Source organism: Lepidochelys olivacea, assembly GCF_965140295.1.
Source record: "Lepidochelys olivacea isolate rLepOli2 genome assembly, chromosome: 2".
Lineage (NCBI taxonomy): Eukaryota > Metazoa > Chordata > Testudines > Cheloniidae > Lepidochelys > Lepidochelys olivacea.
The window spans coordinates 237,197,704-237,319,599 of NC_140412.1; the positions used below are offsets into that span (position 1 = coordinate 237,197,704).

Consider the following 121,896-nt stretch of genomic DNA (forward strand, 5'->3'; position numbering starts at 1 on the left):
CGTGTGCCCATCTGTCACAGGATAACCACTGGGCTATTGCGTAAGGCACTATCTGGGACATGGGAGACTTAGAATTAAAATCCCTCATCTGATTTGGGACAGGGACTTGAACCTGCGTCTACCACATCCCAGATGAATGCCCTAATCCAGTGGTTCTCAAACTTTTGTACTGGTGACCCCTTTCACATAAAAAGCCTTTGAGTGCTATCCCTCCTTATAAATTAAAACACCATTATAAATGCTGGAGGCAAAGTGGGGTTTGGGGTGGAGTCTGACAACTCATGACCCCCTCCCCCGTATGAACCTTGTGACCCCCTAAGGGGTCCTGACCCCCAGTTTGAGAACCCCTGCCCTAATCACTGGATAACTGTGGGGCTGGGGAGGTTAGTCCCTTCAGGAAAAGGAGACTACATTAACAATTTTTTAAGCCATACATTCTATAGGGGCTTAGTGTAAGTGTGGATCAAGCCCTCTGCATCTCTCTCAAACGGTTATTCTCTTGTGATCAATACATTACATATTAAAGGCACAGAAGTTCAGACAAAAAATCCAACCCCTATGAATAAGGGTTTCTCTTTTCTTAAAGAAAAAACACACATTTTTGTTCTGCAAGAGGAAAACAAAAATTAACTTCTCCTGTTACTAGTGGAGAACTCTACACAATAATTCAAATGTTTCTGTTGAACAATACTCCAGCATCTGATGGTCTCAAGTGCCCTCTGTAAGCAGTTTATATTGATCTTTGCTCCAAGCTGTGAAATGTTTATGGCTGGTTCTTTTAAGCCTGGCTTTATTCGGCATCAAGAACCCAGGTCTCATTTTAATAATCCTCAGAATAGGACAGGATCAATTACAAAGATTTCTTCTTAACCACAGTTTAAAACTTTCTTTTTAAATACAAATGATCAAATTAGAAATGTTTGAAACATTGATCTAGATCCAGTTGGGTTTATTCTGCTCAAGAAAGATATTTCTCAGTTAGTCCAAGACTATTGTTTGGTTTGGCCTTTCTTAGTAGAAATATTAACCTGCAATAATACTGTTTCTGGAAAGAAAAAAGGCCTTGAATAGGTTCTCCCCCCTACCTCCTCTATACCAGGTTCACTTACATCCTGTGTTTGTTCAGTACTTTCAGAAGCTGTAGCACAATTTCTTTGCTGTGGTTAGCACAATTATCTAAGATACTATGGTAACGAGGGCTATATCAGTATGTGTTGAGCACCTCACAATCTTTAACTTATTTATCCTCACAACAGCCCTCTGAGGGAGGGAAGTGCTATTATCCTCCCCCCCCCCCCTTTTATTTTTTAAATAGACAGGGAACTGAGCCACAGACAACTTAGGGGTCAGATTTTGTGAGGTATATAGGGGCCTAAAGCTGTCAAGTGGGGTTGTTTGCCTCTTTTGGCACCTAAATTCATCTCAAAATTTGTCCCTGCATGACTTGCCCAAAGTCACACTAGCAGCCTGTGGGAGAAAAGGGACTTGAATGACAATCACCATAACAACTGAGCCACCCTTCCTCTCCAGCTATAGTACTATCGCTCCATGGCCTAGTTTTCTGTACATAGGAGGGAAAAGGAAGACTTCCCTACTTCACAAGGAGGTTGTGAGGATACATACTATAGTATCTGTGCACCTCATAATCTCTAATGTAACAGGAGCCATATAAATATCTAAGACAGACTGAAATCTTGTGGTGAAAAAATCTTCAATTTTTTCAGGAAAATGTGCAAACACATAAAAGTGGGTCCTGCTTAAGGGAGAAAGCATTTCCTTTATGCATTGAGTGTGAAGATTTGGGACCCTATTCTGCTGTTCTTGGTGTCCTCAAATAAATAAGATGTTCAGGGGCATGTTTGTAGATTAAGGGTAGAATAATTCATTTGCCTTACAGCCTTTATCTTCTTTTGGGGATGGGGTGGGAGGAGCAGGTCAGTAGGAGGACTAGATAACTGAATATGAAGAAAATGATGAATGAGGACATTGAGTTCTGTTCTGGAAATCCTGTTGTCTTTGCAAGTTTATTTCAACAACACATCAGGAGAAAAATATATGTTTGGATTTCTGATGGTCTCTACAGAGATCAAATCAAGTACATATTTTACCATACAAAATGAGAACAGCCACTGTCCACTTAAAAAAGGCCAACAAAATACTCTCCCTGTGCCAGCTGCTACTATTACTCAGAATGCAACTTTCAGTTTCAGCTTTACCTGAAATGCATAAGTCTCACCCTGGCCCTCTGATATCTCCTCATGGATGTCCAACTGTCAGCTTAGGTTCAACATGGTTAAAGCAGGAGTACTTACTCCCCCACCATCCCCACCACCTGCTTCCCAGTCACCCTGAACACCACAACCATCCTACCTATCCCTCAATCCCATAACCTGGGTCACATCTTTTACTCAGACTTCTCCAGGTTCTAACATCCCAGCTTTGTCAAAATATGGCCAGTTCTTGCTGTGTTACATCTCCAAGATGCCTCTCTTATCCATCCACACTGCTAAAACTCATCTCAATTACAGCAATATCCTTTTTTCGGGCTTTGACAAATGCCTTCTTGCCCCACTCATCTCCATTCAGAATGCCACTGTACACATTCTCTAAGCTAGTTACAATGATGACAGTCCTCTTTGAATCCCTTCGCTGACTTCCCCTTCTCTATCATATCAAACATAAGTTGCTTGTTTTCACTTTCAAGGCCCTTCATGACATCTCCACCCTACCTATCATCTCTCATTCCTTATCAAAATTTGAATTCCAATCCCAAATCAGCCCACCTTTGGTAGCCTCCACCACCCATTTGTTATATTTGCAAACAAGTGCCTTCTATCTTTCTCCCACGCTGATTCTCATGCTCAGGAGGTGCACCCCATAAATGTCTACAAAGCTTTCTTCAAAACACTCCTTTGCCTTGATGCCATAAACTAAAGCAAAAAAGGCACCTCAACAAAGAGGCATTTGCCCAGGAAGTGAGTGAAGTGGACCTTGGGTACAAGGTCAACAAGGACATTGAGATGAGGACTATGAAGAGTTTCTTGCAGATAATGTCAGCAGCTAAGACAAAGTCATTGAAAATGCTGGGTCGCAAGCAGAGGATCAGCAAGGAAACTGAATCTGATAGCGAGGAGGGCTTGCATGAAATTAGAAGGAAAAATGGGTGAAGAATACAGAACACTGCAAAGAAATTTGAACTTCACACAAAGACTTTAGAAAGCAGTGGAGAGAGGCAGCTGAAAAGAATGAGAGTCTGAAGAAGGTAGAATGAGGATGTTAGGCTGAAACAGATTATTGCGGCTGTGCTGAAAGATGAAAATGGTGAAAGGACATTGGAGAGGTGCAAGATGAATGAAATATGTACAACATTCTACAATGATCTCTATTCCTCGCATGTCAATGTCCAGTGTACACTGTCAAGGCAGCAGGTTACGGAAGAAGTTCCCAATGTTATGTGGGAAGAAACTGAATATGCAGTTCACAACAAAGAGAGGGAAGAGTCTGGGAGTGGACAATGTTTGACTAGAATATCTTCAAAGCATTGGTGCAATGATTCACCACCTACATCAATAGCAAGCGTGTTCCAGATGCATGGAAGAAATCAAAAATACTATTGATGAAGAAAGGTGATCCAGAAGAACTAAGCAACTACAGTCTGATCACACTCCTCTCAAGTCTTCACCCGTATCATACTCCAATTAAGATGGATCTTGAAATGCACAAAAGCAGAGAACAAGCTGGTTTCTGCTCAGGGTATTTGACAATTGATCACATCCATTCAGTTCGGCAGCTCATCGAAAAATGCAAGGAATACAAAGTACCACCGTGTATTGCATTTGTCAACTACAAAAAGGCATTTGACTCTATAGAGATTAACGCTGCATTCAACACGCTCAATGAAATCAGAAGAGATGCGAGGTACATTAACCTGCTGGAGAAAATTAACCGCAATTGCTCGACAGAGATATTACTCAATGTCCCGTGCATTATTACTATACACAGAAGAGTTAGACAATGGAACAATCTCACTGAAGCGGTTTGCAGCAGTACTGGAGTCGCTGTTCAAGAAATTAAACTGGGAAGAAGAAATCAGAATTGACTAAGAACAGTTAACATGTCTTCTCTTCGCTGATGACTGTATAATACTGGCAAAGGACACAGCGGAACTGGAGAACAAATTGCAGTAACTGCAAACACTTCCACATATCGGGTTGGAAGTGAACACGTCAAAGAGGCAGTGGATGCAAAATGAGCTTTGTGCAAAAGGAATCATCCCTGGAAACAGGAGAGAAATTGAGGAGGTTGACAAATGTATTTATCTGGGTCAGCAGTGGAGCAGAAAACTAATTCAAAGGGGAATGCAGTAGGAGGCAAAAGGCTGGGTGGGCAAGTTTCAACAAAATAAAGTGGTCTCTAATGGATGATGAGCTGCCCATGAAGAAAAGGAAAGAACTGTTTAACTCCACTGTTCTGCTAGCTGTTCTGATATACAGAGTAGAAAGCTGGTCAACAATGAAAGCGGAGGAAGAAAAATTCACTGTCACCCAGAGAGCAATGCAAAGGTGAATGTGTAAGATATTGCTCTGTGATCATATACCAAATGAGGAGATCAGAAGGTGTACAGAGGTGACCAATGTAGTGCAGGAAATGTACAATGCAAAGTGAAGATAGGCAGGTCATGTAGTCCGCAGGCAAGACAATTGGTGGACAACCCGCATCAGTGACTGGATCCCCAGAGACCATGAGTGACTGCTAGGCAGACCAAAAATGTGCTGTGCTGATCCCATGAGAAAACTTTGGCCAGAAATGGAAAGAACTTGCTCGCAACAAAATAGAATAGTGTTGTGTCAACTCGCATTCGTGGAGGGATGTACGAGGACAGGCTGAACAAAGGTGACAGCACCACATCACAAATAGGTCACTCAGTTAATATATCCAAGATGGTGGGTTTCATAGGGGAGTACTTCAGCAATAATCTAGGCTGTGACAGAGGAACATTTCAAATCCTGCCCTGTAAAGCTGCCTCACTTGATCCCCAACAGAGGAAACTATAGAAGAGGTAACAAAATATTAAGGTCTAGATTATCTAACCCTTATTTTTGGGAGGACTAATTCACATGGATAGTTCCTTTTATGTCAATGGAACTACTCCTGCAAGTATGAGCCTGATCCAAAAGATTCCTGCTGACTTCAGTGGGGTTTGGATCAGCCTCTAATGTGCTCACCAAATGAGCAATAGCTGCACAATCTAACCATGAGCTAAATTACAATTTCTGGAAGTGAACATTTACGGCTCTGAATGAAGTAAGGCTCACAGTTGAACTTTTTGATCATCACATACTAACATTATTCTTATTTGTAATACAGTAGCATCTGGAAACCTGACCTGAGATTGGGGCCCAATTGTGCTAGGCAGTTACTGAGTAACTCATCAGTTGCTATTACGCTAGCATTCAATGCACAAGCTGTAGAAGAAATAAATTGGTGAATACTTATTTGAATATTTGACCAACAACAAATCTAAAATAAAGCCATATGGTGAGAGAGGATCCTCATGCTAAGACAGACCCCTTCTCTTAAAGGGAATCAATAAGAATTTACATTTTGCAAGGGCTTAGTAGCTAACCTGCATTGCTACTCCATTGTTCAGTCAGGCTCACCAGAAGATTTTAAAATATATGACAACAAGAGTGCTAGAGTAGACATACCCAATTTAGTAGTAGCATTTTGTCCAGTGAAGGTCTCTTCTATTGTTTATCAGTTGGCCAGTGACTGAAGGAAACCCAGGAAAGGCAGAAGTGATGCAGGTAGGAAGAACAGGAGGGGAACTAGGGAGCAACTAAGGAGGCTGTAATACTCTTCCAAGCTTCACCCAACAAGCTGCACCCACACAGGACACCAGGATAAAATACCCTTCCCAGTAGGTTGCAAAGATGAACCTATGAGCATGCATGCGGTCTTGGCTCAGCTTCACCTCAATGAGGTTTAAATATAGCCATGGATTTTTTTTGGCCATGACTTCCCCTCTGTAATATTCCGATAACCTGCTGAGCTCCAGGGGCTTAGTTCCTCCTTGCCGGGGAAGAGGTGGGGAAAGAATCCCAACACATAAGTAGTAGTATCCCCCAAGCAGTGCTCAATTTGGGCCAGGGCTTTCCAGGGCTGAGCCCCAGTACCTGTAGGCTTGGGGGGTTCATAGCCCCAGCCCCTCTGGGTTTGCTGCATCAGTTATGAAAGTAACAAAAATTGCTTGAACCCTGGCACCTCTCTCATTACAAGTTCAAACTGCTCCCAAGCCCACCCATTTGTGGCTCCAAAATGAGCAGTCACTCAGAGTAGATTGTGTACGACTTCATAATGATACTTCCTCTTTCATTCTGTCATGCTCTGATGAGCAGCAAAAGCACTAATATTGACATTAAGTGCAATCATTGGTATAGGTGTTAGAACCCATTGAGGGGAATGAGGCAGCTGATTCCATTCTGAGCTAATATTTCATGCTCTCTACAAACAAGGAGATCACTTCAAGTGTGGGCACACACAAACACACATATATGCCTGAGAGTGTGCTGGGCACCAGCTCCTATTAAAAGCCATGGATGGGCAGGCACAAGCCTGCCCATAGATAAAGGTGCCCTCTCCCCCCAATGGGAGGAGGTACCAGACCCAATCTGATATCCCTGACAGGCCATGGGACCAGGGTGAAATACAAACTGGCCCACCACAGCCGCTCACCCTCCATAGGTAGTGGAAGGTTCTGCCACTTGGTGTCAGGGTGGGACGTAAGGGTGAAGAAGTGAAATGTATGGAGCACAAGCATGTACAGCTATTGCCTAGGTATGGCTCAGAAATGAACTGGCTGCAGATCATGCAGCCAGCTTGGGTTGTGTGGAGGGGGCAGCCAGTGAGCACCCTCCTGCAGGACCTGCTCAAGGAAAGCCTGAGAGGTGGGTGGTAAGCCTTCCCTCACCTCCTGAAATATGCACCAGGAGCCACGCTGTCCCCCCAGTCATAGTCCAGGAGGTCTCTGAATCATGGTGGTATGTGCCAGGACCAACCTCCAGTGCATCAGAGGGGTACTCTGCCATATGCACAGAGCTGGGGGTTGTGTACAGGCAAAGGACACCACAGACCTGGTCTTTGAAAATGAGACCAGCTTCCAGGTCTGGGGGAGGACCTGGTAGAAGACCAGCAGCTCGGAAAGGTCTCACAGAAGGCCCCTCAGATGGAGATAAGAGTTGCTGGTCATATCAGAGCCCTCAGAGGAATATGTTCCAGTGTGTTCCACACCACACTAACTGCACCATAAAGGAATCTCTGCATGGCCTAGAAGTGGAAGACCTGGACCTGATTGCAGAGGCAGAGCACAACCTGTCCCCACTGCTCCTCCAGGGGAGACTCCGAACCCCTGCAGAAACCCAGTACAGCCCTGCCCAAAAGAACTCCACTTAGTCTCTGGAGGAGGGCCACGGTACCTGGGGCTGGGCTTAGAGCGTTGGGCCACTGCCAGAGCATGGACAGGACCAGCTGGTTAAGCACTAGGGCCTGCTCCTGCAGGGAAAAGCACCAGAGCAGTCCTGTTCACTTCTGCAGCTGCTCAGCCACCCTGTCCAAGTTATGACAGTTTTTTGACAGGAAGAGATGGGCGGCAGAGAGGTAGCAGCAGACCTGCATTCCAGGGGATAGCCTGGAGTGCAGGTGGTAAGGAGCCTGCCCACCACCCACCCCCAACCATCAGGCCAAAGTTCTTGACCGCATTGACCCGGGTGGAGGCGGCCACCATGTAGAGATCTTGGCAGGCCTCCATATACACCAGGTCAGCCCGAGTCCTGCACCACAAGAAGCACATCAGCATATGCTGACAGGACCACCTGTAACTCTGGATTGCAGAGCATCAACCCTGTCAATCTCCTGCAGAGGAGAGAGGAAGGACGTGATGGTCAGAGTGTACAGTTGGCTTGACAGTGGGCAGCCGTAGCACACTCCTCAACCAAAGATGACAGGTTTGGTCAGGGTCCAGTTGAGCTTGACCAAGTGCTCCATGGAAGCTTACAGCACCTGGAGAAAGCCCACAAACCAGGGCCCAAACCCAAATGCCTGTAGAGTGCCCAGGAGATACCCATGGTCCACCTTATCAAACACCTTCGCCTGGTCCATGGACAGGAGGCCGAATGACAGACCATCCCTACACCCGAGCTGGAGGAGGTCCTGACCAAATAAAGATTATCAAAGATTGTACAGTGCAGGACAAAGTAGGTCTGGTTGGGATGCACCATATCTACCAGCACAGACCCCCCCACTTCACTTCGCAAATATTATGCACAGTACAGCAGGCTGCAATGACTATCACAGTATTTTCCTCATTGAGGTTTAGCCTGCCAAAAATGCAGCACCATCAACTCTTTAATCTGACATATGCAAATTCAGCAATCATTTGGCACCTGCTGAACCTGTTGTTTAAGCACTCCTGGCTGCTGTCAAGGTTCCCAGTGTAAGGCTTCATGAGCCAAGGGAGCAAGGGGTAGGTGAGGTCTCTCAGGATAACTATGGGTATTTGCACATCCCCCATTGGAATTTTATGGTCTGGAAAGAAAGTCCCAGCATGCAGCTTTCTATACAGTCAAGTGTTCCAAAGGAGATTTGCATCATGCACCTTCCCTGACTACTCTGCACCTATGTCAATGAAATGGTCCCAGTGATCCACCAGTGCCTGCAAGACCATGGAGAAGTAGCCCTTTCTGTTGACGTGCTCCATCACAAGATGGTCAGGGGCCAAAATGGGTGAGTGTTCCATCTATCACCTCCACCGCAATTAGGGAATCCCATTGCCTCAAAACCATCAGTTATTTCCAGCACATCACCAAGAGTTGCAGTCTTTTGTAGCATGAGGCAATTAATGGCCCTGCACACTTGCATCACCGCAATCCCCAGAATGGACTTCCCAACTCCAAACTGATTTGTGATGGATCAGAAGCAGTCTGGAGTTGCCAGCTTCCACACAGCAATTGCCATGCACTTTTTCACAATGAGGGCAGCTCTTGTTCTGGTATCTTTGTGCCACCGTCCTGGGGCAAGGTCTGCACACAGTTCCAGAAAGGTGGATTTGCGCATCCAAAAGTTCTGCAGCCACTTCTAGTCATCCCATACATGCATCATGATGTGATACCACCACTCAGTGCTTATTTCCCAAGCCCGGTACTGACAGTCCACTGTGTGCAGTTGTTCTGTGAATGCCAGCAGCAATCATGAATTATTTGTTTCCATGGAAGACAGAAGGGCAGGTACCACCGATTCTCTGTTTTACAGTTCCTGAAATACTGCAGGACCAGCTGTGTTGTGTTCATAATGCTTATCACCAGACATGTCAGCAGGTCTGGATCCATGTGGTCAGGCAGTAATGGCAGGTGCACTGTTTACAAGGGCTGCTAAAAAACAGCACAAAATGTAGTTGGAAGCCCATGGAATGATGGGACAGAAAACTGCATCATGGGACAGCAAGCATGCCTCCATGATGCACTGCAAACTGTTCCCAGCGCTCCCAGTGGCAGAAGGTGATAAGTTGCACCCAGTCGGATAGCTACTCACAATGCAGTTCAGTGACTGTGGCTGCACTCCGCCAATACAAGGAGTATTGCGTGACCATGCACAATGGATGTAATTAAAAGGGACTTATGACTAGTGTAACTAAAGTTGACTTAGGCTATGTCTACATTACAGAATTAAGTGTCTCACCTAAATACAAGATCAAACAGATAGTTTAATATAAGTAATTAGCACATAATCTAAGGGACCATTCAAGGTGAAGTGGCCCATTAACACCTCTGTAGTCATAGGACTAAAGAGGGGTTAGTGGTTTACAGATTGTTGTAATAAAGACTGGATTTATAGCTTATTAAGACTATGATTTTTAGAGTCTAATAGGGTTATGAATTTAAGCTCCCAGACTCATTTTTCAAAGTGTTGTGTAAGTTTCCTTTGAGGATGAGGACTACTAGGTCACATATAGAGTGATCTAAGTGACATGTAAACCGGACTATGGCAACACATTCTGCATAGAGCAAATTGTGAGGACCAAATGGAATCTTCTCCTAGTTCAACATATCTTCTAGGTGGAAGAGATAAACAAGAGCATGTCACAGTTATACTACATGCTTTTCCTGTCTGCTTCCAAATTTGTTTGACGTGCTTGGGGCAGAGTCTGTGTTCCATTGTGGAGTCTTTTGGCAGCATAAAGGGACCATTTAGCTAAAACAAGCCATTGGGGAATATTGCAACTATAAGAGGCTTTCTGGGCGGAAGAATATTTGTAAAAAGACTATTTTTGCAGCTGTTCACCTGCCCTGGTATCTGCTGCTTGAGCTGTGGAGAAATAAGTGATTAGGCAATATCTCCACTTCTCAATTCCACAGGTTGGACCCCCTCCCACAAAAGCTCATACCCTCACTTCCTTCTCATCCAAGGCAGGACTGCATTGTGCAATATTTAGCAAAGATGTGAATATAAACAAACTGAATCTTACTCAGTGGTATGCAGCTAAGATACCTACCACATCATACTATATTTAGACTGTTTTAGCATGCTGCAGTTTTAGCCAGTACATTGTAGAAAAATGTATAATATTTGGACCCTAATGTCATGGGCCAGATTCTCCAGCCACTGGAGGATTCCCCTTGGTTTGGGTGGCTCTCCACTGTGTACCCACCCAACACCCTCAGTTGCTGGCATAGGAGGAATAGTTGTATCCAGGGAAAAGGGGACATGACCAGTGCACCATGGTGATCCCTTGGGGCCATTTGCAACTGATGCTCTTTAAAGCAACCTTTGGGCTGTTTTGGTTTATGCCTGCAATGGAGCCCAGATGACCCAGGTTCAGAGAAGCATAAAGGTGGCTTACGACCCCTTTGCAGATCCTGTTCTCAGCTGCATTAAAATGATACTTGGCTGCAGCTGAGAACTGGGTCAATGGATTAATACACACATGGAAGAAGATAGTTAACTTTATGGTGCATGCAAGTGACTTTTTAAATCAGACCGTACTTACAGATGTATTAGTGATACCCTAAAAGCGATTACAAAAACTGCTGAATCAGAAAAAGAAAACTGCAGTTGTATGAAGGAGACAAGACACCAATCCTGCTAGAGCTCCCATTGGTGGCTAATGTGTTCCCTCATTTAGAATGCAAACCCCACCAAACTGAGCCCTCATAGACTAACATTGATATGGATTTCACTTGTGTCACTAACTTCATTGCCAAGTATACCCTGTGGTAGCATGGGGAAGTATGCATTTGTCTGTGGTACCTACACTAACTATATCCTGTGGGGGCTGGGCATATTTGGTCCACATGTTCAGTTAATTTCATGGAAATTCCCATTCAACATTGAAGAAAAAGAGGTATCCTATGGGAGATGGTCAGTAGTGAAAGGCATGATCACTAGAAGAAGGCAGATAGAGACTATACTGCAGGGAACAGTCACATGCTAAATGACCTGGCTGGTCTTTAATTTCTTTTATTCTATGAGCTACTTCTCAGGCTGTCCCCAGAGATGGAAAGGAGCTTAAAGATAAACTCAAGTGTTTTGGGATGTTTGGTACCTAGTACTGTGATAAACTGCCCTTCCACAACATAAACCTCAGAACCAAGACTGAGGAGTTTGTAGGATTTCTGCAGAACTGTTCATGTTTTATTCTTCCCTATTTGCCCTGCACTAGAGCTGGTTAAAAGAGAGGGGGAGGGAGCGATAAAATGGCCTTTTTAAAAGTAAAAAACTGTTGACAGTAACACAAAAAAAGGAAGTTTTTCCTGCAAATTTTTAGCAAAATTTATCAAAATTGTGGACCAGCTCTGCACAGATGGCTAAATTCACACCCTATGGCGAGGGCCAGGGCAAGGCCTGAATACTATTTGAACCTCAAAATAGGATTTAGGTAGAAATTAAATGGTGTATGGGCCTTGGGTTGACTCAGGTAGGTTTAGAGCCTGCTCTTCTATGCCCTAGATCTTTTTTAGAAATGTTAAGATATTTATATTTTGAGTATGTTAGGGACCCAGAGGCCTCTGCATATGGGATCTCTTGTAATTCCAGATAAAGAGCTAATTATTTGTTAAGAATTAAGTTCCAAAATCTGTCAACATTAGCTACCACAAGATTTCTTTTTAGACCTTGCAAGAAAGCATACTTATAGAAAATACTTCCTCCTCAATGCAGTACCTCATTCTTCTGTCCTACTTTTGCACAGGATCATGTCCTGCAATAAGGCAAGGATTTGCTTATTCTACTTTAGACAAGAAAACCTTAGAAGCCAGAGTTATCCAATGGATCAAACCTTGATCTCCAAAAACAGGGACTGCAATTTTAAGAGTCCTAAATTGTCTAAGACATGAATAGCATTTTTTGGTACCCTTGGTTTTAGCCTCTTCATACTTTTGATGTATGAAGATCTTTGATGCATTTGTTATTAGCCTCTGAACTGCATGCGTGTGTTTTATTTTGTATTGATATCTTGTCTTAGAAGAGATAAGATATATCAAACCAAGAAAAGGAGAATTTATCCCTCTCTCTGCTGTCACCTTTTAAAATCTCAAATAAATGTTGGGCCTGAGCAAAATTCCCAAATGAATTTATCATTATCTTAAATAGTTTTATATTTTTCCCATGGCACAAGTAAGATTACCAAACTTTAGTTTCTTTGTAAAGTAATTCCTTTTTTGCAGATATCAGATTGCCTGCAAATTGTCACCTGACAGTCTACACTCTTTTCATCCCTGTCACCTAGCACGATGCTAACTGTGATAATCAGGATACTCTGGAAGACTTTAATAAAAAGCATGGTGTCAAAGTGCAGTGTCAGTCACTTTGATACTATGAACACACTTTCAAGGTCTTCATCAGCAATAGAACATCATCCATTTCAGGATGTCCTGATGAAAATATCAGTGAAAGTGAAATGCTATGTTACAATTGAGGAAAAATCCATACCCCTGAGCAGCGTAGTTAAACCAACCTAATCCCAGCGTACACAGTGCTATGTGGATGGAAAAATTCTACACTGTGTAACTGTAGCATTTCAAGTGTAGACAAGCCCTACCACACCTTTCAAGAAAAGCCACAAGAAATTAAGTCAGATTTAGTGGGGGACCAGGAATAGTTGCTATCAGTAGATTGGATGTATCACTATGATAAGGCAATATGCCTCCTGACTCCACACCTCTTACAAAACTTTATTTTGCAAGGTGAAAAGTGAAAAGAACAATTGTGTGTTTTACAGCATTTGTGTGACTGAAGATTTAATTTATGCCATTTTAAGTTATTCTTTTCCTTTTCTCATAGGAAAACAATGGATAGGTAATATTAAAACAGTGAGTGCTGTCAATTCACATAGTCAGCCTTTCCATTGACTTTTGTGGGCTTTGGATCAGGTCCTACAAGCTGATCCTTCCTGGTGGAAGCTAAACTCCCACTCAGTGTAATGGGAGTTCTACCTGTATCATTCAGAGTTCAGCCTGTAAACAGACTAAGGATTGGTCTCAGTGTCACATCATTAAGGGATGAAGAGATGGAAGTGCAAAATGATGGAGTACACTGACGGTAAAATTCATTATGTTTATATTTAATAAATCTTCCCGCCTCATGTTTTGCTGATAATAAGAGTGTTTCCTCTCAGCAGGAAGTATTATTGTTTAAATCAAAATCTTCTATTTGAGTGAAATATGCATTTCAAAGATATGCAAATATGCAACGAGCAGAGACTGAAGAGTTTTGATAAGGCTACCAGAGTAGAGTATGTGTAATGACAGCATTAGAGCAGTGAATAGCTATCCATTGATCCACTCTCCAATGAGAAGAAAAGGAAAACAATTTGTAATTGCATAAATTAAAATCTTAAGTCACACAAATGCCAGACAATTTGTATTTTTCCCCCCCTTACAGAATGAATGGCTTTCAGAGAACAGCAGATACGTGGTGGTCTGGGGGGTCAGGAGTGGGATGGATCCTCTGATCATTCATTTTAGAGGCAAAAGAAGAAAACCAATTAAGAAATGTTCTACATTTCCACCTGCTCGGCAGTAACTTCTCCTCTTACATTCATTAGGACAAAGATCATCTTCCCTCTCACTTCCCTAATTATCAGAGGGGTAGACATGTTAGTCTGTATCCACAAAAACAATGAGGAGTCTGGTGGCACCTTAAAGATTAACAGGTTTATTTGGGCATAAGCAGGGGTGAAAGTAACCTAAAGGATTTACCGGTATGCCAGAGTCCTGAGTGGAGGCGCGGCCTCAACAGGAAGAGGCGGGGCTTCTAAATCACCCCCAGAGCTCCCAGCTGCAGAGGCAATGGGGGAGTCCCAGGGCTCAGAGGTGATTTAAAGGGCCCGGGGCTCCAGCCACTGCAGCAGAGTGCCAGGCCCTTCAAATCACTGCTCGAGCTCCGCTGCGGCAGGACCCGGGGTCCTTTAAATTGCCAGCCTGGGGAAGCTGGTCTGGTCCAGCATGGTTTACCGGCTTACTTTCGCCTCTGGGAATAAGCTTTCTGAAGAAGTGGTTTTTTACCCATGAAAGCTTATGCCCAGATATATCTGTTGGAATTAGGGAAGCAGTACCTTAAAGACTAACATAAATTTGGGCATAAGCTTTGATGGGTAAAAAGCCACTTTTTCAGAAAGCTTATGCCCAACTAAATCTGTTAGTCTTTAAGGCTCCACTTCCCTAATTCCATTTCTTCTTTCCTTAGCCCCACCCATCCCACTAGAATAAAACACTTGCACCACACGTGACCAAAAAAAGACTCAGCTCAGGATCATTTGCAATTTCTGAGAAATCATGTTTTCCTCTGAGGATGAGGCCCACTAATTTATTCTCACATGCCCACAAAGAGTGATGCCTATTTTTCCACCCTTAGGTTACAACGCACAGGGGTAGGAAAACAGAAAAGGAGTACTCGTGGCATCTTAGAGACTAACCAATTTATTTGAGCATAAGCTTTTGTGAGCTATAGCTCACTTCATGAGATGCATACTGTGGAAAGTACACAATCTTTTTATACACACAAAGCATGAAAAAAATGGGTGTTTACCACTACAAAAGGTTTTCTCTCCCCCCCCCCCCACCCCACTCTCCTGCTGGGGATAGCTTATCTAAAGTGATCACTCTCCTTACAATGTGTAGCTTTCCCCAGCAGGAGAGTGGGGTGGGGGGGGGAGAGAGAGAGAGAAAACCTTTTGTAGTGGTAAACACCCATTTTTTCATGCTTTGTGTGTATAAAAAGATTGTGTACTTTCCACAGTATGGATCTCATGAAGTGAGCTGTAGCTCACGAAAGCTTATGCTCAAATAAATTGGTTAGTCTCTAAGGTGCCACGGAGTACTCCTTCTCTTTTTGCGAATACAGGCTAACATGGCTGTTACTCTGAAACCAGGGGTAGGAAAAGGTTGCCATTAAACATGATCTGCTGTTTCCTTGGTTGTATTTTATGCTAACTGAATAGAGCAGGGACAGACACACAATATGTACTTAAGAACACTAGAGGGGCATCTACACTAGCAAAATAGGGTTTTCTACTAGCCTAGCAAAATTAGTATTTTTATTTCAGCAACTGCCAGTGGCAGTTTAGATGCCCCAAGTGATAAGCCATTAGCATGAATACAGCACAGGAGTTTTAACCACAGAGTCCCATATAAACAGTTTTTCCATTCCCCAAAAAAACAACAAAAAAAAGACTTCCTGATTAAATATGGGTTTTCAGGAAACTTGATGGGTTTCAAAAGTAATTGTTGATTTCAATGGAAAAATTTGAAACAAAACAGTTCATTTTGAATGAATATTTTGAAATGCTTTCTGTCCCTGCACCACAATCATTCCGTCTCTGTGAGGAGCAATTTCAGAGAAAGTCTTGCTCAGCCTCTGTAGCCATGGGATGGAGCATTCAATGGAATCTTTGGAGACTTAAGCAGCTAAACTCAAACAAATTCCAACTGAGCATGTGCAAACAGATTTTTCAAAGTATTATAACTTGTCCAAATTTGGATGGATTTTCAGACAGATGGCAAAAGGCACATTTCTGACAGAAATAAATCTTAGGCAGATACCTAGCATGGAAAATTTGTGAGTTTGGCAAAGTTACAGGCAATTGAAAACTTGGTCCTCTAAGGAAGTGTGTCAAGCAGCCTTGATTTTGAGTAATGCCACCTGCAACATAATTCATTGTCACTGTGTCCACTCACCAGTAAGGGCACATCCTCCAGGCTACTCAGAGGATTAGCTCCCTTCAGGGGCTACACCCTCTTCTGGCAGTCTCGCCACCTGCCTCTGCACCTCCAGGGGAGCTTTCTTCACAACTTGGTCCTCTAAACCAGGTCACTATGCATGTTTCCCCCCTTCTTAGGGTGTCAAAGTCATCCAGCACAAACTGTCCCTGGAAGTCCACTCTCCACAAACTAATCTATACCACTCCTCCCCCCAACCCGCAAGGCTGATAGGGGAACCTAAATCCACTCTCTGCTCCAGATTCCAGCTCAGGGGCCCTCTCATAAGCAGCCAAGGTCAGCCCTATCTCATACTTTGCTACTTTCCCCCCAGATCCTTTCTGGCTCTTCCTGAGTTTGCCAGCTCAAACTCCCAGAAAGGAGCTATACTTGCTTCTGTAGCCCCAAATACATCTCCCCTTTCCTAGGGAGGGCATAACTGTAAACTACTTCCCTTTCTCCCTCTCACTCAGCTTCTGGGCTTTATAGAGGCCCCTCCTGGTCCCATCCAGTTGAGCCTCATCTAATTAATCCCTACTCCCTTTCTTCTCTTCCAGGTGCAGCCTAGGGAGTTAATTGACCCAGCTAGCGCTTTAACCTCTCCAGGGCATGTGTGGGGTGGACACCCCCATCACATTCATTATAATTAAATGTTTTAGCACTGCAGCTATTATTGAAATTACAATAAAACTGTAAAACACAAGCACTTTGGGACTTCTAGCTAGCTTTCAGTCTAATAGTTATAGTATCCTGTCAATGCAACAGGCATTCTTCTTTCAACACTTATGGTCTATTAAAACTAAAAAGGTCAAAACGTCAAGTCAGAAACAGCCATACTGAATTTTCTAATTTATATTCCCTTTTCTGACAGATGATAAACTACCCTAAAGATGGGTTGGCATTTCTTTGTTTTATCAAACACTTCTTTTTATGAAGTTTAAACACACTGCAAAATTGTTTCCATTTAGTGAACAAGATAAGGTACTTTTTAGGATAGCAATTTGCAATGTTTGCAATGCACCAAATCCACCAAAAATGATTGATGTGGCTGTAGCTAGATGTTTCTTTCCAAAGAAGATGCTTTTTAAAGGGGCACCTCCAACTTGGGGGAAAAAAATCACATTTTTGTCTGAAAACTGTAGATCTACTATAGTTACATGCAACACTTCGGATTATTATAACAAAATAAAAAAAAAGAAAGAGAATTTTCTCTATTCCCCCCCCGTCCAGTTTATTATGTGCATTTGACAGCACTTTGTACCCTCAGTTTATGGTTTTAGGCCCCGATCCTGCAAACGCTTAGGTGTGTGAGTAATTTGACTCATGTAACCAGGCCCACTTACTTCAATGGGGACTCGGTTTTTTGATTAAAATTAGGTATAAATGTTTGCAGGATTGAGGAAGTGAAACAGAAAAAGCTACAGTACAAGGGAGGGGGGATTCTAGGGGGCTAACATGTGAAACCAGAGAGGATCAAACAGTAGAGGATCAAACAAGAGAGGCAAAGAAGGGGAACGAAGATAGGTCACAGGGTAAAGTAATCAGCTTAGGGGAGAGAGAATGGGGAAGGGACTGGTGCAGTGCCAGAGCAGCGAAGGCTGCTCCCCCTGGGACACAAATAACCCCTTGCTTTCCCCTGCATGGTGGTTAGTGTGGCAATGTTGTGTATGGGAGTGCAACTCCCCTCCTGGCCTGGTCCCTATCCACACCCAGCCTAGGCAGAGCTTGCAGCTGATTCTTTGTTTGCTGGCATTTCCGTCCTGTGCACATTCACTTCAGACAGGGAGGTGCCCAGCCCCAGCATGCCAGAGAGGGAGACTCTCAAGCTCTCGCTCTCTTGGGTACTTTACAGTTGCAGTCAGTGGCAGATGTGTGTGACCAGCAGAAAATCTCAGTAAGCAAAGAGCCAAGGGGAACATCTCTGCATGTGTGCCTCACACACAGCAAGCAGAGACGGGACAGCAAGGGTGAAACAAACCCCAAGGGGCACAGGCAGCAGACAGGCCCCTGACACTGGGGCAGTGAGAGGGTGGGGAGGGAGAGGCCTCTCTCTGGGGGCTGTAAGTGCAGATTGCAGCCTGTGTAGGGAGTCCCTCTCGCCTAGGATCTGGGTTGGTTGCAGAGAGGCTCCAGAAAGGTCCCTGTCTCCAGTATTTGGGGTGTGGGGTAGGGAGCCTCTCTTCACCCAGAATTGGGTGGGGTTGCTTGGTAAGCAGTGGGAGGCGATCTGGGGCAGTGAGTAGGGCAGACCCCAGGGCTTAATTTCTGCCAGGGCTTGCCAGGGTTGAGCCCCGGCACCTCTAGGCTTGGCAATTCATAGCCCTTCACCTCTGGCTTGCTGCATCCGTTATGAAAGTAAAAAATTGCTTGAGCCCCAGCACCTAATTGCTTCAGCCCCAGCACCGTTCATTACAAATTAATCACTGGCAGTCCCCTTCACCCTGGACCTGGGAGTTCCTTGCACTGCCTCGGTATTCCCCCTCCACAGGATTTGGCAGGCCGGGAGTGGGAAGAGCAGATTTGTGGGGAGTCTTTGCAGGGAGCCTGGGAATGGGGGAGTCTGGCTTTCCTCAAGAGGAGGGTGCCAGGCAGTGGCAGGCACCTCTCTTCCCAGCATTTGGGGGGCTTGTGCGAAATGTTTGGGAAGGGGTCCCTGTCCCCAGGGAGGGGGCGTGTCTGTGCCTGGGGTGGGTCCCTCTCCCCAGAGCACCTCGGTGTGGGGGTGCTGAACGTGACACGATTCACCCACTGAACTCGGCTGATAGGCCAACAGCACTTCCTCACAGAGAGGGAAGCGGCGTGCCTGGGTGGGGGCTGGTGAGAGGTGAACGAACAAGGCTGGGGCCGGCTGCACGCCTTGCCCCGGCCCTGGCTGTGTGATCCGAGCCGGCTCGCTGCTCCTCGCACCCGCTGCCCCAGGCGCCTTCTCCAGCCCGGGCGGCCAGGCCAGCCGGGGAAACTCCAGCAAGGTAAGAGCGGCGCGGGCCGCTGCCAGTCAGCGGCGGTCACTGGCCCGGGCCCGCTTGCTGGGGGAGGGTGACTTTGACCTGAGGCTCCCTGGGCAAAGGGGCGCAGAGCCACCTGGTGCAGGTGAAGGTCCGGGGTCTGCCCCCTGTAGGTAGCCCCGCGGCTGGGGAGGGAGCGGCCCCCCAGGGACAGTCTCCGCCCGGCCACCTGCCCGCCGCTGGGTGGGAAAGGGTCGCGTGCGCGCTCCTCTCCGCGGGCTGTTTCGCCATCGCTGCCAAGCTTCCTGCCGCGGAAGCTGCAGCAAGCGCATCAGCTCCAGCCGCTCCGTTTCGACAGGCGGGCGCCACCCTGCTCGCCCAGCCTGCGGGAGGCCCGGGCGGAGCGGAGGGGAGTCATGCCCGGGGGCTGGGGAACTTCAATGGGGAGGAGAGATGAGAGCCCCGTGTCCCTGCGGTCATTCTCTGCCACCATGGGAATGACCCCTCTGGGATAGGGGAGAATAATGCTGCCTACTCCCCTTCCCCCTTTTATGAAGAGCTTTGGAGATCCCCAGATCAAAAGGTGCTAAAAGCATAATACATTATGTACAGGCGTAGCACAATGAAGCCCTGGCCCCATTGTGGCTTCCTGGCATTGTTGCAATATAAACGTTAAATAACAAGTGGGCCCAACCCTGTACCCGTTACTTACCATTGTAGGCCTTACTAGGACAAGTGATCTTAATAAAGCCAAGGGGGCTACTGTGTGAATAAAGGCTTCTCCGGGGAATAAGAGTTGGGGCTGGATCATTACTGCACATGGTTCTGTGGTTTCCTGTGGAAATTCCTCATTATGGGGAACTTATTTTAAATTTCCCTCCTATTATAAATAGAAATCAAACAGATGACTGTGATCCTAAAATTGCATATTAGGTGATTGAAACTAAAGGATACATATTATGCTATACCTGGTGTTATAAAAGAAATGTACAGTGGTAAGGATGAACACTTTGCACTGAACACATCAACTGGACAGAACTGAGTATAGTGCACCAAAGAAGAAAAACAATCGTATTTTAAATACAAATTGAGGAAAAGACTCATTTAAAAATCATTGTTAGTATTAGCTGGATTTAAGAATAAACTGTCCTTTTTTCTGGAAGCCACAAATCCCAATGAGTTAATTACTTGTGGCATTCAGTACCCAGTATGGGCCTTTATTCATGCAAGATTGTAATCTGCTTAGGATATCTAAAAAACTGGTATCTCTATCTTCAGGGCAGGGAGTATATCTTTATCTGTGCTTGCAAAACATGAGGTCATCTAAGTAAATGATAATGAATATAGGTTAAGAGAATTCAGAGAACAACAATAATGTTTCCTCTTTTACTTCTCTGGAAAAACATTTAGGGCCAAGTTCTCCTCACCTTACTCATGCAAAGTAGTTCTATTTAAGACCACGTAATGGAGCAAGGCAAGCAGATTTGACCTGGATAAAAATAATTTATTAATGTAATAGTAATATCAATTTTCATTTGATTTACCATACTTGGTATTATAGGAAGTCTGTTTTTGTAGTTAAAGGTGCTGTTCTTCTCTGCAAGTTAATTTTCATTAATGTTTATTAAGTATGCTTCAAGGAGCATTCTCTCTCTGTGGGCTAGATTCTGCAGTCCCTATTGAGAAAATACTAGGATTAAATGTAGTCAGGCATTTAACCCTGGACACTACTTTTAGAAAGAAGGCTGAACCATGAAAGCTCATTATCATGGTTCGTTTAATTCTGAGCCAAAATACGAGCTTGGATGTGTAATCCCAAACTTCTTCATTTTCAGTATTTTTAGATCAGGTATTTATCTCTTGCTTTTGATTCCTTCTGCAAGTTCCCCAAAATCCTTGTTTTTGGCTACAGATGTTCACTTTTAACAAATACCAGTTTCATGTATAAATCCATTAATGTCAGAGTTAATGAAGTTTCACACCTCATATTGTTTCAGTATTATAGCATCATCTTTACAATAATGTTCTGTTTTAGTAGAATATTGATCCTTACAGTCACTCACTATTGGTTTCAATCTGATTTTTGTCCCAGTGTCATAGCTGTAAAATATATGCCATCGTCTTAATGAAGTGCTAGATTAGGAATGTCTTTTTGTTTAAGTATTTTACATGTCTTATTTATTATCTATGCAAAGTTGTGTCCTGTTACAGCAAAAATTGTGCTTAGATCTTTGGGGCAGGGACCATGTTTTTGTTCTGGTTTGTACAGCACCTAGCACAATGTGGGTCCTGATCCATGATTAGGGCTTCTAGGCACAAATAATAATAAGCCAAACCTGGCATGGCCTAAATAGGTGGAAGTGCCACATTGTTTACTGTGGAGATCGGATTCAACCGTGGCATAAGTGGGCACAATTAATGGAGGTAAATGGGAATATAACTAGGGTTGAATGTGCTCTGTAGAATTTTATATATGAATGACATTGCATTACAGTTATGTAAAATGTAAGGCAGCAGAAGGCAATTTCCATTAAGCCACTGTAATTGTCATGTATCCTGATTAACAATACCTTTCTGTTTTGAAGAAAAGGTACTTCCTTTGTTTTTAGCAGCAAGTTCATGACTTCACATTTCTGCGTTTTGTTTAATTTCTTTTAATTGAAATGGCTCTTAATATCCTGTAAGTTGCATATTAGAATTTAGTATTTAGTAGAAGAACTTCCTTAAATTCACACCAATGGCTGGAAGACCTGACGTGAAGGACTGCATTATGTTAGCTGAGAAGTAAAACTAAGAGTAACACATCAAAACATAGTGTACTTTTAAAGTGATTTGTCAGTTGTTGTTTAGTTTTTAATTAGTGATAATGCTACGTGGTATTCTTGTAGAATATTACTACACCATATACTGGTCAATGTAACCAAGGATTATTCCACCCTCACATCAGTTTTGTGCAGGATCAATTCCACTGAATTCAGTGGAGATATTCCTGGTTCATGCCATTTAGGCACAGATGTTTGTTTTTAATGAAATGAAAGTTAGGTAATATGAGACTCCACTGTGGAGACTTCACGCTGAGAGATCTGCACAAAGATCAAGGATAAAATATAAGCCTCAGCATGCAGAAATATTGTTATAATGTGAAACATTGCTCTTTAAAAATTCTCAGATTTTTCCCAGAACATTCACTCTCTTCTCCCCCCTGCACATTTTTTAATTAAAAACACCTTTCCCCCAGTGGATGTTCAATGCATTCGAACACACATTTTGTGCAAGTATCACTTCAAGATGTATTTTTCATCTGCAATATCTAGGTAGGTCAAATGGAGACAATTAACTCTGCACTATGGGCTGTGACTGTCTGGGGGAGGTTTCAGGCAATCAACAAAGTAAGATGCATAGTTGAACAACCCTGTTTGTTTTAGCTTTTGAGAAGATGGTATGTATGTTTGGAAAATGAGTAGTGGGGGTATTGCTTGTTGTTCTTTTCTTTAAACACTCCCTGTGAATGCTACAATAGTAACAAGCTGTTCTAGTGGCTGGAATCAAACAACGGACAGGAACCTTAAAGACTGAATTGAGTAATTTGTGTTTCAACTCTTGCTGCAAATTGTTGATGGGAATCCCGATCGCTTAGTGCACAACATCCTCAAGCAGGTGCTGATGCCTTTTGAATTCAAGGCTATATTCATTATGTAAACAATTGTGTTGGTGTCGGTTTGGTTTGCATTTCATTTTTAACACTTTACTGTGCTACCTATAACTTAACCATGTGTCAGGCCTTGAGCAGCCTCTACAAACTGCCTCAGTGATGTGTCCGCTAAATGCATTCTTCCATGTCCTAATGGAACATTAAAAACAGGAAAAGGCTAAATTCTGCTCTAAGAATGAGATTTAGCCAGAACATCTCTCTGGGATTTAGTTGCTTTAGTTTTACAAACATTTCCCAAAGACGTAGGTTTGGGGTGTCCATTTTTAAGTTAGTAAAGGTAACCTCAGTTGACAGAGTGGAACATGTAGAGCTTTTGTCTAAACTTGTGTTTTCTTTGATCCTGTGTCTCTTTAGTTCTTTATTTTTTCTGCAGTAAAACCTATTCAAGGGGGCAAAAGATGGTGACTCAGTGCTTTCTTAGCGTCGGGCAAAGAACCTGCAGTTCTTATGAGCAGAGCAGTTCAGAGTCACCCTGATTCTTCCTCCAGTGGCAAACTATACACACACTGTGAGGAGCAGGATATTGCTTAACTAATTCAAAACTTGGTGGTATTTGTTACTTTTAGCGTGTCTGTACAAATAAACTTTTCCGCATGACCTAGATGTTCAGCCTGGTGGCTACATAAGACACAAAGGAGAGTCACTAGTCACATGGTGTCAGGACCAAATCTTTGTAGGTAAATGAGGCGCAGAAGGATTCTGCATTGTGGCCTATGGCTACCCTCACTTATTCAGAAGTATAGTCTGTGGAGGCTAGCTGTCCCAGCATGCAGTGCTGCATCTTAAGGCACGGTAATACTACGGGTATACTATAGATGTGGGTGACTGAAATCCACTCCATTTAATGCAGGTTACCTGCAGCCATCAAACTCCTATTAGGCTGCAACTCAGTCCCTCCCAATGGCTCATAGTTTGGCCACCCCAGGGCTAAGAGCCCTTCTAAGTACAATTACTGCTCCAGTCTTCTTCTGTAAAAAAAAATGTACTTCCTCATCCCATTCAGAAGAAAAGTCGGCATTTCAGGCCAGACACTTTATATGCCAGACTGATTCTCAGTGGAGAGAAACCGTGTTATTTGTACAATTGTGCTTCCTGCAGGGAAAGTGACGAGAGCAGTAACTAACTGCTGATCTAAAATTCATCTAAGTTGAGGGGAGAGGGAGAGATCCATCTACTGATTTGAGAAAAAAGTTTAACTTTTTAATAGTTGCTATCAAACTACTCTGAAAATTCCCACTTTAAAGTTGCGACAGGAAATAAAATCACTTGTCGCCTTTTATTCACAAATTGGGAGCAAACATTGTAAATGAAAAAAGGGTTATGTGAGCCCTCATTTTTAAGCAGAGTCTCAGAATGGAGTTAGCTGGGGATGTGGGGGGATGGGGGAGAAGGAAGGATATCTGAGAATCATCCACTTTTCTCTCTCCTGGAAGCTTGAGGAGAAACTAAACCATCCCAGTTTCTCCTCTTTCACAGCAATAGTGAACCATGTCCCTTGCGTGAAGCCACACCAACATTACTGTCTAGGGAAGCAATGGATCAATAGGTTGGATGAGATGAATAGTTGGCCTAGAATACAGAGGCATCCCTTGCTCCTTTGGGAGTGATTTCATTGTATGGGGAATTGCTCCTTACTTATTAGAACATCTGATGTTTGCAAAGTGCTTTGAGAGGCTCAGATAAGTACAAAGTAGTATTATCAGAAAGCTTTCAGAGGACACAGGGGCCAATGTTAGAGCTTTCATACCATTGCAGGGAAAGAAGAGGTATCAGTAGTATTGGGAAACACATCCCTGTCAATTTATTTCACTTTCGCTCCACATCAGCAGGCAACAAAGCAAATTCTTCAGTACAATGCCAAATCAGCTAGCACTATTTTTAAACAGGTCAAGATATATTGAAAGAAAAGATAAAGAGTTTTTGGAAAGGGATATGAAGAATATAGTTTATAGGGAAGGGAGTAGAGTGTAATAACAGAGACTTTTTCCATTGGATCATATGAACTGGAACCATAAACTCACTGAACATTAAATCCATCCTCATCATCATATCCACTCATTATACTCCACATCTGAACATAGCCATTATATGAACAACATACCCCCATATCTCAATGTCTGTACTTTGACCCGTTAAGCTTTTACCCCCAATCGGGGAGATTGCAGATTATGTATTCCTTACGCTACCCGTTCCTAAACCGAATTTCACACCCCTTGATCATCTGTACCTTATTCCCTGATAACCAGAAACTTCTATGCTTAAAATCTGTAACGTTTTCTTTTTACTTCAACATCATCTTAATAAAATTATTAGAGTACACAGGCCCTGATGTATGAGCAACATTTGGCAATCCAAATGCAATTGTACTCTATGCCCCCAACACCCTCCCTCTCAAGATTTTCCTGCCCTCTCCCCAGATCTTTTCCCTAATGCTCCAGGATCGCTTTGCTATCTACAGGAGCCCTGAGAGTAAGGCTGCCTATCCTCTCAGCGAGTGGTTCTCAAACTGTGGGTCAGGACCCCATTTTAATGGGGTCACCAGGGTTGGCATTAGACTTGTTGGACCTAGGGCTGAAGCCAAAGACTGAGTCCCACCACCCAGGGTTGAAGCCATAGCCCAAGGGCTTCAGCCCTGGGCCGTGGGACTCAGGCTTCAGCTTCAGCCCTGGGTGATGGGGCTCAGGCTTTGACTTTGACCCCTCCACCCAGGGCGGCGCTTCAGTCCCTCTTCCCAGGGCTATATGGTCATTTTTGTTGTCAGAAGGGGGTCTCAATGCAATGAAGTTTTGAGAAATGCTACTGGTGTCTCAGTTTTTCAGGGGATGCCAGATGACTAGTTTCCTTAGACATTTTGGGGATCCTACAGATGTCACTGCTGCTGCCTCAATCTACATGAAGTTTAATCTAGAGGCTATGTATTGCAGCAGCAGGGGAAGGAAATGCTTCTGGACAGTGTTGTGCTGACGGCTTGGAGCTGAGAGATGTCAGTTCTGTTCATTGCAGCTTGAAGGCTAGAACTGCAGCGCTAAGGAAATCCCAAGGTAGTGTATTTTGGGGTTACTCTGGCAATCTTGGAAGACTCAGCCTACACTCTGCCATTTAAGAAACTGGGCAGGTCTTATTCCATGCAGTGGTGAGTGGGATTCTTTGATATGTGGAGGAGGATATCCATCAGACAGTGGCCAGATTCTCTGTTGCTCTGAATCTTGTGTGGTCATTTGCACTCCGGTAAAATGGACTCTAAAGCTCTATGAAATCAGAATGGTAATGATTCAGACTCACTTTGCGCTGGTGTAAATGACTGCACCAGGTTCAGGGCAATGGGATCTGATACGTAGGTCCTCTAGGATAACTGTTATTGATCAAGGGAGAACATGGCCACACCTGGAAGTCCCCCAGAGATGGCTGCTTCAGGGGAGTGAGCACTCAGTAGCCATTGGAGAGCTAGGTTGAAGGAACAGCCATCTGGTACGGAGGAGAGAAAGGAAAGGGATTTGAAGGCCACTGGGCAAATTCTTCAGAGCACATCAAAAGTAGTGGGGGGAAGGGACTTATAGACAGAGGAGTGATGGCCCTGGGAAGGAAGAGGGCAATCAAAATATTTGCAGCTAAAATGTCTTCCCTGTTATTGTTCAGAAATGTTAGGGTCTCCACCCCTCAACAGGCAGGGACACTTCTTACGGGGCTTCTCCTCTGAAGTGATTTTTCACTCACACTATGAATGTGGTTACATTCTCATGACTGTTACTATTAAAGTGATGGACGCTGCCTGGAAAATATGAATAAGTATTAATACACGCCATGCATCTGCTGCTACTGTCCCTCATATCCCTGACAACAGAAAGTTCTCCATTGTCCTCAGATAAGCCCAGTGATAGACTAGTGCTTCAGTGGACACTTTATCATCCTGTGCCTGGCAGGGAGAAGCTACAGAAGGAGGGGTAAATCTGACTTTAGCCGCACTGCTAGTCCATGGTGGTGAGAGAGCAGCTGGAGCAGAAGGCCCAATGCAGGCTTTGCCTGACTCCCACTCAGGAGCATTATCAAGGTAACTTAGGGAATGGAAGATGGGCCTTCTAGCACTCTGCCCCATCCCCCAACAGGTACCTTTATTCATAGACTCCAGGAAACAAGCAGTCTCCTCAGTCCAAAATTTTAAAATTAGATAACTAGTGTATCCATCTGATGGAAGGGGACAGAAGACTAGTAATGGGGCACCGAGCCTTCCACCTCTGGATTGCTTGTAAGAGCCCAGCCCACATCAGTAGCAACTGAAAGTTTACCAACCTCATGGCAGTTCAGTGAAGTTATTTTGGTGTATAAGCTTTCGTGAGCTACAGCTCACGAAAGCTTATGCTCAGATAAATTGGTTAATCTCTAAGGTGCCACAAGTACTCCTTTTCTTTTTGCGAATACAGACTAACATGGCTGTTACTCTGAAACCTGTTATTTTGGTGGACTCAGTTCAGTTCCCACGGCTGCACATTTCAAAAAGCCTTCACCACAATTAGTACCCTTTTCGCCACCCACAAAAAAAAGGTTGATGGCTGACTACATATGGACTGAGCTACTCTCCGCTCCTAGAGTTGTGCACCCACCAGGCCCTGGAGGGAACATTAGCAGACCAGCTTGAAGCTCCTCTGGGTGCTTGTGCTGTATCTGACCTGCAAATAATGGCCTCCAGCGCTGACAAGCAAGCAGCTATCACAAATACAAAATTCTTATGCAACTTTTTAAAATAAGTTTTTTGTTTACAGTTATATTAGAGGAAACACAGGAACAAAGTTATTTTTGAACTTGGGAGATTCTCACGCTTCAATCAGATACATTGCCAGTAGCCAGAGGCTTATCATATCCCCAGAGGCACACGAACTGTACCTGAGTTTTCTGGCCATCCCCAGCCAGCACAACCCCTACAAGTCCCTCTGGTGGAGAAGAGGGTTGCAGACATTGCAGGGTTCTGGTGTGAGCAAACTTTCTGCTGTTACCCTGCACCTGTTTAATGCTGTGCACAAAGCAGGGTTGAATGCAACCCCATCTATTTAAAGTAGTGTTTTTGACCTCTAATACTTTCTGACTCAAAGTGATTATTATTTAACAGCTGAATATAGCACATGGGTTTGCAGGCTGCTTCTCATGGTGAGTAAAAATACAACTCCTCCCCTGCATAGCTTCCAGTAGAAACTGATCATGACTAACAGCTTCCAGATCATGACAAGAGAGGACTCTGGGCAAGATAAAAAGACAAGTGGGATGGAGGGAGGGCAAACATAAGAAGCTTGTGCACTTTCTTGGGCAGTACAGATCATATTAGCACCTATTTCCCCCCTAAAAAACGTTAATACTTAGAGAGAATTAACTGGAGGATCATAGTGTGAAGGACTATGGAAAAGGGTGGGTAAGGAGGAGAGATTTCAAGGGAGGGAGGCAGGGCATGTGGCATATAGAAGCCTGAGAGATGCTCTTTGGAATAAAGGGGGTAGGAGTGAAGTAGACTTGCTGGAGGTCAGGGTACAAAGAAGAGTGGTGAGTGTTAGAAGAGTGTTCATAAAATCCTCTAATTACAGAAGGATGAGAGTGTTGTTTCCTTAGTAGCTAGGCAGTGCCAGAGCAGATTTAAAATTTTTATTAAAGCTAATGTTAAAAAATTATATAAGACATAGGTTGAGAAAAGAGTGTCTGTATATCTGGGTATAGTGCTTAGATTATCCAAAAATACAAAATATGTACCATATGTATCGTATGACTTTAAAAACAAAATCAGCATTAACCCAAATTTAGGTGAATAAATTTAAGAATACAGTTTAGATATTAGCATCCAAGTATTCGGGTATATCATGCATGAAAATTTATACAGAGAGTTGGTTGTGGAAAGCAAATATGTCAATGAGTGAAGATTGTCTCTCAGTAATTGAGAATTTAGGGTAGGTTGTCCATTTGGAAATTACAATCCATGAGGAAAGTATTTGTTACTTTCCCCACTGTGCTTCTGTGTGCCTGGAAAGCAGAATAGATTTTTTTAAATGATTAGCTTCTCCCCCGATTCCCCCCTTCAATGTTGTTAGAATTCTATCACAACACAGAAACAATAAGGATGCATCAGCAGCACTGGCCAAAAGACTCTTTCTGAATGCTGCTGATGTAGTTAGTGTCAGTTTGACTGTAAGATAAAACAAACAAACAGCTTTCTCACTTGAGGTAAGAGTTAGGTCCATTTCTGAAAGCTATGTAGTCTATCAGAACAGAGGGTTTTTCTCCCCTTCTGCTGTGTTTTTTGACCAACTTTGGTATCTGGGAGGCCAGGGCTCAGTGGGGAAATGCTTGCGGAGATAAGCCATCATTGTAAACAAGTAAGGGTGTGCACTACAAATGGGCATGGAAGTAGAACACACCCATAACTGCAGCAGCTACAGTTTGGTTTTGTAGTTTGCTGCTAGAAGGGAGGCTAGTAATCCTGATAACCTAGCACTAATACAGCACGGGCGGAAGAGTTGGTGGCTTTAGGATAGGTCAGTTGTAAGTATGGACTCAGCACCAAAGCTAAGGCATTTTTAATCCCATTTTCAGTGGTGTGGATCGTGTCTTTATATAAGATTGGGCAGAGCCCTTCTGGTGTGTCTCTAATAGCCTCCCTTCCACCATCACATAATTGTTGGCTCTTTCCAGCACAGTCATTCAGTTCCCCGCTATCTCGACGGAGGGTTGGGGTGGCATGAAGGGGAACATTCTGTCGGAAAAGCCATGTGATCCTCCTCTAAATTTCCTCTATAGACTCCGCAGAGCAGTTTGCAGCTCTGCAGAGGGTGCATAACCTGCAACCCAAGCACAACTATGCAGATATTCCTTCGGATGGAATGTCCCTTTGTAATGACTCCATGTTTCCCCATAGCAGCACAGCTCCCTTCGTAGCCATTGTCTGAGTCCCCCCATAGCCATTCAGTACCTCATTTTCCTCGTGGTGGAGATAGCCTATCCAAGGGATATAATACAAGACATGAACATTTACCCAGTCTCTGCTAGCCAGAATTACTAAGCCTGCTAGTGAAGGTTCAGAATACCTTCCCCGCTAGTGCTCCTGCTCACTATGAACCTATGCACTTCGCTAGTGAAAGTGTCTGCACAGTAGTTGGTGTACATAAACTAAACTGAAACATATAATGCTCCATTAACATTGGCATTGGATTTTGTATAAAATTAAAAACACACACTTACTAAATTTTCTTTGGATTTGGTCTCTCCCTTTTCCCTGCACTCCTATTTAAATACTTTCTGCATTATATCTTGGGGTCTTTTCCTCCATCTTTCCTGAGTTTATGTCTCCCTTGTTAGAGAACATCCAGTTACATAAAATAAATTAGTGCGTTGTGGCGTAAACCAGTTACTAACAGTCTGGGATTAGGAAGATATTTTCTTTATAGGCAGATTGTTCCATACTTGTCGTTTACAGGGTTTCTTATGCTTACCTCTAATTGTATCTGATACAAGTCATGATTGGAGATAAGACACCAGATTAGATAAACCATTGATCAGATCCAGTATGGGAATTCCTATATATAATTCTTTTGTACAGTAACTTTTTTCCTCCCTTCTCTTGTCTTTAGTTTATACTATCCTTCCCCCTACCCTCAGTATTTTGTTTACAACCTGTGTCCCTCTGATCTCTTTTTAGTTTTTCCCCATCCTATTTATCCCTTGCTGGTCCCCAGATTCCTCCCCTCATTCTCTCTCCCTCCCCAGTCCCTCTCCTCTCTTTCCCTGCTATTTGGGTAATCCACTAATATTTGTCAACAAATCAGAACTGTGATAACTCTTCAGATCTTTGCAGCAGGCATACAACATGGTCTCTACATCAGAAGACACTGAGGGTACTCAGTAAAAGATGGGAACTTGGAGGGAAAACAAGTAACATAACAAGTTTTAGTCAACACTAAACTGTGAAGTACCTAAAAACACTGTGGAAAAATGTGTGAAGAAATTCAGTATCACAGATTTCTTACTGACTGCAATCAATCCTTCACTATTTGAGTTTTGGAGTCAGGGGACCCTAATAATTCTGAGTTTAATTCTACACTGTCTTGCACTTTCTGTAGTCATTTATGTTTGGTGTAAAATAATACCAAAGCACAATTCTCCACTCACTCACACCCTATGCTTGTGGATATATAATCAGTTTAAGAGAGAGAATTAAATTATAAGGTAGAAATAAGATGATCTAGGCTGTTCGTGACACAGAGCAAAAATTCTGTGCTTTTCTGAGACTGAAATCCACACTAAAATTGATGCTAAGTAGAGATATTACTGTGTACAAGGGGTTCTGTAAACAAGTCGTCATCCACAGACCCTCCTCAGGTGCCCCATGCCTTATTTTCCCCTCTTTCACTGAGTGTTGTTGTGCTTTGATGTGGCACAACACTTCAGAAATTCTCTCCTTCTGAACATCAACAAGAGAATCCAACGCAAAGTTTTAAACAACACAAATTAGTCCCTTAGGCCTTGTGTACACTACGCAGCTTTTAGCGACAAGGCTGTGTCGATATAGCCTTGTCTCTAAAAGACAGCAAGTGTGAACACTCTTTTGTGGTATTTTGTTGGCACTTTTGTTGACAAAATACTTCCAGCTCTGCCAGCGGCATAAGCTTTGTCGGCAGGAGCGCTCCTGCCGACAAAGCTGCGTTCACACTGTCGCTTGTGTCAGCAAAACTTTTGTCTTTCGCAGGTTTTTTTTTTTTAAGTACCTGTGAAAGACAAAAGTTTTAGTGACAACTGTGCAGTGTAGACTTACTCTTAGCCTTCACCAGGTTCAGAAAGTGCCCCAGCTTTGTGATCTCCCTTTGTCTCAGGGGCTTTCTGTTCGTCATCTCCAGGTAGTACAGCAGACCCTGGTCACTCTCTCACCCCTGGGCTCCAGATTACACCAAGGAGTGGCCATCCACTGCAGCTGAAATATTCCGCTCTATTCACCACCCAGACCTACTCCCTATGCTGCCTGTTAGTGGTTAGGGTTTCTTCGAACCTTTCCCATCTTCTGCCTATAACCCCTTTGCTGGTTCCAATTTCTGTGGGAAACCTTTAAAATAGTCCTTTGTCTCCCTCAGTCTCTCTGGGCCCTCAAATACAGAAGCAAAATTGCATACCCAGTTTCTGTGCTATAGGGGTAGAATCCGTGGGCATTTCTGATGCTCTTCTTTTGATGCTCTGTGTTTGTTTCTGGGTATGTAATTCTGGAGTAGGCAGCAGGGTACAAGCTGTGGACTTGATTGTCAAGCATTTTCCCATGCCGGGGTCACCCCCTGAGAATTGGGATGACATAGACCTACAGGACGTTCGTCAAAATCTTCCCTGCAATGTTCATGAAGAATTGTGATCCAAGTGGTCTCTGAAGCAATGTACAACAAGCTTATTCATAGTTAAGGCTGCAATTCTGTCATGGAGGTCACAGAAGTCACGGATTCCGTGACTTTCCACAACCTCTGTAACTTCCGCAGCTGCAATGGCCAGTGTGGCTGATCCCAGGGCTGCCAGAGTAGTTGGCCCTGGGGCCAGCTGCTTGGGCGCCTTGTGGCCAGCCGCACTGGGTGCTGCTGGAGCGGCCCCAGGGCCAGCCGCACCAGCTGCAGCTCATGCAGCACTGGGGTGGCTGGCCCTGAGGTGTGCCCGAGCAGCGGTTCCGGGAGCTGTTCCAAGGCCAGCTGCTGACTGCTGCTTGGGTGGCCTGGGGCAGCTGGCCCTGGGGAGCGCCCGAGCAGCAGCCCCAGGGTGGTTGGCCCTGGGGAGCGCCTGAGCAGTGGTCCCTGGGGCCTCAGAGCAGGCATGGCTGGGGGCAGTCAGCTCCCATGGCCAGTGCAGAGGCTAGCCGTCGGCCTGCAGGCCCCCACAGCAGCGGTGTCCTGGGGCCCCCCAGAGCAGCAGCGCCTGGGGCCCCAGGAGCTGCTAAGTTTTAGTTGGGTATTTATATAGTAAAAGTCATGGACAGGTCATAGACGATGAATTTTGTTTACTGCCCGTGACCCGTCCATGATTCTTACTAAAAATACCTGTGTCTAAATCTTAGCCTTATTCATAGCACATGTTGACCTAAACTAGTGATCTTCAGACCTCAGTGGTTCAGGAGCCAAATTAGTGATCAATATTACCCAAAAGAGTCACAGTAGTTTGAATTTATTGTTTCATTTACTATAATACTATGTATTTATATTTCAACAGTATGACGGGGGAAATGTTTATATATATATTTTTTTCTGAGAGCAAAATGACTGTCTGTGACACAATAGCTCAAAATAGCACCCTGCAAACCCCATAATCATCATTCATATATGGTTGTGATATTTCATACAAAACATGTCATGTAAGATATGTGAAAGGTCATGATCTGCTGAAACCCGTTGTTTTGTCAAAATATGTCTATCATTAGTGTGTATGAAATTATGAGACTTTGCTGTATGGTTGCTACTGAAATATGTTGTATGTTTGAGAGTCTCTACTGCTAACCATTCCCAGGAGGGTGTTAATCGACCATTAATCAGTAGGGGAGTTGTAATCAAGGAATTTACAATTCAGTGAGAGTTGTGCAAGCACCACACAATGGGGACTGCTCAGCTCTGTGACTCAGTTGTACAAAACCACCAGGAGGATTTCTCAATCCTGTGACTCAGCAAAGCCCACCAGGACATGTCTAGGCAAGTGTCTTCTAGGCATATGGACTAAGGATATAAAATAGGAGATAGTGGCATCATGCTTTGCCCTTTCTCCTTCCCCACCTATGCGGGAAGCACCAAGGATGCTGAGAAGACAAAGAACTTCAACTGAGGAGACTCATCCCTGGTTTAAGAGAGAAACCCATGTATTACAAACTATAACATCCAGTGGGGTGAGAAAAGTGCTTGATCTAAATACTGCCCAGTGTAATAAGATTTGAGATTTAGATTGTGCACTTATCTTTTATTTTCTTTGGTAACTATCTCTGACCTTTTATGCCTATCTCCTATAATCACTTAAAATCCATCCTTTTGTAGTTAATAAACCTGTTTTATATTTTACCTAAAACAGTGTGTTCTGCTTGAAATGCTTGGGAAATCTCAGCTCAGTTACAAAGGCTAGTGCATGCCCTCTCCACATTGAGGGAGGGGCAGATTGGATAATAAACTTACACTGGTCAGGCTTCTCACCAGGGCAAAATGGTACAGCTCTGCTGTGTAAGGCTGGGGAGCTGTGGGGAATTGGCTGGTGCCTATCTCTACGTGATTCGTGAGAGGCTCTAGGAGCATTCATGCAATCTAGCTAGGTGTGGGGCGGCATATGCTGTTGTGCTGAGTGATGACAGCGCCTGGAGGGTTTTGCTGCATGTCACTAGTAAAGCATTGTGAGAGACAGCCCAGGCTGGAGAGTTAAGGGGACCCAATGGTACCCCAGTTCCAGGTTGCACCCTGGGGATCCTGTCACACTGATCAAGTATTATTTTATCATCTACAACTGGTTACTAACATAGTAAAAGCATCCTGATTGGTTAATAACTTAGACTGGTTAATAATTAAATCACAGTGTTTTAATATCATGTGCTGCAAAGAGCCACAGGAGACACACTGAAGAGCCACTTGTGGCTCACAAGTCTCAGTCTGAGTATCACTGATCTAAACAATGCTAAATGGAAACATTGTCAAATTTTCTACTCCGAGGTAGTCAGTTGAGGAAGCCGTAGTGCCACAAATCTGCTTAAGAAAAGGACTCTTCCACATCACTGTTTTGATATGTCATTTTGATTTTAAGTCCAGTAACTGGAAGACTTTTTAAACTTGCTCTTAAACTATTTTGGCTAGTCTACTTTGCAACTTGTACCACAAACTTAATGCAACTGCTGTAATATGTTGGCTTCCCGTCTGTCATGAACAATGTTATGAAATGTCCCCACACCCCTCCCAAGAAAAATATGCAGTTCTATGTTTTTTTTGTTTTTTTTTCAGCTGTGGCTAATGCAAGAGTAACTGGTTCTCCATACTTCCTAGAAGAATAGGCTAGGTGACTGTTTTCAGCATTAATTGTGTGTGCTGGCATATTCTTGGAGAATGCTGTGCATATGAATGTTAAGGAAATAGCAATGCTGGAAGCTAGTCATCCTGGAAATCTACAACTGTGGTTTTCAATCTTTTCCATACCGTGACCCCATGTTACAACAGAAAAGAGTTCCAGGATCCCCCATCCTATTACACATAAAGAAAGAGACGGGATTGTGACACCTAATCCTCAGGCCTGGTTGTGACCCTCTGGTTGAGAACTCATGATCTTGAAAGACTGGTACAGTGGAGGCAGCTGCCATCAATGCTATCACTCTAAAACTTTAGCTTCTTTAGCTGGGATCTAACTGAGCTGCAACCTTCCTCTTCTGTAGTGAATTCTGCAAAACTACGGTCCTTCTGAATGTTCCCCCCATAGAGAATGACATTCTAGGACTAAAGCTCTGTGCAGTTGAGAGATCATGATTCAAAAGACAGTTGGCTAGGATCTTCAAACTTGGTGCATCTAGACCTGTAGGTGAAATCAGAGTTTTACCCACAGAACTTTCCTAAACACATCTCATCTATTGTATCTCTGTTAGGAATGTAGGCGTGGCCACAATGGAACAGACCTGTAGTATAACTAGACCAGTGTCCTGTCTCTGAATCATCTGGGGGCCACTGTTTGAGATAATCTTCCCCCTATGAAGATCTCACATTAATTTCTAATAGTTAGTTTGGCTCGACACCTGAACCATGCGGTTTCATATCTGTTTCAATGTTTGCTTGCATTAACTATTATAACTCTTGCTGTCTACATAAATGTCCAACCCCGCTTTGAATCTGGCTACGTTCTTGGACTGAATGGCATCCTGTGGCCATGAGATCCACAGTGTAATTAGGTGTTGTATGAAAATGTATTTCTTTGATCAGTTCTGAATTTTTCACCTTTCAAGTTTTATTGGCTGTTCCCTTGTTTTTGTTTTATGACTACCAAATTCACTGTCCCTTTTGGTCAATTTCATGGTCATAGGGTTTTAAAAATCATAAATTTCATGATTTCAGCTATTTAAATCTGAAATGTCAAGGTGTTGCAATTGTAGGGGTCCTGACCCAAAAAGGAGGTGTGGGAGTGTCTCAAGGTTGCTGTGTGGTGGGTTGCAGTACTGCTGCCCTTACTTCCGGGCTACTGCTGGCGGCGGCGCTGCCTTTAGAGCTGGGCAGCTGGAGAGCAGCGGTTGCTGGATGGGAGAGCAGCGGCTGCTGGCTGGGAGCCCAGCTCTGAAGGCAGCACAGAAGTAAGGGTGGCAATACTACGATCCCCCTAAAATAACCTTGTGACTCCCCTGCAACTCCCTTTTGGGTGAGGACCCCCAATTTGAGAAATTCTGGTCTCCCTGTGAAATCTCTCTAGTATAGGGTAAAAGCACACAAAATGCCAGATTTCACGGTTGGTGATGCGTTTTTCACCATGAATTTGGTAGGGCCCTACTTATGACATCGATGACCCCAATCTACCTTCTCTAGCCCATTCATAAATTGATGTATTTTTATCATGTTCTTTCTTAGGCTATTGCTACACTGCAGCCATGGGGTGTGCTTGCAGCTCATGTAGACATACCCAAACTAGCTTTAGTCTAGCTATCATGAGAACCACGACAGTGAAACTGGGGTGGTGCACACTTCAGCATGAGCTGTATGAACCCACCCAGAACTCTGAGTAATCGCTCATGTGGCTAGCCCACACTGACGCCCATGCTGCTGCGGCTTCATGGCTACCAGTAACCAAGCTAACTAGTTGAAAGCTAGCTCAGGGATATCTACACAGACTGCAGTCACACTCTGTGATTGCAATGTAAACATACCCTCATTTATCTCCTCTCTATGGAAAATAGTCCCAATCTTTTCAAGCTGATTTCACATGAATGTGTTTCCACCTCCCTAATCATTCTTGTCACCCTCCTCTGAATCACCTCTAGTTCTGCAGTGTGCTCTTTCAGATGGGGTGAACAGAACAGTATCCTAGATGAAGGCGAACCATTGATTTCTAGAATAGGATTGTAATTGTTAACCCATGCATTTTATTTCCTCACTTGTTTTGTTTTATTTGCCAGAGTTTCTGGTAGTATATTTTTCTGTTGCACCCATCTCATATATGGCTAGAGATGGTTGAGCTGCCGATGCCCCTTCCTCCTCCCCACGACCCACCCACATGCTCCTGTGCTGCCTGTTTGCTTCTGCTATGCTTTCTTCCAACTCCCTTGCCTGAACAGTGTTTTATTTATTTGTCACTTAGTAATAGAATTCCAGATATTAGATATGGAAAAGACTTGATAGGTCATTTTGCCCATCTCCATTCCAATGCATTGTCTTCTCAAGGGCTGTGTACTGTCTAGCAAGACACCTTAAAGATGTGCAGATATGTGAATGGACCACTAAACACAAATTCTAAGTGAGTCCCTTCCCCCATCACAACACAGTTGAGAAGCACTTCCCCTTTCCCTTCCTCCAGGCTGTAGCTTGCCTAAGGAAATCTCCTTGAGGACTGGTTTTTGCCACAGATTGGGCTCTGCAGATCAGGTAATATAGCATAATGCTGTATCTATTCCAGGTAAGCTCCAGAAGGCTAGAGGTGGGACAACATCCGTCCCCCCCTAACACCACTGCTGCCCAACATGGAGCCACTCTGCCTCTATTCCCAGCCCACCCAGTGCCTCTCTGCCAGTGGATCCCACTTCCACAAAAAGCCCTCCATGTTGTCCTAGGAATGGGGAGAAAACTGCATGGGGTTGGCTGATTTCCCCCATGGGAGGAGTGAAATCTGGGCCCAAAGGGTCCCCTCCACACATGGAGCTTGGTGACATGAGCTAGCCCTATGTTTGGAAAATATACTGATGATCATCTAAACTTTCCATTGTGCAGTGTCATTCCATTACTCCTGTCATCATTGTGCACCCTTGGGTTACTCACACAATCTCTTTTCTTTTTATGCCCTTTGAATACTTGCAGACAATTATAACCCCATTAGTTGTCATCTGGATTGTCTACGAGTCCTGTTCATGGACCCATTCCTGTAGCCTCTCTCTCACACCCCCACACACAAAGAAGGAGCTGTGTGCGCACGATGACTGGAGGATATGGTATTCTATTTTGAATTTTTTTTAAATAAATTATTGTTTATTTTTAGAGTTTTATTTTGTAATGATCTGCCCAATATTCCCAGTGTCAACTACAGAGAGACTCCCCACTCCCAGCACTGAGACACTCACTCTCCATAGTTGAAATCTGCTTTGTCATTTTTGCAACTACATCATGTATTCAGTTCACTCTTGTTGCTCCTGGGTATTTTCTGGCATTAGTGTTCTCTAAATACAGTATATCCTTCCACTAAATCTGTTCCGGATGGCTTATCCCAAGATATATCAGTTTGTATTTTTCAGGCTTAAATTTACATTGTTATTATTCTGGCCAGTCTGTAACTTTTCATTATCCTCATGATTTGAACACTTTGCATCTTAGTAATAATAATAATAATAATAATAATTAATAATAATAATTTGCATTTAATTAATGGTCTGGTTTGGATCTTTTCTTCCGGATCATTAGGAAAACTTAAATATAACTGGTCCTAATACTTATCCCTGCAGCAGCCCACTGGACATCTTCCCCAAACCTGATATCTTGCCATTTATCATTCCTCTTTGTATACAGTCCTTCATCCAGTTTTCAGTCTGTTAAATGCCATCAACTCAGCTGAGACAAGACTGGAGATGCAGAGATGGTAATCTTGCTTAAGATCATGTTAGTGCTTCCTGTTAGATGTTTTCTGATTACAGACAGGAATGTTTAGGTCATGTGATGTGCTTGGTAGACCACTTCTTCCTGTAAAACACTTTTAAGAAAAAAGACTTGCTTCTAGTGGCACTGAGGAAGTATTGTATGTGAACAGTTGCGATGCTGTTTAGTGTGGCACCCATACCTGTTTTTCCAAGACCCATTCCACTGTAATCATTTTAGATTGCACCTTAGTTGTTTAATCACATTTTCTGAAAAAGTAGAGTGAATTTTGTTTAAAATTTTACTGGTCATGCTACGTTTACTAGTTTTGTAAAGTTAATCTACTTGTTTCACTTCATTTTTGGAAGCTGCACGGTTACTTATTGATGTTGTAGATAAAAACATGTAAACCATGAAACTTACTCCCTTATTTCTTGCAGATATGAAGTTTTGAGTGTTTTCATTTTTCACACACTCTTAATAAATTAAGTGGATTGGAACTTTACAGAATATGTTTTAATCACTCTTAGAATACACAATATCGACAAAAGATTTCATTTTGAGTTTCAAGGTAAAATTCCCATTACAGATCCATATGGCAGATCCCTGCTCCAATATTCCACATTCACTACATGCAGGGAACTCTCATTGAGAGAAACGTGATACCATGGGTCAGATTCTGGCCTGCCCCAGTGCATATGTGAAAGCTGATGGAGGGTACAAGGAGTTTTCTCCTGTTCTTGCACCCTGGCAAGGTGAGACCAGAATCCTGGCAGGAAGTGTAGTCCCTGTTTGTTACTAGGAAGCTCATTCTTCAGCTGGTGTGAATTCTCATAGCTCCATTGACGTCAGTGGAGCTATGACAGTTTACTCCAGCCAAGGATCTGTCCCATGGTTGCTAGGTGCCTGAAAAGGGGAGAGGGAGAGGCAGTGATGGCTCCATCCCTCCCTCTACACAAGCCAGCATGCTAGTATTGTAGTTGGCCAAACAGAAGAGGGGAATACATTGCACCTTTTTCAAGAGTCATGTAGCAAGCATGTGCTACCTGGGAGTTTCTAGGAAGAACCCTGGCTGAGTCAGAGTCCTGGAGACCTCGCCCACTCTGCACCCCTCTTATTTGCTTTGTGCCAACAAATTCAAAACTACAAGCATGTAGGTGCCACAGACTAGCTCTGTACTACTTTCTTTGGGGCTCTGTCTCTTCGCTTCACTTTTCAGTCTTTTAATCCTACTGACAGATATTCTGCCTTCCTTTAGTCTGTGTCAGATTTTTAACCTCCCCTCTCCCTTTGTTTTGTTTTTTGGTGGTTCATTCCTTAAGACCTACTTTCAGTCAGTGTTCTTCTTTTCTGTATCTCATTCTAAGGATGTGTCCATCCTGCAAATTTCAGGCCTCAGATTCATTCAGTACAAGCCTTACTCAGAAAATAACTTTTTTTTTTAAAGGTAGTTTTGGTTGTAAAACTTCTTAAAATGTAAAATATTTGAATAATTTCTTCCATATCTATAAGTCAACATAGTGGTGACACAGAAACACTGATAGTTCATGTTTTTCCTATTCTTGCAGCCTGATAAAAGTCTTATCACTAACTTTGCAGGCATTTTCAGTGAGTAATGTAATATGTAAATAATTGAAATGAAATGAAGAAGACTTTACAGAGGAACTGAAAGGTGAACTTCAAATAGTTTTATTTGGCAAGAGAAATAAGTGCTTTTATTGCCTGATGGACAGTACGGATTTATTCAAACCCTTTTAGATGAAAAAAATTATTTTTTCTTCTTTTCTGGCTAGCATCTTGTGAACACATTGGAGCGCACCATAAAATATTAACCAGCCTCTTAATTAGTAGATAGCGGAATGCTCTGTTCTGCAGGGTCACAAATTCAGCAGTGAGCTTGGTACCACTGTCCTGGGTTGATGAAGTCCAAATTCATGGTGCTGTGGTACACACTGCAAGTGACAAAGTACCCGAAATGAACAGCAACAACAAAAAGAGCAAGGATAATGGACCAGGTAGACCACTAGTCTGATGTGAGAGAGTAATTCCAGCCCTCCTAACTTCTACCTCCATCTTGCTGTAAGAAGCAACTGGAAGAAGTGATTGAAAGGGATCAACTGTGTAGGATAATTTGCAAGCCAATGTCTTAAGGAGATATTTGTATTGCAGTAGCAGCTAGAGGCCAGGGACCAATTAGGCTAGGCACTGTACAAACATACACCAAAGAGTCAGTTCCTGCGTTGAAGAACTTACAGTCTAGTATTCTTGCTGACAGTATAGGTTTTTCAAAGTCTCCTGTGATGTGGAGTGTTCCATGATTAATATATTCCACAGCCTAGACACTTGGCTCCCACTTTCCAATGCAGCACTATCCAGCTTTGGCAAATTTGACAATACTCCAATAAGTCTTTAAAAATGAAACCCAAATGTTTTAAAACTTCAAAACCCCTCCTTGCAGCTTCTGAATTCAGAAGGGCAGCTACAACTTGGTGGCCACTAGGACACTGCAAAATTGTGGGTTTCTTTCCCAGGTTCACCACATTCAGAGTAGCAGCATTTTCCCCTGCATCCCAATAAATTTTTGTGTGTTGCAGAAAAAGATGATCTTTTTTCCTTAAGCCTGAGTCTACTGAAATCACAGTCTTGTTGGGAGACCACAGGTGGTTGTTGTGGAGATAATTATGAAATCACAAAGAGATGAAAAAGCCAAAAATAAGCATCAGATTGTCTTTTAAGAAACCAAGATCCTCTTCTCTTGCAAATGTGTTCAGGAGTTAAAGCAAGAGTGCACGCTTGAGTGTAAAGGGGAGAACTCCCTGAAACCATGTAGTATGTAGGAGAGTTTTTGTCTGCATTATGGGCCAGACTTTGAGGGGAATCAGAACAGCACTCGGCACACGATGGGCGCGGGGGAAGGGAGCACATAGGTGGCTTTTTGCCACCTTTCCCCACCCCTGAATTCTTGAGGCTGGCACAACTTAAAGCAGTTTCAGGACCACTCTAAGTTGTGCTGACTTTGGCTAGAGGCTGATATATCAGCAGGGTCACTTGTGCACAGAATAGTTCAGCCACAACTGCTCCGACCTCAACATGCCCCCTGAAATGCTCCCATATCTGGCATAGCACTTATGCTACATTGGGGTTTTCCCCAAGCCAGAAAAATTCCCAGCTGTCCACTTGGGGCACTTTAATTCTCCTTTGTGCTGCCAGAGTGGTACAAAAGAGATTTGGCAGGCCTGAGATCTGGCCCTATGGTTTTTGTTGTTGTTGTTGTTGTTTTTTTATAGATTTCTGTGAACCATCCACTCCTTTGTTTTGTTTAGTAACAGTTGTCAAATTGTAGAGAGGCAAACTATTGTTAATTTTTTCTGCACCTCAAAGGGCTAGATTGTGCTTTGGAATACCTGCCTACTTGGCACATCAGTAGATTTTTGCTATGTTGTCAGGTGCATCAGAGGGGATTCTGAGGGGCCACACAGTTCGTGAGGTCTCAAACTAGAGTCTCCAAGAGTCTGACCCTACCAGAATTGCTCCTGGGAGCAGTGCAGGCTTTCCTGCTCACTGCATGATCCTTGAAGATGGTGCAACGTATTCCCCACTCTGCTAATGGCCAGCTAACAGGATGCTGGTCTGAACAAGGGAGTAAGACAGAATAAACTCTCTGAAGCAGGTGGAAGCAGGGAATGGACAGAGCTTTAATTCTGTCTTTCCCACTTGGTTGAGGGTACTTCACTGCTGATGAGCAGAACTGAGGCAGGGCAGTGGGCCTCCTAATTTGTTGTAGCAGCAAATTACCACCACCTTGGAGCAAGGAGGAAGCAGGGGAGGAATTGTGTCTCAGGTGTGTCTGAGGCCCTGTCTACACTGGCAAGTTTCTGTGCAGTAAAGCAGCTTTCTGCGCTGTAACTCCTGAGGTGTACACACTGCCAAGCTACTTTGTGCGCAGAAACTGTGCAGTTGTAGCGCTTTAAAAAAAACCCACCCCAATGCGAGGTGTACAGCTTTCAGCGCCGGGGCTACAGCGCTGCTGTGCCAGTGTAGACACTGGTCGATTACAGCGCTGCAATTGGCCTCTGAAAGGTGTTCAGCAATGCCTGTTCTTGCCTTTCTGGTCATCGGTTTGAACTCTACTGCCCTGTCTTGAGGTGACCAACTGTCATCCCTACCCTGTATATTCCTTTGGAATTTTGAAAGTCCCCATCCTGTTTGCTCAGTGATGCATGCAGTGGTCTCAGTGCATCTTTCCAGGTGGCCATGCCTGCTCCACACGCCAGGCGATCCTCCAGCTTGGAGCAATGCCGAGCTGCTGGACCTCATCAGCATTTGGGGAGAGGAGGCTGTCCAGTCCCAGCTACGCTCCAGCCATAGGAATTATACCACCTACGTACAGATTTCACAATGCATGACAGAAAGGGGCCATGACTGGGACTCATTGCAGTGCAGGGTCAAAGTGAAGGAGCTGCAGAACGCCTAGCACAAGGCGCAAGAGGCAAACCGCCGCTCTGATGCTGCGCCCATGAGCTGACAGTCCTACAAAGAGCTGGACATGATACTTGGTGGCGACCCCACATCCACTGTGAAGACCACTGTGGATACTTCGGTGGCTCGCGTGCCAGTCAAGAGTGGACCAAGCCAGGAGGAGGAAATTTTGGATGAGGATGTGCAGTGGGAGAGGGACCCAGAGGCAGAGGATGACTCAGAGTTCAGAGATGCATGCAACCAGGAGCTCTTTTCTACCCCGGAGGAGGCTAGCCAGTCACAGCTGTCATATGTTGGCAAAGTGCAAACGGGAGAGGAGGCCCCTGGTAAGTGGATTTGATTTTGGGAATTGCTGAAGCAAGTTGTTGGGATCAGGAGAGTTGCATGCCTTGTCTCCCACCACATGCCTCGTCTGAGCAGCAGAACAGGCTATTGATTGACTCCCTCACTTCACGGGAATCTCCCTCAGAGATCTCCAGGAAACTCTTGTGGAGATACTGGGCAATCTACTGGTGCAGGTTCTTTGGCAGAGCTGCTTTGTTTCTTGCCCCATTAATGACAACTTTCCTGCGCCATTGTGCCATCACTGAGGGAATGGAGGGAGGGTTTGGACCATTGCTGCACACAGTCGAGCTGCATGGGGGCCAGGGCGGAAGCTGCAGTCTTGGAGAAGACCCTCCCTTGATTCCCTGCTCACCCTCAGCAGCGAGATATCTTCCATAATGATCACATCCTGTGGAAAGTGTGGAGACAGGAATTATAATCAGGGCCCTCCTACAGTACTGGCTCTCCCCAAGAGCTACGTGCCCAGTGTACAACAGGGTCCAGGAATACTGATTTACCTTGCCCCTCTGGCAACTTACCATTTGGGGGGTCTTGTGGCTCATATGTGCTTGCGTGGGGTCAGCCAGTTAGTAACAGATGTGTGAGTACTGGCTTTGTTTTAAATCACTGAATCAGTGTTCTCTGTGTTGCAAACAATACTACTTCTGTAAAATGTTGCATTTAAACTTCACAGAGATGACCTGGGGAGCCCAGCCTCCTTCTTTGTTATTGGCATCTGAATGTCTGCGCAGAATTAGAAAGTGGCCAAGAAGAACTAAGGAGGACTTCTGTGTGATATTATGATGCACTGCGCCGCCAAGAAACAGGAATTGAAGGAGTGTTGGGACAGCAAGAAGAGGGACTGAAAGGAGAATGCGGCATGTCAGAATGAAGCCAGGGAGTGGCTCTTAAAGGTTACGGAGCATCAAGCAGATATGCTCCAGGCGATACAAGCTCTGCAAACCGAGCAGCTCCACGCCTGCCCTCCCCTGCAGCCACTGTCGCAAAACTCTTTCCTAAGCTCCCCCCAGACACTACCAACACACTCTTATCACCCTCTTGGCTCCAGTCTATACCCGTGGCATTCCATTCCTCCCCCCTCACAGTCCAGCAGTGTGGACTCCCACTACCCACCGCACTCAATATCCATCCTTCTGCAGTTTGGCCCTGCTGAAGTACAGTACCTGCTGCATTGTACTTCAAAGGAGAAGGTTGGATACGATCCCTGGCCATACACAAATCTTTAGCTGTCTTGGGACCCTACCTCCTCCTGGGACCTTCCCTTACCCCATTCCCCTCACTGCTGATGGTTTTTTGTGTTTTTTTTTAATAAAAGAATTGTGTTGGTTTGAAAGCAATCTTTATTCTATTAATTGAAAGCAAAAAGAGCCCTGCAAAGTAACATACGATTATGTTAAGCCCACATATTGCATCGTCTGCACCAATCACCTCCTAGCATTACAAGCACTGCATTCTCGAGCATAGCAACAAATATTAGTGGCTTTCGGCTTCAAATTACTGCCTCAAGGCATCCCTGATCCTTATGGCCCCATGTTGCGCCCCTCTAATAGCTCTGGTTCAAACTCAACCTCCAGGCGCTGAGCCTCTGTAGTCCAGCCCTGAGTGAAGCTTTCACCCTTTCCTTCACAAATATTATGGAGCGTACAGCACACGGCTATAAGCATAGGAATATTGTCATCAGCCAGGTTCAGCTTCCCATAGAGGCAGCGCCAGCAGGCTTTTAAAGGCCAAAAGCACACTCAACAGTCATTCTGCACGGTAATCACACCTGGCAGACTCTACGAGGATACTAAGACATGTATGCCCATGTCAATGGACGCATGTCAATGAATGGTGGGACTTTGCATTCCCCTCTTGGCTGGACAAAGATACTCCCTCTGAGCTACATTTTTTATACCCTCATACAAATTAGTACTGCTACTCTGACATAATTAGTTACTGCCCCCAGACGTGGCTAGTTATTATCCATCACTTCGTACATGTTGGTTCAATCAAAACATCTCTATTACGTACTGTCATCCTGACCTTATCTTTTAGGAGGGGTTAGTGTGTTCCTCTTATCCGTGGGGAATGTTTTTATACCATCCTTGATATTGGGATGTTCTGGTACCATTTGATATCAGGTTGTGTTTGCATGAGTACTCTGTGCTTAGCACTTCTTAGTAATGTGTATTTTTGCAATATCATCCCTGTCCTTGCCAGATTCTGTGAGCAGGTCCTGCCTCATACCAGGCCTCTGATACAAGGGCTTATGTCTCAGGCTCTCTTCCTACTACAAGAAGCAGGTCAGACTCTTTCCCTAGTGCTTCAGAAAGTGTAAGGGAGTGTGTGCACTACTACTTTGTTATCCATTGTTAGCAATGCCCACTGTCTTCAGAGGATGGGCTGTTCCTTAATGCAATGGCAGCAAGTTGCATCAGGCAGTGTTTCCCTCCCCAGGTTCCCTTGAGCCATCTTGCCCTGAAACTGCTGAATTGCCATGGTGCTGAAGCATCTTTGCTTCCTTGCCCATAGCTTCAGATAAGTTCTGGTGCAAACTCCTCCCTTAACACAAGAAATTCCAAAAGTGCTTGTAAGATCTGGAACACTTGTTGCATGCTGTGACTGATAACTTTCAGAAATCCAGCATCCAGGAAGTTTGTTGTGATGATCAGCTAGACAAGGGACTGCAGAAGTGGTACCAGTGAATTAGGAACAGCTGGAGACATCTTTGTACAAGACACCACCCAAAATGGATGTTTACAGGACTTTGGAAATGGCAGCAGAATTAGTGAGCAGCAAAAGCCCAGTTGGTCAGGAAGAAAGGGTCCTTTGGTCTAACGCTACCAGAACAGAAAGAGAAATCAAGATGCAGAAACCTGATTTCATTGGACAAATTGATGCAAAGTACAAATAGCAGAATAAAATGACTTCAGATTGGTCAGTTTCACAAAGCTGTAAATATCTAACGTAAGAGAAGTAGCAGCAAAGAGGCTGGGAAATCAGAAGAGAGATTTAAAAATAAAAGGCTAAGCAGGAAACTAGTGCAGTAGGACTGAATGGTGGATACAGAATGAATAACTGGATCTATGAGTCAAAGTGGGTGAACTGTTGAGTTGGCTAAGACATTTCTAAATAACAGGAACCTTTAAAATAGGACTTAATCTGCAGAAGCTGAATAATGAAGGTTGATAGTTTTTCTTCAGTTTGATGTTTTAACAAAGTTCCAATTAGTCTCATACAGTATGAGAGTTATGGGAATGTTTAAGGTCAAAGTTGCTCAGATGGGGAAATGAGGTTTTTCTGGAGATATAGAGAATAAATGATATGTGAAATCTTTGAAAAAACAAAACGAACACATTTTCCTGTGTTTTTGCTCTTATTCGAAAGTAACTCAAGGGGATACTGTCAACTTGAACTTCAGTCCTTTTAAGAATAGGTTAAAAGTCGTTTCACAAACTGCACTTCCCCTGACATCTCCCTGGCATCTCCCTGACAACTCTTATTATTTTACAACCACAATTTCCTCGTTTTTGTTTTAATTTTGATTTCCCCCCCCCCTCTGCTCTTTATATTTGTCTCAGACAAATAACAAGGGAAACAGACTATAAAGGGTTGTTGTATTTGCATTTTTTTCCTTAATTGCTTTCATTTATAGCTCCCTCAGGAGTTACTTGTAATTATAGTATGTACAGAAAATTCTGACGTGAGTAATTGTTAAATGGTTATACATGAGGACTATGCTTGAAACTCAGTTTAACTTTAAAGAGGCTTGTGCAAACCTTTTCCTGTTTTATTTTTTAGTTACTACAGGCTGAGATATTGCCAAACTTTGCTTTGCGTTTCTGGTTGAATAATCCCAAAGAACTAGCTGTAAAGGCCCCTGGCCACTGGGCAGCTGGTCCAATACACAGCAGCATGTCTTTTGAATGGGATAGATTCCAGCCACCCACCACACCACATTCTCTATCCATTCTTATTGCAGCAATCAGCAGAAGGAGGAATGGAACTAAGGGCCCAAGAGAAGAGAGAACCAAATGATGGGGAACGGGGAAGGAAGCAAAGGGGATACTTGTCTCCAAGCTCACCCTGTTTGGATGCTTCATAGCACTCTATCGTTTTGAAAATGTCACAAGTGTTCTGTGATGATTGAGGACTCTGTCTGTACAATTTATGAATTCTGTGCAAGATGATGAACTTTCTCTCTGTATATCTTTATCAGGCCACCATCTCCATTTTGAGTGCGCAGGCTAGTTGCTTTCTCTGTTGTGCTTTTGCCTCCATGTTTGCCTTGGAATTTCAGTCCTAGTGATAAAAGGCTGACAATAGAGGGTCATTAACTTGGGATGGTTCTCTCTTCTAATACAAACACTATAGATGATAGAGTGGCTCCCAACCAGGAAAACTTGATTGTTAGGGGAGGGATTGCCTGGCAACAAAGTCGCCTGGTAGTTTGGGGAGGCTGATCTAGTAGCCCTCTGACAGAGGGATTGGAAGGGTATAAAGGACAGGAGCTGATCAGGGTCCAGGGCCATTTTCACCAGCTCAAGGTGAGGGAAGCTGCTTCAGGAGCCAGATCAGGCACAGGGGAATCCTGTCTACCTGAACACAGCTGGTCCCCCAAGGATGCCCAAGGGAAGGGTGAGCTTGAGTGAAGGATGTTTTGTTCAGATTGGTGGTTGTTTTCTATATGACCTGTATTCTGTGTGTGTGTGTGTGTGTTGTGCTTAAATAAAGAGCAATAATGTATTGTGTTATATGCTTCACCTACCACATGGCCCCTTGATGTCAGTGCTGGGTCATGGGTAGTTAGCCAAGTGGCACGAGACATGACCAAACATCAGGAAACAGTCATTTGTCAATACAGGATTAGAAACCAGAAGTCAAATGCAAAAGACAAGGTCGAGTCAGAAACTGGATATAAGAAGCACAACAAGGAAGCAGAGTCTTCAGCAGCAGCTAGCTGGGATTCTGCCTAGCTGCACAGATGAACTTCCTGTATCCTCCCCAGATTTAAGTCATATGTCCAGACAAATCAGGAATTGGGAATGTCCTGTCAGTCAGGCCCTCCACAGGCAGCACATCCTGTGGTGTGTGTGGGTCTCTGAGGCTCATGATTTGGTGAGTGTGTCTGCTGCCAGAACTGTTAGGTGGCAGCGTGGATGTAAGGGATTGGGTCGTAGGCTGTCTGGCCTAGCAGTCACAGCTGGGCTGAGGTGAGAGATGCTAGTCAGCGAGACGGGTTCAATAAGCTAGAGTCAGGGTCAAAGGCATGCTGGGATCAGAGACCGGAGATCATAGGTAGTACCGGGCTAGAATCAGGAGGCAGAAATTAGGGTCAGGAGATCAGGAGACAAGGTGAGGTCTGGAGTCACAGCAGGCCCAATGTCTGTGTGGTTGCCCAGACAACTTCCTGGAGCACCCTCCAGGGTTAAATAGGGTGGTTGGCCAATCAGAGGGCCACAGGGTACTGTCACTCTGGCTCCCTTGGGTGGTACATCCTACAGTGCCTACTTTCCACAATGATCCCTGACTGTGGCTCTGCATAGCCTCCCAGTGGCACTGTGAGAATGTCAGCTATCCCAGGCTCTGCCGACCTGGCTTCTAGTTCCTGAATCCTTACTGTGGGGGTGGTTGCCACCCGCAGAATCTGCAAACCCAGGTTCTGGGCCTGCTGCTCCTCATATCACTCTCTCACCCTTAGGGGCAAACTTTCTGCATCGTCTGGGTAGCTTTTGTAGAAAGCCTCTATTAACTTGGGGGTGGGGAAGCCCAGTTCCCAGCATGGGTCCTCAGGACCATACCCCTCCCAGTCCACAAGTTACTATAATTTCCCCTTTTTGATCTTGGAGTCCAATATGCCTTGAACAGGGTATTCTTCATGGTTCTGGAGCTGGATGGATGGTGAAGCTGGTTGCATTAGGTCCAGAAATGGGTTTTCTGTGAATGGAAGACTGGGTGCATTTTGAGTGACCTTGGCAGGCAGAGTTTAACAGTGACAGGGTAATTAGCTGGCAAATCTGAAATGGTCTCGAATATCAGTGATGTAGTTCAATGTTTCTCAAAGACTGGTCCGTGGACTAATGCCAGTCCCTGAGATCTCCCTGACGCAGTTTAGGAAGGCAACAAGCCAGTCCCTGATATCAAAAAGATTGAGAAACACTCATCTAGTTTATGGGATGAACTGTTTGTGTGGAGGTGTTTGGTTGAGAGCCAGACCTTCCAACCCACCATGAATTCGTGGCTCTCCTGTCTCTGGCAATCCACATATTTGCTTATAGGCCTCCTTTGCTTCCACCATATGTTCCTTGAGTTCTTCCTGAATGTGGTGGATTTGCTGTACTATATCTCAGGCCTCCAGATTTTGGGAGGTCATTGAGAGCATGGGATGAAAACCATAATTGGCAAAAAAGGGACTTTGGACTGTGGAGACGTGACCAGTGTTGTTATATGCAAACGTGGCATATGGGAGGAGAGAGGACCAGTAATCCTGATGACTGTTTGTGAAACACCACATGTACCATTCTAGCACTTGGTTTACTCTGTTTTGGCCATCTGTTTGGGGGTGGTGCGCAGATGATAAGCAGGTATGGATGTTTAATAGTTAGAGAACTTCATGCCAAAAATTGGGAGATGAATTGGGACCCTCTGTCAGATCTGATACATTCAGAGAGCCCATGCAGACAAAAGACGCATGTGGATAGAAATTGAGCAGTTGCTGTGGCCAGTTGTGCACAAGGAATGAAGTGAACCGTCTTAGTCAGTTGATCTACTATTGTGAGTATGGTGGTGCATTTATTCGATTCAGGAAGTTCTGTATCAAGTCCATGGCAATCACTGTCCAGGATCAAGTGGGAGTTTCTAGGGGCATAAAGGTGCCGAGGCATTTTGTGAGTGGAACTTCTGCACAAGATTCATAAGTCTGAATCGCTGTCCATACCTGGGGGTCACCAAAAAGAGGTGGGAGGTCAGACATAAGGTTTTGGAGTAGCCAAAATGGCCCATTAAGGGGGCATTGTGGCATATCCAGAGTACTTTCAAGAGGGGGCATCCTGGCGGGACATATGTTATTCCATCTGTCACAGTACACCACTGCCTGGTATGACCATTGGGTTGCTCTGGGGAAACTGCAGTTGTCTTGGCCAGGAGGTCGTCTTGAGCAGCCAATTGGATTAAAGTAAGGAGATCATGTTGCACTGTGAGGTTTGAGAAGGAAGGGTCTTTCCCAATTATGTTATCTTCCTCCTTGTAGTTTTCTCCCTTGCACAACAGAGTGTTGGCTTTCTTGTTCTTGGTTTCAGGTTGATGGGCCATAGTGAAATCAAAATGGAGAAAGAATAGCACCCATCGGAGCTGTTGTTGTTTCAGGGCTCTGGCTTTACATAAATACTCTAGGTTCTTATGGTTGGTATATACTGTACCAGGCCCCCTGAAGATCTAGTCTGGTGAACACCCAAGCAGATTGGATATGGTTCAGCAGCTCTGGGATCAGTGGAAGGAGTATTGGATCCAAAATGCCTCTTGATTTAGCATCCAGCAGTCTACACAGAGACATAGGGACCCATCTTTTTTCTATACAAAGAGGATTGGAGCCCTGGCAGGACCAGGAGACATTACACAATGGATGAGCCCTTCAGCTGTGTTCTCCTGGATATACTCACCGAAGGCCAGGAGTTCAAGCTCCAACATTGCATAGATCTGGCCATACAGCATATTGACCCTGGGTTGCAGATCTATCCGACAGTCAGTGTCTTGGTGTGGGGGCAGTGGGTCTGCATTTTTCTTTTAGAAGATGTTGATGAAGTCCTGGTATTTTCTGGGGACTTGGAGGGTCTCCCTTTTGCTCTCATTAGTGGATGTGCAGGTCATGACATGCCAGCCAGTTTTTGCTGAGCATTAGAGTGAAATGCGGATAGTGAATTGCAGTGCTTCCCGGTGTCCCTGTATTGCAGCCTCTAGCTGTGTGGTCCCTTGCATCATGATCTGGGGGACAGGTCCCATCTGTTGTTTCCACAAGATCAGGCATAGGTTCCTTGTGAACATGGATTCGTAGAGCCCGGACTATCACTGCATCTATGAAGCTGTCAGCGGCACCAAAGTCAGAGGGCCCATTGTAGAGGAATTTTCTGGGCCTTGTCTGGGATGTACAGCTGAATCTGTACCTGGAGGTGTGGTGAGAGTCTTGGGAGCTCAGGAAGGATCCCGAACAGGGCTCGGGGGAGGGAAAGGGGAAGGGCTAGGTGGACAGGGACATAGGTGGAATGGCAGCATGGTCCCCCTCTTCTTTCTTCACTCACACAGCCAATTATCAATACGGATAGACAAGTCTGTGACTATGGCTAAATCCATGGGAGCCTCCAGACCAGATCTGTGATATGGTACCATTGCTGTTGGTGAGCCTTTTCACACCGCTCTAGTCTAAAATCAGTGGCCTGTTTAGCCCTTACCAAGGTCATTGTTGAATTTTGGGCACACTTGTGTTAGTTTAAGGGATAACTCAATATACTTTAGTCTAAAAGTAGTATCTCTGCTCTCAAGATTTGGTGATGGGAACATTACCTTTGTTCTCCTGAGAATGATTTATAAAAATACAAGAGAAAAATATGGACACTAGTAAATGAGATGGCTCAATGACTATCTCAGTGTAATCAGTCTAGTGTTCATGATGAATATCTATTCACTGAAAGTGGTGCCTGAGCTAGACATGGTATGCTTCCTAATCATTATTTGAAGATAAGATGGAACTTGTAGGGCTGCCCATTTGCTTAATATCATATTTGAATGATCTGATATTACAATGCCCTTTATTTGACCGATCAAGTAACAATCAGCAGTGACTAGCCAGTTCCATTCTACAGTGGAAATCCTTTGAGATTTCTTTGAACATTGGTTTTCTAAATGGAAATATTATTTTTCCCAATGAATCAATTGGATCTGAAGAGTCAGTCATGTAAAGTCAAGAGAGAGGCTTTAAATATATTAGAGTTTGTAATAATCTGATAAATTGGGTGAACTATTAGGGAATTCAACAGATAGCTCAGTGGTTTGAGCGTTGGCCTGCTAAACCCAGGGTTGTGAATTCAATCCTTGAGGGGGCCATTTAGGGATCTGGGGCAAAAATCGGGGATTGGTCCTGCTTTGAGCAGGGGGTTGGACTAGATGACCTCCTGAGGTCCCTTCCAACCCTGATATTCTATGATTCTATGATCCAGTTCTCTTGCATCAGTTTTTTTCACCAATCTATTGTTCAACTCTCAACAAGATTAGCTCCGTCTGAGTTTAGACCATCTCACCTCCTAATCCTTTCATCCACTGTAAAAAAGCAATCTCCTCTTTTGACAAGACCTTTTGTAGCAACCGGAAAGTACTTGTTGCCCTCTTTACATTCCTGTTGTGCATTTTTTAAAAAAAGCAAAGTATAAATTTGACTTAGTAAAGCCTTGTCCTTAAACATAAGTAGATCATTTAAAATAAGTCAAATCAAATCAACAGGCTCATGGAGTTAATGGTATTCCTATAGCTGATAGTTTTCCTTCCCTGCTAAATTGTAGAAAACAGGAAAATTAAGAAGAATTTGTTATTTATTAAGCACCAACAATATATTTGGTGATATACTGCAACTCTGTTTTCATCACATGACAAGCATGAATTTGCTGTGTCTGATCAAATACAAACACATCTCTGTCTCTTAATGAAAACTCTGCATTCCCCTAATCCTAAGTATAATGGGAAATGCTTAAATTGCAGTCTGGCTATTGCTATAAGGCTAATGGTTCCAATACCTGAATTAGGATTTAATAATCAGTTACCCCTACCCGGTAAATTACAGAACCTCCACATACCTTTGGTTATTGCTCCTGAATCTGTGATTATGTAAAATTAAACTCTTGATATATGTATTAGTCATTTTTGTTTGTACAGTGGTATTATAGGCAATTGTCTCCTTGATATCCCTTCCCTAACTCCGTAGAATAAAAATTACTTCTAGCAAAGGAAAACAAACCAAATCCGAAAGTTTGTAATGTAATAAAAACATTCACTTTGAACTGATATGTGTGTTTACATGTCTAATACTACATCTCAATCTTGTAGATCATTGCCAAGCATCTGTATCTATCCATAAGTATTATAAAGCTCCTAGAACCATGGTGCCTAAGCATTGCTCCCTATATAAGCAGTCATTTGGTATTTAAATCATACAAAATATTTTTATGTAGTCAAAGTAACTGTGTATACAGTATACAAAAGGACAATCAAGTTACAGATGTCTCAATTGACTATTAAACTATATCTGGTGTACCAGATGGCTGCGTAGTGAAATTTTGCACTGATGTGCAGCAGTTCTGAGTCCAGTTCCCAATCTTGGGTTCCCTTGGGTTGGTAAGACCTCAGATCACTGTGCATGCACCTGGACAGATTTTCTGTTGCCCTGTTTAGCTATTTACACTAGTGCAAAGAGTCCAAAGTAGGTGTAAAACTACTAGATGACTATAGCATTTTACACCAGATTACAGAATGTGCAAATGATGACATATCCTCTTTATCCCCATGCCAGAGGGCCCAAGGGAGGTAGGCAGAGCGGCTCATGTTGCTCTACTAGAGACCTTTCTGGCGAGTACTGAGTGCCAGTGGGGCACTCAAGTTAAAAGGAAGCCTCATTGGATGAGTTGTGATACACAGGAACCTTTAGTGTGGTGGTTAAAGGGAGCTAGGAGGAGAGAGACTGTGGCATCCTCAGGTTCCATCACAGTTTTGAAGAAGTACTAGAAGTCCCCACAAATTACAACATTTACCTTGGACCTGATGTTGCTTTATTTTATGCAGGGCAATTAAGCAGGTAAGAATTGTTTAATTACTGACCACTCTAACTATTTACCCTGTATGTACATAGTCAGTGCCATGCACTCTCAGGATAGTGACATTAATTTTTGCCTTCCAAAAATAATAATACACAAGTACCATAAAATCAAAAATTTTCAAGATTCGCCGTGCCTTCTTATATGTATTTTCCCTTAGGAAAGCTGAGCTCAGATACAGCATCTGATTTGCAGTAAGGGCCTTTGTTTTGCTGTGCTGTTTCCAGCTGGATTGAATGAGACACAAGCAGATCACTGGTTTACCCAAGCTCACACAACAGTGAATCAGGAACTCAGATCAGATTAGAAACCAGAATCTTTTAGGTTCACAGTCCTTTGCTTTCAGCTGGGATTTTTAGAGACACCTAAGGGAGTTAGGGATTTAATGGGACCTGCAGGGGCTTAGCTCCCTAAGGCTCTTTTAAAAATCCCAGCCTCCATTAGTTTTAGTACAGTTCGGTAACCAAGTAAAATTACCAAGTAATTCTCAGGAAAAGGTATTTATTGTATAATTATGGAATAGTTATGACTCTAGGTGCTCTGTAAAATTAAGTGCCTAAAGACGGGTGCAACCTCCGGTCCCCTTTTCCTGCCACTCCTTGCAATCACCAGGCTTTCTCCATGTCCCCTACTGAGCTCATTGGTCTTGTGACGTACTGAGCACTTTTGCCCCATCCTGCAAGACATTAAAGTGCATGAGCAGTCATACTGAAGTCAATGGAACTACTCACATGCTTACAGCTCAGCAAGTGTTTAAATGTTTTGTGGGATTAGTTCCAGAGTATTCAGCACCTTGCAGGGTTGAGCCCCTAAGTGAGAGAGTGCAGTTTGCCAGGCTCCCAGGTCAAGTACCTTTTAGCATGTTCCTGTATCTCAGAAGCAACTGCATTGTCTCTGTCTTTGATGGTCTGCAATAAACACCCAACAGTGTAAGACCAGAGGTATCTCAAATAAAGAAATGTTTGGTTTAACATAGGGAGAAATATCAAGACAAAAAATTAGGTGGATCAAACCGTATCCAGTCCTTGTACTAGAAAACAGCCCAGCTAAAATCTTGTAGTTACAGTGGTTTAAGCCAAGGACTGAAATCTTCACACTGTGTGTTCAGGAGTTTGTCAGCCTCAAATTTTCAGTTTTTTCTCTCCCTCTCTCCCTCCCTCAGTTTTAGTTGTTTAAGGTGCAGATTTATTACCTGGTGACTTTTAATCAAATATAGATTATACATTGAGCACCGAGACTGATGAAACTACTCAAGAGCATAAAATTAAGTATTTGCTTAAGAATATGCAGGATCAGAGTCCTAATTAATCAATTATTTCTAAATTATTTAAAGATTTATCTGCTAAATTATCATGAATAAGAAACTGGTTTTTTTTTTCAATATAAATTGGAAAGGCTTTGTAAGAAATTAACTGGATGAAGTGGGTTTTTTTTCTGTGTTTATAGAATTGCTTCCAAAGTTTTAAACAGACTAATGCTGATGTTCTTGTCCATGGGTTTATTTCTTTTCAGATGGAGCAGACATGTGATGATATAGATGAAATGTTCAGCAATTTACTGGGGGAAATGGACCTGCTGACGCAGGTAAGTAATCTGGTTGAAAACAAGGGATAAGAGAAATTACTATAAGGGAGGGAAACAAGGAGAACGCCTTACCTTCCTTATTCCTCTGCAACTACTCATTGCACCTTCCTACTGAATAAATACAGGTAGTCTTTTGAAAGTGACTTAAAACTGATTTTCTCTAAATCATGTTGCCTGCACAACGACAAAAGTGACATTATAGTAGACTAGAACATGAAACAGCTCTAACATGATATCAGAGGCCTTTTTCAAAAAGTTAATCCAGATTCCTAGTAGACTTAGCCCCAGAATGTGCAATCGTTTTGCTATGGAAACAAGAAGAGTTTGCATCTGAATCACCATGGATGAACACTTTGCGTTCATGTTTAAATGAACTGTAACCTGTTGAAGCACAGAATTCTAGAAATGTAGGGCTGGAAGGGACCTTGAGAAGTCATCGAGTCCTGCCCTGTGTGCTGTGGCAGGACCAAGTAAACCTAAACCATCCCTGTTTGTCCAACCTGTTTTTGCAAACCTCCAGTGATGAGGATTTCACAATTATAAACTCTAAACTGAGTGAACTATAAACTATGAAAATGAAGACAAAAATGTTTTTTACTAATTTGTTGACTATTTGAAAGACATCTAGCATAGTGATTCATCACCACATGTGCCAAAATATGAATGGCACAACACTGATGGTATTAGGGAATATGTGTATACGAAATATTGTTCTGGAAAGAACTATAAAACAACATGAGTCTCTTTCTAAACCCAAGACCTTGGAAGATTTCCTACACCAAAACTGGTAAGATTGAGGAAGAATTCATAACCAAAAACTTGTTATACTCATTAAATTTGTTTTAAATTAAATTATGCTTAAGTGAAACACTTAAACTGTCATCTGGAATTTTGTTTGAGGTGCCCTACTTAAAGCCTCTAGTTCTGAAGTCTTTCTGTTTGTTGAACTCCAGTCTGCCAAATTCAAGTCCAAACATTTTGTGACACTGAATAGGAATTCTGCTTGAAGCATCTTGAAAGCCTAGAGGAAAACATGATTTAATATGACCGTCTTGGCTATCAAAACCAAAACACTTGGTTCCCTGTTAGCTTTCTGACTTTTTAACAGCTTTAGTTATAATTGAGAACAGGGTCTTTTAGAGTAATTAGTTTCATAGTAAAATATTGAAATTATAAAAGAAAAACTACTTTTGCTTTGTGTTAATTTTTACTTTATGTCTTCCTCATATTCCCCCTGTTTTTCTTAGAACTTTTTCTAAGAACTGGTTCTTCTAGCTTCTTATTTCCCTAAACTATTCTGTGAAATGTATTTTTTCTTCCCTTTTATTACTGTCTTTGGGCCTTTATTCTCATTTATACTAAGGTCTCTCTATACCACTCTGGCAGTGTAAACAAGCCAGAACGTAGATGTAGATATGGCACATTCACAGGATAAACAGGCCTTAGACAGAAAGGGCTGATTCTCATTTATACTACCTCTTCATGTTTAATTTTTAACTACTTTTCTGCACGTCCATTGTTTTCTCTTTCATAGAATCATAGAATATCAGGGTTGGAAGGGACCTCAGGAGGTCATCTAGTCCAATCCCCTGCTCAAAGCAGGACCAATCCCCAACTAAATCATCCCAGTCAGGGCTTTGTCAAGCCTGACCTTAAAATTTCTCAGGAAAGAGATTCCACCACCTCCCTAGGTAACCCATTCCAGTGCTTCACCACCCTCCTAGTGAAAAAGTTTTTCCTAATATCCAACCTAAACCTCCCCCACTGCAACTTGAGACCATTACTCCTTGTTCTGTCATCTGCCACCACTGAGAACAATCTGGATCCATCCTCTTTGGAACCCCCCTTTCAGGTAGTTGAAAGCAGCTATCAAATCCCCCCTAGTTTTTCTCTTCTGCAGACTAAATAATCCCAGTTCCCTCAGCCTCTCCACATAAGTCATGTGCTCCAGCCCCCTAATCATTTTTGTTGCCCTCCGCTGGATGCTTTCCAATTTTTCTACATCCTTCTTGTAGTTTGGGGCCCAAGACTCCAGTATTCCAGATGAGACCTCACCAATGCCGAATAGAGGGAAATGATCACGTCCCTTGATCTGCTGGCAGTGCCCCTACTTTTGCCCCTACAAAATGCCATTAGCCCTCTTGGCAACAAGGGCACACTGACGCATATCCAGCTTCTCGTCCACTGTAACCCCTAGGCCCTTTTCTGCAGAACTGTTGCCTAGCCGCTCGGTCCCTAGTCTGTAGCAGCGCATGGGATTCTTCCATACTAAGTACAGGACTCTGCACTGGTCCTTGTTGTCCTTTGATTTGTCTTTTTCAGTTTGCTTGTACTTCCACTCTTTTCAGTTTTCCTTTCTGACCAGCATGAAATACCATTTCCTGTCTTTAAAAAAAAAAATTAAAACATTTCCTTTATGCATTTGAGTGCTGATCCAGCAAAGCACTTAAGAAAATGTTTAAGGTAAAGCAGGCCAGTAGTAAGTGCTTTGCTGGATCAGGGGCCATGATTGCCACTTTTGTCTTCTCTATTTTGTATATAAACTCCTTTCTTTAATTCCTTTTATCTGGTCTTGTGAAATTATCTTATGTGTTTATTTCCTTCCTTTCCCTATTAGCACCTTCTCTATTTTTGCAAGCGTGACTAGTCATAATGCAGAAGTGATATTTTGAGTTCACATTTCCAGCTTTGCACAAGTTCATAAGAAACTAACATTGTGGGGCTGGGAAATCATAAGAAATGAACTAGTAAAAAAGAGTTTTTATTAATTTTTTTATGGAAAATTGTCACCAGTTTTAGACAACCTAGTAAATATAAACACTTCTGGGATCATTCAGCTGCTAGAGCCAACTATTTCATCAGTGGGAATTACAGAGAGGAATCCTCTTTCCTTGCCTTAATTTTGTATGCTTCTCATAGTTTTCTAAAGCACCAGTCCCCAACCTGCATTCTTAGGAACAAACTGCAGGCTAGAGAAATTCTCCCTTTAAAGAAGCCATTCACCCATAGAAAACATCATGGAGTAAACAAGACCAACACACTAGTATGTGGGTTTCTGTTTCTTGAGGGAAGAACTGAGTTTGTTAGAATAATTATCAGTGTAACCTGGTCAGTAAACAATGTTCCCTCTAATTTTTTACATCCATGTGCAGAATGAATTTTGTTATGTGCATCAATACGAAGGTGATGTATGGCTGAGGTGGGCCCGAGGGGTTTGAAGTGTGAGAGGGGGCTCGGGGCTGGGGCAGAGGGTTGAGGTGTGGGAGGGGGTGAGGGCTCTGACTGGGCGTGTGGGCTCTGGGGTGGGGCTGGGGATGAGAGGTTTGGGGTATGGGAGGGGGCTCAGGGCTGGGGCATAAGGTTGGGGTGAGGACTCCGGTTGGGAGTGCGGGCTCTGGGGTGGGGCTGGGGATGAAGGGTTTTGGGTGCAGGCTTCCCTGGGGCTGCGGTGGGGAGAGAGGACTCCCCTCAGCCCTCTCTCGCCACAGCAGCCTGGGGCTGGGAGAGAGTGCCTCTCCCTACAGTGGCAGCTCCAGGGCCAGGGGAGAGGCGCCTCTCCCTGCTGCATGCCTGAGTGGCCCTTGATAGCCGGGCGCACGGCTGTGCAGCTTAGAGGGAAGGTAGTCAGTAAATATTAGTATCTTAATGATAATTATATCATCAGCTCCTTTCTTTTTGTTCCATCTCCACAGAGTTTAGGAGTGGAAACTGTCCAGCCTCCATCCCCCAAAGAATCTAATAAAGAATATAACTTTACAGTTGGCTTTAAAGATTTAAATGGTAAGTGATTGGAAGGATTATGTAGTGTTGCTGTGATGTGTTTGTCAGCCTTCTGCCAGTTGGAATCAACAGCAACAAGGGCCGGGTTCTGTATCTAGGAGTCCCTCTTAACAATACAAAACAGAATCAGCTCGAGCCCCAACCCAATAATCTGAGAAAATTTACCACCAGTCCTTGGCACCTCTAAGAGACCATACTTCCCCTCTCCCAAGCACTGAGTCTGGGTAACAAAAGAGAACTTTTAATAAAAGGAAAAGGGAACCAAGCAATAGTTTGGGAAAACCCCACAACCATGTTCAAAAGCATGCCACCATAAGCAGAATCCCAGCCCCACAGTGCATGGGGCGGTGTCCTTTGCATGGGGCGGTGTCACTTTGTGGTGGGAAAGTCTGACAAACGAATGTGCCTTTAACACATCACTCCCCCATCCTCCGCGCATGTGGCTGTCCTTGGTTAGCGAAGACCCAGAATTCAGAGGTGTGGTCACAGGGGTTCACCTTCTATTCCACAAAGGGTGTGGGGAGCGTCAAGCAATGTCTCTGTGGTTGCTGTGTGCCCTTGCTGCTGGTGGTCATGTGCTGCCACTGTTGGACACTCTCTGCCACTTCTGCAATGCCATGTTCTGAGGTTCCACTGCTTAACCCAGGTCTTCAGTGATTTCAGCTCTTAGTGATTTCAGGTAGCAGGAAACCTCACTGCCAGTACAGCCTCTGCATTGTCTTTCCTTTCGCCACTATCCCAACACCAGGTCTAAGACCCCCTAGACTTGCTTATCAGTGATTCAGCACTGGTAATTACTGTACAGAAACAATGCCTCTGAATAGAGTCTGATTAGCTCTGTCTCTAAACACTAGAGAGGGGAAGCTCAAAGGGTGTCTAGGACAATTTGGGCGGAGTCCACACCACCAGGTAGCATAGCAATATAATACAAATACAAGTCCCCATCACCTGTCTTTCACTGGGATTTGACATCCCTACCCCCCACTTAGAGAGTAAGGTTCAGTTTAGGGCAACCTCTTCAACCAGGGCTGTCTAAGTACAGTTCTGTTGCCCTTTACTCAAACAATAAGGATAACCACGTGTCATTACTCTTGCACTAAAGTGGTTTGTAACCCAACACCAGCCAAAGGTGATCATTTTGGCAAAGTAGCTCCATCATGCTGCATACCGAGGCAGAATAGCCATGTCTATGCAAACACGGTTCCTGAAGTCTTTTCCCCCAGCTCATCACTAATGTCAGGGGAGAGCTCATTCAGACATCAGTTACATCTAAAAAATACTACAACAGTGGAGGAGTAAAAAGCTAAACATCCATGATTGTCAAAAGCAACCAATGATTTTGGGTATCTCAATTTGACCTTAAAGAGGTCTGATTTTCAGAGCATGGGTATTCAGCACTTTCTGAAAGTCAGGCTTGTGAAGGTGTCTCAAGTTGGACACCAAAAATAGAAATCACTAGTCACTTTGGGAAATCATGGCCTAATGTCTTTCATATTTAAATGTTTAATGAAACTGAAAACTAAGATTGGTAATGTTAGACTGACAGATGGAATCCATGAAAGGAAAACAAGACTGTGTAATGTCATTTGCGCTTGGCCCTGGTAGGGAATCTGTATTTATGGGTATCTGTCCTTTTTTCAGTAATAAAACAATATGACTAGAGCTTTGAGAATATTGGAAACTACATAGGTTAGCATATTGTTTTAATGTGTATGTCACAAAAATGTCCTAATTATTACAGTAAAGAAAGATAGGACTTGTTTAGAAGTAATTTAGGTCCCATTTCAGGAAAGTCCTTAAATACATGCTTAAATTCATCCCTGCTCAGAGATATGCTTAAGTGCTTCCCTTGAATTGGGGCCCTACAGTGGGCCAGCCTGGGAGAAACTCTCAGCCAAACCCAGCTCCATTTGTAGCCATTTCTTCAAGGCCCTGCCTATTCTTCATTATACAGACAAAGGGAAATACGGAATAATAACAAAGGCAGCAGTTCTGTTCTAGACTGAGATTGTGGGGCTCTCTGACCTCCAGTAGCTGAAGGGTCAGGACCTCACCAGGCTGTGGGACAGGCGGGTCCGCAGGGCATTTGCCATCTTGTAGCCTTCCGCTGTCTTCACAGGAAAGTATACTCTCAGTAGAGCCCTGTATATCTGCGGATGTGGATAGCTGCGGATAGAAATTGCTATTCGCTGAACCACAGGATTCTTGCAGGAACCGCAGAGGTGAAAGGAGCAGAACATGGGGCCGCCACTCCCAAAAGTCAGCCCTCCGCGCCGGCAGCTCCTCCCATGTGGCTGTACTGCCCCAGCCCCACCCCTGTCCCTTCTACACAGCTGTCTGTGTGACTGCGTCTCCTGTCTGGGGTCTGTACAGCTGCACCGGAGGACAGGCCTGGGGGCGGGGCTGGAGCGGTACAGCCGCATGGGAGGAGCTGCCAGCACAGGGTGCTGCTGGCTCCTGAGAGCTCCCCACGTTCTGCTCCTTTCATCGCTGCAGTTCCCGGGAGAGCCCTGTGGTTCAGGGGATACTGATTTCTATCCTCAGATATCCGCATCTGTGGATATAAATTTGTATCTGTGCAGGACTCAGCTCTCTCCTGGTCCCAACCAGGCTTATGGGGCTGGAGCCCTCAAGGGAATCACATCCAGTCAGTAGATGCTGCTCAGTAGAGTCTGCTGATTCCCAGCACCTGACTGCTGGGCTTCCCTCCAGAACAGGGGCAGAGCTCCCTGCGCCCAGCCCTTAAAAGGGACAAACAACCCTGTTGCAAAACCACTGTACACAGACACAGCCTTCTAGTTCTTCCAGACTCACTAGCTCCTGGACTAGGTAAAACCAGACCTTTCTGTCTAATGTCTTGCCACAGGATCTCTTAACTCTGGCCTACATTAAGCAATCGTAGGAGGGGGCTGTTGACTCAGCTAGAAACTCCAGTTAAAAGAATTATCTCATTTAAGTGTGTCAGAGTTGAAAACACAAAACAAATGTGGAATGTTTAGATCTGTTTTGGTAAAATATCTTAAAAGAGAAATTGCATGGTTTGAACTGTGATTGAACGGGTCCTCAGAGGCCTGCGTATTAGTTTATGTGTGGTAAGTTACTGATGCATATTGCACGACTGATATAGTATGTAGGAATGTGACTTTTCAGATATTATTTTCTTATAGCTTAAAGCCTCACAGCTTGATTTCCTCTCACTAGCACTGGTTTTTCACCTGTGTAACTGCATGGATTTAGTGACGTTACTCCTGTGTAAGCCCCTTGGGATTTAGGGAGCACAGTCCCTTTAAAACCTGGTCCTGAGGCAGAGGTTGTTCCAGGACGAGCAAGTGCTGATTGGTCCAGAGGGAGCACTGTGGAGAGAGGGAGAGTGATGGGGGGTGTGTGTGTACTGTGTGTCCACATATGGGCCACCAAGTGTAACTCTAGCACCCTAGTGGATAAGATGGAGTCTGCTGGCAGCTCTGGCCAACAAAAGGTATGTGCAGGAACGCCCTTCCAACCCCAAGGCACTTGTTCCAAACCCCGCCCCCCCCACCGGAGTAAACACACACACATACCCCGGGATAGTACAGCTAATACGGAGAGGGAAATATTTATTTACAGAGGGATGAATGGAGAAAAACAACTGGGGGAGAAGATAGGGGGAGTGGTAAAACAGGGTTACATTCAACATGAGAACCCACGGGTTCAGTGGTACCACAGTATAAAAGGATAGACTCAGAGCAAGGTGTCTAGACTCAGAGTTCAGGAATCCTGGGCAGAGTTCCAGTCCAACAGGGAGTCCTGGGCACTCTTGGTCAACTTTGACTCCAGTAAAATTTTCCCCAAGAAATGCCTCTGTTGCCTTCGTCTGCCGCTCTCTGCAAACCCACGCAGAGCGACAACCTCCCCACTTAACTAGGTGCAGCCTCCCTCCTTCTCCCAGTGCAAAGTCACAAGCTGCGCTGCTCGTGGTCCTGTGCAGCTCTGGGCAACAGAGATGCTAGGTCTGGCTCCGGTTTGTCCATCTCACGTGATTCCTTCCTAGCACAGTGCTTCTCCTGATTTCTGTGCTGGGACGTCCCCAGTCAGTGGTCTGTCTCTCCCAGGCTTTGGGCTGGTTCTCGGCTGCTTGGTTACATGAGGGCCTGCTGTGTGTAGGCCCTCTTGTCTGGCGCTCCAGACACACACATGCCTGGGTTGCTCTCTACCCTGTGGACCTTAGAGCAGCACAGCTGTACCGCTGCAGCTGTGCTGCTGTCCGGTCTCATTGTAGCCACTCTATGCCAGCAGGAGAGAGCATAATTAAACCACCCCCAACGAGTGGCAATAGCTACGTCGGTGTGAGAGCATTTCCTGCGTAGACAAAGCCTAAGATACTAATATAGTTCTTTTAGAAAGGAAAGTTCCCTTCTAGTCTATCTTGGAGCATGATCAGCTTAATACTTATCCCCAAAATATACCTGTTCCGTAGAGTCCAAATGAAAGTCTCCCTTTTAAAACTGTCCCCTTTCCCTTAACCTCTACAATTAGCATCCTCCTCTGCAGTTTAGTTTTCACTGAGCTGAGTGCAAACTGTTTTTCATGTCATCCACTCTCTAAAGTATTTTGTGGTGGGGGGGGCGTTTCTTAACAGAATCATTAAGTGCACTGGAGGACAATGACTTGGATGCTTTAATGGCTGATCTGGTAGCAGACCTAAGTGAAGTTGAACAGAAGACATTACAAGAACAGAAAACTTCTCACTACCCACAAAGTGCAGTCACTCAGCCTTCAACAGGTGTTTGTGCTGCTGCTTCTTCTGGTTATAAATCAAATGTCCCTGTTACTGCCACTGGACATTTTGAGGATGACTTGCCCCCTCCACCTCCAGATCCTGATTTCGACCTCCCACTACCACCGCCTCCTCCTGAACCACTCACGCAGGTAAGCACTGAAGGAACCTTGTACCAAACATCCCCATACCTTGTGCTGTAATTGTGTAGAGGCTGTTTGAGTAGGAATGAGGAAGAATAGCCATGAATGAACTTAAATGTTGGCAGTAAAACAGCCATAAACTGTTGAATGTTAGATGCCCATTACAGAGCAGGCAATAACAACAGCTATATTTCATGTCAAGTTGGAATGGACCAGCCTACAGTGACACTGTTCATAATTGAATACACATGTTAGTACAGTTTAGGAAAGTTTTGATAGCTGCTATATAGAGGCAAAGGTCACCTTTGGGACCTGCAAAGCCTGTGGCCATGATCGCATTCTGGCTTGTAAAGGAGAATCTCAGTGTTTCTGGCCATTGTGGTGAGAGATTTGAACAGCCATCGATTAATGAAAACTGATTATTAGGACAGGAAGCTTGTCACTGATTTTTTTGGTTTGTTAGTTAGTAGATAGTAAGGTATTCATGCCCCTCCTCCCATCTTATAGACACCTGCGACTGGCCTTTAGGGTCTGTGAAAATCTTGAGGTCCCTAGACTTTTGGGAAGGCCCCAGATTAATTAATTACAGCCCAGGCTGCTGCTACTAATGGTACAATAGTAGGATTATTGTCAGCTCTGGCCAGCTTCTTGCAACTGACTTGGCTCCTGTGCTCAGCAGCTAGTGTGACCTCTGGCCATAAGGAGGGCCTGCTCAACTGTGTAAAACTGCAGCATTTTCCCGTAGACTGAACACAGGGTTGAGATCAAGAAAGGACTGCATTCTAATCCCAGCTCTGCCACGTCTCCCTCTGCTCTTCTAGGTCAAGTGACTTAGGGAAATTAAGGCAGAAAAGCTAGGTGTAAAAGGGGACAAATCCTACTTACCTGCCTCACAAGGCTAAGTGCAGGTATTAAGTAGCTAATGTTCATAAAGCACTATAAAATCAGCAGAATGCAGACACAACCCTTGGTGACTGGGAGCCTAGTGACCTCTGGACATTTGTCTGTCTTAAACATCTGCTTGAGCCCGTGGAAACTATATGAACTGATTCTAGTGCAAGCCACTAGGCTCCATTTCTCAAGCTGTGGGGAGATCCTAAAGATCCCCTACCCCTCCCAGTGCATATACAGGATATGTAAATAGAGCTGTTTACATGAGGGATATATCAAAGAATAATTTTACTACCCCTCCCCAGATCCTCTGGCAAGTCTGTGCATAGTGATATGACCATGATAGAGAGGAGTCATTTGTTATTTGGTAAGCTGGGAATCAAGGTAGTGAGATACAGTTTGCAGGACCACCCAAAAATGCCAAGGCCAGCTCTGCACAGAAGCATAAACAACATATTGCAGTTTAAAAACTTCACAGCAAACTGACCGTGGAAGGAGCACAACACTGAGATAATCCGTAGTAGACACATTTAGCATAAAGAATAGAAATTCTGTGTGAGGGGGAGCTCATTGATCAGACACACAGGCAGTTAGAGGGATAGAACTGACTTGCAATTGCTGTGTAGGGAGATAGGCACGCTGTCTGAAGAATGAAAGCTGTAAACATGTGGGAGGACCTCCACTCTTTGCTTTTCTCTACCTCAAAGATGGTTACTTATTTTAAAATTACTTTTGAATTTTGGAGTAATTTCAGTGTGTGTGAAAGGCAGCAGCCAGCTAGCTTTGAAAACTGAACTCCTTTATTTAAAATACATAAACAAATACAGAAGATGCACTATTAGGACAAGCTTCACTTGCTGACTACAGACATACCTCCACCCTATTTTGGGGAGACCATTGCTTGAGCAGACTCCACGTTCACTGATGGCCTGATCCAAAGGCAATTGAAGTCAGTGGGTGATATTCCATCCACTTCCGTGGGTTTTTGGATCGGGCTCTAATTCTTTGGTTTCAGATCCCCAGTGATAGCTTCCCTGTGGATAATCCTCCATTGTGGAACATCCTAGGGTATTCATGGCTGGAAGAGAAAATAAGATCTTTAGGCCACAACAGCAGAGGCTTGGACTTAACAGGAATTCTTTAGGGAAGGTGTCACTGGATCTACTCACCACTAGGGCACCTCCTCCTGTAGGGATTAGCTCCTTCCAGGTCCAACACCCCCTTCTGCCACTCATTAACGCTCCCTGGCGCCTCTTTCCCTGCAACTCAGGATACTCTCTCTTCATGACTTGCCTCTCTGGCGCAGTCACTGTAGTCCTCTCCTTCTGGGGTATCAGCAGTCTTCTGCTCCACTGCTTAGTCTGCCCCACTTCTCCCAGTGGCTGATAGGGGGACCTAGGCCCACCCTCTACTCTAGGTTCCAGTCCAGGGACCCTATGTGCAGAAACTTTGGTCTGTTTTCCCTCGGACCCTGTTACTCTTACCTTGAATTCCTTCCTTCAGCTTCTGGCTCCCCCCTCTCCAGGAATAACAGCAGACTACTTAGCTCTTAAACCTCAAATCCACCCCACCCTACTCCCAGGAGTCACAGCAACCTACTTCCTCTGCAGTCCCTTTCCTCTGCCAACTTCCTGGCTTTATACCAGCCCCACCTGTTCCTTCTCCACTGGGCTCCATCATCAATCAGCCTTTCAATCCCTAGCTCCCCCCCAGGTACAGTCTATCAGGTTAATTAACTTAATTTAATCTGTTCTGCCTTGTGTGGGATGAACACCCCATCACAGAAGGATGCAAGACATTTCCTTCACCCTCTTCTTTCCCCAAATGAAAAGAGTTCCTTTGAGATTGTGTGCTATGTCAGATCTCCAGCCACTGTTCCCAGAAATCTCCAACGCTCTGCAAGCAAATGGGGATGATAGTCTAAAGGAATCTAAGCACAGTTATGTCCTTAATTGGCCTCCTGGTCACAGATGCAGCTGCACAAAAACACTGCCTGCCTCCCTAGACCTAGTTGAAGTTCAGAGTGCTCCCGTTATGTGAGATGCTGCAAACATCTTAATGTGCTCTTAATTGCGAGGCTTGCTGTCCACATGCAATATTGTCATATATTGCTATTAACTGAATGGCAGTGTCAGAGCCAGAGGGAAACACTGCACAAAAGGAATGGGAAATAATTGATTAAACATGGATGTTTGCTTTACTGTCTTAGTCAGTGAGTATTTTCTTTGAGATGATCTAGCATGTTCAGTAGTGCACTCGGACAGAAACTGCCTCCCAATGTTTTCTGATTGGAAGCTGGATTTGGCTCCAGTTGTCATAGCAATAAACACCCACCCCTTCAGAAAGAAGTCGTGGAGGTAGGAAAAGATCACCAGTGACTACAAATTAGAGACTCTTCCCTGAGGGCAAGGAGAAGGGGGAAAACTGAAGAGAGGCAGCCCTGAATTTGGGGAATGGGCAGAGGATCTTGAGGGAAACCGAGGTCTCAGTGTTGCATTAGTAGCCCATCATGATCTCAGAAGTCACAGATGGTCACTAACCTAAGTGTAGCCCCTTATAAAGATACATTACAATAATCTACTTGCGAGGTGACGAAGGTATGGAGAACTGTTGGAAGGTTCATGTTGGAGAGAAACAGTCCCAATCTTTATATCAACCACAAAGGAAAATAGGCACTTCTAGCTGTTACAGTGACTTGGGATTCAAATTGTGCATGACGTGGTTGCAAACAAGGTGGTCAATATGATCCTGGAGATGTGTGTTCTCTGAGCCCTAAAAGGCATAAATTGAGAGGCAATGAGTTTGCTATTCCGTGCTACTGTCCACAATGCTGTGTCATTCAGCAGCCAGACTGCCTCCCGAGGTGCAATCACTTTTTTCTTTGTACAAGTTCAGTTCAGACCTTACTACTACACCTACTGTATGTTAGTTATCTCCATGAGAGCATAGGGGAGACCTGTCTCCATGTTCTACAGCAATCTGTAAGGCATTGCCTAAATCATCTCACTATCCTGTAAGAGATCCATGGCTGGGCAACAGAGAGCCTTTGTCTTGTGAATCAGAATTAAGTCTGGGGCAAACGGGGGCTAAGCCATCAGTGTCCATTGCTTTCCTGTAGCTGGCACCTGTGCCAATGAAGTTTCCCTTGATAGGCCTTGTGATGTTGGTATAAATAACTATGAACAGGTATTTGCATGCAAACATGGCACTTTGTTCATTTATTTAACAGAAAGCTTACTGAATATCTTGCTGTTATTTCAGGAAGATCTAGAGGCACAAGCAAAAGCCGACAAGATTAAACTTGCATTGGAAAAGCTGAAGGAAGCGAAGGTTAAAAAGGTAGGACTTAAAATATTGAAATTCTAACTTAACATGCAATTGAGTGTGTGTGTGTATATGTATGTATGTCAGAGTTCATTGTAATACATTGTTTATAATTGGTTAGTCTCTAAGGTGCCACAAGTACTCCTTTTTATTGTTTATAACGTTTGTCTTCATATCCTTCCTTTATTTTTTGTACATTTTAAAATGTACATTTAGCACTATCTCGTATTCGTACTTTACGTCATGTACCGGAGAAACAATATTCTATCGCTCTACCTCTGAAAGCACTGAGAAAGGTTTTAATTCTTAGTTCCATTATCTGAACAAAGCTCATATCCTTATAATCTGTTTTAAGGAATTGGAACCTATGACCAAATATTATGCAATCACCCTAAGCTGATACCAAAAATTTTAACTTGTACTTTTCCAAAGCAGTGTGTATGGATTTCGCCAGATCGCTCCAATGGAGTTGCATTGCTAAATCCCCTAATGGCACTTTGAGATATAGGCAGTACAGTAAGGGGCTGACCCTCAGGAGCACCTAGAATTCCAGTTGAACTCAACAGGAGCTGCAGTTGTTCAGCTTTGTACCCTTACAATCCAGTTTGAGTAAGGCATGAGGGGAGGAGGCTGCCAGAGACCAGAGCCTATAGGGCCTGTGGACACATGGTGCAGGTCTCCTATGAATTTTGGGGTGTCTAAATTGAAACAATTCCCACAGAGATGCACACACTCTCCCCAGAGGACATGTTAAGGGAAATCTCTGCTCATAATCGCTGTCCATATTATCCCTTTTACCTGCATAACAAGTGATGTCCTTTTGGGCAAACAATTTATTTTGCATCTTTTGTTTTTTGCAAGATATTAAATATTTAAAGTCAGAGTATTTTAGAAGTTAGACTCTGATGGTCTTCCTGTTGCTAAATACCATCTGTGCTGTAATTAGTGTCATACTATGAAGTTTAAGGAAAATTAAAGCAAAATTAGAGAGGGAGAATCTTCTTTCACTTCTAAAAAGAGGCTGTTAAACACCTTGTGGCGTAGAGCTGTGAAAATGATGTAAAGCACTGCAGGCATATTTGTGAACAGTCAAAGAACTGGAACCAGACATTACTTTCCCTTGTTTCCTAAACGTGTTTTAGATTATGCATGTCCAACATACTTTCTGCATATTCTCCACCACAGCTGGGCTCCTTATTTTAGAAAAAACATTTTGGGGTTTGAAATCAGAGCAAACATACAGTTTAGCTTTTTGATGTGCTTTTCTTTTCCAAGGCCAGGTGGGTGAGGTAATATTTTTTATTGGACCAACTTGTGTCAGTGAAAGAGGCAAGCTTTCAAGCTTACACAGAGCTCTTTTCCAAGTCCTTCTTTTCAAAAGTCTGTATGGACTTTTCCTGGTTGCTCTTAGTTCTGTGGTATTACCTCTGCTTTAGCAGAGATTTGCTCTGCTGCAGAGTCTTGTATGCAAACATTTTAAAATGAGTATTTACTAAAGCTACAGCACTGGGAGAAGTTCTCCCAATTTTTCAACATATGGTTCCCGGCAGGGAATTGTTCTGCTGTTTCCAGTGCAAGTGGATGACTTGACTGTTCTTCTTACTGTGTATTCGCAGTTCTCTGACTTCTATATTTTAGCAATTTTTTAATCTTTTCCCCCTCATAATAAACATGCATATTGTTTCTGTCATTTAAAGAGTGCTTCAAGAGGAATAATGAACTCTTTTGATTTCTGCAGTCAATCACTGTAAGTGATGATCTGTCTATTGCAGTCTTGTACTAGTATCCACCATTGCAGCACATGAACCCAGGTTAGCTGATTGGCATAGCAAGGTTTCTTCCATTCTTTTCCTAATTTAAGTCTAAAACATCCAAGTCAATATTCTTCTTCGAGTAGATGGAGTCATGTATTCCAATTTGGTGTGTGTCACCCCAGCACGCCGGAGCCAGAGAATTTTGCCCATAGAGGGCCGATGCTTGCATCTCATGATCGTAGCCCCTCTTTTGGCTATATGAGGTGATGCTGCCCCGATTCTCTTCAGTTCCTCTAAATATGGTCTGTCATGTGTGGGGGCCATCCCCAACAATGATCCCCACACGTGATGTTGGCTGTGTCTAGGCGAAGCCCACGTCAAGGAGTGGTGTTCTATTTGCAGATTGTTGACCAAATGGGTGCAGGTGGTGTGGGATCTTTGTCTGAAGCGGCTATGTGGACTGCTTCAGCACGAAGATCCTCATGAGATCGGAGATCGCCAGTGGTTTCTGAGAGTGCTGCTGCTACACATCCTGGAGCTGGCGTCTCTTTGAAGAGATGAAGGAGTCATTCTCCATCAGGTGCGCTGAGGAAAAGGCCCCTCCAGGTCATGTGGGGACTGATCCTCCAGAAGACATGTGGATCAGCATGGGGTAAATGTTGGTGCATGGGATGGAACAGGTCCCGGTCAACCACTCCCTGGTACCTCATAAGGAGGTCAGAGACCCTGTACTGTTAACTCTGGTTCTGACCCTGGGGCATCCATTGAGTTTGGTGCCGATGAGGGCAATGCCAGCACCAGTTGATTCCACACTGGTAGCATCTGGGGCGGCAACAGACCTTTTCTGCCTTTCTGTCCTGGCCTTGCCCTTGGTCCAGGACTTTTCCAAGGCTTTGTGTTTTATAGCCCTGGTGGCTGGACAGGCTCCTGAACCTGTGAGTGTTGGCACTCTAACTGGATGTGTCCCTTCCACAGTGAGTGAAAGTGGAGCTGGTGCCAAGCTCAGTGCTCTGGAAAAGTCTTCAGCATCCCTGCAACCTGCACTGCCAGTGTTACCATGGCACCGTCAATTACTTCGGTACCACTGCTGACTTGGTGTAAGGATCTGGGGACTAGACCCTGGGTCCGCAGAGTCTGGAACAGTTGATATTCCCACTGGGAGGCCATGCAGAGGCACAGCCAGGGAGCACCGTGGGGAGTAGGTCCTGCAGGAAGTGCTGCCCAAGAAACCCAGAGTGACAGTACCCTGCAGCCCTCTGATTGGCCAAACACCCTCTTTAACCCTAACGGTTGCCCCAGGAAGTTGCCTGGGCAATCACACAGACTGCAATTTGTTGCAACACCAGGCTTTGTTTGATCTCTGGTCTTCGACTCCAACCTGACTTTGACTCATGTGATTCCTCGAACTCCTGCTCGGCAACTACTGTCCCTGGTGGGCAGACCTCAGCCCAGTTGTGACCAGTAGGCAAGACTGCCTACGCCCCAGTCCCTTACACTTCAGGATCAACACTGGTGCCGTTACCAGATGTGATGGGTTCGGTCACAGAAACCCCCTTGGGACTGTCACCTGTTCTGCTGAAATTACCTCTGAGCCCGTTTTCTCTGATGGCTTGGGACTCCAGAACCCTGCCTTGTTGAGCCAGACACACTAGCATGCTGCAACACAGACCCAGGTCTGAACCACGCCCCCAAAGCTCCAGGCTTTAACCGAAAACCACTCAGCAGGTTACCTGTCTCCAGCACCCAGTTCCCAATTGGATCCAAACCCCAAATAAATCTGTTTTACTCTGTATAAAGCTTATACAGGGTAAACCCATAAATTGTCCACCTTCTATAACACTGATAGAGAGATATGCACAGCTGTTTGCTCCCCCAGGTATTAATCACTAACTCTGGGTTCAATAATAAGCAAAGGTGATTTTATTAAATATAAAAAGGAGGATTTAAGTGGTTCCAAATAATAACAGACCGAACAAAGTAAGTTATCAAGCAAAATAAAACAAAACACTCAAGTCTAAGCCTAATACATTTAAGAAACTGAATACAGGTAAATCTCACCCCCAGAGACATTCCAATAAGCTTCTGTCATAGAATATCAGTGTTGGAAGGGACCTCAGGAGGTCATCTAGTCCAACCCCCTGCTCAAAGCAGGACGAATCCCCAATTTTTGGCCCAGGTCCCTAAATGGCCCCCTCAAGGATAGCACACACAACCCTGGGTTTAGCAGGCCAGTGCTCAAACCACTGAGCTATCCCTTCTTTCACAGACTAGACTCCATCTTAGTCTGGGCCCAATCCTTTCCCCTGGTACAGTCCTTGTTCCAGCTCAGGTGGTAACTAGGGGATTTCCCATGGCTAGAACCACCTTTGTTCTGTTGCACCCCCTTTTATATCTTTGGCACAAGGCCAGAATCTTTTGTCTCTCTGGGTCTCTACCCCTCCTTCTAAAAGGAAAAGCACTAGGTTTAAGATGGATTTCAGTATCATGTGACATGTTCACATGTCCTGTGAGACCCCAAGCCTCTATTCTTCCTGGGCTGATTCACAGGAACAAGGGAAGGCTGCAAGTAAACAGAGCCATTTACAACCAATTGTCCTAGTTAATGGAAGCCATCAAGATTCTAAGCCACCGTTAATGGCCCACACTTCACATAATTACAGTAGGACCTCAGAGTAATACTTCATATTTCTAGTTTTAGATATAAGAATGATACATTCATACGAATAGGATGAACACACTCAGTAGATTATAAGCTTTGTAATGATACCTTACAAGAGACCTTTTGAATAAAGCATATTCCAGTTGCATCATTTACACTCATAAGCATATTTCTATAAAACATATGGAGTACGTCACACCACAAACAATGAAGGAGTACTCGATGCAGCCAGTACCATTTCCGCCGTCAGCACGAGCTGCCTTGTCATTCTGGGCTATGGACAAGTCAGAACAGTTGGTCGCACCCTCACAGCTAGCTCCACCTTTATCCCTGGAAGCCTGGGGCTCTTAGATCCCAACCTCGATGCCATTTTCCTCTCATTCTCCATCACCTGACCTGCATCAGGGGGCATTCATGGAGTGCTATGAGTACCAGGATTGGCGCTTGTCTCTCCGTCAGGATGGGAGCCCTTGACTTGGCACCTAGTGGTCACCAATGCACTATCCATAACAGTGGCCTCCATGGAATCCATGGGATGCTCCTCATCTCACTCTCTAAGCGAGATCTCCAGGCACGTCTGTGGTGGTGACCATTGATCTGCTACAGGCCCAGGCACTGGGGAGCCTTCCCCTTGCAGCACCTCCAGAGTCATCCCATCCAGGTCAGTCAGTCCAGGAGCAGAATCCAGCTCTGGCACAATTAACTGCTTCATCTTCGTTCCCGGATGATTCCATGCTGCCTGGCTCTTCCTCCACTTTGGTTCCAGAGGATTTCAAGGCATACCAGGACTTTTTGTGGCACATGACTGTTTCCTCTAGGTATCCAAGCAGAGTTCCTGCAGAAGAACACCCACAAATTACTGGATATCCTGCAGCCATCTGCCCCTGGGAGAATCATCTTCCCTATTAATGATGATGTAATGTCCTGGGTCTTGAACTCAGGCCTGGGAGTCTCCAGACAGCTGCCACATCCTGGCCTTCACCCCATGGCTACTTAAACCTGGTGGGCTGAGAAGCTACTAGCCCCAGCCAAGGCACCACCCATGGGAGTTCTGATTGGAGAATCGCCCATTGGCGACTGGAGATTGGTCCAGATATGCTATTTAAGCCAGGAGGAGGAAGAGGTGCTTTCCTGTTGTGCTTTCCTGTTGTGGCTGCATTGGACCCTGCTTCTGCCTGCCTCTTGCACCCAACCCCGTTCCTGTTTCCTGCTTTGCTCCTGGCTCCCTCCTTACCCCTGCCTTCACTCCTGTTTCCACCATGCTCCTATTCTGTGCTTGATCCTTGCCTCTCCTCCTGCCCTTACACCTCACCTCCGATCCTCAGCTACCAGTCCTGGCTCTGACCATGGCTTCTGACTGTGACTCTGGCTTGACCCCTGATGGCTCTGGTGCTGATCCTTGGCTTCGTTCCCTAACCTGGATGCCTGCTCTGCCCACTTGACCTGACTCCTGCTCTGACTACTAGGCCAGACTGCCTACATCTCAGTCTCTGATGGCTGTGCTCCTTGAGCCTGCTGGAGCACACTGGCTTTGGTACCCCTTGCAGCAAAGTGCATGGAGACATGCTCCTTCATTCTAGTGCAGGGATTTGAGAGCTTTTACTTCCATACATCCACAAATTCCCTAGTTGTAACCTCAGTGAACAATAGAGCCCAGCAGGGCAGGTTTAAGTCCACTACCAAGGATAAGGACACTGAATGAATGGATCTTATGGGTAGGAAAATTTCTAGCCTTCTATCTGGACAGGACTAAACAGTTTTGTGCTTTGCCTCACTTCACCTCATATGCAGATCGTATGACCATGTCAAATGCTCTCTTCACAGACGATCTTTAAATGGATGAAATCCTTTATCAGGACTGCTTATGAGATAGCTTTGGCTATGCCCCCCCTCAGCGGGCGCGAGCTCGTTCTATGAGAGCACAAGCAACAGCAGTAGCGTTCCTCAGTGACATCTCAATACTGGACATCAGCAGGGCTGCTACATGGTTGTCCATACATACGTTTGTGACCCAGTATGTCATTACCGCATCTTCCAAGGTGGATGCAAGTTTTGGCAGGGCGGTTCTGCCATGCTTGTTCGGGTAGTCTCTGAGCCCTGTCTCCTGGGGTGTTAGTCACCTAAGTGGAATACATGGCTGCATCTTCTTAAAGAAGAAGCAATGGTTACTTACTGTACCTGGTTCTTCAAGATGTGATACAGACGTGTCCTCCATAAGCCACCCTCCATCCTCTCTGCATCAAAGTCTAGTCTGTGGGTGTTTGGTGTGAAGGAAGTGAAGGGGAAGGGGCTATGGCAATGCGGCATGAACACCGCTTCTCTATGGGTACTGCTGGGCAAAATCCGCAGTCTCCGGCATGCTGGGCATGCGCACACCCAAGTGGAATACGGATCTTCATCGTATCTTGAAGAATTACCATTACATAAGTAACTGTTTCTTTCTAGTCTTCATTAAGGGCACTTTGTACTTGGCTATTCTGCCTAGCATTTTTCTTCATTGTACTAGACTAGAGTTGAAATTCTGCGATCTCTCTGTGCACCATTTCACCTTTCCTTGAGTTACGCCCAATACAAAGTTCAATTTTCTTTTTTTACAACAGATCTTTTTCTTTGGTGCCAACAGAATGTACAAGCTCCCAAGATATATTATTTTCCCAGTTCAGTGTAGTACGTGGTGCCTTTTGAATCTGTAATAACCTTCAGCCTTAATCTTTCTTATCTGTTTTAGCAGGTTCTTGACCAGCCTAGCTTTTTATTCTCTGCTGAAATTAACTGACTTTATATGACTCTGTACTCAGCTTGTCGTCAAGGTGCACATGAATGATAACAGTACTAAGTCCCTGATGGTGGATGAACGGCAGGTGGCACGAGATGTTTTAGACAACCTCTTTGAGAAAACCCACTGTGATTGCAAGGTGGATTGGTGTCTGTATGAAATATACCCAGAACTACAAATTGGTAAGTTTCATAGGGCAAAGGGCCTATCTGGACTTATGGTATGTTTGTTCTATGGTACTGATAATTATTAAAAGTGAGACTATACTTCTAAGTTTTCCCTGCTCCCAGTATCCATTTATGGGCTCTCTCTCTGTGTTGGAGGCATCACTGTTGAAGCAGTCTGTCTGAATTGTAGGAATGCCATCACTACCTGCTGTCAAAGTGATGCAGAAAGTACCAGTCCACCCAGTAGGTGGAACTTTGCGGTGTGGTAATGTACTGAGCCTCTGTCACTCTGGGGGAATGCGTCTCCCACACCTCAGTGCAGCAGACCATGGAGACTCCCTGTTAACGGCCGTTTTCGTTATTCAGATTTTACACACACACAAAATGAACCAGTTGAATGATTATACAAAAAAACCAGCTAAAGTCTTAGATGAGAGAGTACAGTGGTGGAGTGCTGTTGGCCAGAGCGATCTCGCTTGGGCCAGCAGTGCTGTAATTAAGCAAACATTTCTGAGCAGCATGTCAGTCATTTCTGATATGCTTCACCTGTGGCTGCTTTTTTAAGTACAGATCACGTACGCTATAGTGTTCCTTTTCTTCAGTAGGGCTGCCACTCAGCTGGTGGTGCCTCATGACCCAAAGAGTAACGTGCCTGCTTCGGCTGACCTCAGAGCCCCTAGGGAACAGCTAGGTAAGAATTCACACAAATGGGTACAATTTAATCAATGTGGTTTCAAAGAGGCCTCCAGGCCTGAATGGGATGGAAGGTTCTTTCCCTCTGGACTATCACAAATGTCTGTCTCTGGGCCATGCTCAAAATGTATTAATGAAGAAAGAAATGCTGCCATGACCTTCTCCCAGTGGGGCAGTGCCCTGGAGAAATTGCAAACTGAAAATGGCCCCTAGAACGATAAATGTATAAACTCACCTAGCCATAATAAGCCAACGCAGATTTGAAAATGTATTAAGAAAGTTAACATCAACCTCATGTACTAAAAAAGTCCCAGGAATAATTATCCTATTGCACTATAAATCAGATGTGGTGAATGGTTAGAAAAGAGTCTGGGTGCCTCTGAACATGGAGATATTCATCTACTGTTGGGAGTGGCAGATAAAGTAATTGCCTATCCACTCTTTCTACCCCATTAATATGATACATGAAGCAATATTGCCATCTTCTCTTGTACCTGCTTATCTTAACTAGAGAGAGACTGGAAATGGCACAAGAAATGTCACAGATGTCACTTTGAATAATTTTAGAGTGTTTCCTTGCTTTGGGAAGTTGCTGTCTCTGGTCTGGTCTGACCTGGATAGAAATCCCTGAACACTGGATGGCAGCATAGGGCCAAATTCTTTCCTGAACTACTATAACCATTGGACCATGGTGTTTACCTGTGTGTTTGTATGATCTGAAATGCCATTTTGAATCCCCTGCCTTATAGCCAGAGGCAGAGGATATTGGGGAAAACACAGGGAAAGAAATTAGGATTGGTGTTCAGACATTTTAAAGAAATAGAAATTATTTGCTGTATAGAAGTCCCAGCTGTATTTAGAGCCCCATCATTTTTGGCGTTGTACTAATGTAAAAAGAGACTGTCCCAGCCCCTGCACATAAGATCTTACCATCTAAGTAGAAGGATAGAACCTGTCAGGGGAAATGACTTGCCCAAGGTCATATAGCAGGTCCATGACAAAGGCAGGAATAGTACTGAAGTCTCTTGAATCTCACTGCACTGCCCTATCTTCTGGACCAAGTGAGCTGGATATAAAGTTTAATCATTTGTAGAAGGGTATTTTGGATTGGGTGGAGCAGTATGTGTCAGGAGGTCTTCGGTTTCCCCTGGTGTGAAATATACTGTAGCAGAAAGAGGTTTCGTTAATTCTCTTCAAATGTTTTAAAATGCAGTCTGCTGTTTATTCCCCCTTGTACATTTGTTCACAGGATTAAAATAGTACCATTAACATTCTGATTAAGCAGACTTACTGGACTACAATAGATTTTCATCAGAAAATGACACTTCATTGAACCCAAAATGATTCACAGAAAGATCTCGAGTTCAGTAAACTCGCAGTGAACCAGGCAGGTTCCCATAACCTGCCAACTTGCCCAGCTTCCAACAAACCCAGTCTTCCAGGGTGCAGTGCTCTGGGGCAGCCCTGCCATGCCAGGCTAGGATCCCTGCCGTGGAGCCAGAAGCCAGCCCTGGGATGAACCCTGGCTTCAACTGAGGATCAGCTTATAGCTCCACAGACAGCCTGGAAGCCTGGGGAGAGGTTCCCAGGGTCTGCAGCTCTGGGGCAGCCCTGCCCTGTGGACTGCCTGGGATCAGGGACTCCAGGGTTCAAGACTCCTGACCCAGCTGGCTCCCCAGGAAGCCAACAGGGCTGGGAGTCTGGAAGCTGGGGGGGTCCCCAGCCCAGAGCAGTCTGCATGGTGGGGCGGCCCTGGAGCCAGAGCCCTGGGAGACCTGGCAGCTGCTGAGTAAAAATGACATTCTGGTAAGTTTCACACTGCTATTTTCATTTAGCAGCTGTCAGGTTCTCAGGGAACAAAGCAGTTTTTTTCAGGTATCTGTTTCATGGGAAATTTAGAAAAATTTGTTTTGGTTCCAATTTGGAATGGACCTGAAATTTCCTGTGAACTGGAATTCCCATGTTTTGGCCAGCTCTAATCTTAACATTTGTACAAAGAAACTATACTCTTCTATGCCATTTCCCTGCATGAGAGTTCTAGTGTAGCCTTTTTAAATATTACTTTGAGTAGCAAGCCCTAGAAGCCAACGTTTCAAATTAGTGAGTAAATATTCCAAAAAGAGTCCAAGCTATTTGTGTATCAGAACATCTTTGGTAGAGTACTGTACATATGTTTTTATGTAAGACTGTATGTAAATGAAATGAGCTATTCCTTCAGATAAATTGCATACTGAAAAATTTCATGAAGGTTTTCTGTGGCTTTACTGTGGTACTGTTTACATTGGGCTGTATTTTGCATCAGAGCAATTTAACCACATAATGAACTTGTACCCCGGTTTAGAGGCGACTATATTCCTCTGTACTGTCCTTGTGGCTGGGATTACTGCTAGGGCCACTGTTTTGAAAGTTATTTCCAAGTTACATTCATATCTTTTAGGACACAATTTACCCTTCTGTTCCTTACCTGTAATTATACAGTGGTTTACATTGTCAGTGGCTTTATTAAAAGTATTACAGTGCTTTGTGTTGCTGAGGAACAACAGAGTACATTGAGACAGGCTCCCCAGCTGAGCCTCTGTAACGTCTGAAAGCACACAGTTGTTAAATCGTCAGAATTGAGTGTTGATGGACTGTATCGTACCCTTCCACTTGAGGGATTGAGGGAGGGTCTGAGAAGGGTATGAAACACTAGAAAAGGCCATCAGAATGTGCTTCCTCATCGCCTCCCGCATCAGTACAGTCCAAGTTGTCTGAAGAATGGGGTCACCAATGGCTATTGAAAGTAGAGCAAGAGTGCTCTTGGGGAACCTGCAGAGGTTTGCTGCACCCTGACTTAGCTGCTTAGGGACAAGGATGCCCAAGCGCACCCAGTGGCACAGCATTTGCACCACTCCTTGCAGTGTCCGTTCAGAGACGTAGAAAGACGCCGTCAGCAATCAGAGCTTTGGAAACAAGGATAAAAGGCTTGTGCAGGGCATGGCAAGTTAATGCTGGCTCTGCAGGCATTAATCTATGTTCAGTTTCACAACTTACTTCATGCCCGTTATAAAACACTCGATACAGAGCAGCTGTACTAACTACAGCCCCAACCTGGCTAGCCGTGCCCCCTAACACATGTGCTATATCCTACACATGGAGCTAGCACCAAGGGGATGCCAGAGCTACATGCTACAGAGTTGCCTTGCCCTTTCACACTCCACCTCTTCTGTGAGGTGAGGCTCCCTTCTCTGCACAGGAAGGGACTGCAGGGCTCTGACTTCTTGAATGAACGTAAGATAATGGTTATATTCCGAGACAGGACTTTCTGTCTGCTGCCTCTGGAGTGTGTGTTTATCTTACGCTGACCTTTCTTGTCTCTGTAGAAAGGTTTTTTGAAGACCATGAAAATGTTGTTGAAGTCTTATCAGACTGGACCCGGGACAGTGAAAATAAGGTTCTGTTTTTGGAAAAAAATGAAAAATACGCTGTGTTCAAAAATCCCCAGGTAAGATAACGGGATATTGGCAAAATACTTTAAAATGATGTGGGTTAGTTTACACTATGCATGCTAGAGGTTTTATTGGCTTTAGTTCAGCCAGTTCTAAATGAGAAAAAACAAATCTGTGGTTTCAGTAACAAGGAAAAAACACACAAGAGAGCTTTTCCTCTGTAGTATATTCGTAAGCCTTGTCTACACTGCTAAAAATGAGACCTTCAGTTCCCCAATTGTGTAGCTTCATTGCAGGGAGCAATGGTGAAAGCTATTGGGTAAACACACGGCTCAGATGTAAAGACGAATGCAGATCAGAAACAGTGTTTGAACACAAGACCATCAGCACTGCAGCATGGGCCTCTGCAACTTGAGCTAAAGGAGAAGCTCCATTAGCTGGTACTAGTAGTAGGCTGTTATCCTCTGTGGATCAGCCACTAGAGAGAAACATGACACAGTTCACATGCAAGTTATGTAAGCACTTACAATAACTTATTAAACATGCTTCTAAACTATTAAACATGCCTTCATCTAAAGATTAATTGGGTTTATATATTTTTGGGGGGAAGGATGTTATCCCTTACACATTTGCCACCTACATGCTATCCAGCTAATGCTAGCAGCCATTGACAAAAGTTAGTGAGTCATACAATATAGGTCCTTTCCAACATTTATCCTTCGCTTTGTTTCTATAATATACTTTTTAAAATACGTACAAAATAGGGCTTTCATCTTCAGATCTCCACTCTTTCATGAGGACGTGCACATCATTACGCTCACCCATTTGTGATATAATTTACTGTGCAATGGAAATCACATTAAGAGGCTGCTCCATGAATCTGCGGCAGTGACTCAGTTATTGAGATGGAAGGTCAGAAGCTAATGACTAAAGGCTGGAATATTAACACATATTGGGTTGCATGCACACAAAGAAGACCACCTTAACATCTGAAAGACTGAAATCACTCTGTAATGCAGCTGCAATGATGCTAGGCGGACGTTTTGGGGGAAAATAGTAAAAAAACAGGCTATCTGGCATTGACACTAAAATTCAAAGAGCCTAGAGAATAATAATGACCCGAGGAAGACTGTAATATGGGAGGGAAAAAACCCTCCTGGAAATGCTTTTGTTTCATACATTTGGGTTAGATCATTCCCCCAGGGTAGCTGATGTTAAACTCACAAACCAAAATGTTAATCTCTTGTTTTTGAAACACTCTCTGGTCTTGATTCTTCTCTTCTACCTGTTTTGATCTCCTGATTTGCACTGCTGTAAATGAGAAAGAATCAGGCCCTGTGGATCAAATTGTGCACATTCCCTTTTGGTTTTGTAAAACTGATTGAAAGTATTTACACAATGTGCTTCAAATAGTGGCTGCTCTGTGCTTCTGTTCTACTACCACTGATAAGCTAGGGGAGACAGCTACACCTATCAGAGCCCTGTGAGTTGGTGCCTGTGTCCTGAATGTATGGACTCCTGTTTCTGTCCAAGGGATGACATCTGAGGGGTTAAACTAGAACAGCGATACTAAAACTAAAGGTAAAATTAAGAGGTGGTGTAAGAATTCCAAATAATTTAATAACCATGAAGAATTCCGTGCATGAATATCTATGTCCAGAGAAGGTGGTGTCTGACTGTAGCAGGCAAATGTCCACTTAAGGGACACTGAACTTTAAATTTAGTCCATTAAAGTTTAATAGTTTCAGGCAGGTACTACACCTGTCCCTCTGCTAATGCCTTTACAATCTGGCTTTACAATCTGATTCCTATTTTCTAAATTTGTTTTTCTCTCCTCTGCTGTCATGTGAAAGACCCGCACAAACAAGAGTGAAATTGACTATACACTGAGTGCAGTCAAATGCACAAGCAAACAGAAAATAGAGAAGTGGTTTTGCCCAGTACCTGCTGTTAGTTGTTATATGTCCCAATAGCAGGTAAGAATGTTTTAGACAGGAGCATGATTTTTAAATTGACAGTGTCCCTCAAACAAATGGTCTTATTTTTCTGGGATCATAACACAAGAACAGACTTTATACAATTTAATGTTTTGTGTACATACTATTTTTAGGCACTTGCATTCCTATTGCTGCTTTTTTCTTAGAAGAATTTAATATTTATGAATCTTTCTCACTTACCACCTGTTCTCCCATTCGCTAACAGAAGTGGAGGAGAGTCTATCCTAGAATATAGAAGATGGGCCGCAGTAACTTTGTTAAACAATATGATGGAAGCCAAGTTTGAAGATTAGTTTCCTGGACCCTACTTAGCTTTGATTTAAGCTGCTGCCGGCTTCTCCAGATTCGTGTTTGTGATCTTCGAAGTGATAGGGCTGTGCAGATCCAGTCTGATTTAGGATTATGAAAAACACCATCTGCACTACAGCACATCATTGCTTTAGTATACAGTCAATATGACTTGAACACACAGACCAGATACTGTAGCAGGGAGTTGCTGAACACAGCTTTATTTTAATTCATTTTGTGCCTATAGTTTAAGTTGCCTTTAAGTTATATAAGTAGCTCATTCTAAAAGGGACTTTTTCAGTTGCTTATAACTTTGGCCATCTCTTGGTCTGGCCCTGCGTTTTGGAAAGTCTGACCAAAACAGTCCAGCCATTTTAAAGTGAGTAAGATTTTGTGCTATCAAAGACAAAAAACAAAAGCCACTTTTGTTAATATTAAAAATAATATTAGTCTTTCTTTTGAACAGCTCTGATGTTTCTGATTTTGGTACAGACTTCTCATTTGGTATAGAACTAATCCCTAGGTTAGACATATGCCACTTTGTGGACTGGGGAAAATCCATTTAGATTTGGTTCGTTTCAGAGTAACAGCCGTGTTAGTCTGTATTCGCAAAATGAAAAGGAGTACTTGTGGCATCTTAGAGACTAACCAATTTATTTGAGCATAAGCTTTCGTGAGCTACAGCTCACTTCATCGGATGCATACTGTGGAAAGTTTAGAAGATCTTATTATATACACACAAAGCATGAAAAAAATACCTCCTCCCACCCCACTCTCCTGCTGGTAATAGCTTATCTAAAGTAATCACTCTCCTTACAATGTGTATGATAATCAAGTTGGGCCATTTCCAGCACAAATCCAAGTTTTCTCACACACACCCCCACACACACACACAAACTCACTCTCCTGCTGGTAATAGCTTATCTAAAGTGACCACTGTCCTTACAATGTGTATGATAATCAAGTTGGGCCATTTCCAACACAAATCCAGGTTTTCTCACCCCCCCCCCTCACAGACTCACTCTCCTGCTGGTAATAGCTTATGCAAAGTGACCACTCTCCTTACATTGTGTATGATAATCAAGGTGGGCCATTTCCAGCACAAATCCAGGGTTTAACAGGAACGTCTGGGGGGGGGGGCAGGAAAAAACAAGGGAAAATAGGCTACCTTGCATAATGACTAAGCCACTCCCAGTCTCTATTCAAGCCTAAGTTAATTGTATCCAATTTGCAAATGAATTCCAATTCAGCAGTTTCTCGCTGGAGTCTGGATTTGAAGTTTTTTTGTTGTAAAATAGCGACTTTCATGTCTGTAATCGCGTGACCAGAGAGATTGAAGTGTTCTCCGACTGGTTTATGAATGTTATAATTCTTGACATCTGATTTGTGTCCATTTATTCTTTTACGTAGAGACTGTCCAGTTTGATCAATGTACATGGCAGAGGGGCATTGCTGGCACATGATGGCATATATCACATTGGTGGATGTGCAGGTGAACGAGCCTCTGATAGTATGGCTGATGTTATTAGGTCCTGTGATGGTGTCCCCTGAATAGATATGTGGGCACAGTTGGCAATGGGCTTTGTTGCTAGGATAGGTTCCTGGGTTAGTGGTTCTGTTGTGTGGTATGTGGTTGCTGGTGAGTATTTGCTTCAGGTTCGGGGGCTGTCTGTAGGCAAGGACTGGCCTGTCTCCCAAGATTTGTGAGAGTGTTGGGTCATCCTTCAGGATAGGTTGTAGATCCTTAATAATGCGTTGGAGAGGTTTCAGTTGGGGGCTGAAGGTGACAGCTAGTGGCGTTCTTTTGAAATGCTGTAGTTTCTTTTGGTAACTCTCAGTGGGATCAGAGGGTAATGCCCCTCCACCCCCACGAACATGATACAGTTCTGTGGTGACCTGGAATCCTATTTTCGACGTGTCCGACTCAAGGAATATTTCCAACATACCTCTGAACAATATACTAATCCACAGAGACCTCCCTAACAACACTACAAAAAGAAGGATTCTAGGTGGACTCCTCCTGAAGGTCAAAACAGCAGACTGGACTTCTACATAGAGTGCTTCCTCTGACGTGCACGGGCTGAAATTGTGGAAAAGCAGCATCACTTGCCCCATAACCTCAGCCGTGCGGAACACAATGCCATCCACAGCCTCAGAAACAACTCTGACATCATAATCAAAAAGGCTGACAAAGGAGGTGCTGTTGTCATGATGAATAGGTCGGAATATGAACAAGAGGCTGCTCGGCAGCTCTCCCAACACCACTTTCTACAAGCCATTACCCTCTGATCCCACTGAGAGTTACCAAAAGCAACTACAGCATTTGCTCAAGAAACTCCCTGAAAAAGCACAAGATCAAATCTGCACAGACACACCCCTGGAACCCCGACCTGGGATATTGTATCTACTACCCAAGATCCATAAACCTGGAAATCCTGGGCGCCCCATCATCTCAGGCATTGGCACCCTGACAGCAGGATTGTCTGGCTATGTAGACTCCCTCCTCAGGCCCTATGCTACCAGCACTCCCAGCTACCTTCGAGACACCACTGACTTCCTGAAGAAACTACAATCCATTGGTGATCTTCCTCATAACACCATCCTGGCCACTATGGATGTAGAAGCCCTCTACACCAACATTCCACACAAAGATGGACTACAAGCCATCAAGAACACTATCCCCGATAATGTCCCGGCTAACCTGGTGGCTGAACTTTGTGACTTTGTCCTTACCCATAACTATTTTACATTTGGGGACAATGTATACCTTCAGATCAGCGGCACTGCTATGGGTACCCGCATGGCCCCACAGTATGCCAACATTTTTATGGCTGATTTAGAACAACGCTTCCTCAGCTCTCGTCCCCTAACGCCCCTACTCTACTTGCACTATATTGATGACATCGTCGTCTTCTGGACCCATGGAAAAGAAGCCCTTGAGGAATTCCACCATGATTTCAACAATTTCCATCCCACCATCAACCTTAGTCTGGTCCAGTCCACACAAGAGATCCACTTCCTGGACACCCCAGTGCTAATAAACGATAGCCACATAAACACCACCCTATACCGGAAACCTACTGACCGCTATTTCTACCTACATGCCTCCAGCTTTCACCCTGACCACACCACACGATCCATCGTCTACAGCCAAGCTCTGCGATACTACCGCATTTGCTCCAACCCCTCAGACAGAGACAGACACCTACAAGATCTCTATCAAGCATTCTTACAACTACAATACCCACCATTGGTCATGTGCCAGCAATGCCCCTATGCCATGTACATTGGTCAAACTGGACAGTCTCTACGTAAAAGAGTAAATGGACACAAATCCGATGTCAAGAATTATAACATTCATAAACCAGTCGGAGAACACTTCAATCTCTCTGGTCACGTGATTACAGACATGAAAGTCGCTATTTTACAACAAAAAAACTTCAAATCCAAACTCCAGCGAGAAACTGCTGAATTGGAATTCATTTGCAAATTGGATACAATTAATTTAGGCTTAAATAGAGACTGGGAGTGGCTTAGTCATTATGCAAGGTAGCCTATTTCCCCTTGTTTTTTCCTACCCCCCCCACCAGACGTTCTTGTTTGAACCCTGGATTTGTGCTGGAAATGGCCCACCTTGATTATCATACACAATGTAAGGAGAGTGGTCACTTTGGATAAGCTATTACCAGCAGGAGAGTGAGTTTGTGTGTGTGGGGGGGGGGGGGAGGGGGTGAGAAAACCTGGATTTGTGTTGGAAATGGCCCAACTTGATTATCATACACATTGTAAGGAGAGTGATCACTTTAGATAAGCTATTACCAGCAGGAGAGTGGGGTGGGAGGAGGTATTTTTTTCATGCTTTGTGTGTATATAATAAGATCTTCTAAACTTTCCACAGTATGCATCCGATGAAGTGAGCTGTAGCTCACGAAAGCTTATGCTCAGATAAATTGGTTAGTCTCTAAGGTGCCACAAGTACTCCTTTTCTTTTAGATTTGGTTGATTTTTGTAATGGTTTAAAGGCTATCTTTGTGCTCTCCCTTGCATTTTTTTTTAAAGCCAATAAAGATTATTTAACTTTCTGTTGGCACTGCACATAGGTAATTTCTGATGTCATTTGCTCATCACTCTCTTGGCTATGTGTTCGCATGGCTATGAGAGTGGAGAGCAATTTGTGAGTTCATATGCAGGTGTGTGTAGAAGAACTTCTGGGAGCATAGACCTTTTCGAACCTTGCCTCATTCCCTACCGTGTTCAGTGATGTATAGCCTGATGTGGCCTTGCTTCACTGAGTGTGCATCTTGTGCATGATATAGCATTCTACATACCAGAATTTATTTATTTTATCTTTCTTCGGTGGTGAGGGGGGACTGGGCTGTTACATCAAAAATAACTATTACATGAACACAAAGGCTTCAAAAAGCAGAATCTGAAAGTTGGGAGAGGGGGGCAAAGTTAACGTTACTTGTATACTGTAACTCTGCCCCCTTATGTACATGCATGTTCTTGTGTTGTATTCCCAGAGAATCACTCCATCTGTTAAGGAGTCTCAGTTCCCTATCACAGATAGACACATCCTCCTTTGCAAACAATAGAAATATTCATGCTTGGGAGGTTTGTGTGTATATGGAGAGAGCTCTCCAGCAAATCTAGGCAGCATTCACATTAATGGCCTGACTCTCCCAACCCTGACACACTTCTCCCCCAGGGTCTTTGCAGAAGGGAAACAGTTTGTCTTTTAATATGACCTTTGAGTATTGGACTTGGAATGACCTATTGTGGACACGTGGTCCCCTAGCAGATGATGAATGGCATTCTGATCAGTGGTAGACCACACAGTGATACAGATATAGCAAGTGCAGTATGCAGTCTCCTCCCCTGGGCCTAATCCATTGAAGGATAATAAAGGTCAGATACTGTCAGATTTCAGGAACAGAAGGGACATACAAGAGGTGAACCATAATAAATGAAATGCATGTTGGCAAGGGAAAGATGAAATGATACATCTGTGTAGCATAGGGTTGGGTGGCAAAACCCTCCTGCACTGACAAGAAGCAGCCTTATGCGTGATGCCACCTGGTTGTCATTACTGAAATTCTCTTTCTACTGCTGACTGTAGGCACAGGGTGGTCTGTTTTCCCTAAATAAATGCCAGATGCTCTAATGTAAATCACGCATAGTAAGAGGACCTTTGTGGTCTCATTAAGGCCATCAGCGTCATTCTGAATCTCTGCATTGGTGGCTATAACAGGGCCAGACTGAGACAATCCAGGGCCCTAATCACACACTGGGGTTTCCTATGGTCCTTTCCCTGCTGAGCTGATAGTGACAAAGGCCCCCACACTAGAGCCTTTTGCTGGGTTAGTGAGGTCCTCCTGTAGCTCCGTGTTGGTCCAGAGAAGGAGGAAGCTTCAATTTACCCAACAATCTAACTTTGTGTGGACTACAGTCCATCCTACCTGAAGGGGAACCCCCACCCAGCCAAGCAAAGTCGTCATGGGACTTGTTCTGCTATATTCCCTGCTTGCTTTTCAACGTTTCCCCTTTGTGGGCAGGGGCTCCTGCCAACACCAGCACAGCAGAGCTATGATTGCATGGCACCACAGAGTTCTCTGCTCAAAGCAGGAGTTGTCTGATTAGCAACTGCACTGAGATGAATGTGGTACTTCACCTCATCAGAGCTGTTGTTTCAGGCTATCTGCAGACTCAGGTAGGCATCACGGCTCCAGCCACACTCAGGACACATTTTCAAGGCTTTTTTTTTTTTTACAACCAAAGGGGCTAGAAATGCACATTTTTCCAAATGAAAGCAGAGATTCCAGTGTAATCATGGGATTCCAGGAGCTGTGGCCCTAAACCAGTGGTGGGCAACCTGCTGCCCACGGGCCACACGCGACTTGTCAGGGTAATCCACTGGCAGACCGACAGACAGTTTGTTGACATTTGCACAGCCGTCTGCAGCTCCCAGTGGCTGTGGTTTGCCATTCCCGGCCAATGGGAGCTGTGGGAAGTGGCGGCCAGCACGTCCCTGTGGCTCATGCCGCTTCCCACAACTCCCATTGGCTGGGAACAGCGAACCGCAGGCACTGGGAGCTGCAGGCGGCCGTGCAAATGTAAATAAACTGTCTGGCGGCTTGCCAACGGATTACGCTGATGGGCCATGAGCAACCTGCAGGCCGCAGGTTGCCCACAACCTCTCTAGACTCATATATTTACTTTAATCTAGCCCTGGACTATGAACTACAGATTAGCCATGTGCTCAGGCAGCTAGTAGCCAGTCTAGTCTTTCCTACTTCTGGGAATCCTGAGTCTGAGCTCCATTTTGTTTCTAGTAGAAAATAGCCCAGTTTTGAATGTTCCAGTGTCTTTCATTTTTTTGTTTAATCATTGCTATGGCCATGGCAGGAGCGTAGGACGAGGTGTGGCTGATGGTGCTTTTAGGCTTGCTTGTTTGACATTGTGCATTTTAAGGTCACTTTTTAAAAATAAGTGTTGCTCCTGGGGTCTCCCTGAAAAAATAAACCATCTTGAACAAGCCCTGCTCTCCCACAAAGCTGCATGCAAAATGCTGCTTGAGGAGGAAGATGTGGTTACACGGTCAAGCTGGGTTCCCCGATTTCTCTCTGGGCTGCCTGGTGGCAGTCATCTCCAATTACCTGCTTGCACATGAAGGTGGAGTTTGGTTACATTGCTTTTTATAACCACAATATGTTCCTCCTTTAACTGGCAAATGTCACCAAAAGAGAAAAAAGACATTGCAGATCCATGACACATTTTGGCCTTTGTTGATTTCTAGGACAAATCTGCATGTAAATATGTCATCTGACTGTCAGAACTATTGAGGACACAGAAGTCTCACTGAAGTCAATGGGAACTGTTGGTGGGTTTTGGGGGGAATAGGGAAAAGAGAAAAAAAATCACACTCTTTACGCTGGATTTAGGAGAGTAATTTTAGGTAGCCAGCTTTCAAAAAATGTGGCAGAATTCTACCTGGATGAAACAGGTTTTGTTTGCAGGATAGAGGCCATAAAGCAAACAATTTACCTTATTCATAATTCAACCAAAGCCAAAGGGACTATTTATAAACATTGTTATTTCCCTGCTTTGGTTTCAAGTCAGCAGGCCTTTAGGTTTAGAAGCTGCCAACAGATTTGGGCCTTGGTTTTTACCAGAGCATGATCCTGACCTTCACAACTCCAGATACAGTTTCGAGTCTACAGTTAAATGTGGGTCCAACTACTTGTGTCTGCAACTGTACCCCTTTAGACAGCACAGCTACATTGTCGAGGCATATAGGCTTCTGAATGGGTGCAATTCCAGGTGAGGATACTTGCACCCACAGTGGTGGAGGCATTGTTTCAAAGTTTAGGCCCAAGTCTCAAACACTGAGTTTGATGCTAGATGTGGTGGTGTACAGAGTCTGTCAACAAGTATGCAAAATAACCCCTTGGCCTTCAAAGGACTCCTTGGACAAAAAGTACTTTCCTGGATGGTGAAAAAATGCAACATACAAATGTAGAAGTAAGGAACTCTGTAAAATCGACTGTGTCCAAACACTTGTTACTAAATAATAAAGATCTGTGGCACATGCGCAGCTCCATTTCTGAAGCAATGCACACCATAAACATTGATTGCTAGAAAATTGTGCATTCAGTTCCTGGCACTACATTTTTCTTCATCACATACTAATCTGCTGCGTGACCCTCAATCATGTTCTGTAACGGCCACCTCTAGGAAGCTCGGACGGTGTTCAAATTGAAAAAATAAAATCAAACCCACTGACCCAGAAAGGCAGCCAAACAAAATCAAGACTTGAGTCACATTTTTTTCAAGTAAGGGGTTGGGGTGGGGTGTAGGGGTATATGGGTAAAATGAATTTTAGATTGAGAAATTGACATATAAACTCCAACAGGCAGCTTTGGGGAAGGTTTCCTGTAATGAGATTTGAAGAGCAATACTTGGCTACCTGCCTCATACCGTCTAGCTCAGTGCACAATACAGAAAGGCTGAATAATGATGTGATCTGTTCATTTATATTCTTTGTCTTTTCTGTTCAACATCAACTTCTTGTATTTTAATCAGAATTTCTACCTGGCAAACAAAGGGAAAAATGAAGGCAAGGAAATGAATGAGAAAAACAAAGAGTTTCTCCTGGAGGTAAGCCAGCTTGGGAAAGGGATGGTGCAAGTGCTGATGTGGCAGAGTCCCACAGCCTACATCTGCTCTTAGCAGCCGTGCTTAGTTCTTTGTTGGCTAATGTGTCACAGGAAGTTCTGTGTTTGTTATTACCAGCTTTATGTTTAAGGCTGTGTAGGAAGCTGTTCAACTTCATCTGCAGCTCACCACTGAAAGCATAGACTCTACATTGTATATTTTTTTATATTTTTATTATAAAACATAGTGCAGATAATTCCTTTCTTCTGTTAGGTGCCAGTCCTACAAATATTTACACATGTGCTTAGCTTTTTTCTACAGTGAGTAGTCCGACTGATTTCCGTTAAGTGAAGCACCTGCTTAGGTGTTTACAGGACTGGGGCCTGAACAAGGACAGCAGGGGATTAGAAGCATTGCACTTTCACAGTCCTCTAAAGAGGCACCTGCAATCAAGGTTCATCTTAGTTCTGACATTGTTGCAGAAATGTGTTGCTTGCAAGATCCCCATCAGAGCATTACCAATAGTCTAAAACACTCCTGGGCTAGAATCAGATTGGCTTTTTATTTTTTAAATCATGAATAAGACTGATCAATAATGATAATAATGAAATAAGTAGTTGCTTTTCTTTCTATTTAAGTAGGTACATTTCCCCCACCCCCACAAGTTTTTTTTCATGTACTACATGCTGGGTTGTACCATGAAAGGACTCCATGCTTGTAAAACTAAATTGTCTCTTTATAAAGAGAACTATTCACAGAGATGCTGCTGTAAGCACTCAAGCCACATGCATACAGACTAACTTCCTGATTCCTCTTCCAGACTCTTCCATCCTGCAACCTGAGTTCCTCCTCCCAAGTTCCATGCAGGTTGCTACAGTTACTAGTGTTAGCTCTGCGGCCAGCTTATACAAGCAGCCTTTGGATTTGATTCCAGTTTAAGCCTGCTTATCTTCTGACCCTTCTTGTTGAAAGTTCAGTTCAGATGAGAAAGAGAAATCTAGACTTATAACAAACAAACGATGATCACAGAACTAAGGGAATGAAAAAACCCTTTAGTTTTGGGCAAACATTTTAGCTTTGATGCAAATGCAGGAAGAGGATAATCTACACTCAGATGCCTGGGGAGTCCCACTTTAGAATTAGTGCATGATAACAAAGCCACCAAATATCAGCAAGCAGAGAGCTGTCCACAGTAACTTCTAAATGAGAAAATAAAGTATGTTGACATTAGAGATTACCCTGAGTGTTTTACCCGTGGCAACAGGAGCAGTTTCATGGCTAATAATAACATGTATTTGTTCACATGGTTTGTGAATGCTGGTATGTGCTTAAAAATAAGTATTAATAGAAATCTCTCAATCTTTGATTTTATTTTAAAGTTCTTGGTGCCTTTAGGAGCAGTTTCTAGGGTATTAAGTATTTCCCTACACAACCTAGAGATGTTGCAATAGTCAAAAACCCGAGCGTGTGAGAATAATGGTGCCAAGCATTTTATTCTATCTTCCTCAGCAGAAAATGCTTTCTCTGGTTAAAGTCTTTAGTAGGTTATTGCAAATCCTTCATTAAGTAATATCTGTTTCTGGTCCAGGACTAGGGGTGGCCAGAAATAGAAGTCCACCACTATGCAAAGAGCCTAATGGTAGAAGTCTCTATCCACTACTTAACCCTTAAATATTTAGTCTGGGGCTTAAGAGAAGGGAATGAGCTAGCTGTGTGTGGGCCCTCTGCTGTGAGGACAGTTTCCCAGAGCAAGTATCTAAAAAGAATGCCCAAGTCCCACATGAGCACTTTAATATGGAAAACTCACGTTTACATATTTGACTCTCTGTTCCATAACTGGGCTCCCCATCTTTATACATTCACTGTCGCAGAAAATGTCCGGTTTTAAGTGAACAGTTTGCTGCTGTTTATTAATATGGGTACTCAAGTCCATTTATTTTGTGTAATCCAATTCTCGCTGCACAGGAAAGCTTCTGTGGGACGTCTGTCATTGTGCCAGAACTTGAAGGGGCCCTTTATTTGAAGGAAGATGGAAAAAAGTCCTGGAAGAGGCGCTATTTTCTTCTACGAGCTTCTGGAATTTATTACGTCCCCAAGGGAAAGACCAAGGTCAGGAAATCAAAGGCATCATTTTAGCAGTATAGCAATTCATGTAGGTGAAAGTGAAGAGCTCCTGAAGTGACATTTTGAGAGCAATGGCTGGTGCATCTGCGACAGATTTTTCCTTTGACTGCGACACTTGTGCAAATATTAGGATGTAGTCACAGAAATCCTGTATAGTTCCCCTCATTTTTGGTTTCTTCAGTTAGGTAAAAACATTGGGTGAAATCTTGCCGCTCTTGAAGTCAATGGGGGGAAAGCCCCAATGCCTGTCAGCTGGCACTTTGCTGCAAATAATGCTTTTACTTCATATCTAGTTCCTTGTGGAAGGGAATTTAAGAAGTTTGCAAACAGTCTCACTCTGTATAGCAAAATGGAAGTGCAGAAAACCTGACATTGTTTATAACAAGACTCAGTTGAAAGCTCTAGTCCGGCTTTTATAGTCTGTGTTTGTAACCAACTTGCCATGCCAACAGCTGTTGCAGGGAAGTGCTCTGAAGTCTTTGTGCTATTATATGCCAAATGTTTTTCCTGAAGAGATCTTTGCCTAGAGAATATGTTGTGCCTTTTCAGCTTTTTAAGGCTGCCCTCAATAGAACAAGAGGTGAGACAGAGGCGTTCAGGTTGACAGAATCTAATACAGTGACATTTACCATTACCGGGTATTGAAAGAGTCTGAATTGCCAGCCCGCAGTGGATAAGCAAAGGAGCCTGAAGTGCACTGCAGAAGGGGGCTCACTGCTGCTCATTTCTAGAGTAACATCTTTGGTACTGACTTTTGGGTACTGGGTTGGCAGTTTTATATTCTGACAAGTGCTGCCACTTATGGCTCTTAATGCTTCAGATTTGCTTTGGATGAAAATGCTTGTGCCAGTGACTGAGCCTCCCCATACCCAGAGCTAATGATGTACACCAAGTCAATGGGACTTAATTTTTTGTCATTCCCTGAATAAATCACAATGAAAGAAATAGTGATCAACTTAAAAAATAAGAGACAAGTCCGCCCGTGAGTGGCAGAGGCATGTAGTGCTACTACTCAGGTGACCCAGCTGCAGAAACAGACTAGGACCCAAGTCCGGGCAAAATGCAGCATTAATTAGATGACTGCCCTGCTTGTACTGTAGTTTGTAGAATGGCTGTGTCTGACTTCTAAGGCAGTGGTCATCTGGGCTTTCCATTCCTCAGTGAATCTCCCACCCATACAGCACTCTTACCAAACAGTCTAGAACTGTGATTGGAAGGATCTTCTCCAATCACAATGCAGATTAGTGAAATACTCTCATTCCAAGAATGGTGGACTATGAAATTGGTCTAATTCTTTCTAGCAAAATGGAAATAAAGAAAATCTGACATACCTTGGGCTATGTTTAAAAAAATAAAATGAGCACTTTATATTGACCGTTCAAAATATATCTAGGCCCATGAAAACAAACATGCAGTTAATTTTGCATACCCTAATATTTAGGTCTATGCTTGTTTTGTGCGTGCAAGTCAGGCCCTAAAACTTTGAGAAAGTGTCCTTGACCGCAATCGTGTCACTATTTCCACACCAGCAATTGCTTCAAACCGTTAGTCCACCTAAGTATCATTCTCTGTTCCACAAACTGATATTAATGGAAAGCCCAAGAAGTTAGCAGCACCAAACACACAAGTTACTTGTTTAAACTTTTTTCTTTAAATTATGCAGTTAAAGTCTTGTTTTGTCTGGTCATGCAATAGGAATAACATTATGGCTTTGCAAAAATACTTGCAATAAATGACTTATCTTCTACATGATAATTTGTTACGTCCCCTACTTACCTGTGATGAATGTTTCCCTTTAAATAATTGTATCTGGATTGGACTCAATCATGCATTGGTTCCTAAGAAAAGCAAGAACTCCATTGTCATTCCCATTGAAGGCTTGGTGTTGAGGTTGCCCGTAAGTTTCATTGATTTGAATGCGCTCAGTGTGAAATCCTAGCCCCATTGCAGTCAATGGCAAAACTCACAAAGACTTCAGTAGGAACTTCCGGTTGGGTACTGAATAGGGAGATACTTATAATTAATACCAAGGCATTCCAGAGCACAGAATTCATGCTACTGTCCCCTCTTGTCAGGAGCTACCACTAAACGGCAGTGTTCATAAATGCACTACCCCAGTGTGAATAAAGTGATCCCAAGGAAGTATCTTAATGAAAGCGTAACAACAAGCAAGCATGTTACACTAAAATATGACCTCCACCCCCAAGGAGAGAAGCTTTTTGAGGTGTCCAGTGTACATTCAGTTACTAAGTATATGGGCATATTCAGAAAGATATGGAGATAGGACTGTTTTTGCATTAACATGTATAAAGAGTGTGAAGATTATACATTGTACCCAGAAATCCTTAATGCAGCAAAGTGTGCCAACAGACACCTTGTTGCCACAGCAACACGGTACGAACAAATAATAGGTTACCTACGGTGGTAGACAGAAAGATACCAGCGCATGGAGATGCGGTGGGAGGAGGGCTGGAATTGTCTTTTTAAGGCAGTTTTGAAGCAGGAACAGATGAAATGTGGCTCGTTTACTCATGTGTAAATTTACACACATTGACTGTATGTTTCAAGGGAAAGGCAGTTGCTTAGAATAAAAACAATATTTTTTCCCTAACACCATTTCCCCCTAGAACTGCAGAAGCGTCATTGCAGGACCTACATCTATTTTAATCAATTAAAGTTTTTTCCTACTAGGAACCACTCTCTTCAGTAAGGATAACAGTTCACTGGCTTGGAAACAAAACAAAGGATTAAAACAGCAAAACTCAAATTTATATGGAATGTAGTAAAATGTTTCATTGTGATTCTAAAGGTGCATTGATACCTTTCTCTGTTTGTCTTAATGGTCACTAAAGTTTAAGAACAACTCAAACACTTGTCATTCTCTCCGCTTTGATAAAATCCACAACAGTTAAAACAAGATTCAGCATCAAAGTGGTTTGAAAAAAGGTCTTTTAATGTGTCTGGCATCATAGCTTAATTCCCTGTAACAACAGAATGTTTGGTTTCCATTTTTTAGACATCCCGGGATTTGGCTTGCTTCATACAATTCGAGAATTTGAATATTTATTATGGTACTCAGTACAAACTGAAATACAAGGCACCTACGGATTACTGCTTTGTCTTAAAGGTATGTACAAGAGAAGTCTGTTATGCTAATGTGTGCTTTAACTGCTGCCATATACAGATATGGTAAGGGTCTGATCCTGTAAGGTGCAGAGTGCTTCCTGCAACATTACTGCACACCCTCACCTGTGAGTCACTTTGGCCCTATTCAGCAACGTACCTTTAGGAATTACTTAACTTTAAGCACATGAGTAGTCACAATGAGTACCTTGCTGAATTGGGGCCCTTAAGATGTTGCTCAACATCTTGCAGGATTAGGCCCAGTAGATGTCATGCTTTAAAGCACAACTCTGTGTGGCAGGAGGAGAAGAGCATGGTGGGCCTGGCCCACCCACGTAGCTACAGTCCAGCTGCTGGAGAAAGTAGTGGGTCTCCTCTTTCTGCTACTCCAGGTGGGGAGATGAGGGACCCAACACTACTGCCTGCTCCTCTCAGGGAGAGAAGGGGATGCCGCATTACCACTGTACTCCAAGTGGAGGGGTGAGCCCATGGCGCAGGGCCAGAACTGTGAGGTGCCTTGTGGCATGATGCATCTAGGGCACTAGATGGCCTTAACCGGGTCTAGATTACTAGCTAAAATAATAGAGATTCAGAAATCAGAACATATCTGGCAACACTGACATGGCAGAAGATACAGATTCTTCTTCTACAGCTCTTATGGGCCTGTGGTGCTAACAAGAGCTGCTACCAAACAATGGTTAGTCAACCTGAAAGACAATAAGAAGCAGATACACAGCAAAGTGCCATTTTTAATTTTTCTCTTCCGGTTATAGCTGCATTTTAATGGACTTGTTATCCAAAAAAAAAGTATCTGTCCAATTTCAAGTGTTTGCCAATTTAGTTTACACATGGCCCAAGTACAAATAATTTGTGTGAATCAGACTGATTTTCTGTTCGCAGATTTAAATGACTAATACAGTTCAGCAGTTTAGATAATGCAGTTCTCCATAAACCACTTTGGCAAAGTCACTTCCTTTCTGTCCCTCATTTTCCCCATCTCTAAAATGGGTATAATTACATTTGTCTCCTTTGGAAAACACTTTGAGATTAACTAATGCAGTGGTTCTCAACTGATTGCATATTGTGGGCTGCATATGTGGCCCACAATATGTTACCTGGGCTGCAGTGGCCGGGTGGCCGAGTAGCGGCAGCCCTGACCCTGACCCTTGCTGCGCCGGGTGGCCAGCTGCCCACTCCGGATCCCATGGGGCCAACAGGCCAACCCCGGTTTCCACCACACAGCTGCCCCGGACCCCAACCATGTGGGGTGGGCCAGATGCTCATCCTGGATACCTGCCACATCGCTGCCCCAAACCCCGCCATGCGGGGCCGGCTGGCAGTCCTGCACCCAGACCCCAGATTTCAGGTGGCCGGTCAGCTGTGCCATACCCCTGCCAGGCGGGATAGACCGGCCTCTAGTCTTGGACCCCTGCCACGCAGCAGCCCTGGACCTCATGGGGCTGCGTGGCAGCCCCGACCCCCGCCACGCAGGGCAGGCCAGCAGCAATGGACCCTGGAGCAAAAAGGGCCGGCCAGGAGCCCTGGATCCCTGACCCTGCAGGGCTTGCCAGCAGCCACAACCCCAGACTCCCACCACACAGGGCGGGCCAGCAGCCCTGACCCCACTGCGCTGGGTGGCGGGGCAGCCTGGCTGGACCCCACCACGCCAGGCAGCAGGACAGCTGGGAACCCTGTGGACTCCGCCATATGGGGCTGGGTGGCTGCCCCAGAGCTCTCTGAGCCGGGCGGCTCCCCCAGACCCCAGAGTTCACAGGACGGGGCAGCTGTCTTGGACCCCAGAGCTTGCAGGGCAGGCCAGCTGCCCCGGATCCTGAAGCTCACAGGGCAGGCCAGCTGCCCCTGTCCCCATGGGCCCGCTGGCAGCCCCGGACTCCTGACCCCATGGGGCCCCCAGCAGCCCCGACCCTGGACTCCCGCCACGTAGGGCAGGCCAGCAGCCCCAACCTGGACCCCATCCCTGCCATGCTGGGCAGCAGGATAGCCCGGCTGGATCCCTCTGCACTGGTAGTGGGACAGCTCAGACACCCTCGTGCTGGGCAGCTGAGAGCCTGGGACCCCAGGCACACAGGGCAGAGCTGGGCTGCAGCTGTGTGCTAATTGGACCGTGGGTTGAGGACCGCTGAACTCATGAAAAGCGCTATATCAGAGCTAGGTATTATTATTATCCAGAAAACACGTGAACACTTAATGGAGAAAAGAGAAATAGTTCAATCTGCTTTTAAAATGAGTTGAAGTTGGTTCCCTGTAAAAGACTTCAAAGCTGTTGTGAGCATATTTAACTGCCACAGTGCATCTGTATAACATTCAAAGTGGGTGAAAGTGGTCAAAATTAGTATCTGACTAATGTACGTGCTTTCTAGACATTTTATTCGCTTTGCAAGTAGGTGAAAATGAAGTACATCAGGAAAATGATTTTTAGAGTGCTCAGCACTGTTTTTAATAATTCACATCACTGTGAGAACTTTATAACCCAGTGTGCTACCATTTGTGACAAAAAAACAGTTTAGGCTACAAATTATCACTGTTGCACTAACATATTTATTAAACTAAAATACCTTGGATGTATGAAATTAACATCTTGTGCCTCTGTATCACTTTAACTGTGGTGGTGGTGGAGAGGAAAAACCAATAGTGAAAGCCTGAGAGGAAGGGGTTTATGCATCATAAATTTGAGTTTGAAATATCTTTTACTTAAAAATGTTTGCTATAGGGCCTTTAAAGTGTACTAGCAATGTAACAGAATAAGCATCATATCCACACAGCCCTATTATGGGTAAGGAGAAATGTGGTCTATGTTACTGTTATTGGTCTTCATTTTTATTCTAATATGTTTTCAGAGGCTGGGACATGTGGTAGGTTCCTGACTGGAACAGTTTTACACTTTATTGTGGCATTCTTGAAACTGGCAATTGCAGTGGTTGAAAGAGGCCTAAACGTAGATGGTCTGCACATTTTAAACTGTTGCTGTATGGGGGGAAATAGTGGCCAATAGAGCCAAGTTCTACCACATCCTTCCTCTTTTACTTTCAGCCATTGCCAGTACGATGGGGCTGAGGATGGTGGTAGTTTGAGTGCAGGGGGTTGTGGGAAAGAAATACACTGTGGTGTGTTCTGTATAACTTCAGTCAGTTGCCCTACCTGGCAAGCACCACACTGCTGTCACACTCCCACACAGCTGCAAGCCAACTCAAGTATCGATTCCTCTAGATGCATTTAGGATGTAGTTGCAAAACCAGAGATCTCATTAACTCTGGTCCTGTTGCATGTAGCTCTTTCTTATCTCTCACTGTCTGTAAGGGACAGGCCTAAACCAGTGCGTTCTCTGTACTGCGAGCCTCCATATACTCGTGCTGGGAGCAGAAGTGTAACCTTTCTAACAGTGTCTAGAATTGTGGTTGACCGTTGGGCTGTTTTTAGGTTGAGTGGATGCTGGTGACATATCAAAGTGTGAAGATGGGAGTAGAGCTGTCACAAAGTTTATACTGGTGAACTGCTCCTCTCCTAGTTAGGTTAAGTATTAATGTGCAAATGTTCTAGGTGAGATTATCTTGCAGGGGGCAACTTGTACTGAGTTGCCAAAGGAGAACAAACCATCTTAGAGAGTCATCACTGACTAATCACAACAAGAGATGTCTTTCATTCTGTGACTGAGTGTCCAAGATGAATTAATGGAAAGGAAGTCTTGTGCATACATTCAGGTGCAATGATGACAGTGGAATTAACCTGTAAGTGAAAGGAGACTATTTTTTGGATAATGGATTCCTCCAGACCTCATTTTAGTAAGACTAAGATATGAGCTATTGGTTTCACATCCACACCTTTTAAGCTTATGCTCACACATACTTCAAAGATATTGAAAGGGCCCATTGTTCATGCAAAGGAGGTGAATGGTTAACAGAACAGCCTGTGATAAAGCTACATAAAACAACATGAATGTTAGTTTTGAAGAAAGCACATACATACACCCTACTCCCACCCAAAAAACAACCCCAAAACATCATTGAGCCATCTTACCAGATGACTAGATCCAAGCAACAGAACTAGTACCTGACTCCAGAGATCCTCCCCCACAATACCAATGTGATGAAGTATACCCTGAAAGAAATCTTGCTTTCTTTTATTTTATGATCTCATATTTCTTTAGGGATGGAAGGGATCTCAAGAGACGATTAAGGCAAGGAACAGCGTTTCTTACCATCTTCCTGTGTATATGTGTAGGATTGTCAAGTGTTTCTGGAAAGGGAAGGTGGAAATTCTATCAAAGGAGGATGTGCCCCTTTGATTATAATCTCTTATGTTCCGAGAATCTTTTCTGATAGAACAGTGATGAGTTGTGAATGCAGCTTCCCGACTTTTTCGTTAAACTGCTGTATTAAACATGCTTTAGCCCTGAGCACAGAGGAAGCTATTCCTTTCAGTGATATTTTTTTTTCCATTTGAACCATCAAGATACCTCAGGAGATAATGAAGGTAAAAGCTAGTTGACCAGTATCTTAGAGGTTTCTCAAGAGCACTGCTCAGTGTCTTCTAGTGAAAGAGAGAACATTTTGTTTAGCTTATTCAGAAGTTTCCTATCAGGATGATTCAGAAAGAGTCGGAGGCAATGGAACAAATAGCTACTTCCTAATGCCCACTTCTATTAGACAGAGACAAACCCAGCTGGGCTTGTCTAACTGAAAGGAGCCCAGGTGGCTAATCAGCATCTACCAGAAAGCTGAAGTCACATTTAGCTGCCTCTATCAATTCCTGAGCAGTAAACTGGAACTAATGTCTTTTGGAACCCTAGGAAGATAGCGCAGGGTAGGGAAAGGGCTCTGCCGAGGCATATGGGTAGAGTCAGCATGTATCCTCAGGCATTTGAGGAACCATAAAGCTTGAAAGATTTTTTTTCTCCTCTTACCCACTTGGCCTATGCTGGGTCATAACTTTCAATAAAATGAGACTAACCACTGGAACAGGCCTTTTACGTGTGAACCAGGTGTCCCATCAGGCCTCCGTTCCTTAAAGGAAAAGTTACACATAAGAAAAACAACACAACCTATTAAAAAATAAAACCTCAGAAGGAAGCAAACCCTTGGAGGAGCTGCACATCTAAGCATGCAGATAATTCCATCTTGCTCAACTAACCATTACTTAACACAGGCCAAAATTTAAAGGGCATCAGACCTTTTCCCTTTTGAGGCCAAATGGGGGTATTGCACATTTTAATTCTAATCCTTGGCTCTCCTTTCATATCAAAGGCAGGGTGCTGGTGTTAGCAGTCCCTCTCCAAAGAATCCAACAATAATAAAACAGCCTCTGGGTGCCCATGCATATGACAGAACACTAATGGTACGGTCCAAGGAAGCTCTCCTGATCTCCAATACAGACGAGAAAAGGGATGCACAGCCAGCTGGAAAGAAACATTTCATTCAAACCTGTATCCAAACGAGGACACCTCTCCTATTGCCATGTGGAGTGTGGCAGAAAGAACAAACCCCACAATAGCACAGCTTTCCAAACCACCCGCTTTTCTTGACAGCTCTGGCTACTCAGAAATGAAGGGGAAGCAAAAACTTCTGCTTATACTTCTCCAGGAAGTCAATTTTCAGCAACCACTGGAAGAAGTTACCTCTCACACCTGTAGTGAGTGCACAAGCCAAGACTGTCCAGCACCATGTGGGATAGCACCTATACAATATAAATATAAAGCAGCTGTCCCTAAAATATGGCTCTCCTATTACATTATCTGGGAATTGCATTGGGAACAGCATGTACATCATCATCATCATTCATTTTGTACTGTTAGGTTGAAACTAAGGCTGTAAGCGATTTAAAAAAAGTAAACATGATTAATCATGCAATTAAAAAAATTAATCACAATTAATCACCCTGTTAAACAATAATCGAATACTAATTATTTAAATATCTTTGGATGTTTTCTACATTTTCAAAGATAATTATTTCAATTACAATACAGAATACAAAGTGTACAGTGCTCACTTTATATTTATTTTTGATTATAAATATTTGCACTGTAAAAAAACAGAAGAAATAATATTTTTCAGTTCACCTCATACAAGTACTGTAATACAATCTCTTTATCATGAAAGTTGAACTTACAAATATAGAATTATGTACCAAAAAATAACTTCATTCAAATCAAAACAATATAAAACTTCAGAGCCTACAAGTCCACTCAGTCCTATTTCAGCCAATTGCTCAGACAAACAAGTTTGGTTACAATTTGCAGGAGATAAAGCTGCCCGCTTCTGTTTACAATGTCACCTGCAAGTGAGAACAAGTATTCGCATGGCACTGTTGTAACCGGCATAGCAAGATATTTATGTGCCAGATGCGCTGAAGATTCATATGTCCCTTCATGCTTCAACTACCATTCCAGAGGATATTTGTCCATGCTAATGATGGTTTCTGCTTGATAATGCAAAGCAGAGCGGACTGACGCATGTTCATTTTCATCATCTGAGTCAGATGCCACCAGCAGAAGGTTGATTTTCTTTTTTGGTGGTTCAAGTTCTGTAGTTTCCGTATCTGAGTGTTGCTCTATTAAGACTTCTGAAAGCATGCTCCACCCCTGGCTCATCCCTCTCAAATTTTGGACTGCACTTCAGATTCTTAAACCTTGGGTCAACTGCTATAGCTATTTTTAGAAATCTTACATTGGTACCTTCTTTGCGTTTTGTAAAATCTGCTGTGAAAGTGTTCTTAAAACAGACGTGCTGGGTCATAATCTGAGACTGCTATAACATGAAATATATGGCAGAATGCAAGTAAAACAGAACAGGAGACACACAATTCTCCCCCCAAGAAGTTCAGTCACAAATTTAATTAATGAATTAGTTTTTTAATGAGCATTATCAGCATGGAAGCATGTTCTCTGGAATGGTGGCTGAAGCATGAAGGGGCATACGAATGTTTAGCATATCTGGCACATAAATACTTTGCAACATCAGCTACAAAAGTGCTAACACCTGTTCTCACTCTCAGGTGACATTGTAAATAAGAAGCAGGCAGAAGTATCTTCCATGAATGTAAACAAACTTGTTTGTCTGAGCGATTGGCTGAACAAGAAGTAGGACTGAGTGGACTTGTAGGCTCTAAAGATTTACATTGTTTTGCTTCTGAGTGCAGTTATGTAACAAAAAAACCTCTACATTTGTAAGTTACATTTTCATGATAAAGAGATTGCACTAGAGTACTTGTATGAGATTAACTGAAAAATACTATTTCTTTTGCTTATCATTTGTACAGAGCAAATATTTGTAATAAAAAATAATATAAAGTTAGCACTGTGCACTTTGTATTCTATGTTGTAATAGAAATCAATATATTTGAAAATTTAGAAAAACATCCAAAAATATTTAATAAATTTCAATTGGTATTCTATTGTTTAACAGTGCGATTAATCGCGATTACTTTTTTTAATCACAATTAATTTTTTGAGTTAATCGTGTGAGTTAACTGTGATTAATCAACAGCCCTAGTTGAAACCGTTCCAAAGCCAGAGGAACCCACTTTGGCAAGAAGGGTCAGTTCATCTCCTTGGTGAAATTTTCCATTGTATTTAACAGAAACTTTGAACATAATAGATTATAGTGGGGTGTGTGTGTGTGTGTATTCGCCAGTCCTGGAACCAGTTATCTCATGCCATGATGAAAAATCCTTCAAAGCAGACTAATAGCAAGGTAATCTATATGCAAATTGACTGGTTTAGTCAATCTGATGTGTCTGTGACTGAGTGAATTTAATTATGGTTTATTGGTGCTGGTTTTGCTTGAGTAATCTGAAGGTAATGGTGCATAATGCTGAATTAATCTAGGATGAAACAAAATGGTTTCCTGGGGATAAACTGAGACAAGGGCATCATCATACTCCATTTCTGCAGCTGGGTACATTTTCCCTTGTAGCCCATCTAGCTAAGCTTTGTTGGTATCTCAGGAGTCTGCCACGTCTCTCTCAGATCTCTAATGTTCCCAAGAATTTTAGGGCCAAATTCTCTGCTCAATTTCTATAATGGAGTTACTCCAGCAGATAATTTGGTTCTTAGTTTGGCCCACTGCTGGTTCTCTCCTCTCTCACAGCGAACATATCCCCTCACAGATGCCTATAAAGTATACACTCTATAGGACACCCTTTTAAAAATGTAAACGTGAGAAGTAAGTGCATTTGAGAGATAAGATGATATGAGAGAGTCATAGAAAGGAAATGAAAAGGATACAGAACAAGAGAGCATTTTTGTCTTTTCACCTGAAACAACTTAATCCTTTAGAATCAACATTTCAGGTGAGTATTTAAATTAAAATCAGGCCTCCGCCAGTAACCTGAAGGAAGCAAATGTAAAAAGATTATTTATTTATTAATAAGCTGTTTCAGAGATGTAGGGAAACAGGGCCCTGCACTGAAGAGCTCACAATCTAAGTAAGTGTGTAAGTTTTTGCAGGATTGGTGCCTAAACAATATAGAGGGAGGGAAGGGATATAATAAATGCTTTTTCTTTTCTCTGCAAAGGTATTCTCTTTAGTTAACAGGAACTATTGATTTTTTAAAAAAATAGCTACACCAAAACGATTGCTTCAGTCACTTGGGAAGTGTAGGTCAGAAGCAGAAGTACCTTATGGCGATGCAGTCGTTTGTTTTAGGTAAGCACATTCTCTGCACATTTTAGGTAAATCAGGCAAGCCTCCAGGCTGGTATTCTGGTTGCAGGGAATATGTGGAGTCAGGATGTAACTGAATTTAGAAGCAATTAGCCAAACTTTTATCTCAGTTTTCTGGGTGTCCAACTTGATACTTTGGGGTTGATTTTCCAAAGTGTTGAGCACCCACCTCTTCCATTGATTCCAGTTGTAGCAGATACTCAGCATTTCTGAAAACCACTCCTCAAGGGATGTCAAAATGGGCACCTAAAAAACACAAAGGTACCCAAAATCAATAGCCATTTCTGGCCTAACTCCAAAGCCATCAGTTTGTGGATCAGTGCTCAGTTTTGTAGACAGTATCACCTCCCAGAAACTTTGGGTAACTAGCTTTACAGAGTTTTGGGCAAGGAAGTCAATGAGATACCTGAATAGATCTATAGCTTACTTTTCATTTTCATGGTTGGAAGAAGATGAAGAAAGATAACATGTTATTGAGAGATTCTCTCTCTCTCTCACACACACACACACTCACTCTTGTTTAGGCATTAGGCACAAGCCATAGAACCCACATCTTTCAGTTCCTGTTTCACTGTAGGCTTTCAGTGTGTTCTATCTTGTTTTCTTTAGGCATAAGGTTTACTTTATACTTTAAATTCATCTGCACACAACAGTTTTTGGTTTTGCTAGGCATCTTGAAAAATAAGATCTTTATATTCAAGTGTTTCCTTATTATCTATTCAAATAATGCTTGGGAGGGACACAGTGTGTTACATGACACTTGGAAAGAAGCCAAAGGGTTGGAGTGGAGAACTGAGGGTCAGGGCCTGGGTTCTATTCCTGACCCTTTTACCGGTTTTCTGGCTGATCTTTGGCAAGGCCCTGAAAGGCCTAATTTTCAAAGGGAGAACCTGCAGCTCTCTCTGATTTCATGTGAAATTTCAACACTTCTGAAAATTAGGCCCTTAGCCAATATGTGCTTCAGTTTCCCCATCTGTAAAATGGTGCTAATACTCCCTCCCCACCGTTATTAAGCACTGTGAGATCTATGGGAGAAGTGCTATAGAAATATTGTGCATTGAAATGTAATAAGATCTGTTATAGATTATTTTTCAGGCCCTATATTAGCAGAGTGGGTTTCTGTGGCTTTTAACATAAAGCCTGAATTCCCTTTTTGCTTCTTTGGAGTTTGCTTGAATGTTATCACTTTTCACTGGACCTATGGCTTCTGAGGAGCTGCTTTTTGAATTGTTGTCCTTTATAATTCACTTGATTGCTGGAAGTTTCCAAGGAAAAGGGAAATAAACCTCTTCAGAGAAGAAAGATGTTTTTGCTTTGCCATCTGATCATTGCAGTGAGCTTTCCGAAACACAGCGTGCACTGAGCCTGGAGGTGTGTGTGCTGGGTAACGCTGTGAGGCATTCTTGAGGTTGAGTCTCTCTCAGTTCTCTTGAACAGTATGGCTCTTCATCCCCCCTAAACTACGGCAATGCTTAGCTGGCAGTCATGCTACTTCCTTTTCAGCATTGTTGATTCCAGTGAGAAAGCTTCTCTTAGCGTTTGTCCAAGTTATTTGGGTTAAGTACAAATTTCCTTTCAGGAAGTTCTCACAAGTGATATTAAATGTGGTATTTGAAAAACTGAGGGAGACTCACAGGATCGTCGAACTGCTGTTCATTTTGGTGGGAAGAGAGGACCCTCTCTCTCATCGTATGTGCAGTGTGCCAGGACATTTGGTAGCATCCTCATCCGCCAGTGCTATAAAACCTTTGAAAAGTATTTGATGCCATCTGCTGGACTGAACAGAATATTACAAGTCAGACCAAAAATTCCCTGGTATCTTGTGAAACAAGCATCAGGAGTTGAAATTATCCATATGCCCATTCTAGCCCCTCCATATGAGAGGGGCTCTGGTCTGGAGATGTTCTTCACACCAGGAAACTGAATTGGACCTTGGATGTTCTGAGTTGGAGTTCCCCAGGATAAACAACCAACAGTGCACTTGGATAAAACCAGTGAAATAAGCCAGTGATAATGTCTTTGTAACCCTTTTGTCAGCAGTTGTCAGCAGCAAAAATGGCCAGGTTCAAATATCTAGGGGTTCTTCCTAGAATTAACCAATACTACCACAAGCTTGAACCCCTACCCAGAAAACCGGGAAAACTAAATATTGCCTCTGTGCACCCTTAACTGGCATGCACCAACTTTGTGTATAAAACAAAGAAAATGTTATTGGGGGAAAGGAATACGGCATTAATTTGGGGAAACACAACAACATAAGTTATTCATACGTTTATATGAGTAGTAGGTAAAACACTCACCCACAGTCTTTTTGGCAGTAATCCTTTGCCTCAGTTTCCCCACCTGCTGATGTGAACACCCGATGGACATATGTCCCTTTAACACCTCACTTTCTCACTAGTGCACCCCATATACCCCACCCACCCATGGGTTTTGGCGTTTTTTTGGTCAGTGATTAGTCCTGGAGTGTGGGAATACAGTCAGGCAGACTCATCTCTGGCCTCAAATAGGAAGTACTGCCTTAGTACTACCTCTGCATCATATCTTATCAGGATGCAGGTCCTTGGACTCCAAACCTAGCAATAGTGACTGCTGCTCTAGAGGTGCTATGTAGGTGCCAGACATGGGTCCTTACGAGAGTGAACTCAGTTCTATCATTGCACTATGGAAGAGGTTCAGTGACAAATAGGGTGACCAGACAGCAAGTGTGAAAAATCGGGACGGGGGAAGCGGGTAATAGGAGCCTATATAAGAAAAAGACCCAAAAATCGGGACTGTCCCTATAAAATCGGGACATCTGGTCACCCTAGTGACAAAGGACCCTGGAGCACAGTCCCGGGCACAAGAGATTTACTTCTCACAAGGTAAGAACCCTGTGTGACTAGCTGTACTGTCCAGCTGTGCAATAGTTTGGGGTTATGGCAACGCCTATCAGGGCATATTAAGTACAGTTTTATGCCCTTTTGTCACACACTAGGTAGGGTAACATTTAATTTCCCCCTACATCCAGCACTTTGGTTGTTTTGGTTAAAATTAATTAAAGTTCACACTGGGAGGGCGGATGGATAACATAAGGTCTGCTCATCCTGTCTCGTCTCCTTGTTCACCAATAGATAGTAGCAGAAATCTCCTGAGTTTAGAGTTTCAGAGCTGCCCAGGTTTACATCCTACTCTACTGTAGCATTGAAGGCTAGTTCCTTCAAAGTCTAAAATCAATAGGTGCAATTTTCAGGCAAGCAGTCTGACTGAAATTTGAAGCAGACTCTGAACTGTAGGGATATATCAGTGTTGAGCAGTAGCAGTAAGAGTTCCAAAACCAGTTCAAAGAATCAAAGGATTTAAGTGCCCTGGAAAAAGTGATTACTTTTGGTAGTGTTGCATTATGTATAAATCTATAGCTACAATAGGATGAAATTTGGCACCCATGTTGGTGAGAGGTACAACAGATAAAGGGGCATAGAACAAAAACTTGGAGTAATAGCGTAGAGCTAACTCACAGGAAGACAATGAGTCTAAAGACAAAAATCTGTTTCAGCTGAAGATCTGTGCTTATCCAAATTGAATGTGCTCTTTCGAAATGATAATCATGTTGTATTTTCAGGCTGGATGTGTTACAGATTGCAACAGACTTCCTCTGTTTACATATTGAGCGCTAGGCACTGAACCATGACATTTCTAGACTTTATTGACCTGTAGGTCACAGTTTAGCTTTCTAAAACTCAGGTATTTACATTGCAGACATCTCTTACAACCTGTTACATTTATTATAAGCAAATGCTACAAATGTTAATCCCTACGTGCTGCAGTTTTTTATTTCATTTTTTACACACTGATAATTGTCATCTTCATGTTAACGTGCTCTAGAAAGGCAGTGTTCCCATTGCAATCACCATATGGGGCTTTGACTTTTTTACATTTTGCCTGATATATGTAGGTTTCTAACTGCAAGAATTATTCATTCCAGCATCCCCAGATTCAAAAGGAATCACAATATATCAAGTATTTATGCTGTGATGACCAATGGACTCTACAGCAGTGGGTAACAGGAATCAGAATTGCCAAGGTGAGAACGAAGACAATTTTCTTCTCTCCCCCCTGTCCCAACTCCCTCAGCTAACTGGTTGTCATCAAGGCTCAGTGCATCCAGTCAGTGAACAGTAAGTAGCTTGATCCTAGCTTCTGTAATTGCCACTGTTTCTTGCTGTGGGATGACACCAAATAGACATCCCCCAGGCTTCCCCGGTGCCCCTTTACAAAGTGCTTTGACTATAGCATACGGTGCTATAGTATTATTCTAAGCACTTATCTTGCATTGAGTGGATCCTAGGGCAAAATCCCACTGAAATCAATAGGGTGCAGGGATCAGTAGACTCTACGCAGGTGCAGGGATTCTCCCTGGCATGTCCCAGTACAGATTCAGGCTCACTATTTGTAGAAATAGCTGCTTTCTAACAAAATTTGGGAAAGGGTTCAAAAAAATGCAGCTCACAGCAAATGTGTGTTTGGACATGCAGACAGTTGCGTTGACTCTGCTCCAGGATTAAAGGTGCGCTTTATTTCCCCAGTATGGCAAGACACTGTATGATAACTACAAACGTGCAGTACAAAGGGCCAGCTTGGCCTCTGGATGGGCAAACCTGGCGACTGTGAAACCAGCTGTCACTGCAGGATCATCCTTGACAGGTATCTACACTGTTTGACATGGTTAAACCTTAGGCAAGAGTGCTGGGGATTTTCTGTCCCATGAGCTTAGTAATAAGACTTTTTGTTCTGGCCCACAATTGTAATCCATAGCCATGAGATACTGCTACAGGAAATAAATTCACATCTTCAAACATAAGTCACCAAGAGCAGAATAGAGTTAACATGCATTCCTGGCACATTGAATAGAATGCTTTTTTGGTGGCTTCCATATATAGATTCCCCTTCACTATGCCTCATCTTGACTAAATGGCCAAGATCCTGTAGTCTCTCATTCAGAGAAAGACATGTTCATCATCTCTACATTGTCACTCTTGGAACGTTTGCTCCAGTGGGCTTTCCTGAGGATGATGCTGTTTTCACTCCAAGAAGTGATCAGGACAGCAGTGAGCCACTCTATCTAAAAATCAGAATGAGATAAGGAAGAGAACACTATTTCCATCACAGCGTGGGACAAGAGGCCCCAGAGTCTTTAGCAAACTCATCTTCACTACAGCACAGTCACAAAGGGGGAGCGTGGGGGCAATTTCTAACTTTACATCTGTTAGTAGATCTGTTGCTTTCTGTTGCCCATTTATCACTGTAGAGCAGCATTTCCCAAACTGTGGCGGGCTCAGGGGATTGTGCGGGTACAAAGGGTCATAAGACATTAAAAGTGTGTGTGGGGGAGTTGGGGGTGTGGAGAGAAAATGCAAGAAAGCCAGAATATGTTCCAGTTGAAGTAGCTCCTGTCCCAGGGAGCTGGCTGGGCTCGGCTTTCCATGCTGGGTATTGTGATCCCATGCACCAAGGACGAGGTCACAGTGCCACTCAGATTAGGCCTGGCTGCCCTGCAGTCAGAGAGGCAGGGCCCCTGTGTACCAGGAGCCAGGTCGCAATGCCTCAAGTGTGGAAAATTGAGGCTAGCTGTCCCTATGGGCCAGGAGCTACTGCTGCAGGGTGAGTGGGGGGGAGGCTGGGTCTCACTCTGCAATTCACACACACATGGACCTGCCACCCCTTAGTGGCAGCACCCAACCACCCTTTCTCCTGGGCTTCCCACTCCCCACACCCATCTTTGTGCTTTTAACTTTCTCCAAAATACCCAAACCAAAGCAAAAAAAACCCAAAAAACAAGCCACACCTCTGACTCCTGGGGATCTCATTGACATAGGTGAGCCCCCCAAAGGTGGAGGGTGTACCCTGAAGAAGTTTGCTGAAGAGGCATAACAGGGTATGACAATAATAGTAACCTGCACAACTATTTTTACTTCACACATTTGAAATATATTTTATTTGTTACGAAAAGTGTTCTGGGCCCCCTTTAAATAATTACAATACCCAATGCCTTTAAAACTAGTTAAAATCAAATTAAACAAACTATCCCCACCCCACCAGTATTGTCACCTTCCACATTCCCCCATCACAACGCTAAATAAATAAATAAAATCATCCCACTCCAGAATTCTCTAGATACCTTCCCCAGGCCTTACCTGCCCTCGCCCCAAATGCCTGGGGGGGAGCAGCATGCCTGGAAAAGTTCAGGTTCCTGGCGACCAGCAAAGGGACTGAGTTCCAAAGTCAAGGGGAACTCCCTGCCAGCGGCTCCATTTGAGAGGCATGGGACGGCTTCTGGAGGGGTGGCGGATTGACTCAGATTTGATGTTGTGATGGGGAGTGACTGACTTCAGTAGGTTTCCACGCAAGTGCAGGAATCCATGCTAGGAGATCCCAGAACAGGAGCAGGGCTTACTTGAGCATATGCACGTCTATGGTTTTGACCATTGACAAGAATCTAGGCATAGGTCATAATAAGTGATCACACAACACACTGCGTGTCTCTCACAGCAGAAGGATAGCTGTCTTCTAGACCAGTGGTTTTGAAACTACAGGTTGTGAGCCATTACTGGGTTACAGAATGTAAGGCACTGGGTCACGGCGACTCTGGTCAGCACTGCTGACTGGGCCGTTAAAAGTCCCATCAGCGGTGCTGCCTGGCTAAGGCAGGCTAGTTCTTACCTGTTCTGACACCGTGCTGTGCCCTGGAAGTGGCCAGCATCAGGTCCGGCTACTAGGCAGGGGGGCTGCAGGGCTCCACGTGCTGCCCCTGCCCCGAGCACTCCCATTGGCCAGGAACCAGCCAATGGGAGCTGGGGGGGGGGAAGCGGTGCCTGCAGGCGAGAGCCGCACGGAGCCACTTGCGCGCCTCCGCTAAGGAGCCACACCTGCTGCTGGCCGCTTCTGGGGCACGGCATGGTCCGTGGTGCCAGGAGAGGCAGGACCCGTGGTGCCCGGCCTTAGCACCACTGCTGCGCCACTGCCTGGGAGCCACCCGAAGTAAGCCCGCACCCCAACCCCGTGCCCCAATCCCCTGCCCCAGCCTTGAGCCCCCCCCAACCTGGAGCCCATTCCTGTACTCCAAATCCCTCATCCCTGGCCCCATTCGAGCCTGCACCCCCAGCTCAGAGCCCTGACCCCCTTTTGCACCCCAATCTCCTACCCCAGCCCAGAGCCCCTTCCTGCACCCCAAACCCCTCATCCCTGGCCCCACTCCAGAGCCTGCACCCCCAGCCCAGAGCTCTGACCCCCTCCTGCACCCCAACCTCCTGCCCTAGCTCAGAGCCCCCTCCCACACCCGGAACCCCTCATTCCTGGCCCCACCCTGGAGCCATCACCCCTGCACCCCAACCCCCTGCTCCAGCCCTGAGCCCCTCCCACACCCCAAACCGCTCATCCCCAGCTCAACTGGGTCACAGGCATCAACAATTTTCTTCAACTGGGTCGCCAAAAAAGAAGTTTGAAAACCACAGTTCTAGACTATACATGGAACCTGAATGTGTGTGAGGGGGAGAAGCTTTGATAATTTTAAATTATTATTTCAGTGGGAGCCAGGGGTACTCAGGGATTTTAAATCATGGGAGGGTTTTTTTATATTTATATGGATGTGTGTGTGCAAATTATATACACAGACAAACACACAGTGGAACACAATCAAAATACAAATGACCTATAGTGGTGATACTGATTAATTTCATACATTATAACATGTTCAAATATAGAATAGAAGCAGTAAATCAAGCGAACACTTCCACTGCCTATTAATCTGAAAGAATGGCTCATATTAAATGGTCATATACCTGCTGAAAGATGTTATTAACTGATATCACTGTAGACTTAGCGATTGAGGGTTATTAACATTCTAGTGCAGGTAGGTTATTGGGACTATACATACGCTCTGCGAGCATCTATCACCCGAGGCCAGTGGTCCCCAACGCGGTGCCCGCGGGTGCCATGGCGCCTGCCTGGGCATTTATGTGCGCCCGCCTACGGACAAGGGAGCACTTCCGCCGGACAACCCGCCGCCGAGGAGCGCGGCCGCTGGACAACCAGCTGCCGAAATGCCGCCCAGAAGCGGCAACGCCAAGAAACGTCGCCGCTGAAATGCCACCATTTCGGCGGCTGGTCGTCCGGTGCCCGTCACACTCTCTTCTGGGAACATGAATATGCTATTGCAACAGAGAGGTTGGGGACCACTGCACTAGCCCAACATAAAATACAGCTAATTAGCTGTGGCCAGAACTTAGTCTCCCCATGTCCCCCCTTCCTTTTTATCATATGGAATGTCTAACAATGAGCAGCTGCTGGCTGACATTCTAAAATGGGGCGGAATATTTTTTCAAACTGCCATTCACAATATTGGCTGGAATTAATAGCAGCGCTCTCTCTACAAGCCTGCACTAACACGAGAGGGAGTTTTGTTTCATCAGCCTCGATAACCGCTGAAGCATTGCTCAGATGGCAGGTGGCGCTTCCTGTTCTCACATCTCATTTGTAGCATGTACGGTGATCGGAACGTTGTGGCCAACGTTTGAGGTATCTGCAAACACCCAAAGTGCAGAGTCTGTGGTTTTTTAAGGGTCCTTTGTGCCAAAGTAATCTCATGCAATATGTTGTTTTCATCTCTGTCTTGCTACATTAATCTTCATATGGTTGAACGCACAGTGTATAGTTTTGCCAATATATCAGGGTGTTCAAAAGACCAAGGCTGCTGCTGTTCCCTGTGCAAGGGGCCTGTTGCTATACAGGACATTTTGTATTCTATTTTGGACAAAAATTTGCCAATTTAAAAAACTGTTAATAATTTTGTTTGAACATTGGAAAGACTATAAAACAAAATTAGAGAGAAGGCAGCATGGAATTACTCTGGATTTTCACTGATGTAATGGAACATGCTTTAGCTGGCTGTCCTTGTGTATAGCAGGTTGGGGATCAAGTGCCAAATGGTGCCCTTAAGTCTTGTGCCATTTGGAAAATAGAGACAGAGCCATTAATGCCAGGAGGCATTGGCAGCGGGTTTCCATTTAGCTATTCCCTGACTTCCTGATTATATCATTTTGCCAGACAGGTCCACTGTGCGGAGAGGGCCAGGATACAGCGCCCTACATCTATCCACCCTCTCCCCTTCTAGGGTCAGCAGAACTGGAGATTAGAACATTTTTGACCAGACTGACCCAAAAGCTCTCACTGTTTGTGAACTGTTCTTCAGTGCCATTCACGGAAAGACTACACACACCAAGTAGGGAAAATGTGTCCCCCCAGCTAAGCAGCTGGATTATGGATCCCAGCTGGTCCACCAATCTCTCTGCAGGGTGCTTGCACCCACTGACTTGTACCTAGTGGTCCACATGATTGATTGCAGCTTATGGAAGTTCCTTGTTGAATTTTTAACAAACATTGAATATAGTGCCCATAATCAGCATGGCACATGGAATTAAGTAGATTTATTTCAATGAATACATAAAAAGCAGAGACCCCAGGCCAAGTTCTACCCTGACTTGCATCATGTGTAGCCGTAGTGAAGTCAATGACACAGCAGAGTTTGGTCTTGCTTCTCTGTTTGTTAAAGCTGTGTGATCTGTAAATCTTCTAATCAAGTCATTTACTGTTAATACTTGGAACTTTGCACATCATATTCATAGCACCTATTTCAGAGGTGGGCAAACTACAGCCCCCAGGACCGTCCTGCCCAGCCCCTGAGCTCCCGGCCGGGGAGGCTAGTCCCCGGCCCCTCCTCCCCTGTAGCTACGCCGCTTGCGCCCGCCCACCTCCCAGGCTTTCCAATAAGCCTGTCCTGCCGCCGGCATGGTAAGGGGGTGGGGGCGCTGGATAAGGGGGCAGGAGGTCCCGTGGGGCAGTCAGGGGACAGGGGGTGGTTGGATGGGGTGGAGGTTTGGGGCAGGGTGGTCAGGAGATAGGGAGTGGGGGAGTTGGATAGGGGGTGGGGTCCCTGGGGGTCAGGGTCCTGGGCAGGGACAGGGAGCAGGGGGGTTTGGATAGGGAGGTGGGGGTTCTGGGGGGGCAGTTAGGGACGGAGTCCCAGGAGGAGGCGATCAGGGGACAAGGGGGGGGTTGGATGGGTCAGGGGTCCTGGGGGGCCTGTCAGGAGGTGGGGGTGTTGATAGGGGTTGGGGCAGTCAGGGGGGCAGTTAGGAGACAAGGAGCAGGAGGGGTTGGATGGGTCTAGGGTTCTGAGGGGGGCAGTCGGGGGGCAGACTGTTTGGGGGGGCACAGCTTTCCCTACCCGGTCCTCCATACCGTTTCGCAACTCCGATGTGGCCCTCGGGCCGAAAAGTTTGCCCACCCCTGACCTATTTACTAAATGGGCAAATGCAGCAATTTTATTTGCACATGCCAGGACGAAAAACATCTGTGTTCAGACATGTATTACAGGATATTCAGTGCTCATTAAAACCCTGATCCAAGAAGCACTTGAGCACAAGTAGTCTCACTGACTGGTCCTGTGGTTAAAGTGACACACATTTAACTGCTCTGGTGGACTAGGTCTTACATTGGCTGTTTGATAAATTATGGCCAGCTAGTTACATGGTTTCAGTTAGCAAAGAAATCACAGTTCAGTGCTTTCCGATGCAGAAATAACTGTCATAAGGCAGGGGTTCTCAACCTTTTTCTTTCTGAGGCCCCCCACCAACATACTATAAAAAGTCCACAGCCCACCTGTGCCACATAGACTGTTTTTCTGCATATAAAAGCCAGGGCCAGCACAAAGGGGTAGCAAGCAGGGCAATTGCCTGGGGCCTCACACCACAGGGGTCCCTGTGACGCTAAGTTGCTCAGGCTTCAGCCCCAGGTGGCAGGGCTCAAGTCCTGGGCTTCAGCCCCACATAGCAGGACTTCAGCTTTCTGCTCTGGGTCCCAGCTAGACTAATACTGGCCCTGCTTGGCGGACCCCCTGAAACCTGCTTGCGGCCCCGGACCCCTGAATGCATCCGATGAGGTGAGCAGTAGCTCGCGAAAGCTTATGCTCAAATAAATGTGTCAGTTTCTAAGGTGCCACAAGTCCTCCTTTTCTTTTTGCGGATACAGACTAACATGGCTGCTACTCTGAAACCTGTCACTGTCATAGAGTATCATGTAGACTTTCTAGAAGATTTAGAGCCTGCGAATCCACAACTACACTTAACTTCAATGGGAGCACCTCTGAGAATCACATCCTTATTTTCCAGCCAGTTTTCTGTGCCTTACATTGTTAGAGAATCTGCTGTAGCAATAGCAGGGACTGATGTTTCTCGTGATGTAAGCACAGGATATGGAAATTGTAGATCATATCTTATTTCTTCAACTGAAAATGTAATCCATAAAGATGCTATAACTCTGAAAGGCCTTTCTTCCATCTTCATTGGGTCTCAGCATAGTAAATTACACTAAGAAAACTAGACTATTTATTGAGGTTCAGAAATTTATGCATCAGATATCAAGGAGGTATGTTTACTTCTTTCACGTGTTGCAGTTTCCAAAGGCCCCAGACTAAACTGGAGAGTTCGTTTAATCCATCCTAGACTATAAAGTTTGTTTTTTCTAGTAACCACAAGCTCTGTTTTGTCATCATGCAGTTTAGCAACACTGACATTTCTACACAGTCCCTTACACAACACTGATAGCATGCAAAACTCTTCCAGGGTTTTAATTTAGTCAGCTAGCAAACATTTACTACTCTGCAGTGTATTCGGTTTCACAAGCCTCCCATAACTCCCTCCTAGAGAAAATACAAAGATTCAGAGCTGTGAACTAAGTTAATAATGAAAAGTAGGGCTGTCAGGCAATTAAAAAAATGTATTATGATTAATCATGGTGTTAAACAACAATAGAATACCAATTATTTTAAATATTTGTGGATATTTACTACATTTTCAAAAATATTAATTTCAATTACAACACAGAATACAAAGTCAACAGTGCTCACTTTATATTTATTTTTAATTACAAATATTTGCACTGTAAAAAACAAAAAAAAATGTATTTTTCAGTTCACCTCATACAAGAACTGTAGTGCAATTTCTTTATTACGAAAATGGAACTTACTAATGTAGAATTATGTACAAAAAACCGTGCATTCAAAAATAAAAATGTAAAACTTTCGAGCCTACAGGTCCACTCAGTCCTACTTCTTGGTCAGCCAGTTTACTCAGACAATCAAGGTTGGTTACAATTAGAAGGAAATAATGCTGCCTGGTTTTTGTTTACAATGTCACCTGAAAGTGAGAACAGGCGTTCGCATGACACTGTTGTAGCTGGTGTTGGAAGATATTTACATGCCAGATGCACTAAAGATTCATATGTCCCTTCATGCTTCAGTGACCATTCCAGAGGACATACTTCCATGGTGATGATGGGTTCTGCTTGATAACAATCCAAAGCAGTGCGGACTGACACATGTTCATTTTCATCATCTGAGTCAGATGCCACAAGCAGAAGATTGATTTTCTTTTTTGATCATTTGGGTTCGGTAGTTTCCACATCAAAGTGTTGCTTTTCTAAAAGCATTCTCCACACCTCGTCCCTCTCAGATTTTGGATGGCACTTCAGATTCTTAAACCTTGTTTCGAGTGTTGTAGCTATTTTTAGAAATCTCACATTGGTACCTTCTTTGCATTTTGTCAAATCTACTATGAAAGTGTTCTTAAAACGAACATGTGCTAGGTCATTATCTGAGACTGCTATAACATGAAATATATGCAGAATGCGGGTAAAACAGAGCAGGAGACATACAATTCTCCCCCCAAGGAGTGCAGTCACAAATTTAATTGATGCATTATTTTTTTAACGAGCCTCATCAGCATGGAAGCATGTCCTCTGGAATGGTGGCCGAAGCATGGAAGGGGCATACGAATGTTTAGCATATCTGGCATGTAAATACCTTGCAACGCCTGCTACAAAAGTGCTGTGTGAGTGCCTGTTCTCACTTTCAGGTGACACCGTAAATAAGAAGCAGGCAGCATTATCTCCTGTCAACGTAAACAAACTTGTTTGTCTTAGCAATTGGCAGAATAAGAAGTAGGGCTGAGTGGACTTGTAGGCACTAAAGTTTTACACTGTTTTGTTTTTGACTGCAGTTATGTAACCAAAAAAAAATCTGCATTTGTAAATTACACTTTCACGATAAAGAGATTGCACTTCAGTACTTGTATGAGGTGAACTGAAAAATACAATTTCTTTTATCATTTTTACAGTGCAAATATTTGTAATAAAAAAAATAATATAAAGTGAGCACTGTGCACTTTGCATTCTGTGTTGTAATTAGAAAAGGAGGACATGTGGCACCTCAGAGACTAACAAATTTATCTGAGCATAAGCTTTCGTGAGCTACAGCTCACTTCATCAGATGCATGTATTTTCCACTGCATGCATCCAGTGAAGTGAGCTGTGGCTCACGAAAGCTTATGCTCAAATAAATTGGTTAGTCTCTAAGGTGCCACAAGTACTCCTTTTCTTTTTGCGGATACAGACTAACATGGCTGCTACTCTGAAATCTGTGTTGTAATTGAAATCAATATTGAAAATGTAGAAAAACATAAAAAAATATTTAATAAATGTCAATTGGTATTGTATGGGTATAAGTGTGATTATTTTTTTTAATTGTGATTAATTTTTTTTTAGTTAATTGAGTGAGTTAACTGTGATTAATTGACAGCTAATGACAACTAATGAAAAGGGATGACCCCATCCATAATATCCTAAGACCTGAAATCTGACAGCCTTATCCATATAGAATGATTATACTTTTGTCTCTAAACGTAAGCAGGCTCCATTTTAAAAAAATCCAGGAAAAAATGTATTGTTGTACAGTTAAATTCTCAAACGAAACACTACTAAAAGCGTTAGCAAAATTTTACACTGTAATTAAGAATTCAACCAATGAAAGGTCAGAAAATACCATCCTTAACTCTACCCACATGCCACATGCCCTGGCTTAACCTGAAGCCCAAAGACCTTCTTCCCTAGTTCTGTGCCATCCTAACTCGGCCCCTTTCCACCAGTGAAATCCAGAGACTCTCATGCTTCCATCACCTTTTGAGACACTGATAATTCCACTCTGATAATCTTTGCAATACTGTTTCCTTTAGGATTGCCAGTTGCACTTAAGGGTAAAATTTGTATGGTCATTGATTTGATGAAATGGTTTCACTTGTTTGTTTTTCACAGCAAGTCAGTCAGAACTGAATAAAAAAGTGGAAAACAAGCAAAAGGCAACGTTTTAACTCTGCATGGTCCTTTTTGATGAAGTAAAATCCATGAGAGTTCAGTTACTGTCTTGAGAATTCTAGCTCTTAGTACCCTGCTGGAAAACGAACAGATTTTTTTGTTAATTCTTATTCTTCATTGCTTGAGTTCTGGTTAATTCTGCACATTCAATACACCTGTGTTTTCCTTCCTCTTTTTGAGACATAACAGGCACTGTTCAAGCAAATGGACAGATTCTCCAGAACATACCTCCTGCCAGCTTGGAGGCCCAGAAACACACTGAGATGACAAAGGTACAAACCAGAGGTTTCTGTTGGGGCACTATAGCTAAATTTCACCTCACCCACTCTCTGTCCCTTCAAAGCACTAGAGCATTAAGGGGTAGTGTGTTGGTTTTGCCATTTGGGGAGGTGGATGGCTGACTCCTCCTGTTTCAGTTAACTCTTTCAGAGCCAGGATGGGGTACACAGCCCATTACAAATACTAAACTCTTAAGACAGCACTTTAAATCAGCTGATCTCAAGGTGCTTTATGAAGGAGGTCAGTATCACTATCCCTGTTTTAAAAAAACAGTCTTTAACTGACCACAGGGGTTGTTAGGCACTCCTACTAAAAGCACCGAATGTGCTGCGCTCACAGTTTCTACCAGCCTGGGACCGGAGGCCCAAACTCAAGTTTTGAACTTCACGCCATGGTAGCTCATTGCTCTACAACAGAGCACAGAGCTGACTACAATCTATCTTCCAATTAATATATTTCATTTGTGTTTATTTCTGCCCACCATCTCTGTACAGCTGGGACTAAGAACGTGTACTGGGCTTGTGTGTTCATCCATAGTATAAGGCTTCATTTGAAGGTCAGCCACTACCTGCCCACTATGATTTCTAGGATGGGGAGTCCTGGTTAGATCATTTGAGTTCTGTGTTCTGTTGCAACAAGGAGTTGATTCTGTGGCAGTGAGAAATAGTGAAATCAGCTTATGCCTTTCCATACCAATTCAAATGATGTCACTTTGCAACATTAGTTCATAAATGGGCTTACTATAATACCAATCACCACAACTCTGTTGTTTTATTTATTAAAGGATAAGAAACCAAATGATGTCAATGCCTGCTGTTCAGTGCAGCCAACCAGCCAGCCGCAGACATACCAGAATAAACGGGCCTCAATAAAGCCACCACCGCCTCAAAGGCGATCTTCAGCTGTGAGCTCTACACCTCTTCTACCTGTCCAACCCAAACGCGGAAGTGGAGTTTTCACATCAGATCCACTCACTTTTCCAGCACCACCACCACCTGAAATGACAGAGGATTTGCCACCACCGCCACCTGAATTCTGTGAAGATCCTCCAGATTTTGTGCCCCCTCCACCACCCACCTGTAGCAGCAGCAGTGAAGACCTGCTACCACCCCCTCCACCTTCACCTCCACCGGCCTCTGTCTCCAGTAAGCCACTACCTGTGACAAAGAAAGCTGTGCCACTTCCTCCAAAAAGACACGTGAACACTGAATGGACAGAAGAACCAAAGTCAACGGGGCTGCCTCCAGCTGGAGGTGGAAGTGGACAGCCAGATCTCATGTCTGATCTGATGAAAGCCCTACAGAAGAAAAGGGGCAACACCTCTTGAAATCTATGGGACAGACTGACTTTAAACCACAGCTCTCATTGTGGGGGTTTCCTGGAAGGGTTGTCCTGGAACAGGAGCCCTGGGAGGAATTCTTCCTGACCCTGAATTCCTCCTGGGAGGTCCAGAGAAGTGCATGCTGGTGGTGATAGCTCTACCACAACTTGAGATGGGGTACTGTGCACTCCCTCTTTACTGAGCCTGCACCCCTAGCTGAGGTGAGAGGTTGGGCCCAAACCCCTGTCCCTCACTCCACTATGAATGGCTAGGGTTGGTGGCAGCAGTACTAGCCTAGATTAGTGCCTTCACTTGGTGAGTGAACGTACAGCCTCTGTGGTGGGATTAGAGCTGGTTGAAAAGGGCCAATTTTTCATGGGAAATTTTTTCATTTTTTTTCTATATGGACCATTTTTTGTTTTCAATTTCTGGGTTTTAATCAAAAATATAGAAAATTTCAACAAAATAATTTTTTTCACCTAAAGTTTTCAGTTTGGTCAAAAACATTTTTCAATTTTATAATTTGGACAAAAGTTTTTTTAATTAAAAATTTTCAACCAGCTCTGTCTAGGATGCAGTGTGGATAAGGCTTTTGGCAGCCGCTCATTCGCACCCTTGCACACCCATGCCTTGCCATCAACAGTCTGCCACTTTGACATTTACTGAAATGGTTTAAATTCAAATGTCCCCATATAAAACTAAAATTACTTTGGTCAGCTATGACAGCGGTTGTTTATAAACTTCATTTATCTGTTTAATTTTTAGACTAAATCATTTTAAGATAACTATTTGTCATTTTTTCCTTTGGTTAACAATTTTTGTCTTAAACTATATCTAAAAATATTCCTCTCATAAAGACTTTCAAATTATCTTGTACTTGTATATGAATTTGTCTCCTTCTACACACGTGTCCTCATTTGTGCTTCTCGTAATTCTCTCTTGGTCACTTAAGGTGCATTCATTATTAGTCCCCAAATAAAAATCTCTTTTATTTTATGTCTGTACAAACAGTGTCAAAGTTAACAAACATGGATCTTTACTGGCATCTGGTATCTCATTCAACTTAAAATATTTTAAGACATCATCTTTGGTATCTCGTGGGCTCTTCCTGTTTTCTTCTTCCCCCTCTTATGAAAGACTGTATAATTAATATGCTTTTGCATTTTCAGTATTTGAAAAACAGGAAAATAAATTGGAGACAATTCATTCTTAGTATAGAATCAATAACTGGAATTACACTAGGAAAGGGTTCCGTGCATCAAAGATCTGAACTAATGAGGGCTACAAGGACATCAATATATAACAACTGATCTCCTCCTGCCCATATAGAAAGGGGTATTCGGCTACCTCCACCTCACTGTGCCAGACTCCCTGCGATCACACGGAGTGCTCTCCAGGTTTCGTGCCTGG

General features: G+C 43.9%; 1 protein-coding gene across 1 annotated transcript; it reads left to right on the forward strand.

Moving 5' to 3' along the window:
• The first annotated feature begins 19,047 nt into the window (after positions 1–19,047).
• Positions 19,048–121,210, forward strand: APBB1IP (amyloid beta precursor protein binding family B member 1 interacting protein). The gene is made up of 14 exons (XM_084618092.1): positions 19,048–19,216; positions 55,840–55,911; positions 59,604–59,691; positions 64,310–64,599; positions 68,743–68,820; positions 76,017–76,176; positions 80,217–80,338; positions 90,650–90,724; positions 92,687–92,830; positions 95,862–95,972; positions 108,610–108,708; positions 109,211–109,328; positions 119,067–119,158; positions 119,950–121,210. Exons 2-14 carry the CDS (start codon positions 55,840–55,842, stop codon positions 120,490–120,492), a joined length of 1,992 nt encoding a protein of 663 aa, XP_084474218.1. The 5' UTR covers positions 19,048–19,216; the 3' UTR covers positions 120,493–121,210.
• Positions 121,211–121,896: the final 686 nt, after the last annotated feature.

Bases quoted from the DNA above. Each gene is read 5' to 3' on its own strand.
- APBB1IP (XM_084618092.1), top strand. From the start codon at position 55,840: ATGGAGCAGACATGTGATGATATAGATGAAATGTTCAGCAATTTACTG. The intron at 68,821-76,016 runs GTAGGACTTAAA...CTCTGTACTCAG, and splicing joins AGGAAGCGAAGGTTAAAAAG to CTTGTCGTCAAGGTGCACAT. The intron at 108,709-109,210 runs GTGAGAACGAAG...TTATTTCCCCAG, and splicing joins CAGGAATCAGAATTGCCAAG to TATGGCAAGACACTGTATGA.